At 33.1% G+C, this 142,564-nt stretch overlaps 16 protein-coding genes across 21 annotated transcripts; 8 read left to right on the plus strand and 8 right to left on the minus strand.

The window, feature by feature from the left end:
- Positions 1–7,819: 7,819 nt before the first annotated feature.
- Positions 7,820–9,409, plus strand: LOC118033887 (uncharacterized; the record flags this gene model as incomplete). The annotated part of the gene is made up of 4 exons (XM_073411042.1): positions 7,820–8,185; positions 8,473–8,686; positions 8,775–8,843; positions 8,941–9,409. Coding segments are annotated over 4 exons (843 nt in total), but the record flags the coding sequence as incomplete, so codon positions are not given.
- On the minus strand, positions 9,156–11,916 carry LOC118033946 (uncharacterized). Its single transcript, XM_073411062.1, has 5 exons — positions 11,408–11,916; positions 11,235–11,314; positions 10,637–10,712; positions 10,287–10,418; positions 9,156–9,284 (listed from the first exon to the last, which is right to left on the minus strand). The coding sequence occupies exons 1-5, from the start codon at positions 11,636–11,638 to the stop codon at positions 9,156–9,158; spliced, it is 648 nt and encodes a 215-aa protein (XP_073267163.1). The 5' UTR covers positions 11,639–11,916.
- Positions 11,917–12,429: 513 nt separating this feature from the next.
- On the minus strand, positions 12,430–20,584 carry LOC118033945 (serine/threonine-protein kinase BLUS1). Of its 3 annotated transcripts, XM_035039085.2 has the most exons (21): positions 20,245–20,583; positions 18,884–19,138; positions 18,645–18,769; positions 18,500–18,544; positions 18,000–18,081; positions 17,807–17,875; positions 17,436–17,606; positions 17,284–17,349; positions 16,252–16,320; positions 16,069–16,137; positions 15,580–15,923; positions 14,887–15,023; positions 14,651–14,745; positions 14,544–14,582; positions 14,401–14,457; positions 13,962–14,060; positions 13,792–13,843; positions 13,648–13,703; positions 13,277–13,341; positions 13,149–13,200; positions 12,430–12,959 (listed from the first exon to the last, which is right to left on the minus strand). In XM_035039085.2, the coding sequence occupies exons 1-21, from the start codon at positions 20,398–20,400 to the stop codon at positions 12,891–12,893; spliced, it is 2,172 nt and encodes a 723-aa protein (XP_034894976.1). In that variant the 5' UTR covers positions 20,401–20,583; the 3' UTR covers positions 12,430–12,890. The 3 variants fall into 3 exon arrangements, with proteins under 3 accessions (XP_034894976.1, XP_034894977.1, XP_034894978.1); XM_035039086.2 differs by lacking the exon at positions 14,544–14,582; XM_035039087.2 differs by lacking the exons at positions 14,401–14,457; positions 14,544–14,582 and having other exon boundaries at positions 20,245–20,584.
- A 3,264-nt stretch (positions 20,585–23,848) lies between these two features.
- On the plus strand, positions 23,849–25,294 carry LOC118033886 (uncharacterized). The gene is made up of 4 exons (XM_035039022.1): positions 23,849–24,016; positions 24,144–24,242; positions 24,908–25,099; positions 25,238–25,294. The coding sequence occupies exons 1-4, from the start codon at positions 23,849–23,851 to the stop codon at positions 25,292–25,294; spliced, it is 516 nt and encodes a 171-aa protein (XP_034894913.1).
- A 2,252-nt stretch (positions 25,295–27,546) lies between these two features.
- On the plus strand, positions 27,547–28,721 carry LOC118033944 (uncharacterized). Its single transcript, XM_035039084.2, has one exon. The coding sequence runs from the start codon at positions 27,605–27,607 to the stop codon at positions 28,655–28,657; it is 1,053 nt and encodes a 350-aa protein (XP_034894975.1). The 5' UTR covers positions 27,547–27,604; the 3' UTR covers positions 28,658–28,721.
- A 3,190-nt stretch (positions 28,722–31,911) lies between these two features.
- On the plus strand, positions 31,912–33,032 carry LOC118033943 (early nodulin-like protein 8). Its single transcript, XM_035039083.2, has 2 exons — positions 31,912–32,423; positions 32,508–33,032. The coding sequence occupies exons 1-2, from the start codon at positions 32,231–32,233 to the stop codon at positions 32,888–32,890; spliced, it is 576 nt and encodes a 191-aa protein (XP_034894974.1). The 5' UTR covers positions 31,912–32,230; the 3' UTR covers positions 32,891–33,032.
- A 521-nt stretch (positions 33,033–33,553) lies between these two features.
- On the minus strand, positions 33,554–37,663 carry LOC118033942 (N(6)-adenosine-methyltransferase MT-A70-like). The gene is made up of 7 exons (XM_035039082.2): positions 36,324–37,663; positions 35,887–35,985; positions 35,361–35,444; positions 34,904–35,259; positions 34,542–34,758; positions 34,268–34,347; positions 33,554–34,187 (listed from the first exon to the last, which is right to left on the minus strand). Exons 1-7 carry the CDS (start codon positions 37,470–37,472, stop codon positions 33,908–33,910), a joined length of 2,265 nt encoding a protein of 754 aa, XP_034894973.1. The 5' UTR covers positions 37,473–37,663; the 3' UTR covers positions 33,554–33,907.
- Positions 37,664–52,313: 14,650 nt separating this feature from the next.
- On the plus strand, positions 52,314–53,894 carry LOC118033940 (protein yippee-like At4g27745). Of its 2 annotated transcripts, none has more exons than XM_035039081.2 (4): positions 52,314–52,480; positions 52,846–52,913; positions 53,015–53,161; positions 53,444–53,894. In XM_035039081.2, the coding sequence occupies exons 3-4, from the start codon at positions 53,069–53,071 to the stop codon at positions 53,669–53,671; spliced, it is 321 nt and encodes a 106-aa protein (XP_034894972.1). In that variant the 5' UTR covers positions 52,314–52,480; positions 52,846–52,913; positions 53,015–53,068; the 3' UTR covers positions 53,672–53,894. The 2 variants fall into 2 exon arrangements, with proteins under 2 accessions (XP_034894972.1, XP_073267167.1); XM_073411066.1 differs by having other exon boundaries at positions 52,314–52,476.
- A 2,076-nt stretch (positions 53,895–55,970) lies between these two features.
- LOC118033939 (serine/threonine-protein kinase WNK8-like) lies at positions 55,971–59,183 on the minus strand. The gene is given in 8 exon segments (XM_035039080.2): positions 55,971–56,892; positions 56,979–57,375; positions 57,463–57,620; positions 57,705–57,885; positions 57,887–57,926; positions 58,027–58,254; positions 58,377–58,414; positions 58,729–59,183. Coding segments are annotated over 8 exon segments (1,794 nt in total). The 5' UTR covers positions 58,804–59,183; the 3' UTR covers positions 55,971–56,215.
- Positions 59,184–62,264: 3,081 nt separating this feature from the next.
- On the minus strand, positions 62,265–65,514 carry LOC118033938 (plant UBX domain-containing protein 10). The gene is made up of 4 exons (XM_035039079.2): positions 64,572–65,514; positions 63,467–63,637; positions 63,092–63,295; positions 62,265–62,791 (listed from the first exon to the last, which is right to left on the minus strand). The coding sequence occupies exons 1-4, from the start codon at positions 65,388–65,390 to the stop codon at positions 62,564–62,566; spliced, it is 1,422 nt and encodes a 473-aa protein (XP_034894970.1). The 5' UTR covers positions 65,391–65,514; the 3' UTR covers positions 62,265–62,563.
- A 3,623-nt stretch (positions 65,515–69,137) lies between these two features.
- Positions 69,138–71,461, minus strand: LOC118033937 (aluminum-activated malate transporter 10-like). Its single transcript, XM_073411115.1, has 6 exons — positions 71,122–71,461; positions 70,752–70,892; positions 70,381–70,653; positions 70,181–70,299; positions 69,943–70,086; positions 69,138–69,838 (listed from the first exon to the last, which is right to left on the minus strand). Exons 1-6 carry the CDS (start codon positions 71,459–71,461, stop codon positions 69,359–69,361), a joined length of 1,497 nt encoding a protein of 498 aa, XP_073267216.1. The 3' UTR covers positions 69,138–69,358.
- A 5,252-nt stretch (positions 71,462–76,713) lies between these two features.
- LOC118033936 (transcription factor bHLH157) lies at positions 76,714–81,569 on the minus strand. The gene is made up of 10 exons (XM_035039077.2): positions 80,948–81,569; positions 80,333–80,422; positions 80,073–80,181; positions 79,873–79,914; positions 79,700–79,759; positions 77,984–79,492; positions 77,702–77,803; positions 77,452–77,598; positions 77,243–77,368; positions 76,714–77,155 (listed from the first exon to the last, which is right to left on the minus strand). Exons 1-10 carry the CDS (start codon positions 81,043–81,045, stop codon positions 76,967–76,969), a joined length of 2,472 nt encoding a protein of 823 aa, XP_034894968.1. The 5' UTR covers positions 81,046–81,569; the 3' UTR covers positions 76,714–76,966.
- A 16,629-nt stretch (positions 81,570–98,198) lies between these two features.
- Positions 98,199–101,149, plus strand: LOC118033935 (BTB/POZ domain-containing protein At3g05675). The gene is made up of 2 exons (XM_035039076.1): positions 98,199–98,595; positions 99,573–101,149. Exon 2 carries the CDS (start codon positions 99,730–99,732, stop codon positions 101,023–101,025), a length of 1,296 nt encoding a protein of 431 aa, XP_034894967.1. The 5' UTR covers positions 98,199–98,595; positions 99,573–99,729; the 3' UTR covers positions 101,026–101,149.
- Positions 101,150–105,697: 4,548 nt separating this feature from the next.
- On the plus strand, positions 105,698–109,583 carry LOC118033934 (uncharacterized). The gene is made up of 3 exons (XM_035039074.2): positions 105,698–106,156; positions 107,783–107,931; positions 109,096–109,583. The coding sequence occupies exons 1-3, from the start codon at positions 105,980–105,982 to the stop codon at positions 109,232–109,234; spliced, it is 465 nt and encodes a 154-aa protein (XP_034894965.1). The 5' UTR covers positions 105,698–105,979; the 3' UTR covers positions 109,235–109,583.
- Positions 109,584–112,194: 2,611 nt separating this feature from the next.
- On the minus strand, positions 112,195–114,194 carry LOC118033932 (dof zinc finger protein DOF4.6). Of its 3 annotated transcripts, XM_035039072.2 has the most exons (3): positions 113,654–114,194; positions 113,139–113,535; positions 112,195–113,027 (listed from the first exon to the last, which is right to left on the minus strand). In XM_035039072.2, exons 1-3 carry the CDS (start codon positions 113,741–113,743, stop codon positions 112,714–112,716), a joined length of 801 nt encoding a protein of 266 aa, XP_034894963.1. In that variant the 5' UTR covers positions 113,744–114,194; the 3' UTR covers positions 112,195–112,713. The 3 variants fall into 3 exon arrangements, with proteins under 3 accessions (XP_034894963.1, XP_034894961.1, XP_034894962.1); XM_035039070.2 differs by having other exon boundaries at positions 112,195–113,535; positions 113,654–114,189; XM_035039071.2 differs by having other exon boundaries at positions 112,195–113,535; positions 113,949–114,186.
- An 18,270-nt stretch (positions 114,195–132,464) lies between these two features.
- On the plus strand, positions 132,465–136,932 carry LOC118033931 (uncharacterized). The gene is made up of 8 exons (XM_035039069.2): positions 132,465–132,722; positions 133,002–134,208; positions 134,338–134,428; positions 134,588–134,745; positions 134,838–134,889; positions 135,558–135,637; positions 135,733–135,826; positions 136,034–136,932. The coding sequence occupies exons 2-8, from the start codon at positions 133,027–133,029 to the stop codon at positions 136,615–136,617; spliced, it is 2,241 nt and encodes a 746-aa protein (XP_034894960.1). The 5' UTR covers positions 132,465–132,722; positions 133,002–133,026; the 3' UTR covers positions 136,618–136,932.
- The last annotated feature ends 5,632 nt before the right edge of the window (positions 136,933–142,564 follow it).

Genomic DNA, 142,564 nt, shown 5'->3' on the forward strand with positions numbered 1-142,564 from the left:
TTAACAAAATTTTGACTAATTTTTTCTGTGATTTTATATCAGATAAAAACAGTTATATAAAAAAAAGAAACTTTAAAATTTCTAAAACTTAATTTTTAAAAATTCTAATCACTAAAACCAATTTAAAAAGTTGATCCAAGATAACTATTGTTAATTTTCTAAAAAAAAAAAAGAAAAAAGAAAAAAAAGAGCAATAATGATGATGGGAGAGCACGTTTGATTTGAAAATGCGCTCTCTCCTGAGAGGTTTTCTTTAAATTTGATTTCAATTCTTAATTTGTGATCCCATAAGAACCAATAAACTGGTTATTTTTAAAGTGTTTTAAAATTAAAAATAAATTAAAAAATAATATATTTTTTTATTTTTTAAAAATTATTTTTTACACCAACATATTAAAATTATCAAAAAATATTAAAAATTTTAATTTTTTAAAAAATCAAAATTTAATAAAAAAATTAGTTAAATCACAATCCCAAAGATAATTTAAATAATCTAGTGCAAGGACTTAACGGAATAGGATTTTTTGAGGAAGGGAGTGGTTTTTTTTTTAATTATTAATATAGGTGTTTGAACTAGTTTATGTATATCTCAACTAATTTTATAAATTCTAAAATTAATGATTATATAAATCTTCAATAATCCTAAAAAAAACTTGAATTCATGAGAATTAAATAACAAATTAAAAATCTCATAATTAAACTTGGTTTTATTTTTACTGTGTCAAGAGATAAATAAGCTGTCATTTTCGATGGGTTTCTTTTTCTCAATTTTTTTTTTATATTAACACTCACGATAATCTCCCAAGGCATTCCTGAGCACAAGTTGTGCAATATTCAAACCTGTCATTTTTAGATGAAAAATACATGAGCTTATTAGATTTGGAAAAGCTTCAATTCAGCCCCCCAATGCAATGTCTCATTATCGATTGAGTTCAAAACCTTTTATTTCAATCAATTTTAACCCAAATCTAATTGATATTAGGTAATGTCATCCCTTTATTAATTTATTTGTAGCATGGTAAAAAAACTCCACCCAATTTATATGTGATTTGGACATGATCAGCAGGTGTTTCCATCCAAGGCACCAAAATACGTCCCAAAATGTTCTAAGAGATAATTTTAACACTAAATAATATTAAACATTCCTCCATTCTACTAATAAAATTCAATGTTAAGAATGTCCTTTATCGTAAGTTGAAGTTTATTTTAATTTTGAGAGTGCCACTACCAATAGATGGAGGAAGGGGCAATATTATCTAAATCTTTTTATTACAAGCAAGATTGATAAAATAAAATAAAATAGGACACAATTGATAATAAGATAATATCTTAAGGGGTACTTTAAGGTTTTCAGTTAGATTAACGTGAAAACGGCTGAAGAAAATAATTGGTGAGTTGAATATTCCGAGTCCGTCCAATTTTTTCCACTCTTTCAGCGGCACTCTTTGTTTAAAGAACTGGGTCAAATATCTCATTCTGCGTCAAATTATTACAACCTGGAATCCTTAAACCCGCTGCACTCGTACATTATTTTATCATTTTTTTTTGAACAACAAACGTAAATTCCAAAGGATTACTTGTATCGCTATCTGAAAATTGTTTAATATAAAAAAAATCATCAATAAAAAAAAAATCTTTGGAAAATTATGATGATATTTATTAACAAAACATAACATAGTTGTTTTTATCTATAAATACTAAAAGAATTATAAGTGAAAATTAAGAAATAAAAATAAAATAAAATTAGATAGGTATTCCCTTGTTATTTTTATTAGAAAATATAATGTGTTAAAATTACAAATAAAGTTATGATGTAATTAAAATCCACACAATATTCATTGCTAAATTTATTGATAATGTTTAAGTTATAATATGTCAGAACTGCTCCCCTCCTCTCTCATTTCTTCTTTTTCTTTCTATTTTTTTTTTTTTGCAAAAAAACATCATCATATCTCCCTTTTTTTTTCACAAATCAAGCTTCAATCATCATAAATTCAGCCACCCCAATACTTAGTCTATCAATATCTCTGTTCTTGTTCAATTATTTTTTAATATTCACCACATCAAGTTAGCAAACCTACCTGTTTTTTTATTGCAATCCATTTGTTTATGTTAGTTTTTTGGTATTTTTATATAGTATATATGATTTGTTCGTGTGTTTACTTGTTTTATAATTTTTTCTTTTAAAACATTGTTGTGTGAATGTATGATTTGTACATTTCAGGGTGTTTTTTTAGATTTTGAAAAAATCAAATTTATTTTTCACGTGATAAAATTGAGTTTGATTTTGTAACTCGGGTGTTTTATAATAACATTTTGAGTAGTATCTTGTATAGGGGAGATGGCGTCATTTTTTTTTTAAAATAGGATTTAATGATAATATTATTATCTTTTTTCATACTTAATTTTTTTAGATGAAGAAAAGAAGGTCATTAGAGAGTAATACAAGCATGAGTGCCGCTGGTTTTTCTGGTAACTTTTTTGATGACTATGAGCTGCTAGGTGCTAACTAAGACACCAAGTAGAGACACCCTCTCTTGACACAGATTCATGAAGTACAAGGCAAGCTCTCAAAGGGGTGTCTCTTCTAAGAAGAATGTATACATTAAAAAGTATATTGTTAAGTGGAAGTTCGACTACAATATGTAAGTTTGGTTTCCTTTCATGCACAATAAAAAAAAAACAACAAAGGATAATTTTTGAATAATTAATTTCAATGAACAAATCAATTTTCATGTTTATAAATGTGAAGACTGCTCGCATGATAATATTAGTGATGAAATCATCGATGGAAATGCTTTTGTTTTAGTGGAGTCAGGTTTTCAAAAATCTTGAAAGGAAACCTATAGCTGATGCTTGGTTCAAAAAGTTCAAGACTAGTGTATACATAAACAATTCTTTTAATATTTATTTTGGTTAGCTTTATAAATTTAATGAATGAATTATTTTATGAAATTAACGTGTAAGAAAAAAAATTACTGGGAGGAGGTTGACAACGTTGTTGCTAGGAGAGTGTAGAAAAATCATAATACAAGTAGGTAATTAAGATTGAATTCAAATTGTGAATTTTTTTAAAATGTTTAAATTTTATTTTTCATAATCTTAACCAATAGTTGTTTTTCTCTACAAACCAAGTTGCATGATTTATGGTATGAGGTCAAGAAAAAAAATCAAAGAAGTATGCAAAAGAAAAAGGTCTTTCATGCTGGGATGACATATTAATGTGGATAGATTTCAGACCTCCATACATCTTGGAGGCTCTTTGGGATGCTTATATCCAAAATATGATGCCTGAGCATTTTATGTTGTGGTTATAATCTAATAGGGAGAACTAAACCAAGAAGATTCACGGTTTCATTACCACATGTACTAGTAAATCCATTCTATTTATTTTGCATGTAAAGCAAATTTTAAGATTTTGTTTCATAAATTTTTTTAATTAATTATTGTATTATATAAAATATATAACTAACAATAGTTTTCTTTTACAGGTTGCGATGTTTAGATATGATTCAAGACTGATGAAACTTTCTACCGATGAAGGTTTTTTTGTTGAAACCCAAATTTGAAATGAGGACTGTTAGAAAATGGTGCAACAACTTGTAGATAGCTGAGCTCAAAAGCTTGTGATATGTGGGATTTCAACAAATTATTTTGTTAAGTTATTAATTTTTTAAATTTGCTGATTTTTTTTTCAGAAAACATATAACACCCGATTACATGAGATATATGGGAACGATCTTTCGATTCATATAGAACTTCATCTAGGCTTGTGGTTGGAGGCTAGATCGTCTAGTGGACCCGATAGAAATCAAGTATACAATATCTCCAACATTATACCAAGGGTATGTGACCGTCTAAGAAATTATACAAGAACAAGTTTAAGCTCGGACGACCCGATTTAGTGTTGAGATGACCTAACTTAGGTTTGAGACAACCGGCTGAGGGACAGAGTGAATGTCTTCGAGCAACTATTGGCAACTATAACTAGTACGTATGGTCAATCATGCTGCCCTCCTGGTTCTAGCAAAGATTTGCCTCCTCCCTCTCCTCTAGTTTTTATTTACTAGATAAATTGTATTTAATAATATTTTTTAAATTAATAATAAAATTTTTAGTTTTTTGTTTTAGTTTAATTCTTTTTTATTTTTAATTTTAAAAAAATATTAAATACAATACTAATAAAATTATCAATAGAATTTACATTGCTGATTGAACGACTAAAAAACTAAGTCCTTCAAAAAATTATAAAGAAAAAAAATCACAGGAATTTTGTTACTATTAAATGTAATTCTTCAATGGTTTATTTTTATCGGTAATATATATACGAACATGACTTACAAATGATTCATTCAATCGGTAATATATTCGTGATTCGGTCAATAAGTTTGTTTTGGACAGAAAATTTATCCCTAAGCTCAATAGGATCTTTGATGTTTGACAGAGAGTGCTCACTAGCTAGGCATCATCATATGAAAAAGGTTACGAAATTCTGGAATATGCACTTCCACGTATACCTTGAAGGTCGATCACAAGTGACAAAAGATCCAACAAAAGATAGATAGATAGGATCTAACGAAAGGAAGGTTCTTTTCTTTTCTAATACGTGTCCCCAAGAGAGAAAAAAAAGTGGCTAACAAAAGATAAGAGCAGGCAGGCGACCCAAATATCTTTTCATGGCTGGTCCAGCAGCAGGAGGAGGAGGAGGTCGGCAAGGGGATCCCTAGTTACAATCTTTTTTTTTTTTTTTTTTTAAGTTACAATCTTTACTCTTACATCTCAGCGTAAATTTATAATTTTTATTAACCATTTACTTTGGATATGAATAAGATGTGCAAGCTTGATGAGGGAGGGCAAATTACTGGGAAAATGACCCTCTTTCCTCAATCCATGGAGGTTCTAGACAGCGAAACTAATGTCTGTATACTCTTGTTAACAATAAACAACTATTATTGTGTGTGTGCGTGTATAATTTTTGGTTATCAAACCTTTTTTATTGTATTTTTTATGACCAAATTGAAGATTAATTTCTTATAATTTCTCATAGAAGGATATAATTTAACAAAAAAGATTAAAGTGTAAAATATGATAAAATAATTTTGTCTTTTCAAATTAGTAGATTTCTTTTATAAATAATTAGTAGCGATAATATATAAAAAGTAGAGACTAATTATTATTTTTATTATTGAATTTTGTTTATAAATTTGAAAATTACTTTCTTGGTCTCTAATTAACTAATAATAAAATAACAAGTGATTAAATAATCTTAAAATTGCTTACAGAATATATTAAAACACCATGTGTCTGCTGTCTCAGAAATAACAAATTATTCATACAATTTTTATTTGACAGACTACCTAGTGTTTTAGCTAAAAAATAAACTCTAAGTTTTTTATTTTTATTAGCTACCCATTAGAACTTAGATCCAAAAAAAAAAAAAATAATTCCAATTAAATTTGTTATTTAGAGAATTGGAATAGAAAATGACACTAGAAACTTAAGATTATAACAATCCTGAAATTCTAAAAATAGTTATGATGTATATTCATTTAATGCAAAATAAATCAAGAAATAAAAAAGACAGAAAAGATACAAAGAAATTATCAAGAATAAAATAACAAAAAAGTAGAAATTATTGAGATATACCTGTGATCTTTATCTGACCATGTATTTTTTTCTTCAAGATATGACTTGTCAGGTTGTTATATTAATATCTTAATATAAAAAATATTTTAGAAAAAAAAAAAAAGGAGGCCAATTGCCCCCTCTTGCCTCCGCGTGGCTCCACCCCTGGTGATGGTAAGGGGAATGTGCGGTGGAAATTTGGAAGAGGGGTGTGGAACAGCTGTGAAAGGGTTGAGATGGAATTGGAGGGCGTTAGATGGGCTTTTGATGATGAGGTTTGGGTGTGGTTTTCTGGATCTTCTGCTAACTACAGCTTGAGATTACGTTGCAAAGGATATTTTTGTTCATCTTGTAATCAATACTCTCTTGTCATCTATCTTTCTTGTTTTTTTTTTTTTTTTATCAGAAATTCGATGCATCCGACTTCACCCCACTTCACGATGACGCAGCTTCTAGGCCTAGCCACTAACCAGATAGCTAGTGAAAAGCCACTTGCTCTCTTCTATACCAGTAATAAGAGAATCGACCCATTTCCCTTCCGTGCAGAAGTTCCCTGTTACTTGGATTCAACACATGTACTTGGGCTCTGGTCAAGCTTGTTCTTGAAAACTAGTGAATTGATAACACTCGACTGATCGGAATCGATTGTTTGGCTGTCTTTGTAAGATCATGGGCAGAGATAAAATCCAGTGAACTGGGAAAGTTATGCATGCCCGGCGAAGTCATTCTTAGAAGCATTACCAGAACTATAACTCTCAACTCGTCAATGAACATGGAAAGTCATACCCTGGAATGGAGGACAGCTGAAATTTCAGACTTTGTGTTCAAATACCACTTAATTAAATATAAGAGCAAATAAGAGGGGGGAGCAGGAGGCTTATGGAGTATTATTATACACTAAAATTACTCTCTTAAAAATCGCAGAGGCAGAGTAAAAGGTAAAAACTTGCTCCAGTTTACTACTACAGGAAACCAGACAACAAGTATACTCGTAGAGAAAGAGAACAGAGTGTTGCAGAATCGTCCCAGATCACCCTTGTTACCGCGGCTATATATAGCTTTGTTGTTGATGGCAACTGCCCCATACACCCAGCCTTCCTTTTGTAATGGAGCTCTTCATTAGCGTTCTAATAATATTGAATATTGTTTTGTCATTATTGCTTTTGATTCTGCTCCTGGAGAAGGAAACTGTGGGAGGGAGGTGCCTTTATGGGTTGCCCTTGTGCAGCTCTGATACTGTACTTTGGGATGGAGTTCTTAGACAACGGCACTCGAAATTTTACTTCCAACTAATTTTTTTTTAAAGAACTGTATTAGTTACTCCAAATATTAGTGTAATGATTAGGAATAGTGAAGCACAAAAGGATATGATTAAGGGGATTGGGATTAGGGGTGAGTAAAAAAACTGAGAAAACCGAGAAAAAAAAAACTGAAAAAACAGAACTGAAAAAAAAACCGATTAAATCGATTAAAATTTTGAAAAAACTGAACGGTTCGGTTCGGTATCGGTTATAGGCTTATAAAAACCGAACCGAACCGAACCAAAAAAAAAACGAGCTAAAACCGGAAAAAAAAACTTAGCCAAAAACCGAAAAAAACCGAGCTAACCTGATTTGAGTTTTTTTCCCTTAAAAAACTGAACCGAACCGAATTTGATGCACCCTAATTAGGATCCTCTAGAAGGAAAAGCACGAAGATAGGGAGTGAAAAAAAGAAAAGGAAAAGCTAAACTTATTTCCTCCCCTATAGATTAATCAATGCTCCACTTCTATCCTTATATTTATGATTTTCCAATTCCACCTTTCTAGTTTTTAAAAAGTTCAATTTCTCCTATAATCACTATGATGTTATTCATTGTTTTTATGAGAGAATATAAAATTCATGGAGATAAAATAGTAAAATAAAATAAGAACAAAAGTGAGCATTTTGTTAGTTGTTTGGTAGTTAAATTTTTTCAAAAAAACTAAAAAGAAAAAAATAAAAAATATTTCAAATTATAAAGGTAGAAGTGAAACATTGATGAATCTATAAGGATAAAAATATAGTTTTCCAAACAAAAAATATTTAGAAAGAAAACTTGAAAAAGTTGCATCCAAAATATCATCAATCCAAAGCCACTCTTCTTCAATCTATCACCCACAGTCACAGACACACATGGCCACAACAACCAACCCCATTAAAATAATTTCTCCAAAACTCCAGACTCCCCCCTCACAAAAACCCTTTCTGTATCACATCACTAACATGTCCAACACTGTTCAACAGAGCCACAACTTCACTGCACAAACCTTTACTTGTAATTAAATGCAGCAGCAATAGCTCAGAAGAGATAGAACCAAGTAATGGTAATAATTTGAAGGATGCATTGTCTGGTATGGTGGACAAGCAAGTGGAGGAACTTTTAAACAGGCAAGAGAATAGGGTGTTGCTTGACGGGTTAGAGAAGGCATCGCAAAGAGTGGAAATGGCTAGAAGAGAACTTGCTGAGATTGAAAGACAGGAACTTGAGGCTAAACAATTGAGGGATTATATTAACCAGCTTGAAAGTAGAGCTTCTGAGGTCTGCTGTTTCTCTCTAATCATGTTCATGGGTTTTTATTTGTTTAGTTTTTTCTCTCTTAACATGTTCTTGGGCTGTTGTAAATGGGATTTTGAGATTGCGGGCTTTCTTGTGATTATCAATGAAGTAATCCTCTTGGTATGATTTGGCTTGTGAATTTGAGATTTTGAAGTCTATCGTATCAAATGAAAGGGAACTGATCTATTTGAAATGCTCTATTGCAGAATTATTGTTTGAAATTTGTTGCTTTTGTCTGGTGTTGTTGTTTGATTTTGGTTGAATTCAAGATTGCAGAATGTCAGCAGGAGATCTTAGAGGCAAGAGCCATGGTTGAAGAAGCAGAACGTTCGCTGTCACTTAATAATGATGGGGATGCTTTAGAAAGCAAGGAGATTAGCAGAGATGAAGAGAGACTGGAGTCCATAAAGGCAGGTTTGTATCTGCACCTTGTTGGCACCCCTTGCTGGGCTCCCCATTATTCTCTCACTCAAGTGAACACCAGCAATGCTCACAGCTAATACTTCCTTTTCCAAACCAATCACCTTCATTAGCTGTGCATTATTCGGCCTTTTAACCTTTCGATATGCAGTTAAGAAGAGACTTTGGACATTTTCAGCTGAAGAACGGGGACAGGCTGCAGCTTTTGGCATTGTGAAAGGTATCACTTTTAGTTTTTTCCAAAGGATCATACGAGAATTTGACAGTTTTTCTTACAAGGAAAATGGATTTACAACGACAGGTCTTGCTAACACTAGTGCGCTGGAGGACCAGCCATTTGGAGCTCGATCCTGAAAGCTTCTTGTCCCATGTCTTTAATGGTGCACAGTATGTATCAGAGAATCTTTTGATCTTTGCTTTTGCTGCTGTTAGTCTGGATTTCTGCTTTAAGACGGACGGGCTTTTAAGTCCCTTTCCTATTGAAAAAGGTCAGCTTCAAGGACTAATATAGAATGAATCCCCTCTACTGGATTCAATATTGCCCATTATCTGCTTCATTGGCAACAGGATGTAATTTCACCAACAAAATGAAAAATTCAAAACTGTGCTCTTCTCCACCCTTCCATGAGTTCTCTGCATCATAGTCACCGTTAACAACTCGCTGATTAAAGCCATAAAAATGTCTTTTCCAAACCCACTTCTTTCCTTTCCTTTCCTTTCCTTTCTTGTAGTTTGCAACAATGTATAGTTTACTTTCCTTAAAGCCTACCATTTTTATGCTGATTAGATGCTGGATTGAGTCTGATTTGTTGTGCATCTAAAACTGAATTGCTACTTAATATTGGCAGCATTGTGTCATTTTCGCAAATCAAAACCTAATTTCGAAAATGAAATACTAACAGTTTTGTCATTTAACCTTTGGTTGTCGCCAAAGGCTTGAATTCTTCATGTGTTTGAAGATATAGCGTATGACTGAAAAAAATACCTTCATATCCAAGCAGCTATCACAGTATTCTTAACAGTCGAGACGTGATTTGATCGCGCTCCCTAGGTCATTTGAGGCAACTTGCAAACCCCTTGGAGTCCAAATTTTAGTAGGACAATATGTCCGAGAGAGACCTCTATTCAGCTACACAATTACTAATACACACACATGCAAACAGTATAGTCTTGCCATTGCCACTTGTGAACAATTCCCAAGAGAGTTTAGAGAGTTAATCTTGTGTGTGACACGCTCGCTTAACTAGTCAGGCTGCCATCGTATATCTGGAAATTTGGGGTTTCAAAAAATATGATTAAAAATATCAACATGGGAATATCTCGACCTTTTAATCTCCAAATCTAAAGCCAAAAATACGCTTCCAGACCATTCTTATCAAGAGAACATCTATTTAACCAAGCCACAGTGACAATGAAGCCGTTGTTCTATTGTTTCCCCCGCTCACCATCATCATCCCAACCTCCATTTGAGTGTGCTTGATTTTCTGAGTTGGTTTCATGGACTCTCCCACTGCCGAATCTCATTTCTTGATTGCTCGTCAGCAGATGGCAGATTCCTGTGTTCTCATTCTCTCTCCTAATATGGAAAGTAAGAACTCAACTATAATCTCATTGATCGTTAGAAGAATGAAACGAAAATTACTGAGCTTCCATTTATTAGTACCATATCCTTGATGGTACCTGATGCTCCTGCAAAACTGACATCTTTCTTTTTTGTCAGTGAGGGTAGAAACTTAGCTGCTTCGCTAAATGATTGAAATCCATGAACATCTCCATTTTTTATGCTAGCTTCTAGCTGCAAAAAATTAGAGGCATAATAATGAACACTAGCTTGTATGGTGGTAACCAAAGCCGAATTTTTTGCTCTTATTTAGTTCTGATAGTACTTGAAACATAAGGTTTCAGCCAGAATATATTTTACATAGTTTATTCTACTCGTCTATCATAACGGTAAGAGTATGTAGAGAAACCCCATACCAGGAGGTAACCAAAAAGGTTTGAGAGGTATTGTACCTGAACATGAACAATGCCGAAAATAATGCTAGCTATAGGCAGCCAGCTCTCTTCAGGTGACAGGGACATATTTGATCTATTAAGCCAGATTGAAAAAAAATCACACAATCAAATTCATGCATCCAATCCAATCAAGTAACACATCCAAATTAACTGTTGTTAAGTGGTCGCAATAGATTATTTTTTACAGCATCAAGCAGTGTAATATCTCAAGTCTGAAATTGTCTTACTCACACTGTTCACATTACAAATCCTTCATTAATCAATCAAACTAAAATATTAACATTAACATTTGGCGAAAGAAACAACATTAAAGAAAACTCTTCAAACTCAACACAAAGTTTGCATTTTGCATTCAAAGAAACAGCACTCATAACCAAACTAGCAAGACGCGGCATAAGTGGACATCCAGTCCCAAATGTTCACATCCCAAAATCAGCATTAAGAGAAATAATGCTACACTACAAATCAGCATCCCCTATAAACATTTAACAAAGCTTCAATAAAAACAAAACTAACTACCACATTAAAAACCAGAATTATGAGAAATAATGTAAGCATGGTACTATAAAACTAAAAGAAAATATAAAAAACAAACCTCAAATAAGGAGCCAAGTAAACAAGAGAATAAATAGCATATCTTCTTTTCCCAGTATCAAGCCAAGCAAAAACCCAACTCTGCCAACAAAACAAAAAGGATCAAAACTTTATCAACACCCAGATTCCAAAAACAAACAAAAAATATAAAATCAAAGATAGAGACACACTTACAAGCCAATTGAAGTAAGGAATGAAACTAATAACACCCATAACAGCAAATCTCGTATCGGTTGTAGCAATCCCCGAATAACTCTCCGCCTCCTCGTCCTTGGTAACTGTATTTGGCAATAGCAAAGAGCTCAGCATACACAAACCTATGGCCGCAGCAAACGGGGTGTCGTCTGATAACTGTGCCCTGCATTTTCCCCTGTTAATCTTCTCCCCCTGTATTAACACCAACATAAACAGTTCAAAAGAGGGGATATTTAAAGTAAAAGGTATGTGAAATTTTGCAGTGTTTTTTTTTTACCTTGACGAAGGGTTTTTACAGTGTTGATGGGAATGAGAGGGTTTTAGCTTGGCGAGTGGTGAAGTTAAGTTAGGAGGTTTTAGGGAAGGACAAAGTGAAGTGGTGGTCAGTGTGATCATTGAAGGCAGGAGATATGGAGATTAGATTTAAGCCTTTAAGGAGAGAATGTGATCAAAGGAGGAAAAGGAGACAGAATCTTTGAGATTTCGTACTTATCCGAGGAGAAGAGTGTGGTATACGGTCATCGACGTTGACAGCTTGTGTATACATAAACACTCCCTTTTTTTCTTTGGCCGTTGAATGTGAAAGGGTATTCTCGACAGGTCGACATTAGTGTGATTACAGTATCTCCAATGCATGTATTGGGGGGGGGCCTACCAGAACGCGAGACCTAACAGAGTTCAGCAAGGACACTGGCTTCTAAGGTCAGGAAAGTCATAGGGTTAGATGCTAACTATTAACGAAAGGGGCTCTTTTGCTGCCAGTTGTATTCGCCTGCGGTCTTGCACTGAGTACTTCAAAACGTAATTTTTCCAAACCGATTAGAACTTCGACTCTTTCCAATCCCATGATGGTTGATCTTACATGAAAGAGAGATGTTCACATTAAAGCAATGGCAACCATTGGACAATGGCCATTAGCATGGAGAGAAGGGTAAGATTATGCTTGTTCATTCATTCGTTACCATTCTCTAATAGTGGTGAAATTCCAAGGTTTAGTAGGATGGGTGAAAAAGTTGGATAATTTTCATAAACACGAGTTCTACCATCATGTACAAGATCAAATCTGTATGAACAAAATAATACATTTGAATAACCTGATTTAAGTATTGAGATGTATATATAAACAGACACTTGAAGCTTTCTAACTCCTCATGGTGACTGATTTTAACAAAAAGTAAGCCAGGAAAATTCTGCTAACTTGCGGATATACTTCACACGGCTAAGGACAAGGTCGTTTCCAATTGAATTTGATAGATAGAATTGGTCTTCAAGGAACTGTGTGCAACGGATTTGCAGAAGAGATGCAGAAACGGTGTTTGTCCTTTGCAACCTTACTCCAAAATCCAACTCAAAGATGGTTCTAATCCAGCCCGTATAAAGAATGGCTAACACTTATCTGCATGTACAGCTCTTGCCTGAATTTACATGAAGGTTTCACTTTACCGTGATCAGAATTACGCTTTCAGGCATCCACTTCGCTCCTTTCCCCATTCTCTTCCCTACCAGATATGGCTTTCAGCTGCTGTTGCAACTGTAAGAACAACAAAACATTCTCAAATTAATTCGCCCTAATACTGGGTATAAATGTATTTACAGACTCAACTGTTTTCTGTTTATCCCATCATGAAAGAAGGGGTGAGACTATTAGTGATCGTTCTACGTCCCTAAGAGTATGATAATAAAACAGGTACAACAAAATTGATCCACACAAGCAACTTACTTGCTCATATTTTAGCTTTTCAGCATTCAGTTCATCGGTCAAATTCACCATCCTGCAAAGTGTGAGTGAGAACATTAAACAAACGTAAATATGTATAAGACCAGGAAGGAAAGGACAAATGATCAAACCTGTTTTGAAGCTCAGTGATCTTGATCAATAATGATTTCTCCCTCTCAGAGGATGCTGCTTCGACCTGTAACAGTGAGTAGATCAGAGGAATCATGATACAGAAATCCAACCAGTCACAATGAAAGAGACTCGGTAATTTCAGGAAATACAAAGAAATAATAAAAACCAACTTTCACAAATAAGTGTCCTACTGTATGAAATTGAACCTGCACAAGTTCAGTTATATGACCCTGCGTTCATGCTACCAAATCCCACTAAAGCATCATCACTGAAGAAAATCTTGGATCTTATAAAAGGATGCACTTATATACAAGAATTTGGAACCCAAGAGTTAGGAAAGAGCTAAATTATAGATAGAATATCTGCTTACACTTCCATTGTTCTCCGAACCATGAGGCAATGGCGGCAACTTCCCATTTTGAGCAGCTGACACAAAATAAAGTACACAGCTTGTTCAATTGCTTCTCCCCTAAAATCAGACCAAATAGCATGCAGTAACAGATATTTTACTCACCTTCTATGGCCTCAGCTGGCTGCAAGCTATTCAATAAACTCATAATAATATCCTGGAATAAAAAAATATGATTACAAGAACGACTGGCTTTAGGTTTTACAGAATTTTAAGGCAAACAAACCTTGAAAGGAAAAACAACATTCAACTGAAAGTAAAGCGTGCTTTTTTACCTGTTGAATTGAGGTCTGCTGAAAAAGATTCTGAAGATGAGGCAAGAGTAGAGCATGGAAACTATTGTTGCTAACCTCTTTTGGAGGCTGATTCACAGGCTAGAAAAAAAGAGCATGACATGGAATTGGTTACAGGATGACAAATGCAGGAGCAGTGGCTTAATTAGTGAGGCAATTCATAGACTACGCAACAGATATATATATATATATATATATATATAAAGTCAAGACTTGATATGAGATCAAGTCATGCTTCATCTTGGAATTAAGAGTGAAACCACACCTAACCTGATTTCTAAAGCTAATGACTCAGTGGGCACTTGAAGTCCAGTGTCTTTCAAATAAAAATCTCATAAACTCACAAGACATGTGGTCATAAATTTGTTTGATCAATATCAAGAGTTAGATATATTCAGACAAAACAAGTCAATGCACGTACCATTTGCTTTGGCTCAAACATCCACTCACCAACACTAGCAGACTTTCTCAGTGATGACTGAAAATCACAAGAATAAAACATCAAGTGAGAAGCAGACAACACGAGTTGTTACTAAAACTACTGGGTAAAGATGAGCCACCTACTTGTGAAGACCATCGTGGAACTGTACTTAATGGAATATCCTAGGGCACATTCTTTAGTTAGTGAGAGTCAGATGATAACATAGCACGTCATGAGAATTGAGTGTTACCTTTACAAGATCTAAATTTTCTGATGTAACAGAGAACCTCCCCTTTATTTGGACCAGATTTGTCTTCGACTTTTCATCCAAAGAATCTCTAAATCCTATTATAGGAAACAAGTAATGATAAGGAATCAATAAACCATGTTATAGGAGAAGCAGCGCTATTTGATAGCTGCAAGTTCTAGCTCTTTTTGATGATTACAATAACAATAACAGTAAAGAGGAAACTCAATAGCAATAACCTCCTGAAGATTTTATGGGAGCTGATAAACTGTTCGCTGAAGCTCGATTTGGAAGCATTAGAGGACCACTAAAGCTTGGAGCTTTCCGAACTTCACGGGTGGCTCTTTCAGCTGTTGGATGAATTTCATTCTCAAACCTATTAATCAACAGACGAGCCCAATAATTTCAAATTTGGAGCATATGGAAATATAAAGGCACAAAGTTTGTGCTAGTTTCATAAACTTGCGCACAAATGTTCAAGTTCAAGTAAATCAAAAGAATTTTACATCAAAAGTATAAAATGAAAAATTGAACTTCACATAAAATAGTAACAAAGCTCTTACTTAGGACCTGGCATTTCTCAGCTCAAGAATGCCTGTTACAATTTATTACAATCAAATCGTGTTCAACAAACCACCAGCTGACATATAGAATCATATCTTAAAAGAATTCCCAATGCTAAATAACTAAACCTCAATCAACTTATTGAACTTAAAAGCCTTCCTTTCGCAAGTTTGCAATACAGGCTAGAGTTATGACTCAAATTGTCAAGTACAGAGAGTGAGGCCATTTCCTGCCACCACTAATACAAGTTTGACAAATAAAAACGCCACCCATGAAACTACTCTCATTTCACATTATGTTTCAATCAGCTCTAGTTGAGACAGATCTTGTTAATGCTGCAAGAAAAACTAAAAAGGAAGACAACAAACCTTTCAGAAGTGCGCCCCCTTTCTGATAATGAATGAGAAAATACAGTACCAGGCATGAGCGGCCCACTATGGGTTTGGCGACTTTTCACTGTTTTGGCCTTGGCCTGTGCCATGACACTTTCTGACGTTGAGGCCTTTGCTTCAGAGCTTGATCCATTTCTCTTCCACCCAACTTTTTCAAGGCTACTGGTTTCCAGCAAGTCACTTTCTGGTAACTTGCCCTTTCTAATGAAGTTATCTGCCTGAGGCAATTCACCCCCACTTAATTGTCTGCTGTACTCAACCAGCTGTATTTCACTATTTGAATTTACTTTCACTGAACTAGATTGGGAACCAATAGCCGCCTGCAAACAACAAACAAGTTCATTTGTTTGAGAACCAAAAATTTCCCAAAGCAAGAGAGGCACCTCAAGGAGCAGAAATAAATACAGCGGACAATGGTAACAACTTCAGATTAATAAAAGAACTCTTCAGTGACTCATTTATTACCTTACCACCACCAAATTTAATGCTTTCATCTTCTTCCCTCGTCTCTGGAATATCATCATCATCTCGCACCTAGCAAAAAAGGAACAGTTATCATTTCCTAACTGTATAACCAGCAAGAAAAATACTGCTACAAACAATGAAAATGTAGCTTTATTAAACAAAGCATTTAAATAGTTAGCTTACTAGTGATGCTTGGGCTTTCAAATCCTCAAGGTCAAAATTCCAGGCACTAACTCCCCGTTGATACTCACTCTGATGAGGGTAAGACAAGCCATTACTTAAAAGATCAGAAAGAAAAGCAAAAAAAAAACAAAGAAAGAAAGCAGTGGGTACAAATACATTTGACCAATGAATGTTACTTGTCCTCAATTATACTTTCAGTTCTTAACACATCATACTAAATATCCAGGCCCTGCAGATGCATTTATCTAAGAATTTGAATGATAACCTTTCATAAATCAGAAGAGATTATTACTGCTATTATTGGCACAAAATTAATATAAGCATGATTTATTAAGAAAAGAATATATGCCTACATTGTCTGTACTGTCAGCTTGGTTCAACAATGGGATTGAGTGGGAAGAACAAGTCAAGGACCACATGTTGGTGAAGAAAGTAAAAGTGCTAATACCATGTTTCATAATACTGATCTCAGGGTTTGGATTTCCATAAAGAAAGTGAGAACCAAAATCTCCATCCATTCAGCTGTTCAACTGTGGAAATACTCAGAATTTTTCGTTTCAAAATTTAACCATTTTATTCCAACATGTTCTATAGTGAAATCTATGTGATATTTAATGCTTCTGATGGATTAGGGATTTTCTGGTTTAAAACATTCTAAGGGAAAACATAAGAAACATTTTATTGGTTAACTCGTTCAACGGTAGAAAGAAAAGGGATATTTTTCAATTATGGAACCAGAGGACACTTATCACTATTTGTCATCTGTCAGTGTCTTGGTAAGCAATGGACATCTGTACAACCCCAAAGTAAGACATACTTAAACAACTCAATTATATCCAAAAAATCAGTGTATAAGAACAGCTGAGGGTGGTAAAATGACCAAACTTATATAATCTAACCAAGCAGGAAAAGGATTAGGAAGAAATTAATGAAGATGGATTTGCTTGGAAAACAATGCATGATGAACTGCAGCAAGTGCATCCATTAACCAGATGAAAAGCATCATCTTATGAGGTTGAAACGTGTGCTAACCTGTGACAACGCTTCTTGTTCTGCAGAAGGCATTTTCTTTAGAGCCAGCTGTGCAGCATCTTTAAGCTGCAATATTTCAGCAAGTTCATCAAACAACCTAACCAGAAAAACATGAGGCACAAATCAAGTATTGTAGCACTATGATAGCTAACCTGAATAGCTTTCACACGATTCCAAAGTGGGGGCAAGTCTGCAAACAACTTCTTCACAGAAAGCTCTGGAGGCTTTGCATTCTTAAAAAAAGAATGTTTTATTAACTTCTCAGCAGTTGGCCTCTTTGTTTGATCTTTCACAAGGCACATTGCAACCATTTCTTTAAAAGACTGATCACAACTGGAAATCCTCAGATTAGAATCTTAATATATGTGAAAAGAAAAACAAATCACTGAAAACAGCTATACTAGAGGCCTTTTGACAATCTCACAGTACCATCAAAGAAAATGGTGCAAGTTATCCATGTAAATGCAATTCTTACAGAGTAAATCAATTGATGTGAATATCTAGCGAGAAAGAATTTCAATACCTTAGAGAATTTTTTATCACGATCATAATCAAGACCAGGAGGAGCATTCTGTATGGTCATGAGAAGAACCTGACAGAATGAAAAGTAACAGGAAAAAGAAAAGGTATCTTAGCAAGCCACTTAAATGAGAGCTTCCCCAGCTCAAGCTGTATCTTAGTGGACTTTCTTGTTGAATCCTAACAGATGGAAATACCTTCATTGGAGGATATTTTGAAAAAGGTGCATGGCCATGGGCCAGCTCAAGTGCCGTTATACCAAATGACCAAATATCAGCCCTGTACAGGAAAATAGAAGCAATTAAGCAACACACTTATACGAGTTTTCTTTTCTTTCTCAATTTTAAGTCATAGTCAATTTCTTCAACAGATAGAGGTACCAGTTCTGCCCAAACATTAACAAAAAAAAAAAAACACATGATATCAATGGAAAAAAAGAACAGAGATTGAGAGATTTCCTCCAAAGAAAGACATGGAAGTATCATGAGAACTTCTGTTGTCCAAAAACAAGCATAAACGGTTTAGCAAATCAGGTTTGCACACATAAGGATGCATACATATGCACAAACCCAGATTTATGACATGGCAAGCACTGCCAGAAGTTTTTGTAAGCATGGAACATGGATGAAAACATAGCTTGATAAGTTGCACTCAGGGGAATCTAACTTCACAAATAAGGTTCATAAAAAGAACTCACTTGGAATTATATCCACTTCCTGGCTGCAAAACCTCAGGTGCCATCCTGCAATTTGGAAGTTAAAGTGCAAGGAGGAGAACACTTGCCAATAAAAATACAGCTCAGAACTCAAATTACAAAAAATACCATTACTGGTGAAACTTACCAGCATGGAGTCCCCACAAAAGTATTTCTGGAACGCTGTCGATCACCTGTATCAAACATGCAAGCTGAAACACCAAAGTCAGCAAGCTTTACAATCCCATTGGTATCCAGTAGAATGTTTCCAGCCTGCAAGAACAATCGACACATGCAAAAGTTAACATAATATAGCAGTGTTGAGAATAAAAAGAGAAATTTAGACCATCTGATAACATAAATGGGCCATCTTAATGCTTTACTGACTTTAACATCTCGATGAATATGCCCTTGTCGATGCAGGTACTCCAAAGCCTTGAGCGTTTCTTTCAGAATAGAACCAATAGCAGACTCCTCAAATCCTTCTTGATATGCTATCTTCATGAGGTGCAAACAAGAGCCCTCGGCCATGAATGGCATGACCACCCATAAATTTTGGTCAACAACAAATGAACAATAAGCTCTAATAACATTTGGATGATCTATCAAACTCATGGTTTGAGCTTCCCTCCTTATATCATCCTACATTATAAAAAGTTCATCAAATAACCACTTAAACAAGTCATGAAATAAATTTATGAACAGCATGAAAAAAGAAAATCAGTAAGAAGAGCAGAGTGTAACTAATAGAACTACTGTAGGTATCTACTATCAGGGCAAACACACCAACACTGAGCAGTAATCTTTCAAATATTCAATAATAACTTCCAAGCACATTCTTTTTCTGGGTTTTATACCACTACGATCAGAAAGCAAGCAGTACCTGAGTTTCATTCACCAACATATAACTCAAGTTTCACAAATTCTTATGATCAGCTCCAAAAAGTTAGTCCAGGGGATACCAACACTTTTAGTTACTTTATTTCATCAACTAATGTCGTGACTTGTAATCACTTCTTTGTTGATTATTCTATTCCATGATTGTAAGTCTGCATTCTATATGATCAAAGTCAACATCAATTTAATCCGAAATGTTTTCCTTTATAGCAAGTGTCGCGTCAATCCATGCGTGTTAGTGAGCATTAAACTTCAAAATGATGAAATTGATTTTTATCAAAAAGCTTACTTTCACCTACTGAATTAAGAAGGCTAACTTGTAAGTATATACAATTAGTTATGGAAAGCATACTGCAATTAATAATTTCAAGTCCACCAATTTTTCCCCTTCAATCCAATATCACTAAAATTCACAAATAAATTTCAAATCCATTAAGAATAACTATAAATGCAATAGAGCTTCGAAATTCCGCAATCAAATTTATTGAAAAGTTTACTTGTATCTATAATTAAAAGTGAAAAGTTAACAAAAATATGTCCTAAATTAACAATCCGATGCTAAATCAAATAAAGCCCATTACATTAACAAAAAAATCACAAATCAATTTCAAGTTCAGTAACCATCAAAGGAACAAATCCAATTATCACTTAAGCCTCAATCAATCAGCCTCTCTGTTGACTATAACTACTCAATAGCAGCTCATTCAAAGCTAAAAACACCACAAAATTCACAATTCGGTCAAAATAGAATACGATCTGACCTTAAATCACACTCAATAATCACTTCAAGTTATAAAAAAATAAGTCAAAAATGAGTCAAAACAATAATAATAAAAAAAAAGTAAACAAACCAGATTGCTATTGCAACGATCGAGATCCAAACACTTAATAGCGACTACTTCATTAAACGGAATATAGATCGCTCTATAAACAACAGCACTCGCTCCATATCCTACTTCTTCTAGTAACTTATAATCATTTGGATTCACCGTGTACATCTTTCCCATCCACCGTCGCGATAACGTATGCTCCACCGCCACCACCGGTAGTAACCGCCGATTCTGCAACTCTCCTTTTTTGGAGAGTTTGAAAAGGTGCCGTTTTGAGGTATATAGGAGTTTTTAATTTGATTGGTTCGTTGACCGCCGATTCTACAAAGAATCTGTAGAGACCAGAGACTAGAGAGAGGGGGGGTGATGACGTGGAGAGTGTGATGGCATTAGGATTTTGACACGTAGATGTGGCTTATATTGATGGCTGGGACCTACTCCCTGCTTTGCTGTTTTTAGATTCGTGAATTTGTTCATTTGGTTTTTCTTTATTAAATTTTTACAATCACGGGTATCATCTAATCAATTTTTGGATATTTAGATTTATAGGATATTTTAGAAATTGTAATTGTTTAGTTGAAACAACTAGTTTATCAGTTTGCATTTATGTTGTGCACATGAATTTTTTCAAAATATAAAAAACATTTAAATTGTTAAAAACTTCTAGTATTAGTATTGTTATTAAATTTAATATAATAATTTAAATTTGAAAAAATCTCTACCCAAATTTTTAATTGATATCTAGTCAGAATGTTAATTTTATGACTGGAATTATAGAATTTACTGGGTTAAATTAATTTTTTTATTTTATTATATAATAGAAAATATCAAGATTAATTTATTATTCCATTACAATATTAAATAATAAAATTCAATTAAAAACACACACTAAATAATGAAAATAATAACAAAAATAAAACAAAAAATATAAAAAAAAGGTGCAAAAAATTCTTAACCCGACTATTTGATTAATACTTGATTGAGAATAAGTTAATAATCAATTACCTTTATGAAAAACGATAATAAAAATATAATTTTATTTTTAAAATTAGAAAGAAAATATTTTCCAATTTTACATGGACAGAACAAAAATTATTATATTTTTTTTATATTTAAAATTATTTATTTATTTTGATAGGTGGGGTCTTATGATATAATTTATATTATTCTCTAGTATATTTCTTTAAGTGAAGGTTCTTTAAACTTGAAACCTAAAACTTATATTATCTTGTGTTTAATTTTTATTAAATAAAATAAGAATGGTGAACCAAGATCATATATTGTCAGAGAATTATCATACCTAAAAATTTAAATTATAAAATATAATTTATATTATTTGTTAACACATAAAAAATATTATTGCCTTGTAAAAATAAGAGTAAAATGATTATGTAGCTTGTTTTCAGTTTGATCATAATAATATCAGAACAGATTTTAATAAAAATTGATTTTTTTCTTTGGGATAGTTTGTTGATGAAAGATGTTGGTATTGGCATTTGGCAAATTTGAGTTTTGTTTGGTAGTTGGACAGTCACGGGGATATGTGGAGGTGTGATTTTTATATTTAGTCACGGGAAGGTTTTCTTTATCTGTACATCATTTTGAATTCTGTTTAATTTCTTTGACACCTGGCAATAATGTAATTTTTGTGTAAATTTGGAAACATGCTGTGTACTAATGCGATGTAATGTCACTCGGTACATTGTTTTTTTAATAGGTTATTTTTATATTTTAGAAGTTTTTTTAAAAAAGTTAATTTTTTATTTTTTTTTGTTTTAAATTAATTTTTTTAGTATTTTCAAATTATTTTGATATATTAATATAAAAAATAAAAAATAAAAATATTATTTTAATATATTCTAAAATAAAAAATATTTTAAAAAATAATTTTTATGTTGCAATTGGCTTTTTAAATTAAAAAAATAGCTTGTACTTTATTGATAAATACACACTAATATAATATATTTTAACAATGTCATGTGCATTAGCTAATCTTACAAACAGATTCTGCAAACAAATCTGGTGTAGGTTTTTTCAATGATAAAATATATTTGTAAATCATATCAATCTGTCGTGTTGAAGAGAATAAAATTTTGTTAGCTATTATTTTATTTTCAACATTCAAATTCGAAAGGTTAAAAAAAGAAAACAACAGCAGAAATTAATTCTTAAATGTAAATTTGATATAATATTGTATGACAATATCTCATAATCCACTCAAAGATTTTCAAAAGTTTTTCAACTTTCATTTCATTGGATATGTGTACCTTTCCCCCCATTAATTGAATTGAATCGTATATCTAACCACGCTTAGGGGTGTTTGAAGGCGTTTCAATAGAAATTTTAAAAGAATTTAATTTTTTTAATTTTTTTAATTTTTTAATTTTTTTTTGTATTTTAAAAATTAATATATATATATATCAAAATTATAAATTAAAAAAATTTAATATATATATATTATTTTAATATATTTTTTTAAATAAAAAGTATTTTTTAAAAAGCAACCTCAACTATTTTCACAAATATCATCTTGAATGTTAACAAAAATCTTATAAGAATATTAGATTGGTTAATATTAGATTGAATTGATACTACAAGAAGTTCATTAGGGGATTTGGAATTATCAACAAGTCCTTGAACGATCTATTAAAAAATAAAACTTTTAGTTAGAATGAGAGGGCTAAAGAAGCTTTTGGGAAGTTAAAAGAATTTTTATGTACAATACCAGTATTAGTTTTGCTAAATTTCAACAACAACTTTATGTTGAAAACTGATGCTTGTATAAATGAATTAGAGGCAATCTTAAGCCAAGAAGGGAGGTCATTAGCTTTTTTTTAACGAGGCTTTAAGTCCAAGATATCTAGGATTGTCAATTTATAAGAAAGAATATACAACTATATTGATGAAAGTTAGAAGATAGAGGCGTTACTTGAAGCATGATCTTAAAATTGACCATGAGAGTTTAAAGCATCTCTTAGAACAAAAGATTCATACTACAATACAAAGAAAAGGCTTAACTAAATTGATGGGATTCAGATATCAAAACTGTTTGATGCTGTAGACACTATAAAGATTGAGACTTTGGGGGCTCGGAGGGGGGGGATTTTGAGAATTTGAAGGCGTGGTTTTGTTAGTATTTCGAACTCAATTTCTTTTTTGTATCCTAGAAATTATAGATACTAAAGTAATTGAAACTTTGGGGTGTAAAGTAGGGAGAGTTGATAATTTAAAGGTTTGGTTTTGTTAATTGTTTTGGAGGATTTAGATTTTTGCTTTTTTCTTCATTTGAATTTTGCTAGTCTTCCCCAAAAAAATGCAGAATGATCTACTGGAAGTTGGACGTTGTTTTCTGAGAATGAAGTTTGCATAAGGGGGTTGTGGGATTTAGAATTTTACGTTCATTCGTTTTCCTTAGAATTCGTTAGTCATAGTAGTGAGAATGGATGTTAATAAAAGGAAACTACTGTGATGAATTTAGAATCTTATGTGATGATGAGGGTTTGGGTATGGGGGTAGTGATATTTGGATTCTTCTAGTTACTTTTTGCTTGTAGGTTTATAGCGAGCTAGTAAAATAGCTTTAGTTTGTACACGTTTTGAATATTTTCTGTGAAAGTAATGTATGAATGGATACGAGGTTCTTGCAGGTGTTAGAGGGTCTTGATGCTGTGCTTGATGTTGGAGGTGTGTATGATCCAAGTCTTGACCGGTATGATCACCATCAAAAAGGATTTGGGGAAGTTTTTGGACATGGATTCTCTACCAAGCTTAGTAGTGCAGGCCTTGTTTTTAGGGTATTCCTTGATTTCAAAAGGCAAATTAATGCATGTAGTGTGGAGTTTAATAGAAGTTTGCTTACAACTCAACTGTGGTGGTTTAACTTTCTTGATTATCAATCTGTTTTTTGCTTTCTTTCTTTAGCAATTTGGAAAGGAGATTATAGCTAAGGAGCTTCAAGTGAATGAAGGTCATCCAGATGTGCATCGCTTGTTCTTGGCTGTTTACACGAGCTTTATGGAGGTGCTAAGTTCTGCATACGTTTGAGAAATTTAGGTTTCTATCATTATTAATGTCATGGGTGGTGTTCAAAAATGGTTTTTGAGACCTTTGTTTTGTGCCCCAAAGGTTCTACTTGTGCTCTTCCCCAAAAAATCACAGGTCAAAAGATTATGTTGGATTTGTCAACAGTCTTGTAGATAACTTTGGGCATGAACATGGTATGGCTGGATGTTTAGGTTTGCAAATGATGACAAGATGAATCACACATGAACTTAGGAAGTATAATTGTCTTCTAGATAAAAGAACTGTACATGAAGCTTCAGGACTCCATGCAATGTTGGACTGGTGCTATGTGGAAAGTTGGGTTGGCTTGGTACCATTCTAATGTTGATATTGTATGAATTCAGCAGTTCTCATCTCCTGTGTCTATAGATTTATGATTGATATTGTTATGACCGTATGATTTTAAGTAGTTTTATTGCCAGCGCATTCTTGTTTTCCACAAAATTCCTGGTCTCAATCGATTGCACTGAATTACTACGCGACCAACCTGAAATGTTTCCCGATGTCTTCATATCCTTTAAGTTTTTATTCAATCTAGATGCTCGTTTCTGTTGCTCATCTTGTTTGCAGCGGTTAGGTTTGTTGTTTTCCCATTCAAGAACACCTTGTTTTACTTGTTGCAGGCAACTGATGCCATTGACAATGGAATCAATCAGTATGACATGGACCAGCCTCCAAGTTATGTGAATAGCACACATTTGTCTTCAAGAGTTGGAAAATTAAATTTGGATTGGGCAGATCCTGATCAATCACCTAAGAAGGAGAATGAGGCCTTTGAACGAGCAATGGCTCTCGCTGGCAGTGAGTTTTTAGATGTGAGTTTTTACTTTATTGGAAGAGTTAGTTTTTCTAAACACTCTTCAATAGCCAAATCTTGTTTTGCTGCTGTTCTTTTACCTTTCCTTCATAAACATTCTAAGCTGTGGGAATAAAGGGTGCTGTATATATGAAAGGAGAAGGAGAAGGAGAAGGAGAAGAGAGAAGTAGTTTGCATGTATGCAATAGAATAATTGGCTGCTATCTCTAGCGTTTAATTTAGGTGAACAGAATATAGAGCGGTGGGTGCTCCTAGAGTACCGGAGATGTTTCCGGTTGGAACTTGGAAGTGGTGGAATTCTTACAACCATGATTCATTTTGCCGAAAGACTTCAATCAAAAGCAACACGAACGTATATGAAGAGAAAAGGCAATTTAAAGATGGCTAAGCATACAGATCAGTTCTGTCAAAGCCATGGGTAACCTAAGCATAATTGAACAAGATAGCAGCGGCTACTACAAACCTAAGAATATTTCTATCACATTCATTCAATAAGATAGCGGCACAATGGACACGATGAATTATTTCTGAACCACGTAAGAATGCAATGGAGATGGTAGAGGTGCGAACATGGCAGCTGCAGTGCCTCCTGTTCACCGGCCAATATTTCAAAACAGATGGGGCACTGCTCCCCTGGACCGCTGTCCAGTTTGAGTCTCTTTAATACCTGCAAAGATGAAAAACAAACACCGTCGTCGCTCCCCTTCCCCATGATTTCATCAACGTAATTCGGTATGCTGAACTCGAACGTTCCTGGATGAAACTCTTCCCACAAATCAATAATGATTTCCACAGCGACCGGCACTATGTTACGATCATGAGCACGAGCATCGTCAGCCATTGACCGCGTTTTGGAGAAGAAATTGTCAAAGATACTTTGGTCCACAGATTCTTTGACATCGAAGAAGGCAAGCATGCCACTGAAGAACTTCGCTGCACCATCACGTGAAATAAACTCTTCCATCGGATGATAGAAAGTGTTGTACAGAGTCCCCACTTCTACTGGTTCAAAACAGAGGCAAAAGTTTGCTATTTCGCCAGCAGGGTATTGGATCAATCCTTCAGAATGGTATACGTTAACAAATCGACAAACAGAGAATTTGATAAAGAAAGCTTTTGGCCATGGTGGTGTTTGTTTGGCTGGCAAGATACTCTCATCTTCACGCAGACACAACTTCACGAATGGTTCAAGAGACATCGTTCTCTGTTTCTAGCTAATGTTCAATCTTAAGAAAGACAACAGCATTCAACTTCTTTTCTGATGTACTAATATCAACCCACACAAATCCCTTCTAGCTTTATAACCTTGCAATAGACGGTCCATATTTTGTTCGGATTTATTTCCTTTTTTCCTAAGGTTTTACTACTTTCCTATACCTTCACGGATTACAACCGAATCTATATTTTTTTACGAAACTAAGAATTAAATTACGATAAATAAATAACGATTGATCAAATATCAAAGAGTCCATGGCTTGAAATAGGAGTAAAATTCTGTGCAGATATTAACCACAATTAAACTCTCTGTTTTTTTTTTTTCGTTTGAGAATAACTCCACGCATCAAACTCAAAGTCTGTATTTTTTCTACATCACAAAACTCAAAATCCAAAATTACTCCAACTTTTTTATATAAAATTTAATATCAATCCAATAGCAAAATATTATTTTGACACAAGAATAACCTCATATAAAATAAATAATAAAATATAATCCTCAGTTAATATAATATAAATATGATAAAATTAAAAAAAAAATATAATAAAAGTAAAAAAAAAAGGCCAAAAGAACCAAATAAAATACTAGTGTTAAAAAAATTAAAACTGAATTTTGATCATTTTTTTTTTCTTCGGTTGATTTCAGCTCTTATTTTTAATGTTTTTTTTATCAATAAAACTCTTTTATAAAATCAACTCAATATCATAATTTTATTTTTAACACCACGATAATTTTCATAAAAAGCAATGTAAAACATCAAGTAAATTCCATGATCAAAATAATATAGAAGGATGTACTTGAAAAGAAAGTTGATAGAGGTTTGAAAAACTTAAAAACCCAAAAAATACGTAACATTATTAGTGTTTAGTGAGATGATAAACACTAAAACCACCACTTCTTCGAGGTTTCTTTCTTTTGGATTTCAGGCCTAAGTGCTCTTGTTCTTATTTATTTTTTAATCTAAATTAACTGTAATTTATCATACCTCATGGCAAGGTCTAAATTGAATTCAAAACTTTAAAGCATGCAAGGAATTATTATTTATTTATTTTTAGATAATTAATTAAAGACTCTTGTTATAAAATATAAATAGCAGCAGAGTTCTATTTACATCGAAATAATTCAAATTAGCTCTCATTAATTAACCCTAATCACTTGAACAAATCATCTAATCTTTTCTCTCTCCTCCCCTGACCCCCCCCCCTCCCAGTAAATAACACAATTACAGCATCCAATACTCAAAGTTCCAACCATTTTAATTTCCATAGACCCAAAGTGCCCACCGCCATGCCCGCCCTCAGCACTGCCGGCTCAGCCACCACAACTGCCACCTCCTCCCTCGCATTACTAAATCATGAAAAACCGGCATCAAAACTCTTAAGATCCCTCTCAAACCCAGTCAAATTCCCTCTCAATTTCAAAACCGTAAAAAACCGTAAACTCTCGATCGAGGCCAAATCCGCCATTTCCTCTTCCAATCTCTCCACCACCAATGCCGTTTCTGCCTTCTCCGCCCCCAGTTCTCTAAAATCTCGCCTCCAAAACGGCGAAACTCTCTACGGAATCTTCCTCCTCAGCTTCTCCCCAACCATTGCCGAGATCGCTGGCCAATCCGGTTATGACTTCGCCGTCGTGGATATGGAACACGGTCCGGGTGGCATCACTGACGCTCTCCACTGCCTCCGTGCCCTCGCCGCGACTCAAACCCCAGCGATCCTCCGGTTGCCGGAGAGTTCTCCGACGTGGGCCAAAAAAGCCCTCGATCTGGGCCCGCAAGGGATTATGTTTCCGATGATCGAAAGCCCGAAAATGGCTCGGAAAGCGGTGTCGTATTGCAGATTTCCACCAGAGGGTATTCGCGGATCAGCTCATACGGTAGTGAGGGCATCCGGTTATGGAAATGATGAAGGGTATTTGAGTAACTACACGGACGAGTTATTGATTATGTGCCAGGTAGAGAGTGAGGAAGGTGTAAAAAAGGCTGAGGAAATCTCAGCCGTAGATGGGGTTGATTGTGTGCAAATGGGACCGTTGGATTTGAGTGCTAGCATGGGGTACTTGTGGGACCCCGGGCATAAGAAGGTTAGGGAGATGATGAGGGAGGCTGAGAGGGGAGTCTTGGAAGGTGGGGCCTACTTGTGTGGTTTTGCAATGCCACATGATGGACCCATTAATCTCAAGACACGTGGATATCATATGGTGTCTGGAACTGTTGATCTGGGGCTGTTTAGAAATGCTGCTGTTGATGATGTGCGGAAGTTTAAAATGAGTTTGATTCAAGGGTCTGATGATGAGGTGGGGGGTAGTAAAGACGGTGATGAGAAGTACTGGAGTGAATGAGAATAGTGTTTTTCTCTTATTTCTTTTTCTTTTTTATTAGAAAATAATAGTTGATGCTTTTAATAATTGTTGTTAAACTCGACCCGGGGTTGTTCCAGTCAAAGAGTGAAGCGTGTAGATAAAGTCTCATCACCATCTCCTCACAAGGTACATCAACCCTTTTTTTTTTTTAAATCTTTCCCCTGTAAATTCACGTGGTTTCTACAGCTTGAAAACATTAGCTAGAGAGAGAGATGTTAAAGACTTAGTGATGGTAATAAAGTTTGCTTCTTCAATCAGGGAAAAAGTATCAAACAATCCATACCGAAAATACTTGAAGAAGGAAAAGCTTTCTTAGCGAAGCGGGAAGAGAAGTCTCAAGAATATAGCTCCTAAACTTTGATTCCCACTTTAGTTGATAGCTATGCGATGTGGAACAACTAATTTCTTGCACCGTAAAAACTGTTTTTTCTTTGATTTTTCGATTCACATCTTCTACATGTTGCCTCTCTCTTTCTCTCTCTCCTGAAAACATGAGTTTGGTCCCATTTAATCTTTAATTTCCTTCAAGTTACAGTCATCAATCATCAGGGTTAGAAGGAAGAAATGGGAACCAATGCCAACCATCAAGATCTCCAAACCCAGATTGACTTGCAATCATCTCAAGCAGACCCAAACTCCAGAACACTAGGTCTCATCCAGGTTGCTCAGGTCATGGGTTGATCAGCCGGTTGGTCGGATTTTTTCGAGTCATTGCGTTGGCCAGTCTTTTGATAAATCCGGACCGGTCTAGTTACCGGATCGGTTAGTTTTCAGGTCGACCTGCTAGGCTGATCCAGGTTTAATAACTATATTTTTAGTTGTTTTACTAAAAATTTGTTGATTTTATAGGTTTAAAATTATTGATAAAAATAAAGTTTTATTAAGAAAAATGGAGGATTATATTTTTAAAATATTGAGGCAAAATGAATTGAATTTGATTTTTAATTCATCAAATCTATAATTAGATAATGAAATTAGATAATTTTATTAAAAAAAATTAATTTAATATTAAATTTAAAAATTAATTATAAAAAAATTATTTAAGTTAACTCATTTAATTTGTGATTGTGATAATTTTATAAAAAGTAAATCAAAAATTTTATTTAATTCAACTTAAATTCACTAATAAAACTTGTAATTCAAGTTGCGAGACTTAATTATCCTAATAAAAAATAAATTAATTAATATAAACTAATGGTTAAAATATGAAATTAAGGACAAAGATAAGTAAAAAAACAAAGAAAATAAAACCTAAGTAAATCAAGTTATCTCATGACTTGAGTCATGAGACCTGATAAATTATATAAAAAATAAACTAAAATAAATTATAAAATTCAACCTTTAATATATAAATTGTCAAATGATAAAAATAAAAAACAAACTAAAATAAATTATAAAATTCAATCTTTAATATATAAATTGTCAAATGATAAAATAAAATTAAAAAACATAGATTTAGAGGAAGAAAAATATTATTATAATAAATAGTATTTTAGAAGGTAATGTATGATAAAAACACCTTCTATTTTAGTTTTTATTAGTTATATGATTTACGCTTCGTTGCGGATTAAATTTTTTTGGTAAAAAATTATATATATAGGCTTTTTTAACATGAAAATAAAAAATTTAAACATACATTATAATTAAGTAAATCAAGAACTATATATTTTAATAAATATAAAAAATTTATAAATAATAATTAAAAAAAAATGTGTAATAAAAAAATTCGTGCATGCATTGCATGGAAAAGCCCAAGACCTCGCCAGTGATCAATGTATTTAATCAGTAAGCCAACACAAATAACATTTCTAAACAAAAATTATTTTAAAAAACTATAACTACTATATTTCCAAATAAAACTTCTTAATATTTTTCATTATAATGTAGTATGCAGGCAATTTGCAGTTACCTGCACTGTTCACTTGAACAGTACGCACATATACTGTTCATGTGCACTGTTCATTGAACAGTGCATACATGTACACACACAAAGCATGAAACCTGCGTTAGAAACGCAAAACAGTGAACAGTAAAGTGATTTTTTTGAACCCCAAATTAGCTACGGGCATGTTGTTTAATTTTCTAAAGCATCAATATTCATGATAATTTTTTTTTTTTTTTAAAAAAAAAAAAAAGCCATATAAGGACGCTCTTAAAGTTGTATAAGAAAAGAATTATAATTTTTTTTATCAACGCCATACCAATATAATAATAAAAAACTAGTAATTAACACTCTAACATTTCAAACACTTCTCAGTTGGGTCTGTTCATCAAATTTTCCATTTATTTTTCTTAAAAATACACATAAAAAATATTAATAAGTAAATTTTAAGACTCAATTGATAAAAATATATATTCTGACATGAAACTGGGAATTGGGCACAAAATTAAGGTTTTCCAAAAACTTTCTTAACTAACTTTATTAGTGTTTGGGATTAAAGTTAGATTGTTTTTTTTTTAGTTTTAAATTATAATTTTTTTATATCATTTTAAGATATTGATCCTAAAATAAATGTGTGGTTCAACTCATCTCTTTTACAGCCATATTGAAATAAATTATTTATTGCGCTGCTTCTGCGGTGATTAAATTTTGCAAGGACTGGCCTCTAGTTTCAGTTTTGATTGAAAAATTATGTTGAAGGTCAGGACATAATGGTGTCTACCAATCGGTGGCTGCTACGTTGAGTTCAAGTCACCATTTTACTAGCAAGTTTTTTGTCGACCTATTTTAGTTACAGAAAATAAAATAAATCGACTGAGGTAATGGTTACTCCAAATCATGGAAGAAAAAACCCCACCGCACAAGTGTGCCGTGGTTTGGTGGCTGTTCTGTTGTTAAGCTCGTATCTGGTTGAATTAGGGCATATACCAAGTTGTTTAAGGTAATGAATTCTTCTGATCAAACAAGCATTCAGATTCGGAAATCCAGGAAAGTTGCTCGTCTCTTGACCATGTGAGAGGAGACAAGGTTGACAGTTCGATCTCATGACCTCTCCACATGGTGACATGATAACACATTTGAATCAATCCAATATTGGGCATTCATCTAGACATCCCATCTTCTTGATGGCTTCTTCCATGTTCCAGCCTTGCAAATGCTAATTTCAGTCAAATGATTATCCAACTGGCCCATGTGCAATTGTTAGCCCTATAATTGATTTCTATCCAACACTAACCCTCTACAACATGTAATTTTCCTCCCTATCCTCGCTGTTTTTGGAGCCCCTCGATGACATATTTCACTGATAAATCATAACTGCAACAAGAATCCAAGCCTTCCCTCACAGATCTCCCACTAGAAAAAGGATGTGTGATCTCCACCGCTACACAATATTTAAACTTCTACCGTTAAAAAGAATAGAACAAGTTGCTATTACCAAGAATTTTATATATAACTAGGAAAGAAGGGCATTGAGGTGAAATCACCATCGAACTTGTTCTTTTCTGCACCTCCAATCTATCTACAGATACATAGACCAATAGGATTTAACCCCTCTACTCTCCGCTGTCCTTGCTCACTTCTAAATTTGAGAAAGGTTGAGAGCAGTTAAGATGGTCAATCTTAGAAGTCCTGGATTCCTAGTCCTGTATGCATTTCAGTTTCTTGTGCTGGTGCAAATCCAAGTCTCCTGTTACCAGTACAAGGTTGGGGATTTAGATGCTTGGGGTATCCCTACTTCAGCAAATCCACAAGTGTACACCTACTGGTCCAAATACCATACCTTGAAGATTGGGGATTCTCTCTGTAAGTCCCTCTTGTCTATTCTGTTTTTACGATCTTCCTGCAAATATCTCTTGGCAATCTCTCATGTCTAGCTTCTTGTTTCAGTGTTCTTGTATCCACCAAGTCAAGATTCTGTGATTCAAGTCACACTAGAAAACTACAACTCCTGCAACCTGACAGATCCCATCTTGTACATGAACAATGGCAACTCTTTATTTAACATCACTGCATATGGGGACTTCTACTTCACGAGCGGAGTTCAAGGGCGTTGTCAAAAGGAGCAGAAGCTACACATATCTGTGCCTGGCAATGGTTCAGCATCAGCATACTCTCCCTCTTATGGTCCTAGTGCATTGCCTGACACTGCACCCTCTTACCCTACCGTGTTTGGCAGTATCCCATTACCACCTTCTTCTTCACCAACAAACAGATTTTCAATCTTGTTATCATTCATTATAGGAGCAGGTATTTGGGCAACAATCATGTGAAGGAAATTATTACAAGAACCCAGATGAGGATTTACCAATTGGTTTATTTTTTTTTTTTCACTTTGGTAATTATTTATTTACTTCACTGGCTTAAAAGCCCCTTCATATCAGTTCATTTATAAAAATTTGGTTTTTGTAACTCTTCCAGTCATTCAGGAGAATAATATGGTGGTAATTTTTCATAACTATATATAAAGCATAATGTTGCAGCTGCTTCTGGTATAGCTGTATACAGCTGTATTTTGTATTCAAAGTTCAAACTTTTGCTTTACAAAGAGAATCTATAAGATTGTATAAAAAGGAACTTCACTGCTTCCTGATTTGCTCTTCTATGAAAACATGATACTAAAAAAACAAATTCATGTGAAAAGGTCGAGGTTAAAACAGATGAGGTCCAAAACACCACCACAGCCCGCTATTATTGGCCTTAACATGCTCTCACTTTTGTATTAATTTATAACTGACACTTGCCAGCTAGCCATAAACCTTGTGCTGAGTGCCGACAGCCCCTTGTGCTCTACTCTGTGTCTCTCGGAATGCTGAATGAGACCTTTCTTAAGTTTTCATGTAATGTGGGCCATGCTACAGTATCTAGATGTTACAGAATCGGGGCAGCACATAAAAAGGGCTACTTAAAGATGTGACTTTCATACTCTGTTCAAATTGATTCAGAAAATGCATTTTGCCAAGTTTCAGAGAAGAGAACAACAGTGCCTACTAGCTAGCTACAAAGGTTAGAGGCACAAAGTTTTTCCATAAGAAACTAATTTACTGCCATTGCATAAATCATTAACTGTGAGGACTTTTACTTGGTCGGCTGCATAATTGCAATACAGGTAGCCTGATCTCTAGACCACTATGACATATTGGCCCAGGATATGATCCCTCTCTAGCCCAATGACCTTAGGAACAACAATCATAAACTAGGCAGAACAATCACATATATCTCACTAACTACTAACAGTTTTGAGCACTGTGGAATCCTATTTGGTTAATATGATGGAATGTGAAGGTTATTCAGCCAGCCATAACAGCATCTAATGCCATCGGCTTTTCTTCAGAAGTATAGACTGTTTCTGGAGCTGCACGGTCTGCAAACTGGGTGGCCATAGACTTGGATTCTGTCACTGAAAAAGGACTTCTCATTTGAGAAGCAGTGGAGTCTATTTCCATTGCGGAGGCCCGGGGAGGAGATGAGGGCTGCACCACAACGTCTGGGTAGGCAGCCTTAAATCTTGCTCGCAGACCCTCATCAACCAATCGCACTCCTTCCAACTGATTGCCAAGGGACATCCAGCTGATGGTATAAAAAATAACAGTTAGATTAAAGTATGTTAAAAATATATGAAGCATAATTATGATCCATGAAAACCATACCCTGCTTGAGTGTTGTGCATGCGAGCAAACAGCTCCAGCTTCCTTGTCCTGGGACTTATCCTCTCCAGCAGAGGGTACATCTGCAAAAAGCTTATTCATATAAGCTGATATGAAAACTGATAGCGAGGACTTGAATTATTTCAAAAGCACCATGGAATCATGGTAATGGTAATGTAACAATGGTAATTAAGAACTAATATATGTAAGAGACAAATGAGTCGAGGTGATAGGGAATGGCTTGACTACTGGGAACTTCGGACATGTTTTTACAGACCTCATCTGGCTTACGACTTGTCTCTCGAACCTCAGCAACTATGACGTCAGTGTCAATGTTCCTGTTTACTTCTGGATTTCCCTTTATTCCAACAAGGCAATGTTCCTTACTGTGGTTAAGCCAATGCCCTGTTCTACCTGTTCTAATTATTCGCTGAAGTTGATTGGTCTTTACCCAAATAATCTCTTCAACACGCTTGTACCCCCAAAGTTCTAAACTGCAAGAAACACATGATACTCGTAAAAATTGAAACCAGCATTCACATGTACCATGATTTTACAGAAAACAAGGCAGAATTATTAACCATGAACAAAATATAATTAATCCAGTGATAATTAACATATGTCCAAAGAAACACCTACCACTCACGTCCAAGCTCCATAGCACGTCCAGTAACCCAAAGAAAAATTAGACCATCAGTTTGCAACACAGGGACATTGAGGTTGCGCATTTCATCATCAGCCATTGTTCCATAAGGCAGTTCCATATGAATGTCCCATGGTGGATCAGCCATGATAACTCCAAATTGACCTAAAATCTCCATTTTGAAATTACGAATGTCACAATTAATCCATTGCGGTTCGCCAAGTTCAACTTCTGAACAATATTCAGCACGCTGGGGCTTTAAAGCTTTGGGGGGAGGAAGTGCTGCAGCACCCATTGCCATAGGAGACACATCTGGTGTTGGGTCAAGCTCATAATGGACATACTTGCAAGTCTATCACAGAAAAAAAAAACTATATTAAGTAAATGATGTCTCAAAATGTTACTGATAACATTCCCTTTTTAAGTTATTGTAATGGAAGAGAAAACAATTACCTTCATGTGGCGGCAAGTGTCAAGAAAAGAACAGTCCCCTTGACTCACATCAGTATGAGGAGCAATAATTCGACGAAAATGAACCTGTAAACAGGTAAGGCACCCAAAAGGCATAATACATGATTATCATGAATGTCAAACCAAGCTAGGTGAAACAAGGAAGCACAGAAAGTTTGAAATTACCGAGGGCAACACCATTAACTTGCATGCCATACAACAAAAAAAGGAGAGAAAATGTAAAGATACATTAGCAAAGTTACTGCTTAAAAGCAAACTTGTGTTAGATGAGCAAACTTGTGTTAGATGCTCAAACAATCTCTGTTCTTCAACTGATTCCCTCTTTCCTACACATGTTGGTCCTGTAGTCACTCTATCTGCTTTCAATATCTCATTTCTTTGGTATTATTTATGTGGAATCACTTATTTGGCATATTTGTCGAATAACAGAGATTACACCCCAACCTGATCATATAAATGCTGTTGCATGCTAAGTTGGAAATAATAACAGTACAATGTATTTACTGACCTTCTCACAAGCAATAAAGGAACCACATTGACGTCTACAATCCTCTTTTGTTAGAGCCGAACAATATTCCTTTAGCTGAGAACCACCTTTGGTTTTGAACTGAAACAAACAAATGAATAATGTCATCAACTAATACAATCAGTAGCAGATGAGAAGGGGGTTGGACAACCAAAGCTAAGCAGTGGAAACCTATTAAATAGAAATCTTCTTTTGAAATGAATTTGCAGTTCAAAAACCCCATAAATGGCAAACAGATCTCACCTATGCAATAGTAAATAAATAAGAGTAGAAACACTTGAACACTTTTAACATTGACACTTTTATCATTCAGCCTATGGGAAATTACTGTATAAGTTCTTGTTCTATTGGATTGGATGGCTTAACTAAAGTTGCAAAACACAAACTGTAAGCAAAGTCTAGAACTAAATGCCAAGTACCTTAGCAGCCACGGCAGTTTCTCTCGCAGTAGGTCGATGAATGAGGTCCAAAAGCTCCTCACCAGTCTTTGATTTCTGCATTTCCCTAAATGACTTCTTATTCAGCAAAGCCTCCAAATCCTTCATTTCATCCTCCTCACTCCTTTGCTTTTGCTGCTGCGATTGCATTGGCAAAGGCATAGGCGGCCTCTGCATCATCCCTCGCGGCCCCATCATCATCCCTCGAGGTCCCATCATCCCTCCCCTAGGCCACATATCCCCACCGCCACCCATCCACATGTCCCCCATCAATGGTCTTTGCATCACAACCGGCCCTCCAATCCCATAAACCCCATTACCATTCACATCAACTCCGCCATTGCTATTAACATTATTACCAATCCCACTACTCTGATTCTGATTAAAATCACTAGAACCTGACAATTCTAAATTCTGTGTATATTGTGCACTTTCAGGCAATTCTTTAACTAACCGGTTTCTATCAATATTTAATACCATAACTCTAGACTTGCCGCTTACCACAAACTCCTCAAGCTCAATCCCACGATTCTCTTCCGCCATTGACCTCAAAGCCATTTCCACCGCCAGAATAGCCCCAGACTCACCTCCAACCTCCCTAATCGCCGCCTTCTCGGCCTCGGTCGCATTCTGATCATTCTCCAACTTCCTCAAAACAGTTGACGAATCAATTGGATTAAAAGGCACCCTTTGAAGCAAACATTCAGCCACCATTACTCTCACAACAGCCAATGGACTCCCACTCTCAGCCCCATCACCGTCAAAGTTTCCATCTTTTCTCTCAAGTTTCGAACTTTCACCCAAAATTTCAGGTCTTGAGTCAAAATTAGCTCGTGGGTCATTGGGATTCCTTGAATTTGATCCAATTTCAAGGTGGGCTCTTGATGTTGAAGCTGGTAGTGGTGGTGTTGGTGTGAAGGGTTTGTTATTGAAAGAAGAGACAATTTGTAAGGACAGGTCAAGAGAGGATACAATGTTGGGGACTAAATCTTGAAGAGAAGCTAATAGGTCAAGTTGGGTTTTATGTTGGGTTTCTATTCTTGATTCTAGTCGGGAACGTAGGTTTTTTATTGTTGCTACTGTTTTGTCTTCACCATTGATGTTTTGGTTCTTGTTTGGATGAGTCTCCATTGATTTTTGGTGGATAAAGTATTGTGTGGTTTTGAAGATCAGTTGATTCTTGTAAGTGATTTTGAGGGTTTAAAAGAAACAGATGGGTGTCGCAGCTACCAATACCAGTACCTGCAGATTTGAGGCTTTTGTTTTTTAGGTTTTATAGGTGAAGAAGACGAAATCGGAAAGAAAGCTTGAAAAAACACCCGACTTCGGTGGTTAGGCCCAATTTCTTTTATGGGGGCATTATCTTTCCATGGCCCAAGGGTAAAGTCTGTCCCCAAACTATCATGGAATTATCAATTGGACACTGAAACAAAGAGTTTTCCCAATCAGGGCCCCGTACATTGAACATTCTCAGCTTAATCCCAGCCTTAAAACACTTTATTTTAAAATAATAATAAAATAAATAAAAAGGACCCATTAAAAATATAGGGTTTAATTGATAGCATACATGTGTGAGAGTTGGGGGACAAATTAAATGTCCTTTCCCATTAGCTTGTTTAGGTGTAGTTGTGGTTGTTTTTTCAAATAATTTTTCATGTCAAAATACATGCTAATGATTTTTTTATTTTTTAAAAATTATTTTTGACATCAGTACATTAAAATGATTTGAAAATACTAAAAACATATTAATTTAAAGTTAATAAAAAAATAAAAAAAATTTATTTTTTATTTTTTTTCAAAAACATTTTTAAAACACAAAAACAAACAGGATTATAGTGTTTTTCCAAGTCAAACTTCTCCTTGGAAAACCAAGTCTAAAAACCTAATTATTATTAATTTAAACAAAGGAGCTAATTATCCCTAATTTTATTTAATGATTGGACCATTATGGACAAATATTGTAGATAAATCAAAATTAAAACCCATTAGCTATGGCTATCCAAGTAAAGATTGGACAGATTTTTTAAAAAATTACTTAAAATTAATTTTTTTTATTTTTTTTAATTATTTTGATATGTTGATATCAAAAATAAATTTTTTAAAAAATATATTATTTTGATACACTTTTTAGTGAAAAACACTTTAAAAATAATCATTATCAAATTCTTAAACACCCTTTAAAATAATTTGATCCCACAATATCACATTGTAAAGTTACCTGCACATCTACTTCTTTAAAATTATTTGAATACCTATAGCAATTAATTTTTTTAAAAAAAAAAAACTAATTTCTATAACAAGTTTCAGAGAATATTTGTTTCTATAGTTACTTCTGCTTTTGAAGCAAAGCACAAAAATAAATCATTTGGTTAATTACTAAACATAATTTACTATTTATGAGACCCAGTATAATTTATGTTTAAAATACTGGGTGATCAAAAGCAGCTTCAAGCTTCTTCTCCTTCTTCTCCGTCTCCACTAAATATAGTACAGAGTGAATTAATTCACTCTCAATTATTCACATGAATAATGGAGAACATCTTCCAAACTTAAATTTATTGGACCGGGTCTGATCCAGTAAAATAAAAAAATATATTTTTTTTATTATTGTGTTTTATTCAAAAAAATAGTATTTAACATTATTCAATAACACTATATATAAATTAGAAGGAGATTGCATTATGACTTGGCATTTGCAGAATTCGATTGCTATCCCAATTTTGTTCATGATGATATTTTACCTAATGTTATTGCACACTCAGAAAACTATGGAAAACTGTGGTCCTTATCAGATGGATTCATACATGATGGAATTACAAATAGTTTAATGGAACAATAAAATATATTTTATATAAAGTATTATTTATTTCATGATATAATAGCAGGAGTTAAATTTACAATATTTAAATTAAAAACCATCAATATTAATGTGTGTGTGTGTGTGTGTGTGTGTATAGTTATTTTATAACCTCAATTTGAAAAGCATTCTTAAGCAAACACATTAAACTACTTTTTGTTTAATCATAGTTTTAACCAAACATATATAAATACCAAACCAACCTCAGCCAAAAATATTTTTTATAAAATAACTTTTTTTCAAACCATAAAAGCTACCACAATACCAAATACACTATGTGGCTTTTTTCATGATTCATTGTTGATTCAATAATGATTTATTTTTTAGTCATTAAGTTTTTTTTTATATAATCTTATCCTTTCATGCGCTGTTTTCAATCTTTTGTGAATTGATTTTTTATTTCTTTATATATTATTGAGAAATAATAGTTTATGATAAGGTATCAAAACTTGATTGGAGATCAATTTAATTAGATATAATTTTAATTTATAGTATAAAGATACATTTCAAAGAATAAGGATGAAATTAAGAAACATACAAAACCAACGTGGTCTATTTTAAATGCACATAAAAATATAATTCAGTCCATATATTCATTGTTGACTTCTTTGGTCTCTTTAGCTTTAACATTTTTAGTTTTGGTCTAAAATTTTTCCTGTTTATATTTGAGTTTTTGGGTTTGAGAATAGAGAGAGAAAATTATTAAAAATAAAAAAAGGAAAGAAAACATGATTGGTTGATAATATTCAACAAATGAATAATGCTTTGTCTATTTTTTTAATTCTTAATTTGTTTGTTTACTTGAAGTGTAAATTTTAATCATATATATATATTACCTTGAGTCGGGAAGTAGTTGCATGGATATGTGTTTTTTATTAGGTAAATGATGTATTTGGAAGAACTAAAATTTTGTGTAATATACTTTTGTGTTTAATGATTATAATGTTTAACTTATTTTGTGAATGATGCAGTTTAAGGAAGTTATTTTTATAAAATTATTTATAGTTTTGTTGTATACTTATTTAAACATATTTATTTTTCAAAAATAGAAAATGATGTATGTCGAGAACTATTTAGCTTTAAATATTTGTTATATAGAAAAGAAAAATAACAAAATGAAAAGTTGATATTATGGTTGAGTTATGAAAGTCCAATATGATGGGATAAGTATTGTGATTGTTATTTACAGGTTGAGAAGTTATTTAGTCGACAACTTAGTATTAAAAATACAAAAGAAACTCTGTTAAAATTTCAATTAAATATGTGTGTGTGTTTGTGTATCGTGAAGAATTGAGTCATTACACCAAGGCGTGCGGTTAAATCACTTTAGCCATATTGACAAATACTATTCATTGTAATAGTGTTTTTATTAATTTAACTCTTTAATGACCTTTTTTTTTTTCATTTAGTTTTTCTTTTTTCATCTTTAGGTTGTTTTAAGAGTTCATTCTTTGTAAATTTTTTTCTTTATGTTAGGTTATACACTAGTTTTATGAATTATTTTTTTTCCCCATTAATTTCAACATTCAATATTAGATCTGTTGAAAGTAGGGTTTTATATTTTTTTTCTTTCTATGTATTTATCTCAATCTTATGACGTTGGTCACGAGTTTAACAAGTTAACCCGAGTTAACTCAAATTGTTTTTTTGTTGTTTTTTTTTCTATTTTTTTTTAGATTTTATCCTTTAGCATTGGGTTAGTTGGAAATTAAACTTTATATTTTTTTTTAATTTGTTTTCTATAGGGTACCCGAGTCACGACAGGTTGGCCTAAGTTAACTCTTTTTTATTTTTTGAATATTTTTTTAATTGAATATATTTTTTAATTGGGATTCATAATTTTTTTTTTATTTGTTTTTCATATAGTTATTCCATATTATAATTTAAGTCACTAATTTGAAAGGGTGGCCCAGGTTGACTCTATTCTTTTTTTAGAGTTATTTTTTAATTGATTTTTGTTTTTTAATTTCACCCTTTAACAATTCAATATTTTTTATTTTTTTATTATTTTAATTTTATCTTTCAATGTTAGGTTATTTGGGAATTGGACTTCATAATATTTTTTAATTTTATTTTTGTAAATTTATCATGGTCTCATGAATTTATTTATTTTTCTCTCGATTTCAACTTTGAATATTAGATATGTTGGGAATAGAGTTTTGTAATTATTTTTCTTTGTTTTTTTTATGAAGTTGTCTTGGTCTTATTACCATTTATATTTTTTTATTTATTTTTAATTGACCCGAGTTAACTCTTTTTTTATTTTTTTGGGTCTTTTTTTAATTGAATATTTTTTTAACTAGGATTCATTTTTTTTTGGATTTTCTTTTCATGTAGTTATTCCATCTCATAACCTAGGTCAATTATTTGGTAAGTTGATCCGGGTTGACTCTAATCATTTTTTAAGATTATTTTTTAATTGATTTATTTTTTCAATTTCACCTTTCAACAATTCTATCTTTTTGTTTTTTAGTTTTTCTTTTAATTTTATCTTTTAATACTAGGCTATTTTAGAATTAGGCTTCATAATCTCTTTTTTTTTTAATTTGATTTTTAAGGAGTTATCCTAGTCTCATCAATTTATTTATTATTCTCTCAATTTCAACTTTGAACATTAAATCTGTTGGTAATAGAGTTTTGTAATTATTTTTCTTTGTTTTTTATCAAGTTGTCTTGGTCTTATTATCAGCTCTTGGATTTAACATGCTAGTTTGGTTTGACTTAGGTTGTTTTTTTATTCTTTTTTCTTAATTGATTTTTTTTATTTCATCCTTTAACATCATGTTGGTTAGAAATTGAACTTTATAATTTTATTTTTATTTTTTTATGGGGGTATTCCAATCTCATGACCTGAGTCACAAGTTTGATAAGTTAACTTGGATTGACTAAGGTAGTAGTTTTTTTGTCCTTCTTTAATATATATATATATATATATATATATATATATATATATATATATATCATTCAACATTAGATTGATTAGTTATTGACCTTCATAATTTATTTTGATTTGTTTCGTATAGGTTTATCATGCTCTCATGATCTGGGTTGTAGATTTGATGGGTTAACATGGATCAATCCAATATGTTATAGTTTTTATATTTAAAAAAAATGTCATCATTTGTGTAATCGTATTACTATTTCCTTTTAAAATATTGTTCAATATACATTATATTTTGAGTTTATTATTATATTTACTATTAGAAAACATGTTGTCAATGCTTGAATAATTCTTTTTATGTTATAAATAGTTGAATTGACTTACCATGCAACGCAACACAATAAACTAGTAAATATTGAAGAACTAAATAAAAAATGAACACATGAGAGTGCATGGATAAGCCATCAAAAAGATTAGACATCAACTAATTCGGAGGGTTAAATGTGTGTTTAGTAATGCGTTTATGCTTTTTAAAAATGTTTTTAATTTAAAATATATTTAAATAATATTTTTTCATATTAATTTTTACATCAGCATATCGAAACTATCAAAAAACATATAAAAGACATCAATTTGATGTTTTTTTAGGCAAAATACAATATGAAAAGTACTTTAAAAAGCAAATTTAACAATAAAAACAAACATTCCATTATGAGAGATTTTTTTAAAAAAACAGAATTAGCATGGTAAGTTAAAAGATTTGGCTGAATAACACCATTTGAAAAAGATTTGGTGAAATAACACATTTTCACCTTGTCGTGCTTCAAAATAATAGCATTTAAACATGTTGCATTTCTGAAGCGTGATATGTCATAAAATGTAAATGCCTCCATAGATTAAAGAACACACAAATGTAACAACCCTTCCTCTCTCCAAACCAACACCTTTAACTTTTATCTCTCTAAAAAAACCACCAAACACTTGTTTTTCTCCATGCACCTAAAAATTAAACTCATTCAAGTCTCTAATCATTATTGGATGTTATTATGTTCAAAATCCATCATTGTCACCGCCACCCCAACCCCTTTTCTAGTCTTATAAGCAAGGTAAAAATGGCACCTTTCTATAAATTTGGTTTTGGTTTAGCTGGTGTTGTAACCCATTTTTGGGTCCCCATAAAAAAATAATAAATACAAAAAAAAAAAAAAAAAAAAAAAAAAAAAGTGCGCAGTACTGGTCGCAGTAACCCGTAGATTAATTCTCTGGTTACTGTACACACAGTAACCCGGTTACTGTGTGCACAGTAACCAGCCCATGCAAAAAAAAAAAAAAAAAAAAAAACAGAAAAGGGCTAAACGGTGCCGTTTTGAACGGCACTGTTCCCCTTTCTTCCCCGCCTAACATACAGCAGAAAAGAAGGAAAAAAGATGTATATTTAATGGCGTTGGTCCCTCCAGCCCACCGACCGCCGGTCCCTCTAGCCCACCGACTGAAGACATTGGCCGACCGCCTACCGCACCGCCGAAACTGAGGGAGGCACGCCTGGACAGCAACGCCCGACCAGCCGCCGCATGACCCCACGATGAAAAAAAAAAAAAAACACATGCTCACGGGCTATAAATAGGGGGGAAGAGAAGAGGAAGGGGGAAAGGGGAGAGAGGGAACAGAAGAGGTAACAGAAGGGAGAATAGAGTGAGAAGAGAGGAGAGAAGGCAGAGAAGAAGAAGGGAAGAGGCAGAGAAAGAAACGGGAAAAAACAGAGGAGAGAGAGAGAGAAGGAAAACCGCCGGCCACCGCGAACCGCCAGCGCCGCCGCCACCACCCCTGCTGCATCAGCTGCTGCCAGCATCAACACAGCTCCAGGTAACGTCCTACCTTTCCCGTCATTTTTTTACTTCAGTTCATGCAGAACGTTTACGTTCTGCAGAATTAATTAGCTAATTAATTCACATTACTGTGTGCACAGTAACCCCCGGTTACTGTGCATTGCTAATTAATTCTGTGGTCACTGTGTGTACAGTATCCCCGGTTACTATGTGCACAGTGACCAGCCCACTCTTTGGGCCAGGTTCGGCCCAAACCCATATATTTGGCCTGATCCGGCCCATTTCAAAGAAAAAAAATCAAAAATATTTGTTTCAGTATTTTATAATTTTTTAGTGTAATTTTTATGTCATTTCGATTAATATTTGGTGGTATTTTTTTTATGTTGTTAAAAATACAAAAATCTGATTTTTAAATACCCGGTTTTCGTCAAAAACTTCCACAAAAATACAAACAAATTAAAAAAAAGGAGAAAAAAATGTTTTTTTGCATACGGCCAAGTGTCTCAAAGCTAAAAATTCATATTGTATTTTTCATACACCAAAAAAATATTTTAGCATGCATTTTGGCTTTAATAACCAGTTTATTAAAGTCAAGAGAATATTGGCCAATATTTCAAAAACAACAAAAATTTTATTTTGTTTGTCTCTTAGTATCCGGGGTATGACTTTACACGTAATGCATATTCCGGATATTTAATTCTTTTTTTTGGACAATAAAACCTGGGGTATGACATTACACGTAATGCGTATTCCAGATATTTAATTCTTTTTTTGTTTGGACAATAGAACCCGGGGTATGACATTACATGTAATGCATATTTTGGACAATAGGAAACCACAACATGACTTAGATTTTATTAGACAAAACAATGCAGCCTACCTTAGGTAGGGCGTAGTTGGGGTGCTAATACCTTCCCTTTACGCAACCAGTCTCCGTACCTGATCTCTAAAGACCAGTAAGGGTTCCTAGTAACCAGAATACTAGGTGGCGACTCCCAGTCCATATTTTCACATGTAGAGACAAGAATTCCTTGTCTCTCCTTATTTGCCAGGAATAAATATTCTGATTTTTTTCCTTGAGGTTGGACGATCGCCGCGCCGCCGCACACGTGCGACAGAATGGCGACTCCACTGGGGACTTTGTGGACTAAGCTTTGTTTTTGTCTGATGATTGTGTTTTATTGTTGTGGTTTGCTTGTTTATTTTTAAATATGCATTTTCTATATATTTGTTCATATTTAGTTGCGCGTTTTAATTTCTGTACATATTTATCTCATGCATCACATAGTTACTTTTTTTAAAGCACACACAAGCTTCAGGTTAGGAGGGGGACTAGCAGCTTACCTTACGACTTTTAGTCAAGGTTTAAGTTTGTGTAAACCCCAACTCTTCGTTGAGTGCTTAGACTGGTAATGGTTGGTACACGTACCATCTCATTGCCTACAAGCCCCCATATTGCCTCCACGAGGGCGATCACTGGGACAACGAGAGTCCCTTTTTTAGAGACCAAATAGTAAACCTACCTTTTGCCTCACTTAAAAAGATTAGAACCAGCCTTTAGGATGTATGCTCCGTATACATTGTTTTGCATCCGAGCAAGCCCTTCTTGAAGCATCTTGAACTCCAGACTTTTGGGTGACACAATGACCGTCGCTCAGAAAATTTTCATTGTAGAGTTTGTGCAAGAATCAAGATTCTTGTTTCATCATACAAGAGTTGCGACTATATGTCACCCCTCGAAGGGCGAGTTTGTCATATAGATTACATGTTCATACATTTAACATGCATACATGTCAGATTGAAATATAGGTCCCCAAAAAATGTACAACACCCGACTTCGAGCAAGAAACATGGAAGATGAAGAGCGTGCTCAACGTGATGCCTATTTGCACGAAGAGTTGGAGTCTTTGAACAAAAGCTTGACTCACCTCTAGCTTACTCGAGCATATATGGAGAAATGCCTCTGGTGAAGGTCCTTCCAATTGACCTATCATTTTTGTTCAAGCCCCAACAAAGACTCAACCTGAAGAAATTGAGGGCCCACATGATCAAGAGCCTCAACACAATTTAAAGGGGAATTGCATCACCGTTGCAGAATGGAGCCTGTTCTTTCTCTGCCAAAATAACTACCTCAGTTTGATCATGCCTCCAAAAACTTGATTTTTGTTTCAACCTATTCTAGTTTTTGTTGGTCATTTGGCTAAAAAATTTCCACAAGACTTTCCTTGTCCACTAAGCCTTTCTTGTTAATAAAATCATGTGTTTTGTTGTGTTCATCACATGCCTTCATTTTTGTTGTTTCATGCAAATAACACATTGAGCATAACCTTTAAGCATGAAACCATCGCGCCTAAAATCTTGTGGTGCATTTCCCTTTTCTTCCAAAACTATGTATGATCGCATGTGAGGATTTTTGGGAATTCAAAGTTTAGTACAAAAACAGAAATCATGTTGATGTTTGTCCGAAATAAACAAGTTCTGGAAATTCAGGTGATTCCTTAGAGAGGTAACCATACACCTAGAAAAACCAAAAAAAAAAAAAAAAAACATGAAGTGATTCCAAAAGCTGGGTTTTATTTGCATGAATAATGAGAAATCACATTGCATACTCGCATGAAAGCAAGGCTTACCGATCCTAAATGCATGCATTTGAGATGAAGAAAGGCCATCTTTGATAATCCTTTCACAAGGCTGAAATATATCATTTGTAGTCCCCTTTTGAGCCTAATACATTTTCTTGAAAAAATAACCCTGGCTAGGATCACACCCCTATACTGGGGGGCAAGTGCAAAAAAATCCATAATGATTGAAAGTGCCCAAATAACTCTTGGGGGCATGAAAAAGTCTTCAAACAATGAAAGTGCCCAAACAATACTGGGGGGCATAAAAGAAAATTCTCAATCATCAAAGGTGCCCATACAAAGCTAGGGGGCATGAAGAAAAATCCAAAGGATCCAAAAATTTTGAGCAAAAATTACAAGGCCAATGCCATGATGCTCAAAATCAAATGAAGAAAACAAAAACAAAGAGAAAGAGCCCAAGCCCAACACTGGGGAGGCACCGTGGACCATTTTACAAATCAATTCTAAGGTCCAAAAATGTATGAACAAAAGAGTTTGGGTGATTAGGTGACAAATCAAAAATGTCCAAAAATCAACCTTAGTCTTAAAGTCCCTTAAACACCTTTTGAGCCTGCAACATATCCTTTCTTTGTAACTAATAACTAAAGCCTACATTACGTGCCTGATAAAGCCCTTTCTGATCAAAGACAAGCAATCTGGATCGATATGCAGTGCTTTCTCGTGCGAGTCAAATCATTATTCATGCAAATAAAATAAATGCTTTGAATCAATTCGGTTCTCAATAACCCTCAAATTGACATTTAAACCTTTTGTGACCAACCAGATGTCACTTCATCTTTAAACCAAAAGCAAAAAAAGCTTTCATCACTTCAGGAAACCTGTCCATAGGAATCACTTGAATTTTTTAGAACAAGTTTATTTTGAACCAATGTCAAAATTATTTTTGTGATTGGAATAACTTGGAAGTTCCAAAAATTTTGCATGAAAACATTTTATTGTACAAAAAACCCAAGCTTACTTTCACATATCCTCACCCCAAACTAAACCCAAGTTGAACACTTGGGGGGCATGATCAAGCTGGGGGGCAATCAAAAACACATGGTAGGGCTGGCTCCATGATTCCTGTTCTAAGGAAAATGTCGGGCAAAATTGGTAACTCTTGAGATCACAATGATGTATGATGACATCAAACCCTTCCCAGAGTTCAAGATCACAATGTGTAACCCGAGTAAGCAAACGTGGAAAAGCCATCGAGGTTTACTACCAACAGTACAACTTTTGAGAGAGAAAAAGACACCATGAAGAAATGGGGGCCTATATTTCTCAGGTAAGTATACATGCATATCAATCATAATGCATTTGCTTTTCAACATTGACAATCATTGTTTCAACATCCCTTAGGTAGTGCGTTTTCTAACCCTACCTCCGTTTGAGTGCGCCTTTGAGCCCTCACCTCCATTTTGAGTGCGCCTTTGAGCCCTCATCCCTTCGGTAGTGCGTTTTCTAACCCTACCTCCTTTTGAGTGCGCCTTCGAGCCCTCACCTCCATTTTGAGTGCGCCTTTGAGCCCTCATCCCTTAGGTAGTGCGTTTTCTAACCCTACCTCCGTTTGAGTGCGCCTTTGAGCCCTCACCTCCTTTTGAGTGCGCCTTCGAGCCCTCACCTCCATTTTGAGTGCGCCTTTGAGCCCTCATCCCTTGGGTAGTGCGTTTTCTAACCCTACCTCCGTTTGAGTGCGCCTTTGAGCCCTCACCTACTTTTGAGTGCGCATTTGAGCCCTCACCTCTATTTTGAGTGCGCCCTTTGAGCCCTCATCCCTTCGGTAGTGCGTTTTCTAACCCTACCTCCTTTTGAGTGCGCCTTCGAGCCCTCACCTCCATTTTGAGTGCGCCTTTGAGCCCTCATCCCTTAGGTAGTGCGTTTTCTAACCCTACCTCCTTTTGAGTGCGCCTTCGAGCCCTCACCTCCATTTTGAGTGCGCCTTTGAGCCCTCATCCCTTAGGTAGTGCGTTTTCTAACCTACCTCCGTTTGAGTGCGCCTTTGAGCCCTCACCTCCTTTTGAGTGCGCCTTTGAGCCCTCACCTCTATTTTAAGTGCGCCTTTGAGCCCTCATCCCTTGGGTAGTGCGTTTTCTAACCCTACCTCCGTTTGAGTGCACCTTTGAGCCCTCACCTACTTTTGAGTGCGCCTTTGAGCCCTCACCTCCATTTTGAGTGCGCCTTTGAGCCCTCATCCCTTCGGTAGTGCGTTTTCTAACCCTACCTCCTTTTGAGTGCGCCTTCGAGCCCTCACCTCCATTTTGAGTGCGCCTTTGAGCCCTCATCCCTTAGGTAGTGCGTTTTCTAACCCTACCTCCGTTTGAGTGCGCCTTTGAGCCCTCACCTCCTTTTGAGCGCGCCTTTGAGCCCTCACCTCCATTTTGAGTGCGCCTTTGAGCCCTCATCCCTTCGGTAGTGCGTTTTCTAACCCTACCTCCTTTTGAGTGCGCCTTTGAGCCCTTACCTCCATTATTGAGTGCGCCTTTGAGCTCTCATCCCTTAGGTAGTGCGTTTTCTAACCCTACCTCCTTTTAAGTGTGCCTTTGAGCCCTCAACTCATTCTAAGTGTGCCTTTGAGCCACCACCAGTCAGGTAGAGCGTTTTGTAACCCTACCTCCTTTTGAGTGCGCCTTTGAGCCCTCACCAACATTTTTCTGGGTAGGTCACCCATTACAATGCGACCAATTCTCCATGTTTTATATCTGGGTAGGTCACCCATTACAATGAGACCACACTTCACATTCTTTCCTTTTTTTCGGGTTAAAGGGGATTGGCGAAAGGAATCTCAGTTTAGCCCAAGCATACACAGGACTTTGGGTCGATTGAAATTTTAGGTCAATCAAATTTTGAGACGACCAGTTTCGGAAAGACCAATGTTTTTTTTCTTTACAACACTTACTATGCACAAATCTTTGCTCCGTAAGCATTGTAAAGAGGGGGGCAACTGTTGTAACCCATTTTTGGGTCCCCATAAAAAAATAATAAATACAAAAAAAAAAAAAAAAAAAAAAAAAAAAGTGCGCAGTACTGGTCGCAGTAACCCGTAGATTAATTCTTTCTGGTTACTGTACACACAGTAACCCGGTTACTGTGTGCACAGTAACCAGCCCATGCAAAAAAAAAAAAAAAAAAAAAAAACAGAAAAGGGCTAAACGGTGCCGTTTTGAACGGCACTGTTCCCCTTTCTTCCCCGCCTAACATACAGCAGAAAAGAAGGAAAAAAGATGTATATTTAATGGCGTTGGTCCCTCCAGCCCACCGACCGCCGGTCCCTCTAGCCCACCGACTGAAGACATTGGCCGACCGCCTACCGCACCGCCGAAACTGAGGGAGGCACGCCTGGACAGCAACGCCCGACCAGCCGCCGCATGACCCCACGATGAAAAAAAAAAAAAAAACACATGCTCACGGGCTATAAATAGGGGGAAGAGAAGAGGAAGGGGGAAAGGGGAGAGAGGGAACAGAAGAGGTAACAGAAGGGAGAATAGAGTGAGAAGAGAGGAGAGAAGGCAGAGAAGAAGAAGGGAAGAGGCAGAGAAGAAAACGGGAAAAAACAGAGGAGAGAGAGAGAAGGAAAACCGCCGGCCACCGCGAACCGCCAGCGCCGCCGCCACCACCCCTGCTGCATCAGCTGCTGCCAGCATCAACACAGCTCCAGGTAACGTCCTACCTTTCCCGTCATTTTTTTTACTTCAGTTCATGCAGAACGTTTACGTTCTGCAGAATTAATTAGCTAGTTACTGTGCTGTGCACAGTAACTAGCTAATTAATTCACATTACTGTGTGCACAGTAACCCCCGGTTACTGTGCATTGCTAATTAATTCTGTGGTCACTGTGTGTACAGTATCCCCGGTTACTATGTGCACAGTGACCAGCCCACTCTTTGGGCCAGGTTCGGCCCAACCCATATATTTGGGCCTGATCCGGCCCATTTCAAAGAAAAAAAATCAAAAATATTTGTTTCAGTATTTTTATAATTTTTTTTAGTGTAATTTTTATGTCATTTCGATTAATATTTGGTGGTATTTTTTTTATGTTGTTAAAAATACAAAAATCTGATTTTTAAATACCCGGTTTTCGTCAAAAACTTCCCACAAAAATACAAACAAATTAAAAAAAAAGGAGAAAAAAATGTTTTTTTTGCATACGGCCAAGTGTCTCAAAGCTAAAAATTCATATTGTATTTTTTCATACACCAAAAAAATATTTAGCATGCATTTTGGCTTTAATAACCAGTTTATTAAAGTCAAGAGAATATTGGCCAATATTTCAAAAACAACAAAAATTTTATTTTGTTTGTCTCTTAGTATCCGGGGTATGACTTTACACGTAATGCATATTCCGGATATTTAATTCTTTTTTTTTTGGACAATAAAACCTGGGGTATGACATTACACGTAATGCGTATTCCAGATATTTAATTTCTTTTTTTGTTTGGACAATAGAACCCGGGGTATGACATTACATGTAATGCATATTTTGGACAATAGGAAACCACAACATGACTTAGATTTTATTAGACAAAACAATGCAGCCTACCTTAGGTAGGGCGTAGTTGGGGTGCTAATACCTTCCCTTTACGCAACCAGTCTCCGTACCTGATCTCTAAAGACCAGTAAGGGTTCCTAGTAACCAGAATACTAGGTGGCGACTCCCAGTCCATATTTTCACATGTAGAGACAAGAATTCCTTGTCTCTCCTTATTTGCCAGGAATAAATATTCTGATTTTTTTCCTTGAGGTTGGACGATCGCCGCGCCGCCGCACACGTGCGACAGCTGGAATGAAATAATTGTTTAGGTTGAATATAGAGTTTATTGAATTAATAATAAATTAATCATGAATATCATTAATTATGATTGATTTGATAAAGTTAAATATGAAAATAAGTTAAATTAATTCAATTAAATTAATGTCACAAATCAAAACAATGACAATTAATGAATGTTGTAGTTTAGAAATGTAACATTAATTAAATATTATTGTTCTGAATTGCAATATTAATTAAATAACTCAAACATTAAAAGATATTCTATTTCATTAAAAAAAATAAAAAATCATTGCTGTGTTAGATCACCATTTCTTTTGATTTTGTATGCTAATTATCAATTTATCCTTTACAATTTATGGACAAACATAACATGTCTTACACAGGGCAAACTCAAAAATCCAACTATCTATTCATCTTATAAGTAAAATCGAAATAAACGAAAGGGAAGAAACCTGGGCATTGCTCCATGTGTTCTTCCTTCACATTCATCATGAAATTGCAATTGCAATTGCTAGCCCAAAAACAAAAGGTAAGAAAGAAAAACGTTCCATGCATGCATATATACCACCGCAAACGGGGAGGTTATTGGAGGCTGCAATATTGTAGTGAAATGCATGTATTTACGAATGCTATATTTTAACACAATCGATCATGGTTTTTATAGAGTCTCAAATCACAGTGGAGTGTGTTTTTTATATTATTATTTTAGATTTGATTCACAATAAATAAAAATATGAGAAAAGAAGAAACTTCTTATGACTAAAATGATTTTGAACTGTAAATTCATTATTATGATAAAAAACGATTTACTTAAAGCTAAGAAACCAAATCTAATTCATTATAGGACTAATCGGCCATCTCAAGCGCAAACCTCTTGTTGCACACATGCACGATAAAGGAGGACAAAATGGACCCAAGAATCCACCGTCCACTGTCAACGTAGGGGAAGGTTTACACGGCCTCTCAATTTGCAACAGTATCAATTCATTATTCTTGAACGAGCATTCATACATGGGTAGCTTTGTAATTTTGAGCTAGAACCACTTAAACATCTAGAAATGCAAGTTTGTCATCTTCCTAATCAGAAACTCACCAGACTCTGACATTCTTAACAGAACCCTAAAACTCCCACTCTCCCCTCCCCTGTCATATCAAGCTTACACTTCTATATCACACTGGGCAGGTTTTTTTTTTTTATTTATTTACATTACCAAATACATGTCATCATTATTTAAGTGAATCTTTAATATTAAATGATGATCAATATGGATTATTGAAGTTCTCTTGTTTTCTTTGGAGATGAAGTGAGCCTTTAGCATGAGGAGCTAGCTAGTCTAGTTATATTTCATGGGCTATTCAAGGAAATTAGTTTGAATTACTGGGTTTTATTTCTTTCTTGGCCTTGATCATCTGTCATTTGCAATTGGGTTGTTCTTGTTTTTCGCTTTCTTGATGCTCGGTGCCATCTTTAGCTGTTAATTGGTTCCGTCTTCAACTAAAGATTTGATCTTTGCAACTTTTTTTTTCTCTGTTTTGCGTTTGCTGCAGATTTTTTGTCAAAGAAAAGATAGCAAATGATGCGTTGTTGTATCACATATAGCTTGTTGGTGTAGAAAGTGAGCTTCTTCTCTTCACTTTGATCTTTTTACGTGTTCTTGATTTGATTTTGTTACAATGGATTAATACTGTTTGTGGGTTTTTATGGATTCCCATAAAGGATCTTGATTTTTGTGGAACTGGTCAGCTCGTGGGTGTTGTTCTGTATTTGTCAATGGCAGAGGTGGTTGGGCCAAGGTTGTACAGTTGCTGTAATTGCAGAAATCATGTTGCCCTTCATGATGATGTCATTTCTAAGGCTTTCCAGGTCAGGGAAAGATTAATGCTGATTCTGCTTTAGTTATGAGTTTGATCAAGAATTCTGTAGAGAGCTCTCTTGTAAGAGCAAGAATGTAAGAATCGGTAAAGAGTTAAAAAAATTCATCAATTCATGGAAGCACTGCTTTATTTCGATGCATAAAAGCATTTACACAATCCCAAACACACTTAAAACATCCGGTTGATATTGTTCTGCCATTATTGTATAATTTGACCTTCATCAACTCTTTTGTTGTTCCTGCATCTGATAGATTCTTACACTCTATTGCAGGGAAGACATGGTCGAGCCTTTCTGTTCTCTCATGCGATGAATGTTACGGTGGGGCCAAAGGAGGATAGGCATCTAATGACTGGCCTCCACACAGTTGCTGATGTCTCTTGCTCCGACTGCCGTGAAGTGCTTGGTTGGAAATATGAACGAGCTTATGAGGAAACACAAAAATATAAGGAAGGGAAGTTCATACTTGAGAAGTCAAAAATAGTCAAAGAAAACTGGTAGCAATTGTGCAGCTCCCCCCCCCCCCCCCCCCCCCATCTTTCCCAATGTTGTTGTAAATGGATGAAATTGTGGTTGCTATTCCATGTGCATCTTGTGCAGGAAAATCTCATGAATTGCAAATATTGACTTGATGTTCCTCAACACTCATTCTTGTGCTCCATGTATGGATATTCTACTTGAGATCATTGCCTTGGTAATAAATTGTTAATAGTTCTCTCTATCATGATTAATGTTTGTTATGTGAATGTAGTTGAAGTTTTAGCACCTTGGGAGTTTCTAAGGCGCATCAAACATGACTAAGAATGCCGATGTTCTGATGCCAAAACAAATTTACTCTGTCCCTAGCTTAATGTTTTCCTTTTAATAAAAAATGGGGATTATTAGTTAAGTTTGTAATGATCTTCTCAATTGTCTTATCGGCCTCTCAAAAGGCATAATCAAACATGAGGAGCCCTCATGCTGACTTGAAAATAACATGTTATCCGGTGATCATGTAGGAGTTGTCTCTACCATTGGCATGTGTGTTGTCGCTCTATGAGCGGGACAGACTTTAAATTAACTGGTAACCAGATTTCATATTTAACGAGGGCGATTGTCACATTTCTAGACAGTTGGCTATGCTTCTGGATGCTTACACAACTGGCAAAATGCCTGTCTGCAAGAAAAACTTCATTTTAGTACAAGATTGAATGCCCAAGAAAACTTTTGAGTTATGAAGCAGGGGAGTGCAAAAAGGCGTGGTCACATGCATGCGTTCTGGGCAGCTGCAACTTCCACTTGCAAAGGCATTTCAAAAGATATAAGTTAACAAGTTGTGAATAATTGAGGAAGAAACAAAAAGAGCACTGACTGGTATGATTGTTCTTCTGCTTCTGACAGAATATTCCGCTGTATCATCCATGCTCAACAGGTTATCAAATGCGAGAAGATAGCACTTCGTTTTTAGGAGTCTGATTGCCCTCTTAAACAGAGGCATTTTCCCTGCATTTAGACTCACGGAAAAGCAATTGTTACGCCTTTACGAAGCTAATTGGCTTAAACACTGCAATCATACAACTGGAAGCCGTCATATTTCGGTATTGCTTCTCAACTTAGATTTTGCTTGCCCATATTGGTTTAGATTCCTGTTTTTTATACATACTATCATCTTAGATTAAAAAAAAAGAAAAAAGAAAAAAGAAAAGAAAGAGTTATAACAGTCAGTCCCAATATGAACGATCTCTAATATCGTTATGAAGAATTTAGTGTTAGAGATTATTTGATATTATGGTAGTTTCTATTTTTTGTTCAATCATAAAGATAAAATTGTTTAATTAGCTAAATAATTTCTAAGTTTTGCATTGGGCTTCAAATATAATTATGTTTCAAATTTTAAAATTTTAGAAGCTAAAATAAAATATTTTTCATTTATGAAAACATGATTTTTATTTATTTTGCACGTTAGTTTTAATAAAAATACATATTTTTTTAAACCTATTTTCTTTTAAAACCACAATTTAAAAATATTTTTTTCCTAAACTCTTAAAATCACAAATGCAGAAACTAGGGCAACATCAAAAACAAACTTAATTCTCAAAAACTAGTCCACTTAATTTTGTCCTGACAGTATCAATCAAGGATAAATATTTTTTTACATATACATTAATAATAGATAAATAATCTTTACACAAATATTAATAATAATAAAACAAAGATAAGTCATGAAAAGTAGGATTCAGACAAAAAAAAAAAAACTTCACAAGGGAATACTTGTAGGTTTCAAACCATAAGACAAGGTCCTGTTTGAGCCCACGGGTACCAGCCATGCGCTTGACACTGGGCAAGGGGAGCCAAGCGGAGGGCCTGGGTTTAGTAAAAAATCTCATGGAATCATTCATTAATAATATATTAAACATTAAATTTAAAATGCCAATAGGATTCTCTCTTTAGTTGACGTTGAATCCTGGTCAGTTAGAAAAAAAAGAAAGAAAGAACGGAGCAAAAAAATCTTCATCTACTCTGCTAGAACTGATTAAAATGGGTTCCTAAAGCAATCACTTCCTACCCCAACCGTTTCCACTCTTTTTAATCACTCAACATCAGATATATCCCAAATGGAAAGTTGACGCACTCCACTCCTCAAACCCCTTGATTACTCCTCTCTCACCCTTTTTTACTCACCAGAGAAAAGCCATCATTCTCCCCTCAGATTTGCTACCCAAGTTATGGCAAATATTGCCTAATCAATGGACATGAGAATCCAGATCAGTTACCCTATGAACTTCATGGCCATTAAATCTTAAACATTATTGACAAATAATAAGGCAAAAAAGTGAAAGAGATCATGCCATTGATCAATGAATTAAAAGATGGGCCCCAATTCTCTATATACAAGAAAACAAACAAATGATCGAAGTTAAATTGAATGAGTTCAACAATCAGCCAAAAATGAAAAAATAGGATCTACCAAAAAATGAATCAAAACCCGTCACAATATGAAAAGCAGCCACTAAAGCAAAAATAAAAATAAAAATAAAAGAAAAAATAAAGGTGTGTATGTAATCATCACATAACATACATCTTTGAAATCCACCTTCTCTTGGCATTTTCTATGGCTTCCTCCCTCGTCTTCATGAGTTCTTGGAAACACTGATTATAGTGTGAATCAATTGAATCAAGCTCCAGCTTTAGTTCAGAACCATCTTTGTCGGCAAGGGACAGAGAACAAATGATAGACAAGCTTGCATTTCTTGACATACCAGAGCATGAATCAATATGGAAGACCTCGGAATTTCTTGCAGATTTGTTATGTTGTGGCATACCATCTTCATGCATCCAACACTCCAAATCCAAATCATACATATTCGATTGAAGACTGCAAGTAGAAGATCCCAGAGACTTGTTAGTACTGGCATCAGAGGCAACTGCCATATTATATTCAGCAGATATGTCTGAATTGACTGATTGTAGAGCCTCGTGATCTGTAATGTTAGTCAACGGTGAGAAGTAAGGTGTTTTCACTGTCTCAGAAGTTGCATGGTGTTTCAGTTCAGAAGAGTCATTTAGTACACTTGATAAAGTATTCCAGAAAGCGACAAGCTTCACTATCAAGCTATCAATCAACTCAGCAATGACAGCCACATCTTCAGAAGACAAATCAAGTTGTTCAACCATCTCCTCAGCTATTGAAACTGCAGTATCTGAATTGAGATAAAATGTAAAATGGATATTCCTTGCTCGACCTGTTACAGAAACAACATTATTTAGACCACCGTTAAAAAAAAAAGAAAAAAAAAAAGACATTAATTTGTACAGAATAGTTGCTCACCACATGGATCAGCAATGCGCAAAGTCAATGAAACCGTATTATCATCATTTTTCTCTCCTCTCAATCTGAATTCATTATTCTCAGTGAACCTACGAAGTTCTGGAGTTAAAAACGGTGGAGATTCATTGATGCTTTTCGGACAAGGTCCCAATGAAAGCATCTTGCAATCAATATCCATGTGATGGGATTCTGATTGTGGCAAGTGGACTTGTTTGCAAATAACATTCGGTAACTGTGACAAACTAGAAACAAGTTCCTTTGAATTTTCAGTTGCTAGGAATGGGTCTTTCAAGAGATCTATGGCAGACAATCTCACAGATGCTGGAAGTAAACACTTCTCTATGAATTCCTTAACCTGGAGGTCATTCACCTTACCAAGGGAAGCAGGCTTTATGCCCTGCAATAGAAGTTAGGTGCGATGACAATATGAGCACTTGCAAGTAAATTCAAAGTAAATCACATGGCAAATGGTCTTAAAACTCACCGAGGTGACCTTCTTGTATATCTGTGCAGGATTTTTGCATTCACTGTACGGGTATTCACAAGTAACCATCTCTAACATGCACATGCCAAAAGAATAAATGTCAACAAGCTCATTGTATTCCTCTTCATAAAGCTCCGGAGCCATAAATTCAGGTGTACCTGCAGAATAGAAAATGAATCACAGAGTCCCAATGCATAGTGGTTCGACCGAAGTTGTAATGATTCAGAAATTGAAGCTATTACCTATGACACTTCGTGCAATGGGCTGCTGCATGACAATTGCCAATCCAAGATCTCCGATCTTAACTTCTCCATTGTTTCCATTAACAAGTATATTGTCACATTTCAAATCACGATGAATGATACGAGGACTGCGAGTATGTAAATATTGCAGACCTCGAAGGATCTGCCTCGCCCAGTTTTTTTATGGCTTTCATGTCAGCAGTCTTGTGCTTCTTTCGATACCTAAATCCCATAATAACAACAAATTACACAAACAAGCTTGGAAAACATATGAAACAAAGAACATAAACATGAGAAATAGCAAATGAAACTTGAAACTCACTGCCTCAAGTTCCCAGAAGTGAGTAACTCTGTGATCATGTTAATAGTCTTATTCTTATCGTCCACCCAGGAGTTATAAAACTTGATGATGTTTTCATGTTTCAAAGACTTCAGCAGATGAACCTCTGAATACAATCTCTCCAGCTGCTGTGATGACTGCAAGACATCTTCAATATCCACTTGATTCCATGCCACTTCAATTCCATCAACTTCATCAAATGCCTTGTATCTGCCCATCATAACAAAAATTCCAACGAAAAAAAAATTAACACATGGGTTCTTCTATATAAACTTCAAAACCACCGAGGGAAAAAAAAAAAACTACGAAAGAAATAGATTGAAGAGCCATACACAGTCTTGAATGCTCCTTTCCCCAGAATTTCATCGTACTGGAGCAGTAAAAACGAAAACAAATAAATATATAATACCGCATGCAAATAACTCAGTTTTTCAACAATTCTCAAATCCGTCAGACGCTGATACTTCACAGGGTACAGCTAGATTTACCAGTTTTACATAAAAAATCATTAACTAACGTGCCAAAATGATTGCTTGCATGCCAATTTAGCTGCGATGCAATGCGATGCCAAGACAAGTAATTCAGCTAATTTGGGAATCGAATTAACAAAACCATAAATTAAAGTTGCAAAAAAGCCCTATTTTTTGAAGTTGAAAAACTAAAAAAAATCACAAGAATCCATACCCGAACGTACCGACCGGTCGGATCTTTCTCTGCGAACTCTCCGCAGCTATCTTCACTTAAAGAACCGAAATCCATATCCACAAAAACGACAAAAAAGCCACCGAGAACGACACGCACAAAAAAAACTATCAAAGCAGCTTAATTGGGTTCGAAGAGGAAGAAGTAGAATTGAGGAGAAGAAACAGTTTTTCAGAGAAAGCTTCACAAGCAATCGAATAAGAGTCAAATGGGCAACGGAATCGGAATTCGAACACAAATAACATTTCCGGTTCCTCTACTGATTCCAATTCCTTGCGATTTCGAATCGATTTGCTCATCATACAAGACCTAAACCCACCCATATTGCTATTACACACATATTTTGTGTTTCAATTATCTCCCTCGATTAGAGCTTGAAGAAACCCTAATTTGACTTTAGAGAAGACGAGTCCTAATTAATATAAATTGTGTGAGAATTTATCGAGAGAGGGGCACGTGATTTACACTTCCAATAGATGGGGCGTGGGATTAAGGCGTTTGAATTCACGAGGAATTTTGGGCAAGCCTCCAATTAGTCCCTTAATTATACATAGTATTTGTATGGAATCTTTAACTACTGATTTTATCAATTTAGTCCTTCATCGATCCACCATTCTTCTTCTATTTCAATGATGAAGGATTAAATATTACACCTACTATTCAAGTGTTTTATACCATACTATTTCTCCAAAAGCCTTAGGCTCGAACTTGTACAGGGTGGAGTGGTGGTGGTGATTTGTATTGGACAGTTTGAAAACAAGTGCAAAATCTAATAATTGTTTTCAATTATTCTAACAAAAGGGCCCTATTGAGGAACTTTATATAGAAAGAGGACTGAACTTGAAAAATAAGTGGTAAGGGACTTAGTCAAATAATCTATAGTTTGAGGACTAATTTAAGGCTTGATCTTTTGATCTTTCTATTTAGAAAAGAAGAAGAGAAAAACCAGAGAAGGATGGAGCCTGGAGGTGAGGATAAGAGAGGACAGGCTGGCCTCTTTCCAGTAATTTCTTTGGTGCTAGTTGTCTTTGTTAAGGTAAATAAATTAGAAGAATTTGATTATAACTCAAAATAATAAGCATTTCCTGTATAAAAAAAGAAAAATGATCTCGTCAATAATCGTGTCCCGAGCAAGGTAGTGAGATTTGAACCACGTAAACTAAAACGTCATATCCAATCGATGCCTTGATGTCGTGTAATCTTAAATTACCAAGAATGAAATTCAAAAAAACCGGCTGTTCCTTGAATATTCAAGATTCTCGCTTTCTTTCCATTTTTACTAGTTTGTACATGCTTGTTAAAATCTTTTAAAATATAAAAAAAGAATTTTTATATATATTTAAATAGAATAAATTACGAGTTATCTGTATTATTAAATAATAATAAATTTATTGATCTAAGCCAAATATTAAATTTGAAGCTGAGATAAATACTTTGTGTTAAGATAACTAATCCCGTGTAGGAAGTAGCATTTCAATTTTTTTTTTATCTAATTTTAGAACAATAGTTTTTTTTTTTTAATATAACTCATTTTAAATAATCACAAAACATGTATTTATCAAGTCCACGATTAACAAGTTTTTTTTTTTTTTTTTTTATCTTAATGAATGCAAAGTTTTAAATTGGAATCAATGTTTTTGTTAAAAAAATATTTATGATTGTTAAAGAAAATAAAAAAATATTATTCTATATTTTACGTGTGATTAAAAGCTAAAAAATCATAAATATGTTAAAATCATGTTCAAGATCTATTTAACAAATAAAAAAACAATTTTGATTGAATTTTCATAAATAATTTAGTATTAGTATCATTATTTTCATATTAGACATGTAATAATTGAAAAGGTTATTAACATTCAATAAAAACTTAAAATATTATGTAAGAACATGTTAAGTGAATCAACAAGCTAATTGGTTTTTTTTCTTTGCAAAATATATATATATATATATATATATATATATATATATATATATATATATAAAAGGATCAGACCAACAAGTCTTTTAATAGCAAGCTAGGCACGTGTAAAGCTAGAGGTCAAGCTCACCTACATGACCTTGTTTTTTTTTAGGGGGTGGACGCATGTGTTATATATCTTTTTTTTTTTAAATAAAAAAATATAAAGTAATGACATGTCGTTTGCTTGTCTAGTTTTCATTGCTCAAGTGAGTGAAAACTACGCAAAAACTCTCATTTATTTCATTAGATCAAACAATCCATTTTTTAACCAATTTATCACTTTAAAAATACACGAAAAGCAACATGTACAGCTCAATAAATTTACTTGTGTCTTTAAAGTTGCCAAAAAAACAGGTAAAAAAAAAGTAAAATCAACTTGAAACTCCTAAATCTGTTTTTTTAGCAATTTGATTGCCAATAACAAGTACTATTCAACTTTTCTAATTCAATGGAACATTTGAGTACCAAACTTGATAACTTTTGTGGTTATAATCACGATAATTAATCATTTTTTTTTCTCTAACACGGTTATCAGGCAAGTCTCTTTCTCAAATAGGGACCAAAATGAATAAAATGAACATGTGAATCAAAACATATATTGACAAAAATTATGGATCAAACTTATTGTTCTTCATATTTTACAGTTTAGTCCCCTCTCTTTTGATTTAATATTTTTACCATAATCTCAATAATGAAAAGAAGAAAAAACTGAAAAAAAAACAGCTTCTTAAACATTAATATAAATAATGAAGCACCATAAAGAATTTTAGATGTATAGTATAATTATTCAAAAGTAAAGGCTCTTCGTTTTTGCAAATAGAAGAAAAATAATGTATTTGGCAAACTAGGTGCCACATCAACAAAAATTAAAATAAAATGGGAAGGACAGGTTGGTGTCAATTTCCGAAACTATCAAAGTGCGCGCGCGCGTGAAACGAAGACTCGATGCGAGGTGATCGTGATTCTACTTAAAAGGATATCCCGTGATAAAATCAAGTTATATTCAGACTTCTTGGTGTAAAGCTAAGTTGTGCCTTAAACAATGTTCATATCTGCAATACAAATGCAATAATTTTTTTTTTTTAATTTTAATTTTGTTTATGAAATAACCACTATCCTAGCAACCAACAGTGAACAGGAGCAAAGGTACGGTTCACCTGCTTTTAGTCAAGGAGCAAATGTCTCATGATGTTAGCTTGCTTGAACCAACTGAGAATTACAAGTTGATATATATAAACAGGGCAATGCATTTAATTTTTTTTTGTTTTCCTCTCCTAATTTCTCTCCCTCTTCATCTCTTTTCTCTCTCCTCTTCATCACCTTTTCTTCTTTTCTTGGCTTTATTTTTCTCCCCCCTCTACCTTTTTTTTCCTTCAATTTTCTAGTTGTCCCTCGTCAAATATGCTTCTATAACCGAGCGCACTCAGTAGTTTCGAGCATGAAAACAGTGCTCTCCGTTTACAATTGAAACAGGTTTGCACAGGTAAGACAGCATGCATTTCACAAGTCTAACATTCCATCAACAGCACATGACGAAGCAGTTGAGTGAAATTGGTAATCAACAGAACTCAATCCACTCTTGGCTATCAATAACGGTAAGCTACTAGAGTTTTTCAGATTGATATATGTGCAAAATCAATATCATTATTTCAATCCTACTTTCCACCTCGACTCCATTTTTATGATTGAAAATAGCAATTGAAGGAAAGCGGAACATCAAATAGAGATCAAGGTATCTTGTCTGCCTATCATTGCCGATCAAGTTGATTTTGGAAGGGAAACACAACAAAGTATCCTACTTGAGGGTCCTGCCTTGGGCTGTTCTTGATTGTCAACACTACTTGGCATCACACTGCTCTAGTTCAGCTCCACAAAAAGGCTGGCTTGAGGGTGCAAACCTGCTTCTTTCAGAGATAGAGAGACCTTATCTGTACCATGGACAACTCGGGGAAAGTTTGAGACAAGACTGTAATTGTCGACATTTAAGGAACCCAAAGAATCAACATAATCATATAGAGACTGGATAGTGGCTGCACTGTGGAACCTCCTCTCTTTGCGTTCTCCAGTTGGGAATCGAACCAAAACCTGATTAAGAAAGGTACATTGAAAGTCATGGGCTAGATCCAAAAGATTTGCATGCCAACTAGCATGAGGACACTATGAGGATTAGAAAGTCATATTTGATAGATCCAAAGCTAAATGGCTTATACCACATTAAAAAAAAAAAAAAAAACTCACAAAACCAAGACCAGGTCAGAACAAGTACTATTACTTGTAATATATAAAAATAAGTAATCATCCTGAACTCCTAAACATTGAAAAGATTATAACAGCATCATAAAAAAAAAAAAAAAAAGTGATCAATAAAACAGAGAGAGACTTTACTTGTGTGACATCAGGTCCTTTTTCAGGTTCGGCACCAAGTGAAAGGGCTTTCTCTTGCCGCATTCTTGCCAGAGCAGCCTCTTTTTCAGCAGCCTCACTTGCTGCTCTATCCCGAGCCTCTTCCTCCTCCTTGCGCTTTCTCTCTGCCTCAGCAGCTTCCCTTTCTAGACGTTCTTGTTCTTCTCTCTGTTGTCGTTCTCTGGCCTGTGCATAAAAGAATATAAATACAAAGGCAAGTAGAAAATCATCATCACCACACAAAAAAGAGAGAAAAAAGAAGAAAGAAAAAAAGAAAAAGAAAAAAAAGGATCTGATCAACTGTAACACAATATAAACTAACTGCTCAAGTTATATATATATATTAAAAAAATTTACCTGATCAGCTTCAAGTGCTGCTCTGTATGCAGCATCTTGCTCCTCCCTCAAACGCATGTTGGTTGTTCTCTCTTCTGCTTCAAGTCTTGCTGTCACAAGAACAGGGGCACTTTGTTCAAGAACTCTCTGTAGTATCACGAGCATTTCTTCAGGAGATTTCGGACCCTCAACCTATATATCAAGAGAAAGATGCAACATAATTGTCATCATAAAACTAATAGGCAACCGCACAATCAAACATGTTGGGTCTATTTAAGACCCATAAACTGTCAAACTAAAATCCAGCCAACTTATGAATTGGGATACCTAAATATTCAGCAAATGTTTCAGTGGTTGACACAGATGATGAACAAGAAGTAATTAAAAGCTCTACAACTAAACCAGAGAATTCTGTGGAGAAAATTGAGCCAGTTGTAATGAAAAAGAGGCAGGAACATACATATATAGAAGGGTAGGATAAACCCCTGCGATTGCAACATATGCAGGGAAAGCTCAATACTGGAGGTAGAGAGTGCATTAATTGCACCCCGTGGCAACAAGAACTTTTGTGAAAAGATGCACAAGGACCTACCATCACACAGAAATTACAAAATGAAATCTACAAGTAGGATATCAAACAAGAAAGTAGGACACTGCAAAGCCAACAAAACCAAGTTCCCAAGAAACTATGCAGAAGAAATAAACCAATCCTATTGCATAATAACAGGGTTCCATTGCAGTAACCATATCTGGGAAAAAGAAATCACAATTCCAATGGACCAACGTCAAATTCAATTACCTTTAGAACTTTCTAGTGCAAAGTTGGAACAAGGTACTATCTACAAAAATAGGCTTTTCTTAGAGCGAATCTTGAAATGAATTTCTAACTATCAATAAAATCCCAAGTAAAAAATACATAAAATGCTTAGAATCCCCTCTTCCCTCTTCCCTCCAACACGCAACATTATCAACTTCACTAGTAGCATTCGCCTAAGCAAATCTAATTATCCTCATTCAACAATCAATTCAACCACAATCATAGTAAAAATAAAAGCACATATAACTCATCGAAATCATTCAACGTCACAAATTAAATCACCACACAAACAAAAAAGAAAAGAATTACGTGTTGAAGCAACACAATCCTCTGATTCGTAGAAGACATAACAACAGCACAAAATGGAAACCTCGAAGCCTTCAAACTATTACTCATCTTAAACCCTTCACTGCCTCTAATACTCCCACCCCACGCAACAAAATTCTCATTAACAAAAGCACTAAGAACCTCCGAACACAATGTCCCCTCACAAAACGCGGGCGTATCAAGATGATCCGGTGAATGCAGATACACAAACAACAACTTAAAAGTATTCCTCGACCTCGTCAACGCATCCATAAACCCTTCACTGACAAAATTCGGCCTAGTAGAAGAACCAGAACCATAATCCCTCTCAAATTGAGCAACAAACTCTATCGCTTCTCTCGACGCAGCAGAAACAGTTACCAATTGGGCCGACGAATCCCCACCCCGGCCAGAATTCGATCCCAACCCAATAAAACCTAACGAATACGACAAGACACCACCAGCAGCCCATAATCCAAACCCCACTGCACCAGAAATTAACCCTAAACTACCAGAAATGACTGATATAGGTAAAGTAACAATTTTCCAGGCCAAACCAGGAGGAGGGGCGCCCGCGGGAACGATGGAGGTGGAATCGGAGCGGTGAATGGTCGCATTTGAGGGGTCGACGGCGGTGGTAGTGGTGTCGGTGGCGGTGTAAGAGGAAGAAAAGGGGTGATTATCGGAGTGATTGGAGGTGAAAGAGGAGATGGCAAGTTCGAGGTCCCAATTATGGGCTTGGAGGATTTCAGTGCATAAATCGGAATCTTCAAGGCCTGTAATTGCTCGAAAACAGGCTAATTTATCTGCTACATCAACCATTATTGAATCTCCGATTTGTGTAATTAGGGTTTTTTTTAAGGAAGTTTTGGTTGATTTTGGGGGAAAACAATGGGAGTGGAGGGAAGGATGAATATGGTGATCAGTAACGACAGAGAAGGAAGATTGTCATGCGTTCGATTGATTATATTCATATAGTTTTTGGATTGTTATTACCATTATGGGCGTGGTTGTCTTCAAACTTACAAGAATGCCATCAATCTTTTCTCTTTAAACATCTGTGTGTGTTCAAAGAGACCATTAGTATCATAGTAATAAATTACTTATTAATTAAAAAGTTTCTGTTTTTCTTTTACACACACACACACCATTATTTCTCTTTTTTATCACTTTTAGTTAGATTCTCTTCTCGGTGACTTGTAACTTAGTAACCAAGAAATAAATAAAATAAATTTTTAAACTTAAATAATTTTTTTACGTGAATTTTAGTTTTTTTAACCAAGAAAAAAAAATAAATTTAATTTTTTTTATATCAAGTATCAAATGAGCATCAGATTTGTTTTGTGACACCAAGAGTATCCCATGCCAAAACAACCAAAATAAATCATTAAACTCAACCTTAAATCAACAAAATATAAAAGGATTTAATTGAAAAAAAAGAGTCAAGTGACCAAAAAATTAGCCGTGAAGCATTTAATTAAAAAAAATCAACAAAATTGATTTTGATTTTATTAAATCAAACATCAATCTAGTATTGGATTTGTTTCTCAACATAACAAACACCTATGCAAAATCAACTTAAACAAATCACAAAATTTAACCCTAAATCAATATAATATCAATGATCAAATTAAAAAAAAAATCAAGTTACCAAAAAAATAAACAAAAAATTAAGATGATTTATTATTTATATAAATAGTGATTTCATCCCAAGTGTTTTTTAATTGTATCAATAATTGTTACAACTCATTTTTTTTTAATAAATTGCTTATAAAAAATAAATTTTCAATTATTACTTAAATCAAAATTCATATGTCAACTTTTGCAAATTAAAGTCAAAAAGGCCCTGCTTGTTATGCCCTGCAATAACCATGTAATTTCACTCCCAAATTCGTGCTTTTTAAAAAGAGAGTTAAATTAGCATCATCATCTTATACTGTATTCAAGACCAAATTAATTTACTTTTATTTTTTTCTTGAAAAAAAAAAGAAGAGATCCTCTCCGTCGAATGTTACATTGGAAAATAAATTATATATAATAGAAAATAAATTAACTAATTTTTTTTCTTCAAAGAACTTCATTATTTTATATTATTTATAGGATCAATTTGTGCATACTTGAACAAACAAAAATAAATCCATATATATATATATATATATATAAAGTCCATCTGTTTAATATTATCATGCCATATGCATTCATATAGTTACTTTCACATTTGTAAACAGAAATAGATCCTTCTGTTATTTTCCAAAAAGAAATAGATCCGTTAACTATCAAATAAAATGCAAAATGGCTTGTAAAATTGTAGAACTCATTTTATCAACATACTAAATTCAAAACATACTCCACTGAATCGCACAAGGCTGCAGTGTCGACTTGTGTTCAGTGCAATGAGGGAATGGCGAAAAAACCAAAAACATTAGAAGGGTTAGAAGATGATGGCGGGTATGTTTATTTATTTATTTTTAATATTAACATATTAAAACTTTTTAGAAAAAACATAAAAAAATTAATAAAAAGTTTTTAAAAAAACCTTTCCCCCAGATTCTGTTCTATTTTTTTGCTGCTGGAAGATTTTTACCTCCTCTATAATCCATGCCTGAGCTTTTTTCCGCCCCTACGATGGCAGCTGACGAGGACCAAGGCTTCCCCTGGTTGCTCATGCACCCAACACATTATGAAATAGACCTTTCTCTCGGCAAGTTTCAGCTTACTCCGGATTTCTGACTTTGACTTTCTCGTTTTCTCAGCTTTCAGCTCCTTTTCCCCAGCCTGAACCATCTTCTGTAGATCACTGAGCAAGCAGATTAAAGCATGGCCACCAGGTGACATCACGTGTATTACATCATCGACGAGACCCAGTATACTCAGGAGAGCAAGTTCTCTCCAAACAATATGAGAGAGCTTCCAGCACGGTTTCTGGCTGCCCAGCTTGACCTAAGACAGAGGAGACACTCAATACCAATGTTTCTGACCCTATGGCATCTGATTGCCAATCTCCATTGTAGAGGCGTTGTGTGAAGCAGTAGCTATATATAATGTCAGCCAAGTGATAGGCTAAGAAGGGTGGTGGCTCTCTAGAAACAAGTTTCCTGACAGGAGGTATCAGGGACAGGAGGAATCTCACTAGGTTGGTACCCTGCACCATCATGTGATGATAATGCTTCCTCTTTGTAAGTGGCTGAACAAGTCTGGTTCCTTCCTTGCTAGGAGAGATAGTTCTAGCAGAAGACTTCAACCACCATGGACCCCATGGCTTGACCAGCTTGCTGAGTTCTCCAGATGCCAGAGCTCTTTGGAAATGTTTCTTCTCTTCTGCCGATAAATCATTAAAATTGATTGGACCACCTGCAATGAAGAACAATATATGAATTCTGTCAGCTTCCTGGGTGAAAGCATCAGAGCACACAGGTTAAATAGAACTCTAACTACAACCCAAGGAATTAGAAAAATCGGTTGAAAAGGAAATGAAAATATCAGAGGTACTGAATGATAAGAAAAGAAGAATCAATTAGATGCCACAACTTAAAAAAGAAAGAACACAAAAACATAACAGATAGCACCTTCTGAACAGTCTCCTCAGAAAGAACAGAATCTATCAACAAATAAAATAAGATAAAAATCAGGTAAAATCCCTTATATTGCAATTGGAAAGTTAGCTATTTATAACATGTCAAATCATTGCACTAATTATGTACAAACCTATTCTCAAGAGTTCACAATTCTATTTTACTGAAACACAAGTGCATGGCAGCCCAGAAAATCCATGTTAGAGGACAGTTATTCTACACTATAATGAGGAGGGGCAAGAGAGAGAGAGAGAAGGAAAGAAAGCAAGAGCTTGTTTTGTATACCCTCCTAAACGAAAGAAGAAAAAAAAGGGAAAACACCTTATGGCAAAATCAATTATCACAAAATCAATCATTAAAAAAAAAAAAGATAACACCTTTTTATTTACCTTATAGCAGGGGGGGAGAGCAGTAGCGAGAATTGCATCGAGGACAAGTGTAGTGTGAAAATTGCTTCTGGCACCGACTCAATTTGAAAATTAAGTTAGATTACGAACAACAACTTAATGGCGGTAATTAAAGAAGAAATCAAGGACATACACGTGGCAGATGAAGCGAGAAGGAGGATCGAGATGGGAAGGATTTGAAGGTTTCTCCGAGATAAGAGCTGTGTCTGCCATTTTTAATTATAATCACGAACACGAAATCAAAACAAAATCCAGAGAGAGGGAGAGGTCGACTGTTACCGTGAGGAGAGAGGGAGTCGATTTTAATGGCGGTTTCGAAAACCCTGGAAAAGTCCTGGATTTAGAATTCTTTTGTAATCCAGGACTTAACTTGGGTCTCTGGGCTTAACTTGTTCGGCGGTTAATTTGAAATTGACTAGAAATGGGCCAGAGCCCAATAACAAATGGTCCAACGTGATGTTGAAGTGGACCCATCTCTATTGTTTTTTACGGTAAAAAAAGCCATAGATTTTCGCATGAATAAGAAAGTTTCCGACAAAAATATACAATCACTAGGTGGTCTAAGTAATTTATAAATAGAAACCTTCTGTTTGATTTGATATATATAATGCAAATTTTGAAGAATACAAGTTAACAGATGAATTCCAATTTGCATGGTTGACGTTAACCTGGTAACTAGAGTTAAAGTAGTCCTGTGAGCTGACTATCTTTTCTAAGTTTTATGTGCATTGCTACATTGATCTTTCTCTTTTATTACACTGCATCCATCCGGTCTAAATGTTTCCTTTTCCACTGATACTGATATGGAAACTCAGACCCTTTCAAGAGCCTTCATAGTTTGCTGATCATCATTTAGTTGACTTGCTAAAATTCTATTGGTATTCGGTTGATTTTGTTTGGCCTTCTCCTGAGCTTCACCCTTGAATTCAGCTAACTCAGCTAGTTCTTCCACCGTTTCTACAATAGCTTGGATCCTTGAAGAGATTTCTATCATTAACGAAGCAAAAGTTACCACTGGAATAACTTCCAGGAGATGGGTTGTGGAGGTTGTTTCTTCTGTTTCCTTTCTTTCAGGATGTAATACTTCTGGTGGACTGAGCAATTTAGGAAGAAAATTTAATTCCTTTTGCAGATCCTGCACTGCACTCCTCATTTCTTCAACTAAGAAATCTATGGAGGGTGATCTTTTCATTGTCTTGATAGTTTTTGCTACCTCTTTTATAACACTGGAAGAGTTGGAGCTCACTTTCAGGCAAATATTGCTCAGATGCTTCTTTGTGAACTCGGGGGCCTGTTTTCAGACAGTGAAGTACGGGGGGGGGGGGGGGGGATCTGTCAGGGAAATAAAATATTGGCTTAAAAGGTATCATGGAAGAGTGTGGGAAAATTTGTTACCTGATTTTCTGAATCGATGCACCTGTTAAGAGCCTCAACACAGTAAGCGCAGCTGCGCATTGATGCACCAATTTTAAGGTATTGTTGCCATGGATGTTTGAAGTTGAAGCGGCCATGCGCAGGTTCCCATCTAGCAAATGTGGCCTGTAAGGAAAACAGTGTTATCCACAGCTTCAGTCAAATATTCTGAGAAATTTTCTGTTTGATCTATTTTTTTTTTGCCAAGTCCTATGCATACCATGGATTCCTCTGTGGCCTTGGAACTGAGCACACATTTGTAACCAAGCAATTTCTTGTCAGGTTGTTTATCGCTGTCTTTAAGTTCACCATTGTAATTGAAATGCTCATCTACACAACCTGAACCGTGGTGGATTTGATAAATTATTTGTAAAACTGGAAAATACTCATCTTAAAGTGTCTGTCTTGCACGTCACATACCATCTAAAGAATTGGCAAGTTTGTCCATGTTGCGGCTGATAAGAATACGCAGCTCCTCGCCAGCCCAGATGGGGCAAATAAACATGGTTACAAGAATGCATAAAGAAGTTCCGATGATAATGGTGGATATTCTTTGATGAGCCATATCAAACAATTTATCCACTCGATAACCAGACACAGTGACAAGACTGAAAGTGAGGATAAAGATCATGGCACCATAATCAAACCGAGCTTTCACTGAGGGAATAAATCTAGAGAAGGTTGCAGTAGAAGCTGAAGAGAAAGATATTTAACTATTGATTAGCTACTTGTCTTTGTTTTCATTTTGTAAAATAACTTGTAATAAAATGTTAGTTCATCGATGCACACACCTAACAAGAAAACTGAAGCTCCAGTGATTAAGGGTTCAAATTCCTGTCCTGACTGACTAGCCACCCAATGGACACCAAAGGCAAGAAAGCCAGCTAGAGTTGTTCCAAACACTCTATTCAAACTTTTGCATATTGTTGCACCTGCAGAATAATAATCAGATTAAATCCAAAGATTAATGTAGAATGGCTTAGCCTTTTAGGTCACTAGCTCAAGGAATATTGCAGAATTCATACAAAAAGAACCAGTTCTTTGTTTTCCTTTAATGCTTGACCATCAAATAGTAGGGTGGGCCAATGACCATGAATGATGATATATTACAGAATTTTGGACATTGATGATTCAATGTTTCAACAGATTTGGAGTACTCACCTACAGTATTTTCAAAGACTACCACAACTGTCATTATAGCCCACATAGCATTTCCACCCACACCTTTATACAGAGGTCTCATGAAGTAAAAGAGTGAGACAACAGTGAGTGCCATTCCTACTTTTAGACAATGGATCACTTTTCTAGGGTCATCTACCCCTATATCCCATGCTCTCATTAAAAACTTCCATACTTTCAAAACCAACCCTGCTATCAAACCCTTTAGCCCTATCCATATTCTGCTGATAGGCCCTGCATCAGGGACCAAGCTCTTTGATGACCCATCTCCCAAAGTTATTCTCCACTCCACTCCACTCCTTGCCTTCTCCTGATGAGCCATTTTTACACTTCACCTGTATCCCTAGTAAATGATGGGATACCCTGGAATGATATAGACAAGATCGGTGATACTAGGGAATTCTGCAGTAGAGACCAGGAAATGAGCTAGTTGCAAAGCACCCTATTTCTGTGGAATTGGAAGGTGATGCTTGGATTGGATGAAAATGTTGCTAACTATTGAAGTGTGTGAGTGTCTATATAAAGGAGGCATTTGTTACTTTGCACTGAATTTGTTTATAAAACAAAGTAGAAAAAAAAAAACTCCACTGACATGGGAATTCTAGAGGATCATTTTTAATTCTTTTTTGGTAGGTAAAGTTGTGAATAGAAAAATCTCTCTCTCTCTCTTACATGTGTTCACTTTAATGTAAAGAACTTGGTCCTTAACCTCATCCTTTATTTCTTCATCAAGCCATTTCTGCTATGGTGGAAGACTTGGGATTCTTGTGACCTAAACAAAATTTAGGATATATCGGTTGACATTTGTGTCCCAGAAATGAAAAGTCGAACGCCATGCGATGATGATTTGGATTATAGGAAGCTCAAATTTTATGTGTTCTACAGTCCAATGTTTCTTCTAAGTGGATCTTCGATCAGACTCCTCTCAGGTCTGTCTCCTATAGATAAGAAAATTAGGACTCAGCACCACCACCATAAGATAAATCATTTTTATATATACAGATATTTCTGATGTGGGATCTTAGACTATCCTAATTTAGCGATTGCCATTGTGGTCCTATGCTACTTTACTATTCTGTAAAGGCAACGCCCTATGCTCTATCCCAGTATTTGTACGTTTTCTTGTAAGATCGACACGAAAACTATGGTTATTTGTTTTGAAAATAGAACTTAGCAGAGGAGTCAAAGTTTGTTTCCGACAATATGCATGGTAAAGTATTAAATCTTATACTAGACAAACATCTGCATGCATTTTCAAGTCCAGAATAGCAGTGTAGTCAACTTGTTTCTGTGCAGAGTGTCATGTTTCACCTATTTTATCCACTCGAGGGGGAATTGACTTGTTAATGCTTCTGCTTTTCAGAAAGGAACAGCGACGAATGCATCTCTGCCCCTCTCTACATGACCGAACTGCTTACAATTCACATCTAGATAACTAGATTTCATAGAAAAAGTAGGTATAATCATCAGACTATTTTATTAGGTCGTCTCTCTTATGTATTCCATAAGCAGGCTTTCTACGTTCTGTAGAACGCATAGCCAAAGCCCCGAGTTTTTCCCTTTTTGATCTACTGGAGAATATTACAGCTTCTCAATCTCCTACGTACATACAACAGGACACCCGTGCGCGCGTGCGTACGAAAGAGATTCATAATTCTCACGAGCTTGCTGTGAAACCTTCTTTTAATTAGTGGCTTTCAGCCAAAGTGGAGATCTAGTCCAATAAGAATCTAGAAACTCTAGTATATCCTATTATTTGTAAGTTGGAATAGGACAAGCACAGCAAGTGGTCTTGACATGCCTTTTGAAACTGCAAATAAGGCTGTTAATTACCATTTGTCAAATACTGCAGCATATCAAAATGAATTAACTTTTTGTTGAGATTTTTATTAAATCAAATGCTTACCTAGATTCAAGATATTTAAACATGATAATTAACCAAGTTCAAGATAACATGGGCTCGACAAATATATCACATCCAAGGTATTTGAACTTGATAGTCCGCCAAGTTCATAGTAACATAGGACTAAATAACATGTTAGACCTAAGATACTTAGATTTGATAATCCGCCAAGTCTATGACACTTGACAGTCATCCAAATCTAAAGTAACGTGGGTTTGATAAATTATGAGACCCAAGACACTTGAATTTCGTAGTCCGTCAAGTTCAAAGTAAAGTGAGTTTGGTGAATATACCAAACCTGAAATACTTGGACTTAACAGTTAGTCAAGTTTAAAGTAAAGTGTGTTTGACAAATATACCGGACCTAAAATACTTGGACTTAACAGTAGTCAAGTTTAAGATAATGTGGGTCTGACAAACATGCTAAACCCGAGATACTTGTACTTGGTAACTATCCAAATCCAAAGTAACATGAGTCTAACAAACATGCCATACCTAAACAACTTAAATATTATCAAATTCTAAAGCTTTATACCTGATCCTATACGATCCTCTATAATATAAGTGTTAAAGACATAATAAACCATTGTTCACACTAAGATAATGATTTTCCTATGCTTGCATGTGTAATAATGTCTCTTAAAGGGTCTACCATACCTATTATCTCATTAATGATATATAAGAGATATTTACTTCTTATTAATATCGTCGAAAGTAGAGGACTTTCCACCTCTTTTTTTATTTATTTATGAAAATGACAAGATTTAGAGGATATAAATACTTCTCATTAATATCGTCGAAAGTAGAGGACTCTCCAACTCTTTTTTATTTATTTATGAAAATGACAAGAAGTAGAGGGTATAAATACCCCTGAACTATCTAGATAAAGGATTCACAACTTCTCATCTCTTAAGATAAAATTACTTAGATTTCATAGCATTAATAGACTTAAAAATGAAAGAATAAATATTTTTGTTCATAAAATTTAAAGCTTTTTTAAATTATTTAATACATTTCTCAACAAAATATTAACTTTAGCATCGGAGAGTCTTTAAGTCTCTCTAATTGGAGCTGTTTTTATAAGTAATCAAAACTTCTATTATAAAAGTTCTATTATAAAAGAAGAAGTCCAAATACATGAATATATTAATTAGGTCATGAATATATTAATTAACCACTATCCCAAATACTAAATAAGATTCTATTTATATATCTTAAATTTTAGAACATCATCCCTCCAAATTAGGTCATGACTTGGACTCTTCGGTAGTGTTTGGGAACGCGGTTGAAACGGCGTTCTCAAAAAATTCAAAAGGTTTTTTTTTTTTTTGCTAAAATTTAATGCGATTTGTACTTTTTGAATCATTTTGATGTGCCGATGTAAAAAATAATTTTTAAAAAATAAAAAAACATTATTGGCATGCATTTCGGCATAAAAAGTTATTTAAAAAGCAACCGCTACCACACTGTCAAACACGCAAGTTTTCCCTGTTTATAAAACTTGTAAATCACGGTTTAAGGAATTAAGCAAGGCTTTTAATTGGCCTGTGCTTATTTCACTTGAATGGAAGGAACACTTATCTCCTAATGCATGCTAGGAGCTTTCCCAGTCCACAAATGTACTGATTTGAAAGGCACATCCAACTATCAGAAGCTGCTTCTCTTTCCACACAGTGTCAACTTTCTCTCATGCTTAATTATATAGTACTAACAACAACAGTATTGACAAGCAGATACCAATAACCTTTTAATCAAATATAATTCATGGCTTAACATCTGCATTAGGAAGCATCGTGCATGTCTTTCCGTCGCTTATTGGCTACAAGTTATATTTTCTGATGTATGGCAGCAAAAATGGTGAAGCATACTTTTAATTGCTGGTGGAGGAAGCACCAAGATGGCACCAAGATCTCTCATGAAAACTGATCCTACCCACTGTTGGAAATTTGTTTTCTGATTAAGTTATGAACAAGAATATACCTACCTAATGAAAGAGCTATATTACCATGGAATCTCTCTTAGTGCGTGGTGATTCATTCATAAATAACTGTACTTTATGTTAAACTACGAGGACTGTCACCGAAGATATGTCACCGAGCTATATTGATGTTGAGAGCAGTGCACTGATATATGAAGGCACCTGGAAACCATGGGAGCAGAGCAAGTTTAAGTTTTAATTCTGTGCAGGATAGGGACTTCATCTTCACAGGGAAACGTTTGTAATATTTAAGCTTTAATTCTGTGCAGGAAAGGGACTTCATCTACAATACAGGTTAACCAGTTATACAGCTACACCATTCGGGTGATTTTGGGGGCTTAAATCCAGCTTGCTTGCTTGTTCATGTAGCCTACAGGTTATAATTTCTACAAGCTGTTTCACAGCAGCAGTTCAGAATCTGATTGAGCAAATGAAAGCATAAGAGAAGCCCATTTTCCTCAAGATGTTTGTGAGAAGAATTCCAGTAACGGGGACATCACATCGTATCTCAGCTTATTATTTTGCCTTGACCTATGTGGGTTTACCGTATTGAATTTCAGAATCCTATTTTACATGTTAGTTCATCTATTAGAATTAAAATTAAATATTTCACCCAAATTCAATAAAAAAATTAAAAAGGTATATCAGGCATTCACCATTGATTGGCCACGATACTACGACCAAAAAGATCATTGTTGGTATCAATAGGTTGCATTTCAAGAGAGGAGTTCTATTATTACATCTCAGTTTGCCGGAAAAAAAATAGATTGAAGTTGAGAAAGAATTTTTTTTTGGCTTAAATGCTGTTTTTGTTAACTAATTTATAGATGTTTAGAGTTGAGAAATTGATTCATAGAGATTCTAAGGGTGTGTTTTAAGTGTTTTTAGATTAAAAAAATTTGAACATAATTTTTTTTTTGTTGAAAAACTCATTGATTAATTCTAAGGGTGTCTATCGCTTAAAAAAATTGCTTGACTCATGGGTCTAGCCTTTTTCTTTAGAGATTGTTTTTTTTTTTTTTTTTTTTTTGAAAATTTGATTTAAGTCCACTAAAATACATTAATTAAAATTTTATTCAAGATTTTTTTATTATCATTCAATTTTTACTGTTTTTATTAAGATCATAATGCTTTTTTTTTTTTTTTAATTATACTAGCAAGTGCTCTATTGCACAGCCCATTATTAAAGTTTTTTATATATATATTCAACAAATACCTATTTTTATTATCATGTAATTAAATAAAAAAATAATTTTAAAAAATATAATTGTTAGACCCTATCAGATCTGATTGATCTGATTGATCACATATTGAAGGAGTTAATTTTGATTGATATAGGATATCACATGTGAGTGCAAGCACGCGAGTGTGTAGGTGAGAAAGAGAGAGAGAGAGTTCCTTAAGACAACAACTGATAAAAAGAACAAAATAAGAAAATTAAGAATATGAGTTTATAATATATATATATATATATATATATAGTTTTAAATTAATTTTTTTGTGTTTTTATTTTATTTTTATTTACTAAAATCAAAAATAAATTTTAAATAAAAAAACACATTAAAAAACAATCTTTACCACTCCACTGGCAATAAACTGGTATACTTCATTATATAAACAGGTTATGGTGGCGAAGCCTAAGAAAACAAAGCCACAAAACAAATACAAATTCAGTTCACTACACTCTTTCAACTCTATGCAACGCTGGCTTAGATCAACTGATTATAAAACAAGTTAACATCCAAGGGGACATCCCCCTCCAACTGCTGCACCCACACGAGTAACTAGAAACCTAGCCCCTTCCTTTGGAAGTATTTCCTATCTATCAAACATGTTCGCATTTTGCTTCGATCTTAAGGGAGTCAAAATGGAACACAAATCACAGCAATATCTAAAGAAATGAATGCTCAAAGTGTTCTACAATCCCTACTAAAGAGATCTATCTATCATTGAATAGTCTCAGTCAGGCTGACGGGACATGGCAATGCAGGAAGCTGGTAACTGCTTAACTCAGGAATCCTTCCATGCATGGAATTACTGGGCTGATTTGTTGAATCCATCACGCTAGTACCTGTTCGTTCTAGAAGCTGGAGAAGGTACCAAAACACTTCCACCCTTGTTATGTGCACATTTGCCTGTATCAAATTTTAAAATCAGTAATTCTCTCAGAGATTCTTCTGTTACGTAAATCCATAGTTTAAAATCTAATTTGATGTGCACACCTCAACAATGAAACGCGCCCAGATCTTGTTCTCTCGACTTTCCATCAGCCCCTTCAGTATATTCAAGCCAAAGCCCTTGATTACGTCTGCTGTCTCAAGAAAGAATCCCCGATCCTCACAAAGCATCTGTAACGGAAAAAGAAAACACATTTAGTGGATTCGGAAGGCTGCCAAATCCTCAGAGAAAACATTCACTTCTGCTCACATACCTCTATAAGCATTAGGCCAGGTTGGCTGAGGTCCTCAACTATTATTGGGCAAACCATTGACTGGTCTGCAACTTCCAATGCCCATGTAGCACCACCACTGCTTGTGGTGTTGTCTTTAAGAAGCAGTCTATTGTCCTGGCCAATCAACTATACAAATGCAAATTGTAAGTAAACAACATTTGCCAGTGGAAGGTTGTTCACTTGTCAGCATGCAACAAATGCAACAAAATTAAACAAAAGAGCTGGTTACCTTTGGCTCGTCAGCTTGTTTAAGCCTTTCCGCGTATTTGGTCACACTTTGCAAGAATAACATGTGCTTGATGGTGCGATCCAACAGAGCATCAATGCTACACTGTTACATCATCAAAGGAAACACACGTCAACGATCTAGATTTTTAAGTGTGCTTCTATTGGCCAAGAAGATTTATGGCTGTATTTGGCATCACCATTCAGCAGAAAGTCATATGAGAAATCTAATAATTTAACAAATACATAGAATAATTCATTGAAAGCTAATCATAAGATTGCATACCTTTGCACCATCAGGGATGATCTGTTTCAACTCTTTGATACGGTCTTGTATCTGCTGACGGTCTTTCGGCCTAGGTCTAGTACTTTCCCCAGGTCTGGCTCTTTTCTTGGTGGGCTTTGCAAGCTCCTCAGGTTTTGGTAAACCAGAACTTCCAGTATTGACGCTATAGCTATCATCAATCCACAAGCTTACTTGTGATTTGGGGAACACCTCTTGTTTTGACGGAAGATTTTTTGTCTTGTCCAAATTATATGCAGGCTGCATCATCCTGCTGCTGGTAGGGTAAGAAGCATTCACTAACTGAAGTTTATCACTACTTGCCAATGAATTTTCCACTCTTCTTCTCTTAGCATTGGATAATTGATCATCAATGCTACACTTTGTAACATAACTAGAATTACTAACACTGTCTAAAAGCTCTTCAAGTCCTAATTCTGAGAACAATCCTTTTTGAGGGCCAACCTTGGAACCAACGTCCAACTCTGAGATGCATTCTGAAACACCAGTGCTAGCGGTTATCTGACCACTCCTTGCTACAGGCATCATCATATCTTCCCAGCAATGCCCAGTTTGTCCACCCCTGAATACTAATCCCAAACCTTCAAACAGATCATTTTCAGCGCCGGTGACGCTCACAGATTTCTCTTCTCCACTGGAAAAATATGTTTCAGTGACGGAACTTTGAGCTGAAGTAGCTGGTTGTTTGCATGGAATGTGAACTAAGAGATCCCCAATTAGACCTGATGATGCTGAAGTGGCTCCTCCGGATTGTGAAAGATTCCCATTCATTATGGCTGCCGTTCCACTTATGCTATGCTCTGGTGAAGGGGCAAACCACTCTAGAATATTATCTGTTACACCGGATTTGGAGAGATCAATTGTCAAATCATCTGGGTTGAACTCTACAGGGAATCTGTTTAGGCTCGTTTCTCTTTCTGTAACATGAATTGATGGACCAGAATGCTGGTTGTTCATTGATCCTTCCGTAGAGAACACAGTTGAAGAGTCCTGGACCACCATTTCAGATTGGAACTTTGACTCCCATGAAGTCAAATTAGAGTCTCCACTGATCCACGTACCAGTACAAGGAGTTTGGGTAGTTGTTTTGTTCATAGATGGAGATTGAGAAGACACCTGTTGAAACTGAGCACTGGGATTACTAGAAAATATCATCTGAGCTTCAGTGGTGACAGCTGTATTCAACTGGTTAGTAGGAAGAGAGGAATCCAAGCATAAAGGGTTCATCCTATCTTGTTCAACATCTGATGTGAAAGCAGAGGACTGAGTAACATCCATCGAAGAATAAGCCATTTCCGTCAGCTCATTGCAGTTTCCACCAAGCATGGGCGTGATATTCCCGTTGCAGAAGGAATCAAACCACTCATTTAGATCATAACTTTCACACTTCAAAGATGAAGGCAAGTTGGCCTTCGAAGTAAGCCCATCAACATTTTCCATCTCACCAAACAATCTTTTTGTTTGATCCAGAAATTCATCTCTCTCCAAAATCTGCAATATTAAAAACATTGAAGTCAACAAACATTCATCTATGCTTGGTATGTGATGGATCATGTATATTTGCTTTCACACCAGTCAATGAAATGCAGAAATAGGTTTTTTTTTATATATATAAAAGATACAACAAAAACTCCCCTTCTCCCCAATAAATTTTTGCAGGACGGTTAAATTCATTTGATATGCTTTTGAAGTGCTCACCTTCAGGGTGGATCCAAATTGTACCACTCCATGTGATTCCACAGAGATTACTGCAATTGTCTGCAGATGGCAATTTAAGTCAATACAAATGTTCAAGGTCTTGGATGAGTTTCAAAGGGCATATCATAAAAATGGGTGATAGAGGGAAAGATTTGCATTCCAACAAGCAGTACCTTTATTCCAGAAGAAAATTGGCGATGAATTTCAGAATCATCCTGTAAGAAAAGGAAATTTTCAGGCAAGCAGAAATTAGTCAACTAACACTCAGCAATTTTGAGCATTTCAACGTAAGAAACTAAGGAAAAAAGAAAAGTAATTTCAATAGCAACTAGTACAGTACTTAATGTTAAATAAGAAGCAAAGGGAGAATTACCTGTAATATGTCTTGATCTCCAATAGAAGCAGCAGAATCCCAGCCTCCATCACTAGCATCTGAGAAAATCCACTGGTGCTTTCCAGTGGAAGCAGCTTGGCCAACAATTCTGAATGAGACCACGACAACAACATTAGCTCTATCAAAGTTCTTCTAATGCTTGGAAATAAATGGCCTAAAGGTTGTATTCTGGAGATTTACAAAGAACTGTTGAGAAAAAATAACTGCATTTCGGAAGCAAAATATCGCATAGAGCTTACCCTTCACCCAGTATGTGGGCCTCTGAAAGCATACAGCTAACTACAGCCCCCATTTCCTCTTCATAGTAGGCATCTTCCATGGTCAACAACCTGGTCACATCTCAAACAAGAGAATTTTTACCGTAAGCAAAATATCATTGCCATACAAAATTATGGCAAGATTCAAGCCATGGCTACTTCCAAAAACAGGCAAAATAGTAATGGTAAAAACTTTACAAATCTAGTCCGTCTCAAGAGAATTTCATTACTATAAAACAGCATATTATGCTAAAATGCTGCGCACCAATAAAGCCATTTTCTTTCCTCTACTGCTTCAAGTTACAAATTTAAACAGAAGGAAAAAAAGAAAGAGAAAAAGAAAAAGTTTCATGTCTCCCTTTTTTAAAAAAATTATTGGAAGATTGTAAACATTAAATTCAGATATGGAGAATTAACAATTACTGGATATAAAACTAAAACCCCAAAAAACCAACTTCAAGAAAAGATCAAAACTTTGAGTGAGAAAATAACCCAAAGAAAAATCATGCAAACATTTTTCCTTGAGGGGAAAAAAAGTAAAATACAAAAAAAAAGTTAATAAAAAGTGCAAAACAAAGAAAAAAGGAACAAACTTACATGGAATTTATCTGATCAAAGCACCAAAAAACCCCATAAGACCATCCATCACTGCAACAAAGACTCTTCAGTTTCTGTTTTAGAACCGAACCACCCATTTTTCCTTAAGCACCAAAGATTTCACTAACCAATTCGAACTTCGATCACAAATACCCCATTAAACTATTCAACCCTTAGTCAACCAGCTCTCAACTCAGTTACACAAAAACATCAAATGCTAAAACCCCACCACAGATAAAGCTTTAAACTTGCTTGCAACTTAAAAATGTCAGTCTAAGACAGCCTTAAAAACCAAAGCTTTTTATGTTTTCAGAGAGGAAAAGAGAAGTATATATGAGAACTTAAAGTGTTAAATGTGTAATGGTCGGTGAAAGAGAGTGTTTTTATGTTTATATATAAGAGATAACAAACTAACACGGCTGGCTTTCAGTTTTGTCTCTCTTTTTATTCTCTCTTTCTTTAGCATGCATACATCCATATATATATTTTGGACAAGAACAATGAGGTCTTGATAATGGTCCAATATTGAGGGGAAACACTGAGATCTTTTTGCATTTAAGACTGTTGTTCATATCTTCGTCTTCTTGTTTCACGGTCACCGGTCCCTTTTGGATCTTGGTTTGAGGTTTTTTTACCAACCAATTGACTAGTCCATGAATTCTTTAAATTATTTTATTGGCTATGTGCTTCTTCGATTCTTTACCGATGTGGTTCTCGTCAGCTATGTGCTATTATCAAATTGGTCTTGTAATCGAGAAATATGTAATTAAAATGGTTGACACGTTTTCTTATACACCAGCAAATTGCTAATAGAAAACCATCCCTTGTTGCGGATAAATAAATAACTTGCTTGTTTTTTTTAAAAAATATGTTTTTGTAAAAAATAATTTTTAAATTATTTTTTATTTTCAAATCATTTTAATATTAAAATAAATTTAAAATATATATATATATATATTATTTTAATAAATTTTTCAAATAAAAATTATTTTGAAAAGTAATTATAACCGCAATATTAAACAAGCTCTTAGATAGTGTTTTCCACTGTAATAATAGTTGTTTTTAAAAATATTTTTTATTTAAAAATAAATTAAAATAATATATTTTTTTATTTGTTAAAATTTATTTTAACACACTAAAAATAATTTAAAAATATTAAACTGAAGAAAAAAAATTCTTTCAAGAACACCGTACACCAAGAACTTTTTTGCGTTCAAATTTTGATTGGAGTTGATCATCTCCTACAATTTGCGAGACACCGCCCCCCCCTCAAAAAAAAAAAAAACAAGGACCTTAATGAAAACAATATATAAGTATAGGGACCAACTTAACGGCTTAAACCCTTTCCTTAACTGTTCTTACCGGTTATAGCCTGTCATGGTAGTTAATCTTCTCGTGGAGTCCGTTTAATGACTCGCGAGATAGACAATATGTCGCGTTGCTCTCTTAATTGAGATTAGTTAGACTATTGGAGCATAAAAATGATGGTTAGACAGTGTATTTAATTGTGATGATTGGTATTTATTGGCTTTGGATTTTGGTTGGCAATTATGGGCAGTGAAAAATGCAAGAATTATGTTCACCAACGAGGATTCGATACGGAGATAATATTCCTTATCATATGATATAGTTTAATTTTAATTTATTTATAATACGAATATTTATGTAGTTTTTTTAATTATATAGAATAGACTAACAATTATAATTTTTAATTATAAGAAATTTTTAATCATCTTGAAGACAACCTTGCTATAAAAAAAAAACACTTGGTGAGTTAAATTTTTTACACTTCATATCAATGATTCCTTTTATACATAATTATCTAATTAAAATTTTTAAACATTTATTGAACATATTGAATTATGTTTAGGTTTTCAAAACAATTAATTTACTTAATAAAATAGAAATCAAATCTTTTTATTCATTATCGAACATCATTAATAATAATGATTTTTGTTTTCATATTAATTATACTTTATGTTGATTATATATCTTTTAAATAAGTGTTTTGATTACATTAAACAAGTTGAATGCAGAAGATTCTACTAATAATGTTTTTGGATTTCATTTTACTTAACAAAATATTACAATGTAATTAGTTATAGATTTTTGTGAAATTGATTTCTACCACTTTTGGACGATTGTTATTTCTTCAATAGCTCACGAGAAGGTCACCCTCCAAGGCCCAAGGGACACGTATCTCATGTCCCTATCAAGAACTACGATAGCACTGTCAGCCTAGACTTTGGTGGCAATTTTATTATTATTATTATTATTATTATTTTGAATATTATACTACAACAAAAACATAACAACACATTCATTGGATATATACAAAACCATTATGGGCTTACAAAGAATATTCGAAAACAATAATAATTATAATCCGTGCTAACCTGCGCCAACCCAGTACCGTGACCCTCTAGCGCCGCGCCCAAATGGGGTGAATTATTACAAATTGTTTGGTATTATAATTATTTTTTAATAATTTTTTGTATTAAAATATATATTAATGATATTTTTTTATTTTTTTAAAAATTATTTTTGATATTAATATATTAAAATGATTTACAAATACTAAAAATATATTAATTTGAAGGAAATAAAAGAATAAAATAAAATTTAAATTTTTTAAAAAAAATGCTTTTAAAATACAAAAAAAAATAGAATATTAAAAATAAATAAAAAAAAAAGAAAGAGAATAAATTGTTAACTTGTACAATATTTATAAAATGTAATATGAATCGTTTCTCAAATCTGTCTCAAGAAGAAACTTATGGGCAGTGCAAGTTAGTTTCTTCGAGTATTTTATTTGGTATTGTGTTTTAATAATATTTTTATTTTTTATTTTTTAAGTTTTAAATTATTATTTTTTATATTCTTGATATTTTAATATAAAAAATAAAAATATTATTTTAAAATATCTTCATATAAAAATATATTTATCAAACTCCCAAGCATAGCATTATCTGGGAAGATAAGATTGATTATATTATACTCATGAAATCGACGTCAGGGATTGAAAGCGAGAAGGCACATGTTATCATTTAAAAAACTGAACATGCAGGAGGGAAAAGGTGAGATTTTATGAGGAAAAAAGAAATCATTCAACGGCTTGCTATGATTCACTCATATACGAGAGGAGAGTGTATGAAATGCGTAAATCGTCAAATAAACCCATCATCTGCCATTAAAGGAGAGGCGATGGAATCCCATCAATCCTTGCAGGTGTGGTCCATCGATCAATTACTACTCCTAAAATTATTTCCTTCTTTTTGTAGTTTTGAGTGTATTTTAAGTTAGCATCCCCTATCGTGACAGTGGTACAGAGCACTAATGGGACAGTGTTGAAAACTGTGGTGGCGGGCAGGAGGCAGCCACCGGTGCTCCACCACAGAATATTCCGGTGCTCGTTTCTTAAGACGGTCCCGCCTCGGGAACTGGTACGGTGCCAAAAGGAAAGGTATTGAACGGTCCCAGTAATTGTGGGGTTTGCGGGGATCATTTTCTGATTCCACCTCCTGACAGATGCCTCTCTCCTTCGCTAGAACCCTCGTCGCTAACGGCTCAATTCTTCCTCATCTCAAAACAAGCTCTAAATTGAAATTTAATCCTTTCATAACTAACTAAGTTCTCTTTTCAGCGTTTGCCGATTCATAATCGGGTTGACCCGAACACAGTTCGCCTCAACGAGGGCCTGCTTCTTTTCAAGTTTAGAAAAACATTTTTGAAAATTCTTGAATTTATTTTTAAAATTGATTTCTTTATAAGTTTGAATAGTTTTGAAGTGTTGAAGTCAAAAAAAATAAATAAATAAAATATTATTTTAATATAATTAAAAAAATAACATTTTAACTATTATCATAACTTTAAATATTATAAATAAATTGATTAATTAATTTCGAGATATTGCATTGAAGCTCATGGTTGATGGCAACACCATGTCCATAGTTTACTTGCATTTCATGTATCAAGATTCGGTTTTTTTTTCTTCTTTTCTTTTTAAATTCTACAAAAGCTATTTATTTTTGAATTGATACGTTAAAAGAATTCTTAATCATAATCTCTTTTTTTTTTTTTTTCAATTATAATCATTTAACTTTCGTTTAGTTATATGATTAAAATCCGAGATAATAATGTGTGAAAAACAAACTCAATTATGGTAAAACCAACGTTTAAGGATTTATTAAACCAGCCAAAACCACTACTGATCAGAAAGATTTGCAATAATCACTAGTAATGGAAGACAATATTAGCACTCACTACAACTATATATATAGTCTCATGCATCATCCAATAAATGATAATCAAGGCAAGGAAATGGATACAAAATCAGGTAAAATTTGATCAACAAACTTATTTTTTCACGTGTTTTTTTTTTTCTTGGCTATATTCTTCACAAAATCAATCAATTGATGTTTTTTTAAGTATACGAACGATGCTAATACAATTAACATTTTAAATATAGTAACAAACTTTTGTTATTATATATATATATATATATAAAAAGTTCATGTCTTCTTCAATTTTTATTTTTATTTTTGTTATTATATTTATTTATGTTGAGAAATTATTTTGGTCTTGTTTCTTACTCTATAAAAAAATAACTTGATTTGGTCATAAAAAGCTAAAAAAAAAAAAAAACTCACTGAAAAAACCAACAAATTTTGTTGATTTTCTCTTTAAAAATTCAAACTGAACCAAAATTAATTTGGTTTAAACTAATTTTTAGTTAGGTCTGATCCGATATATAGTTGGTTTGAATTTTTAGTTACATCTAATTATATATAAAAGGTTTGGTTTAATTATATAGTTGCGTAATAATTAATATAGATGATACAATTAATTAATATTTGTACGTAGTAGCTGCCGGTCGACCGTGGGTGGAACAATACTGCATTAATGCTGCGCATAAGAAAAGGTTTGAACTAGTGAATCCACCACTCTTTTTGCATGCGCCACCATCATTTGAATGTGATCTCGAGTGTTCCATTTCTTGCTCCACACTACACAAATTGTCTTAAAATGAACTGCCAAAAGGCATATATATATATATCAGCAGTACTACTCTTCAAGTGTTGTCACATTAGAGAGCTGTGTAAAGGGTTTGCAAATTGACCTAAAAAAAAAAGAGAAACATAGTCATTGTGTGTACACGAGTAATTTGATTAAAAAAAAAAATTAAAAAAAAATCCTAAACTTGAGAGCTAAATATTAAAAGATAAAATTAAAAAAATAAAATTTAATATAAAAAAATAGCAATTATAAGCAAAAAAAAAAAAAAAAATCAAGTCGTTACGAAGACTAGTTCTCAACAAATCAAATATTAAATAATAAAATTAAAAAAATTAATAACACAAAAGGATTTCAAAGGAAAAAAAAAAGGGGGGGCAATTCTACTTGGATTAACCTAATAAATTAACAGGTCATGTTATGAAATCGGGATAGTTCTATGAAAAGATAAAAAAAAAACTAAAAAATCTATTTTTTTAAAAAAAATCAATATCTAGCTCATAAAATTTGTAATGTTCAGCCATTTAATTAGAAGTATCAAATTTGAAAAAAACCATAAATTTCAAACCTTAAAAAATCAAATGTAAGAAAATGAAATTGAAAAAAAACATTCAATCACAAAAAAATAAAAAATATAAGTATCAAATTTGAATAAATAAATAAATAAATAAGAATTTGAATAATTTTAAATTAAAAGATTAATTTGAAAAGAAAATTCAATTTTATAAAAGTCTTTTACACTTAGCCTTTGAATGGATTTAGTGAAAGAAAAACCCATCAAGTAAATATTTTAATCCACAGTATTTCATATTTATAGCTACATAATTTCTCCCGAGCCCTATATATGTTTTTTTGTTAAATTATGTATCATAGGCTTTCCATTTCTTATAAATTACTCCAAATATTGGTACCTCCCCAGCTAGCTATAGCATTTGTTTTACTCTTTCTGAATTGAACAGAATTCGGTCCCTTTAATTTGTAGTATCCTATCCTCCCTTTCTCTCTCTCTTACATGGTAGGGTATCCAAGGTCCTGACTCTAGAAAGCTCAGGAAACATGCATTATTTTTCATAATAGAAATGAAAGGAATGTTGGGATGGTACTGCATCAGACATGGCCCCCATTTCAGATCTAACATATTAAGTATTATTTTAAACTACGTAGGTATTTTACCATGCAAGGCTCTACTATTTAGATTTTTTATTATTGAAAATGAGTTATGTAAAATTTTATGTTTTTTTTTTTAATTTTATTTTTTAATTTTTTTTCAGCGAATTTAGTTCTAATTAAAAACCAATTAATTTTAATTTTTTATAAAAAAATATGGGTTTGAAAGAAGAGGGACTGAAATGAAAGATATACTTTGGATCCTTGAATTTTAAAAATCATGTAAATTATATAATTTTAGTAACTCAATATTTTATCAATTCAATTTTAATACAAAAATTTATTTTTATTATTATTATTAGTCCATGGTTAAAATGAGAGAGAGAGAGAGAGGTTATCAAATTTTAATGGTAGAGAAGAGAAAAGATTTTTATCCCATGTTAGAAAGAAACACTTTCTTTTAAGTGTTTATACGTGAGTTTCTATTGTGTAGTAAATGAAATAAAAGTTATGATAGATAGACTTTTCTGTTGGGCTTTCAAATGTTTTTTATATATAAAAGATGGCATTTAATATGTCAATGAGGTTAATTTTTTTTTAGTTTATTTCTTTTAATTTTAGTAATTAATTTTTGATGATTTTAACTGTCGGGATAAAATTGAACAATATTTATTCATTCTAATTCAAAATATAATTATTTTATTAATAATCATAATATTTCATCATGATGTTTCGAGTTTATATAAACCTGTTACCACATAAAGAAAAAAAGGATATACAAAATGAGTATTCTTTCCTTTGACTTTTCATCTTATTCTTTCAAAAATTTTGAAAAGTTTAGTTATATTTTTAGAAATATTATTTCTATATGAAATAAATAAACACTTTAAAAATAATATGTTCATACTCTTAAGCTAAATTTTTTTATTTATTTTAATGCCCAAACAATTTTACCAATATTTTACATCTTGGTTGTGAGTCCAGATATGGCATGTTTCCACTATCTTATCACCTAATCACAACCCTCCATCGAATTGGATCACCCAGTTATGGACCGCTTCCAATTAATTAATTGCTAAAAAACAAGCCATACTTATTTCAAAACATGATTGGTAATAATCCAAAACAAGGTTTTTATAAACATGATCATTTTGTTGTTCATTAGTTAGTTAACATCACAATCATAAGGTCTGGTTTTAAAAGCTACCTTCCGCTAGTGGGCAGCTGTGTCACACATACTAGCCAGAGCGTTTTTTCTTTTTAATAATTAGGGTAAGCCCAGATAGGTTTTCATGTAGTCATTTTACTGTCGAACAGTGAGCAAATCATTTAAATTTAGATCGGTGCATCCACGTTTTTTATTTTATTTTTTTTCCACATTCTCACCTAATTTATTAGATTCAATTTCTAGATAATAATACGGAGATTCTTAACTCCCGAGCTAAGTCTCCAAAAACTTGGCACCAACTACCAAGAATGGAGAGAGAGAGAGAGAGAGCTCACAGCTGATTGCAGACGCAAAGTTGCACCCATTTTCTCATGATGACAAACCCTTCAAATTTAGCAAACAAAGCTTATGATTCTGTCTCCTGAAGAGAACACACGCTTAATCATGGCCGTAGAGAATTAAGTCAACTGCATTAAAAAGCAGGGGGCTTATGCATTTTTCGGTTCCTTTTTAAAATTAAAAGAGGAGGATTAATTAAATCCAAGAGCAAGATTGAGTTTGTTCATTGTCTTCATCTTTTTGGTTTATAAAAGAAGCAGCCTGCCTCAAATATTAATTAATAATTAACTGTTGGATTGTGAAGATATGAATCAATTAACCGGTCCTACATATGATGATTGAGTAACCAATTAATTGCGCTTAAGCATTTTGTTTTGGTGTTATTGAATGTGTCCAAGTTTTATTCTACGAAGAAAAACATCCTGTGCCCTAGTAGAAACATGCCACGTTCTCTTTATTCTAACGGTGTGCATGCAGGGAGCACATGTAATTGCATCTCCCCAATTTGTAAACTTTGTCTTGCAACGGTAACGAAGGCGATTGATCAATTTAACTTTTCAACCCTAATTAAGGAATAATAATGTTAATAATCCTCGGTGAACAAGGGTCGATCGGTTCAGCTTCATTGCTTAAATATGCTCGTTCAAGTTTAAATCATAATACATGTGTGTTGGGATCTCTCTACAAATATAAATTATTTCTAATTAAGGAGAAATCTGTAATTAGTAAACACGTCAATCTTCTTTTCTTTTCTTTTTTGCAAGGAAAAAAAATAAAGATCTTGCTTACGAACTAATAACTGTGTGTGATGCTTTGAAATTTCATTTTAGGTTTGAGCAAGAAATTTATAAATTACTCAGCTAGCTAGCTAGGTAGCTTTTTTGCTTGCATGCTTGTCCTCCCACTTATATATATATATATATATATATATATATATATCAGCCCGATTTTCTTCACAAGTTTTCGGGTGGTGCATGAGGGCCCATGTATAGGCTTTACACTAATTCTTGAACTCTTACATAAACTTACAAGTTTGAAACGAATATTCTACTATGCAATAAATTCTCAATTATACAACAAAAGTGATCATGCAAGCAGTCGCAGCAGGTCTACATAGCAATATATACCTCTAATGCCATGAAAAGGTAAGTGTAATCAAGATGAAATGCCAGAGAAAGCACAGTATATATACAAATGGCATTGACTTTGTAAGAAAACTCGTGGAGTGTTGAGTCAAAGGGCCTTTGTTAGATGCCCTTCTACGATCGAGAACGCTTAAACTTTACTAGAAGATTTATGGGATACTCATGACCTCGCCATTAATCTTTATTGATAGCTTCCATTGACTTCTGCAAGCACACATGAGTACATAGTAGCTATATGCTGATCTTCAACGGCTCCTCGATAATAATTGCATAGTTTGTCTACCAAAAGTGGCATCCAACATTGATGATAACAAAGTACTATTTTGATACATGTTATTACACAAATAACACTACTTTATTATGCAATGTTAGATGAATTTAAACAAGATTACTGTATCAAAATTGAATTGTAAAATATCAAATACTCTATTTAAATGAAAAGGAGGGGAGGAGGAGCAAATTCAAAATGAATGCAAACTTAAATGGCATTCTATGAAGCATTTGTCCGAAAGAAAAAGAGTTCAAGTCTTGGATTTCTCTTGAAAGAAGCTTGCAGGGAATATATATCACTCCTTCATTAAATGCGAAAGCTGACAATATTTGCTATCGGTCACTTGCTGCCGTGTGAGTGTCCAGCAAAAGGGTAACACACTAACACAGATGCTAATCTCGTGGACTCCTCCTTCCTTATCGCCATCACACGCTGTTAATTAGTTATAGATTTCAGACACATTTGCATTATTGCATAAATAGCAATCTCTTGCAGTAATTTTAGGACAACAAAGAAACAACCCTAAATCTCCATTGTTTCTGCACTTGTTAGATTGGTGTAGTGTGTACTATTATTGTATTTTCCCTAACATCATCGAACCCTGGCAGTTATGCGACCAGAGAGATGCCCCGTGTCTTTTTCCCTATTCAGAAGACTACCTACTGGAAAATTAATGGAGATATAATAGAGGCGAATAATATGAATGTATTTTTTTATATATTATATATATATAAAAGAATAGTTTGAATTGAGACTTTTTAATCCCATGGTTGAACTACGATTCATTAACTGTCATTCAACCTTGTCTCATACAAATTATTTCGTGGCACTAAAACAAAGACAACCTAATCATAATCATAATGCCGGTCAAACATAATAATAAGCTCCACCTCGTAAATCATGGGTTAGATATTGACCAGGATTTCATGAGATAAGAGTGGATCTATATTGGTGTTGTGAAGATGAGCACTATAGGGTTTTTTGCATTTGTTTAAATGGGCTGAGGTTTTATTTTATTATTATTATTATATATTATTGAGGATGGATTAATTAATAAGTACATAAATTGAATTTCAGACCATGTTTTTATTTTTAATAAAATTACTATTGAATTACAATTTCATTGATTTATTACAAGTTCACAAGTTTAAATCTTTTCATCCTCATTATTTTTTTAATTAAAATTTAATTAATAGCACAAGATAGTTTTAAATTTAAATCATCTTTACTTGATGAAATATGTTAAAAAAATAATATAAATAATATATTAAAATTTCGTTTAAAAATTTAAATTTTTTGGTTATAATGATTATTTCACATTGTTTATCTAGAAAAAACGATCCATCCACTATTTAAATACATCAAAATTTGAGTCTAATTATAGCATTGCTCATGGACTATTTATAATTTGATATGAGATTATGATAATAGTAAATGGCATTAATTGATGAGATTCACGATAAATTCTATAGATATTAAATCAATAAATTGGGTGGAACCACCAGTAATTATAGTATTTATTATTATTCAGAAATGAAAATGGCGTGAAGCTGTCATAAAAGCCAAAAAGGAATAAAAAGAAAAATAATGAGAAGTTGACAATTTGAAGCTGTAAAAGAACCCCACTAGCCCCAGAAGCATATATTAGTAAAAGTAAAGTAGTTTACAAAGAGCTATGCTGCAGAACCAAACATGAATTTATTCTACAGAAGGTGGGTGGTCTCCTCTGCAGACAGGTCTACTCTACTTCCCAGAAGCTAATATGGACCCACCAAACAAGCAAGCAAGCAAACAAAAGCATCCCTCCCTCTGCACTAAAAGTAAAAACTGTGAGCAGAGAATGTCTACTCACTGTTGGGTTCCAATGTCCCGACTGACTCCTCAGCAGTGCTCTTCCCTACTCAGCAACCTAAGTTCCTAGCCAACTTTTGAGGGTAATAAACCCATTTTGTTGTCTCAAAAATATTTATTACCGTGGGTTGCTCCTTGCAATTGTTGCGACACTGATGGTGTATTGGGAAATGTAGTGTTACCTGTGTTTTTTAAATTTAAAAAAATTATTTAAAATTATATATATAATTTAAATATACTAATATTAAAAATAATTTTTTAAAAATAAAAAAATTAATATATTTTTAAATAAAAAACAGCTTAAACTATTACTATTACTATAGTTTCTAACACACCCTAGTAAATTTCATGTTAATGTATTTCATCTTCGTACAAGTGTGTGAAAGTCTAATCATATAGACTCGGGTACTGCATGCTACTGGCTACACTAAAAAAAATTAAGTGTTCATATCGGGTTTTTACTAATAATAAAAAATAATTTTAAAAAATTAAAAAAATTTATTTTAATATATTTTAAAATAAAAAATATTTTAAAAAATAACCATCAAATCTCCAAACTCAAATTCAAATTTCCATGGAGCTGCGGGAACACCCAGTCATCGTCCTCAGTCACTTGGGTGAACACAAATATACGACATTCAAGAAAATGATCTTACCTTAAAAGAACAGACACGTGGCTAGTCAGATTGACATTAATTGACGCGTCAAGAATGAGGAATCGAGCGGCGGTCATTTTGAGGGCTAAGCTATGTGCCGGTGACCAAGGGGACAAGTAGCCGGAGAGTTCAGAATGCTTTTTGAAGGGCTCTTTATTGTAGGGGCCCACTTTAGATGATGCTGTAGTCCCCCCATTGGTTTGTCTTCTGTCACGTCACCAATCATGTTGAGGTGGAATGATGCGGTGTCCAGATTGATGATGGATGTGACGTAAGCAGCGATCCTTTTTGGTTTTGGGGCTGTTCTTCTCGATTTTTTATTTTTGACTTCTTGCAGAGATCCTGTTGTCCATATTGGCTCCATACAAGGCAGACATGTGCGCCACCGAACCTCTAGGTCTGTTGATCGGAGGATGGCAGCAATGGGGGCATCTTGATGGTCTCCGTCGCAAGATTTGAAAGCCCAAATGCCCCAATTCGAACCTCGTGGTCTATGGATCGGAGGATGGCAGCAATAGGGGCATCTTGATGCTCTCCGTCGCAAGATTTGAAAGCCCAAATGCCCCAATTCGAACCTCTTGGTCTTTGTCCAAACCTTCCACTTTAACAAGACTTAGGCTACATAGATTTGGATAATGTTGGAAGCCTTCCATTGGCATACGCATGGAGCACTCTTTCCCTTTCCCCCCTTTTTCTTTTAGGCCTTTAATGTTGGCAGCAGACCATATCTCTTTTGATTCGGGACTTAAACAAGTTATTCATATATATTTGTTTGATGTATTCATACAAAATTACCTTTTGTAATCTCTTGTAATAATGTGAGGAAACTTGTCAATGAGACCAAGCTTGCTTACAAAAGATTTACTATAAAATGTAAACCTAATATATGCATCAATCAATTATTTCTGGAAAGTAGTTTTCAAGCTTTCCAGTATTTGATGAACTCTAAAAAACTAATGTTCAGAAAAGTAGTTTCCAACAAAGAAAAAAAAACACCTTTCCCTCATGAAAGTGTTTCTTTTCTCAATTCTTGAAACACTTTTCTCTTCTTTAACACATAAAATAAACCTCATATAAATATACATTCCACAAATCTATTTGTTTCCACATCCTCATACAAAATAAACTCTTAATTAATACCATTAACTAATTTAGCTTTTCTATTAATTTAAAAAAATATATTTAGAGGTTTTAAAAATGAAATTTACTTAAAGAAATATTTAACAAGGTTATATGTCTATAATGTTATATATATATATATTTTATCAAATAACCTATTTATAAATATATGATATGATAAATTCTTTTTTTCCCCTACAATTACACTTTTTATATATCTCTTTTATATATATATATATATATATATATATATATATATATATATATATATATATATTGTAAGTGGTTAAATAGTTACATTCAATGTTATATATATATTAAATAAAATTGAAAAAAAATAATATCTATAAGTTATTTTTCAGCTTATTTCTATGACATATAACCATACATTGAAAACTCTTTTTCGTCTAATTTTCCACGACATTGTTAAATATCAAAAAATAATCAACTTTTTAGAAATTTTCTTTTAAAAAAACTACTTTTCTGCGAACAAACAAGGCTTTATATACATAAGGTTTTCATGACAAAAAAACCTTCACATTTGATAATGCATGTTCAAAGTGTCTTGTATACTCGATCATCCTCGCTTATTAGATTTTTTGTTTATGCAATAGAATGGAACTATATTATTTGTCCCTCTATACGATAAGCCGATCAATTTTTTTAATGAAAAAAATATCAAGCATTGCTAACATGTTTTTTAATAAGAAAAAAATAAATCGTGTGAAAGTTGATTTAATGTAACTTGGTAAGCTAAAAAACAACTTGGATAACCGATAAAAACATAGTTTGACTAAAAAAAATCAAAATGTTATATTTAAAAAAAATCTCGAGACAATAACATATTAAATTAACTTAGATCATCTCAAGTTAACCTACCAAATTCACGACCCAAGTCATGAGACTATAACAACTGTATAAAAAAACAAATCGAAATAAATTATGAAACTTGATTCCCATCCATGCTAGTGTTGAATGATGAATTTGAAAAAAAAAAATTAATGTCAAAACGACAAAAGCATTCACCTTATTCAACCTGCCAAACTCGTGACTTGGGTTATGAAAATGAGATTGCATTATAAAAAATAAAATGAATCAAACTAAAACAAACTAAGTTGTGTGGTGATTTTACTATTAAAATGTATTGTTCACTCTCTCACAAATCACAATGGATTGGAATAGTTAATTTTTTTTATAAATTTTTAAGATCTCAATCTTTTGTTTTGCACAATTAAACCTTTTTTAGCCTAAATTAGCACTCAATTGCTTATCTTTTGAAAGAAAGTGTTATATTGAAAAACAAAGGGCCAAATTGAAAAGGAAGGTGCAAATAAGAGGTGGCTTTGAGTTTCATTTGAAAAGTTCATTTTACCCCCCCATCTTTTTTAGTTAACAAGTGATTGATTCTTTTAGTTGTTATAAATTTAATTTTGATACCAAACTTTATTTTTTTTATTTTTCAGTTCCTTTTTCGTGAGATGAAAGAGGGGGGGCTCGCTGAATTTTGATGTAAAAAGAAAAAGTTGTCATTGATGACGATTACTACACCACTAAAATGGTTGATATTGGTGTCAATGAGTTTTTTTTTGTAAGGGAAGTTTTACCTAAGGATTTTTTCTTCTTGTTGTTGCTCGAGGAGGCATATTTGACCATGAGAATATTTTTAGGTTCAGGTTGGTTTTGGTTTTTTGATGTCATTAATAGGTTTATTAAAATGTTTAAGTTGTTTTGAAACCAAAAAACGTTTTTTAGGGGAAAAAAAAACATAAAGCCCTAGTTTCCAGCGATCCCTAGTTGTCAGATATTGCATAAAGTAAACAACACGTTATCTTAAGACATACACTCCCTAAAAGATATCTGGCTTGTTTGTTACCAGAATGTTTAAGGGGCCTAAGTGTAGCTAGAGGAAAATCAACCCGGCCTGCTTCAAAAAACAAATTGTTAAAAAATGAAATTAAAAAAAAAAAGATCGAAGTTAAATTGTGCTAATCTTCAAAAGTAATAACTTTGGTTATGAGACTAAGATGATCATACAGAAGACCAAAAAAAATCTTAAACAAAATTCCTAACCATCAAAAAACTAAAAAGAAAACAAATAATAATCAAAACAATGAAAACTAAATCTGGTATAAAAACTAACGAAAGAAAATAATGAGGGACTTAATAAAAAATAGAATAAAAAAAGAAAAATGATTTAAAAAAAGCAATTAAAAGAATAAGAACCAAAATTGAATAAAAAAACAAATAAAATAAAATATTAAGGGACAAAATTGAAAGATAAAATAAATTAATAAAAGGATAAAAAAGATCAATTAAAAAAAATAAGAACTAAATCTGAAAAAAAAAAAAGAAATTAAATAAAATATTGAGGGGTAAAATTGAAAGAAAAAAAACCAATAAAATGATAAAACAAAAGCTACAATCAAGAGAATGAGTGCTATATTTAATATAAAAACAAAAAAAAAATCTAATGAAAAAGGATGAAATTGAAAAAAAAAAACAATCCAATAAAAAAACCAATTAAAAAAGGATCATAATTGAATTTTTTTCTCCATTATTTTTTTAATCAAAAGAATATCATTAGTTTTTAGCTGGATAAAAAATCAAACAATTTGCTAGGGAAAATCATGTCAACACTTGTTGATTTTTTTTTTGCCATTATTTTTTTTTCAAAATAATGCCTTTTCTATTTCCTGCATAATAAAAAATCCGATTGATCTCAATAACCCGGTTATTCGACCTAACCCGTGATCCAGGACATGATGAGGATCACCAGCAAAACTTTTGAGGTAAAGTAGAGAGAAAAGAGAAGGGAGAAGAAAAATTATCGTCAGAGCTTCTTCGTGCTATGAAAGCCGATAAACACTAGCCCACTATGTAGAGGGTAGCATAATGCTTTGACAACCAACATGTAAGACTACCAACAATTAACGGGAGCCACCGTATGCATCGCCCACAATGCTTCTGCACATGCCAACCATTTTTTGTTGAATTATAGAAAAACTAGAACAACTTTAACCCTACGAGATAATCCCAAGAAAACCGAGGTTGAAAAAACCTAAAATGCCCCTTAACCTTAGAGAAAAAAAATGACCCAAGGAGTTATGCAGTAATTATATTGTGTAAAAAATGTGAAAATCCAAAAACTCCCCCTCAGACATTAGAAGTTTTTTTTTTCAAGGGCATGAGAGTAATTATACTAAGCAATAAATATGTAAAAAATACAATTATAACCCTAAGTGTGTGTTCATTTTTTCGGTCATTGAATGGTTCATCAATCATTTTAATGTGGATTCTGCCATATACAACCCATAATAAAACACCGATGAGCTTTAGTTTTACTTGTAGTAGTAATAATAAAATGATATAATTATAATATAAGGGATGAAGGGAGAGTCAGGATTCATTTCCGTCCTAAATGGAAAATGAAAGCCGCCTCCTAAAGAAGAGAGGAGGAGCCCATTAAAAGAGGGCTGCCGAGGTTCTTTTATGTGCCAAACTTAAACATTAGCATTTGGGCTCTGAGCCTTGAGATATCGGCCCATTTAGAAACTTAATAGATCCCTTGGATGCTCTTCTTATCTTAAAGAGCTTCAGAAACAGTAGAACAACAACTTTTTGTTGAAGTTAAGGAATATATTTCTTTGGGAGTTTGTGGCAACATGTTCATTACCAGTTGCGCTCCAATATCTCTATATCTGGTCTGTGATGGGGTACTAAAGAAATTGGACAAAGCTTGTACAACTTGGACAATAACCTTAAGAATTGACAAGCCAATCACGATCAAAGTCTATTATTTTCTTAAGAAAAAGATAAAAAAACTAAGAATAATCTCAATTTATCCTTGTATTTTTATTTTTTTATATATCTCTTATATTGGATCGACCGGATGAAAAGGTTATAAATTATTTAAAGGGTGTTTGAGAATATGATAATAATAATTTTTTAAATTATTTTTTCTCATAAATACATCAAAATAATCTATTTTTTTATTTTTAAAAAAATATTTTTAATATTAGCATACCAAAACAATCTTAAAACATTAAAAAGATCTAATTTAAAAAAAATTAATTTTTTTAAAAATTATTATTTCGATTATATTTTCAAACACGGGCTTAGTTTGGATCCTGTTTAAAACTAGTTATTTACAGTAATTATTTTAACAATACATTCTCTTTTTAAGAAAAAAAGAGAATGAGAGAGAAAAGAGATGTAATGCATAAAAAAAAATACCTTTTTAATAAACCAGACCAGACAATAAGAGTGGTGGGATTATAATAAAAATCGCCCGATCATGTTTGATTCTTGATCAAGAAACTATTTAGAAACTAGGTTATATTGATATTTTTTTAAAAAATTATTTTTTTGTTAAATTATTTTTTTTAATGTTTTGATGTGTTGATTATAAAAATAATTTTTTAAAAATAAAAAAAATATATTATTTTAATATATTTCAATATAAAAAATACTTTAAAAAATAATTACATAAACCAGTTAAAAACTCTTAATAAAAAAGATAAAAAGAAAGGCAAGAAAAAGAAATAAAGTGGGCTTGCTCATGCCTAATGGTGTCATTTGGGCATGCTTATAGGACAACACAAACTCACTTTGCCTCTACCTATCATTTGCCAGCCACCCTTCACATTTACAGGTTAATGCCACTGTCCCTGGTTCTATTCTGTCATAAAACTTCTGCCCTTGAGAAACATAAAGATTTACACTACCCTTGGCAATAAAACTCGCCAATTCGATAGCCAGAGCAAGGTCAAAAGAGTCATTTCATGGTCAGGCCTTGGAGTTCTCATCTCCCACGACTGGAAGCTTGAACTCAAGAATCGCCAAAACCTAAAAAAAACATTTAATAAATATTCTCTGCTGTTCAAACTCCCCCAACATACCAGCCATAAATAGTGAATTTTATTCTCTACAGTTACAGCTCAATCTATCAATACAGTTTGCGCAATCAGGATCTTCTCAAGGTAATTCTTCTTCTTTTCGAGAAAAAAGCTTTTCTTCTTATTCACACCGTTTTGTTTTTTGTTTTTTTTTTCCCTTTATTGATTGGTTTCCTTATTTAATTTTGATTATACATATATTAAATGATGACTGTTATAGTTTATTGATAGGAGATATCATTTTGTTAGACATTCTGGGAAATATTCTTGCTTTGAATATGATTATTGTATAATTTACAGAATTGCCCTTTTAGTCTCTGTATGGTTGCCAGGATACGTGGAAGAAGGGAAAGGAAAGTGGATTTAGCATTAAGATGTATTGTATGTTCTTGGGATTTTCGAAAGAATTGAGAATAAGATATGATTGAGCTGAGTGTTTATTTCAAGTTCTGTTCCTTTTGTATTGCCAAATGAAGAAAAAGTTTCACGAGATTTGATAAACTGCTAAAGAGAATCGATTCTTTAAGCATGGCGGAGCAATCCACCAATTCAATCAATTTAGAAAAACTTAACGGACTTTGATTCCACTCTTAGTGCTTTGAAACAGTATAGAATTCCATCTGTTTTGAGCAACGGGGCAGAAGGTGTCCACTTTATTTTGGCCAAATGACTTGTATAAATGAATTTGGTGATAGGTGGAAGCAATCCTGGAATTAGACCCGATACGGTTTAGCTGCAACAATCTTCTTTATTTCTATAGTTGTTTACTTTTTTGGATGTACAATGGTATCACAAGTAGAGGACATTTACGAGTCAAAATTTGTTCTTTAGTACGAGTAGGAAAATATGAACTTTGCTTTAGTATTAATTTAAGGACGTGTTGGTGCTTTGACATCTTACTTTTTCTTTGTATTTTCTTTCTCTATCAAGCATACACATACATGTGCACCCTCAATTGTGGACATTAGCATGGTATATTATGGTGGTATTGACTTTGTGGTATTTATTTGCATACATCATCTTTCACTAGTGATCTTTTCAATATTTCTTACTCATTTCAGATCAAGTGCTTGCTTGAAAGATTCAAACTCGGCCTGTTTTTCTGGAATGTATGCATTATATCTCACACCCCGAATCTGTTCGCATCAGTCCCCTCGATTTGGGTGTTTATTCTTTCAATTGCACAAAGTATGAATTTCTTATTCCTTCCCTTCATACATGGACAAAACGGGAAAAGGCAAGCCTTGCGGATTTGGAGATGAGAACACAAGTGATGTTGTTCTACACTTGAGAAATTGTGAAGGAAGACCTGAAGTTTTTTACTCCCATTCCCTTACCTTAGTAAGCAAGAGCAAGTTCTTTGCAGATTGGTTCTCCAGTCCGGACTCTGGTAAATGTGTTGAGATTCACTGCACAGAGCTTAACTACGATCATCATGTTAACTTCTTGAGATTGCTGTACCTCCCTGTGGACTTGCAATTGGACTCCTTGGACTCTGTTAAATCTGCTATCGGGATTCTCGAGGTATCTGTTGCTTTCAGTTGTGAAGAGGTCACAAAGAACTGCATCCATTACTTAGAGGCTGTTCCTTGGGAGGACAAGGAAGAGGAACAAATAATAAAAGCAGTCACCAATCTAGGTCCGATTGCCATGCCCATAATTGCCAGGATCAAACCAGTAGATTTTACTGCTACCAAAAATGTTTTTGTTTCAGCAGTTCGTTTTGCGACATCTACTGGCAGGTCATGCCCTCCATTTGGTGATGAACTTAAAATCTCTGCTCAAGAACAAGTAGAATACATGTTAGGGGAAGATGAGGACATGCCATTGGTTATGGCTGATGATGAAGTAAAATCAGTTGTGAGAGTAGGTCTTTCCAGAATCTTTTCTACATTTGAAAAGCAATTATCATCCCTACTTGTGGAGTCTGACCTCACATCTGAGACAGCTGAGGACAATATATTGCAGTGTGTATCTGATCTGGAGTGGATGGGCAATTTACTTCCCAAGATGGAATTAATGAAGGACTTTGTATCAAACTGGGCTGAGATCTCTGGCAACGTTTTGGGGATACTTGAAGACAAGAAACTTGAATCTCTCATGTGGGGTTTGAAAGTGAAATTGATTGAAGTGAGCGGAAAGGCATTAGAAGCAGTTGGTTATGGCAGTGTGATTCTTCCAGCTCCAGTTCGGGTGCAGCTGCTAAAGACATGGCTTCCTTATATAAGGAAAATAAAGCCTCTTTTAGATTCTAAAGGTGCTGAAGACACGAGTTTTCCTCACAAGATGGATGAAGATCTGTGCCAGAGTATCGAAGGGGCAATTGTCTCATTGGTACTGGCATTGCCATCAAATGACCAAGCTGATATCCTGGCGGATTGGATGAAAGCAGATCAGGTTAGGTATCCAGACTTGAGTGAAGCTTTTGAGGTTTGGTGTTACAGAACCAAGTCGGCAAAGAGAAGATTGGTTGAGGGCTTAGACAGGGTTGGCAACACAACTGTCAGCCTTTAACAATCTAATGCTGTTGTTACGTTATTGTTTTTTTTCCTTTCCTCTTGAATAGATGGTAATGATTCTATTTATGTATTCCTGACATAATCAAGTTCTATCTGATATCTTGATTTATTTTCATGCATCTTCCAGGCACCTCCTCCAGTAATGCTTCCAAAATACATTATTTGACTCTTGGATTGATTATTCACCACCATTATGTCTACAATTTATAGTTTTTGGATATTTTAGAATGTGATAGTGATTATTTTTAAAAATATTTTTTATTCCTACCAAATCGATGAGAAAAATCCATCTCAGCTTCCAAGTCGAACCTGTTGGGTACAGGCACTTCTTAAACATGATCTTTGAAATTGAATGTTCGAAATAGCAGATGTCAACATCATGATCATCACCAGCCCACAGACCATTTGGTGTCTCTGATAGCACCTGCGCACTACTTGTCTCTACATGTTTAAAATCATATAGTATTAATCGGAGGTTATCAGCCTGGCCCGGTGATTCACCTGATTTATGATCATGTCATGCATTTTAACTGGGTGATTGAGTTTATTCTAATCTTTTTTAATATAACAATATAGTTTTGAAAATAAATAAATAATTAATAGGCTAGAACCAGGTTTTTGATTGGTTTTGTTATATCACTTGTGTTTTTGTTTTTTATTTTTATTTTTATTTTTTAAAATTTAACTTGATTCCACTCCTGGTTTAGCTGGATTTTAGATCAACTTATCGGATAAGTTTTAAAATTATAGTAGTAATAAACTACATTGGAGTTAACGAGAGATTATTACATTTTGCTGGACGTATCATTTTAACAGGTTCAATTCCATTATACATTAAGAAAACACGCCTTTAAAAGGAGGGAACTTGAAAAAACAAATCTGGCAAATGTAAAACACCAATCTCAAATTACTAGCCGTGGCCCTCAAGTTGCGTTTGCTTTTATATAATAGTATTAGAAACAATTTTTTTTTTTTTTTGAAAATTTCTACGTTTAAATGGATTATATTTATTTGCACAATTCCTCCACGATTCCCGCTTATGAATACAAAGCTCCATATGCAAATCTTGAGTTAGAACACAAATAGAATCTTAAATATCGGGAGACAAGAGATTCATATGAGAAAATTCAAGTAAACGAGCTTTCATTTGAGCTTCCAACGATAAAGGTACATGAATAATCATTTGATCCCCATTAAAATCGACATCGAATCCCTTATAGACTATTGAATGTAAACAAATAGTACGTCCTTCCACTGAAATAGGTTGGAATGCCTGTATGCCTAATCTATACAGAATAAGCATTTTATTCAGCATAATGTCCCCGCATAACCTCTTAAAGAATTCCCTATACAATCCCACGAAGCCTTTAGACAGTGTTTGGAAATAGTCTTGTAACAAAAAAATAGGTGACAATGAAGATAAAAATATGTTTAATTGAAGAGATAGAGATAAAAGAAAAAAACATAAAAATAAATTTGTTTTTGAGATAATTTTGAAGTTAATTTTTGTATTTTCAAAACATGAGGTGCAAATGGGACATGTTTTCAGAGATAATATTTATTATTTTATATTTCTAAAATATAATCGTAAAAACTCTCAATTCTAAAATTATCAAATTAAAACATGTGAGGATAAAAATAGTTATTATCATAGTTTTAAAACCCTACTCGAGTGTTGAGTTGGGGCACAACTCGAGTCATTGATTGAGGACCAAGTCACGAGTTGGGTTGACCCGAGTTAGCGTAAGAATAAAAATGATTGTTATCATAGTTTTAAAATCTGATTTAGAGGTCGAGCCGAGGCAAAGCCCGAGTCACAAGTGGGATTGACCATTGACTTGGGTAAACGTAAGAACAAAAGGGATTATTATCATAATTTTAAAACCTGACTTGAAAATCGACCTGAGATAAGCCTCAGATCATGTGTCAGGACTCAGGAGAGTCAACGTAAAATAAAAGTGGTTATTATCATAGTTTTAAAACTTGATTCAAAGATCAACCTAGAGCAAGACTAATATTTTAAAACTCGATTTAGGGGTCGATCGGAGCAAAGCCCATGTCAGGGGTCGGGAGGATAAACCCGAGTCAATATAAGGATAAAAGTTGTTATTATCATAATTTTAAAACTCGACTTGGAAGTTAACCAGAGCAAGGCCTATGTCATGAGTTGGGAGGGTTAACACGGGTTGCCCCTAGTTAACATATGGATAAAAATTATTATTATTATAGTTTTGAAACTTAACCCGAGAGTCAACTCGAAGCAAGGTTCAAGTCATGGGTCTAAAGAGTCAACTCAGCTGGCCCAGGAAAAATTTAAAAATAATTAAAACAACCTTATTTGGACCAGTTTGTCTTTAAAAAAGTCAACATATTTTTTACTCGTGTGTTATCCCAAGTTGACCTGAGTTTTTGATCAAGTTAGGTTGAGTAAATCTTTCTTCTATTTTTTCTTAAACTTGGAGTAGTCCAGGCCTCGGGTCAACCCGTCAAGTCATTCTTACTTTTATGACTAGAGTTATTATAATATTATTAATTTCAACACTCAATATAAACTAAAGTAACAAGATAATATTTAATTATTTTTTAAATATTTAAGTTTGAATATACACACATACACACACACACATTATAGTTGCTTTAAATATTTAAACACATAACAATTAACTATTTATCAAATATTATTTTTATCTAACAACATAATAACAAACTTACCATGTGGAAGCTAAGTTGATCATACATTAACTATTTAAATATTGAAATTATAAAAAATAATTTGAATGATAATAGAGTGAATCCAACACCTACTCTAACATGGTAGCAAAGTATGACATTTATTTGTCATACTAGTTGATTGTCTTGAAATTTTGATTGAGTTTGAATTGAGATGTGTTATTGAATAAGGTTACAAAAGTTTTAAGAATTTTAGTTTAGATTTTAAAATAAAATTTAATAAAGTACATTATAAAAATGAAAATAACTTAATTCATTATTAATTTATTTCTTTCACCTCATTTGGATAATTGAATTCAAAATCAATGATGAAATGTAAAACATAACTAATTAAGCTTGAAAGTATCCAAATCTCACAAAAAAACCTAATTTTATCCTTGATAAAAAGTTTTAAATTAAAATAATTATACATCTGACATATATTTTCTATGTACATATCTTTAGAAGGGGTTTCTAGACTCTTGCGTAATTTTTTTGGAAAAGGGTTCTTCCTAGTGCGATTGAATAATTTTCTTGGAAAAGGATTCTCTTTAATGCAATAGCTCCACTATCCATGAGAGCTTGAGATGACCAACTTAAACAAAGCAACATGAACCCTTTTCTATGACTAAGTCTATACCATCAAGGCTAACTGGAACTCGAAAAATTAACATTACTTTTTAGATAGGCTCTCGGACCTTATGCTATCACTAGAGGTGATCTTGAATATCTGAATCTTAGGTTTAATCTCTCTCCAGTAGAGGGCTCTCATGTCCCATATCTTTGTCAAGGATGCCACAAACCTCTTACTCTTAAAAAATACAATAATTCTCTAAGGAAGGAATTGACTTGGTCTTTCTGATGCAATAAAATCACCTTCCTTGGGTTCCCCTACCCACTTAGAAATTATCTAAGTACAAGCTCCACCTTTATGGGTTTCTCAACTTATTAGAAATATTTTTCTAAGTATGAATTTCCTCGTGCTCCACCTCTATATACTTAGAATTTTTTTTTCAAACATAGCGCACACCCCTGCATACAAACTCTCTGGTATATTAATCAGAGTTTTCACCACCCTTTTCATACAAAAAAAAAATCGACAAACTCATTGTACAGGGTACCTTACAAGTCTTTGCATATAAATATTATAAAGACTTGGGGGCTACTAATAAACTCAGATTTAATGGGCCTAAAAAACCCTAAAAAACCACCTTCCCTAGGCCCAATCAAGGAAGGACCCACCCTCCTTTGGGCTTAGCTAAATGAATGATCCACATCCTTTAAACTCAGCTACATTTTAGATCCCCACACTCTTAGATGTATAAAAGTTCTCTAATAATCTATCATATTTCCATCAATACTAATATCTTGTAAAAGATAGTGTGTAAAAGTCTTCCAAGGATTAACTATATTTCCATCAACATTAATACATATATCAGAAATATTTTTTTCTCATTAAACTTTCAAGGCAATATTACGTTTTAGCTTCTCATCTCTATAAAAAGACTCGTGACCTATAAATAAACCATAAATACTTTAATCAAAAGAGGTTTAAAATCTTCATTATATATTGCATATTTATTTTCAATATATCTCTATTTAATATTATTGTATTTTCTCTAAAAAAGTTACAAAATTAATCATTAGAGAGTCTTCAAATTCACTAAAAAATACCTTTTATAAGTATCAAATACACATCTCTAACCATATTTGCTAAAAATATAAATTAAATTATCAGAATAAAAATATTAACTAATTATTCAAGATATAAATCTTATCCTTGAACGACTTAGATTTTCTATTACATGTCACTACTATGATATGCAAGGATTTAGATTCCACTTTTCATGTGAAAAATTATAGGAGAATATCATTGGCTTGATTGTCAGCTTAATCAAAAGCTTAATCCAAATTCCAAAGGGGCCAAATCTTAACAACCAATTATGTTTCCTTAATCATCCCTGTCTCCTCCCCATATATACCACCCTCAAGTAACCCCTGTTTTGATGACTCCGTGGGACTCGAACCCTGCCCATTCCCACCCGCACTAACCTTCTCTCTCCCCCCTACAATTCTTCGAAGTCACAATCTTGAAACCAAGAGGAAAATCCCATCTGCAAAATCTGATATTTTTTTTTTGACTCGTCACCAATTCTTGATCTTTTCTTCTCTGGGTTTCCTTAATTCTCTTTATTAACCTCATTCTCTATCGATTTCCAACAACAAAGAAGACCAAAGAAATGTACGTGAAGGCTGAGCCAGCGACAGATGTGAATAGGAACACGGAGTGGTTCACATATCCAGGAGTTTGGACCACTTATATGCTCATTGTTTTCATGTCTTTGCTTCTTGTTCTTTCCATCTTTGGTTGTTCTGCTGGGATGGCCTGGACTATTGTCCATCTTTGTCATTTTGCTGTAAGTTCTCTCTCTTATTCGTTCTCTTACATAGACAATGCCTTTCCTCAATTGGGTTTCATTTGTTTGATGGAAATATTTATTCTTTATTGACTTGAAAGAGTTCTGTTGCTGTGTTCTTTTTGGGTTTGATCGGTTTTATGTTGGACTCGGATGGTTTTGGATTTGAACTTTTCTTTTTTGGTTTTTTTTCCCTATAAGATTTGAATGCGCATTTATGGTGCTGGGACTATGAGAATTTATTTGGTTAAAGGGCTAGGTGAAGCTGATCATGGAGTTTGGGATAAAGGACAATTTATATCTTGCTAGGGTTTGCTGTGGAATAGTTTAATCATGACTTGTAGAAGAGCCTCAAAACTATTGAATTAAAGTTTGATTTTCTATTTGCTTTAAGTTTAATAGACTAAACCTGAATGCAAACATAAAGGAAATAAATTATGACTTTGTAAACTTGGTGGAGGTTGTGAATGGATGAATTATACTATAGCTAAGCCAGATGCTCATGATGCAAACACTATCTTTAGCTACTTGGTTAAAGATGTTTCTGACAATTATAGTGCAAAAGGATAGATTCAAAATTTGTATGTTTTTTACTGACAAAGCTGGTTGTAGCACCAAGGCACTCTTTGTGCCATATTATCAAGTATCAGCACAAATTTCTTTTTCCAAAGGTTGGAATTTTTAGAGAATCAAATAGGCTCCTTTAATTTAGAGGTCGTGAACTATATATCTTATGCTCTTATCTTTGCACCTGCTTCTGATTTAACTTTCAAAAATCGTTCTGAAAGAGATCCATTTTCTCACACCTTAGTAGTTGAGGCCAAGCAATGAAATATATTTCCCTGCACTTGCACGTGCATACATGTGTGTTCTGTTCGGTGTGTGTGTGTGTGTTTGTGTTGGGGTTGGGGGAGGAGGGGGTGAATTTTGTGTTTGTATCTCTTTTGTTCAATTGTAATAAAAAAAAAAAGGCTTAGAAAGATGTTATGTTCTTGTTATAGCATTGGTGGTATGCATGGATCACTGGCCTCACTTGTGTCCTATTGGTATGTGCTCTACCACAACCAACCAGGTCATGAGTTCGAAGGTTGGTAGAGAGAGAAGAAGAGAAGAAAGATTGATATTCAAAAAAAAAAAAAAAAAGAGTATGCATGGATCACTTGACCTGGTCATTCTGTGGGAGGATTTGTGTGTGCTTCTTGTAGCTGATGAATGCTAATCAGCTGGGGATCTAAATAACCAACCTAGTGATTAGCAGTTGTCTACCATTGCTTTGTCCCTCTCCTAATGGATCTCTTTTTTGTTCTTTTCTGCCCAAATCAAAAGATGCAGAGAGGTAAAATACTATGTTTCTACAGTCTTTTACACAAATGCCTTTCTGTGCATTTTACACTGTTCTTTCAACACTGTTATCAGCCAAGACTTAGCTATGGTGTAAAATTTGCTTTTGTTTCATGCAACTTCAGATATTTGGCTTTGCCTTTTAAATAGTTTGTGCTGCTGAAACCAGTTAGATGGAGAAAAATAGATTTTCCACTATCTTCCCTTTTCATTCTTTAGTCTCCTTGAGTTTAATTTTTTCATGTATTTATGTATCTTGCTATATAACTTCTCTTCCAACTTCAGGTTACATATCACTTTTTTCACTGGAAGAAGGGAACACCTTTTGCTGATGACCAGGGTATCTACAATGGATTGACTTGGTGGGAGCAAATAGAAAATGGCAAGCAACTCACACGCAACAGGAAGTTTCTGACAGTTGTACCTGTAGTGCTGTAAGTACTTTGTTCTTCAACATATAAGCATTCTGGTTGGACATATAACTGAAAAACATGGAATATTCTTGTTTTCTCTTAACATCTCTGTTCAGACGTCTCATGAATGGTGAGTTATGGTAAGGGATTTGTTTATTATCCTGTTGAGTAGTTGAAATTATTGGGCAGTCAGTTTGTAATTGTTTTGTAGTTTATATTTATGTTAAGTTAATGTGTATTAGATTATGGATATTGGGATCTGTTTTTCATGTCTCCATTCATTGATTTTTGGAAATTTTGTCCCGGTAGCTTTAGTACATAAGGAGACTCTCTTTTCTTGGGTAATAACACCCAGGCATGCGAGCCAGAGGTTGGTATTTCCATTTTGTTTATTCTATTCCTCCTGCTTTGGGTAGTTTGGACTAGACTACGATCTAGATTTGATCAAGCAATGCAACGAATGCAAACACTTACAAAATGAAGATGTGTGCCCTTACAAAAGCCTTGTCTTTGCAACCAAGCCTGTAATTCTTTTCTTACTTCCTCCCTCTTCTGGTGTATCTTTTTGGGGAGGGGGAGAATGAGGTTTCTTCCAGAACCACAGTTTTGTTTTGTGTTATGCATGTAGGTGGTATATAAGCAGGAGGGCAATTCATATTGTTGGAAAAACAGTGTTGTTCTTTTACTTGATAAGTACAGGACAGCTTCGACCGCAGAAGCCTCTACTCAAGTTGAACTGAAATCTTTTTAAATTGAGTTGATTCTTGCCTTCTGAATCACTGGTCTTTCTTTGGCAATTTGACTTGATTTACTTGGAAACGTCTCCTAAGGCATGATATGCCATGATTTGCTACAAAAGATGGTGTATCCTTGTCACTAGACAGTTCTTTGCTTTCTCATGATTAGCTGGTCCCTTTTTAGGCTTTTGAAAAAGGATCACTTCTTCTAAGAAAAGTCTAATTCATATGAATTTTTGTCTGTTTCCCTAGTTCCAAAGATGGAATTGTGAATATTGTTAAGATTTTGTTTCTTTGTTTAATATCATGATGTATGGTAGCACACATGCAATTAACATGGTGAACATAAACTGACTGCAGGTGAAAATTAACCATTGCCAACTCGAACATTCAAGGTTTCTCTTTCCCGGATAATTGTCTTTTGCTTAACCTATATTTCTTTTGGCAGGTATTTGATGGCCTCGCATACAACAGACTATCAAAACCCAATGCTCTTCTTCAACACATTGGCTGTATTTGTGCTGGTTGTTGCTAAGTTCCCACACATGCACAAGGTTCGCATATTTGGAATCAATGCTGATCATTGAACTTGCGAAGAATTCATGCTTGGTTCGCTCTAGCCATTAGGATTGACCTTTTTGCATTCCAATGTAACGGTAATATCCCTGTACAGATACTGAAACTGGAAGGGTTATTATTTCTTTTTCTATTTTAATGGAGTGAATATGTATACATCACTAGGTCACATGCTGGAAGCATAGTGTCCTCATGTGCCAGCTTATCTTGGTGGAGTTTTTCTTCTTCTCTTTGATGCGTTTTATGTATGCTTGATAGAAGATAGAAAATCTTCGTGATACTGTTTCCGTTCCCCCCTGTATGGTTGCTCACTCAAGCCATTTAATAAATACCGCCCAAGAGGGGTGAAAGTGAAGCTGAGCTCTGATCTTGGATCTGTGTCTGTTTGCAAGCTTAACTGGTCACTTTTTTTCTTTTTCTTTGAACATTTTTAACTGGTCACAGACTCGCAGCCAATCAACTCTTGATCCTGGCCAGAATATTTCCATCTCATTGTAAGAGAAGAAGGTAATAATTACATTCCATGCAGATCTAGGGAGATTGATGAGCACAGCTGCCCATTTTCAGAGTGAATCCCCGAAAATTAATGGTTTAAATTGAACAAGTCTGAGCATCAAGCTGCAAAATCTTTGCCACTGATTGAAGAGGCAAAGACTTGGCAGCCATATCCCGTGCCCTGGTAAAGATGTGCAAGTCGCTGATAATTCATCATTAGGGAAGACTCAAGGGGCCCGAGCAGGTATTGGAGTACTGTTGATGGCGGTGCCCAAATGCCCTGCTCGTTTGAGTCATAAATCTGGCACTAACAACGCAGACCCGCTCTCATGACAACCCACATGCCAACTCCTGATAAAATTGGTGAGATGAAGTAATGTGGTCTTGAGGACATGAGGTTAGCTAAACTGCCACTGCCAAAAGAAGAATGCCATGATTGGCAATGACTATCTAATATAGCTTGGAAATTAGAGCCACCTTGCACTTGAAAACCTCGTTTATTAGTGGTGTTCTTGGCACTCAAGACATGGTACAGAGTAGTTGGTGCATTTATATCGAGCAACGTTCATGACTTCCCTCTCCCTTTCTTTTTTTTGCAGAAATTGTGCGTTAATATCTGCAACATTCACACTTTAAATATGAAGTGCATGGAAAAGACAAGGAAAGTTTCAAACAAGTGGGTACAAGGGTCGAATTCCTTGAAATTTGATATTGACTTGATCCGCCTCGTAGCTTTACAACTAATGCCTTGAAGAGAAAGCAATCTATTCATTATGGGTAGAAATCAAAATGTCCATGAAATGTTTTAGCTATATATACATGTCTGGGTGATTGATTTTATGAGATAAATTCTTATGCTCCTTGCTGCCTTCTTCCATGAAAACAACTGATGTTAGAAAAGACCTCTTCAAAAACATTTCACCAGAAAGATTTATGGGCTCATCAACATATACACGACGTCCCAAGATAATCGTGTATGAATAATATATCACTTATTGCTTGGAATAAGGAAAAATAGAAAGGGCAAATCCGAGTACTTCAAAATCTTGCCAGGTGATTCAAAATTTAGCTTTGCCTTCATTTTCCCATTCCCATCTAACCATATTTAAAAAAAAAAAAAAAAAAAAAACCAGCTGCCTTTCTAAGGAAACATCTCAACATTTTGTGTATTTGAAACTGTCATGAAAGATTTTCTTAAAATTATTTTTTATTTTGAAAATATATTAAAATAAATCTAAAAACAAAAGTCACCGAACTAACCTTACCGATTCCTGGTATTAAAGAAAAATGGTTTTCTCAGGTTGAACCAAATAGCTGCCGGAGTTGACGTCAAATAACCCATAGAAAAAAAAAATCGCGCAAAGATAGGGTTCAAAGGTCATGTTGCAGTAAACTACACCTCTAAAATATTATAATAACATTTATTTTTTAAAATATATTTTTAAAATTAATATATCAAAATAATTTCAAAACATATAAAAATTAAAAATGTCGCTCAACAGTTGAGCCACGTTACAGAGCACTACCTAAATTTAGCTGGAAAAACATCCCCCGTACTAGAGGGTGGTGCATCTACCATTTTGCCAAGTTATTATGCACACTAAGTGCCTTACAGCAAAGAAACAAAAATAAACTAATTTATAAATAAAAGGGACTAGATCTGGATGGATCATCACACTTTTTTTTAGTGGGATGTATTATTCTCTTGCACACTTGCCTAGGAGAATGTTTGCGGGTCCCAACAACCTGATTATACAAATGAGGTTTTGTCAGATCTTTCACAGTCTATCAATTTGACAAAAAAAAAAGAAATAGAAAAAAAAAAAGAGAGAGAGGTAGCATGGAAGCAACGAGGCAGCTGTAGAAGTGTGTGAGAGTCCTAAAAAAAGAAAAACTGATTCATGTTTAGTGTATATTTGATGTTGTATTTCGAAAAAAAAAAAAGAATTTTATTTTTTTTAAAATTAAATTTTTTTATTTCTAAAAAAATAATTTAAAAAACAGATAAAACATCTCTAATTAACACAAGTATGGAAGAGTTATCTATTGCAATTACAATTGGAAGGATAAGAATTCCTACCTGGCTCCATCATGTTGTATTAACTTTAATTTTTTATTTTTATTAACATAGTTATTTAAATTAGCTTGCACGTATTTTAATTAATTTTATTGGTTTTGAAGTTAATAACCATATAAATCTATAAATCTATAAATCTTTAATAACTCTGAAGTTTGTGAGAGAATCGGATGAATTAAACTCCGCCAACAAAGTTAACTACAACTTTTCTTCCTGAAGTAATGCTTAATTAATGTCCTCCCAGAATCTCAGTCTTGATGATGAGACCATTAAGTCAAAACCTGCTTACAAATGTATTGAAAGAGATGGAGAGGCATGGAAGTAGAAAGTTGAGAGCCGCCATTGTAATCCACCTGAGGTTTTAATTATAAGAACATTAACAAAAACATTCCTGCTAAATGAAAGAAAGTAATGAACAAAGCCTTTAATCCATAAAATCCTTACAATTTCTCACATTATACATTATTTTTTGTACCATGCCAATCAATGACACACAAAGGATATATATATATATAGAGGGTGGCCTTTTTGCTAGCTCTTCCTTTAAATGATAGAAGACATAACATGAAGTAAAAGGGCACAGTGCCCTCTTCTACTTGTTACCCTATAAAAAATTCTGGGCTTAGCTTAGCTTGATCTTTTCTTCTATCTTTTCACAGTATCCCACCAGTTCGTCACCCTTAATGAAGCCAGCCTAAAATGAGCTTCAAGTTCCCACAAGTTTAAAGAGTAAAGAAGACGATTGAAAGTTAAAAAAAAAAAAAAAAAGCCGGTAGAGAGAGTAAGACACCCATGTATCCTATCTGTTAGTAATTAAGGAAGAAATGCAAACCAAGTCACCCACCTTAAGAACTTATGATAAAGTTAAAAAAAAATAAAAAAAAAATAAAAAACCCCAAATCATTTTCTTCATCTAATTTACCATGATCCTCCACCTAACATCCCAGTCCAATATCCTGTGGAATCACCTTGCTCTTTATTTTGCTCAATATCAGCTGTGCTTGAAACTTGTTGCTTTAATTCTTCAAATGGAAACAAAAGTCTTCCATTAGTTTCTTGAACCCCTTGGAGACCTCCATAACCACTCCCAAGCCCATCCAGAGAGAAACTCAAGGTTGGTTTGAAATCTTGAAGAGGAAAACCAGATGTGTAAAGTGTGCTTGGATCTTGATGAACTGGCATGGGAAAAGAACTCAAGCCCCTTGAAGAGATTCCAGTTAACAGCTCTAAAGCTGAAAGTTGGGATGTGTTAGTGGATGCCGAAGTAGAGGAAGATATTTGGGTCTTGTTGTTGTTTTCATTAATGCTCGGAAATTGGATCAATTCAGAGAAACTTCTAATACCTTGAGTGGATGGGAAAGCTAGGTTTAGATCTTGGCCTTCATGGATCTTATGGTTCTCAGTAGAGGTTTGTGACAAAGTTGGTGGTGATATCAGATCAGGAAGTTTCTTTGAAGAAGATGAAGAAGAAGCTGATGATCTCTTGTTCTTTCTTGAACCTCCACCAACAGGAATGCTCCTCAGAGAACCACCTTCCGTCCAATACCTTCTACAAGTCTTACAAAAGTACCTAGGTTGTGTAAGACTGTAGTTGTTATAGTAACAGAACTTGGTGTTAGTTGAATTGCACCTCGGACAGTTGAGGGCCTGTTCCTTTTGAGGCCTTACCTTCCTCTCCAAAGCAGGAGGCTTCGAGCATGTATTTACAACTATCTCTTCTATTGGTTTCACCACTATCTCCTAAAAAGCAAATTAACATGAAAAGAAACACCATTACTTGAAGATCAAAGAACTGAAGACAGACAAACAAACAAACAAAACAATCTAGCAACTTTACACTTTAATTTCAGCATTATACCAGGACATGATAAAGGCAAAGAAATATTGCACTCGTTCTTTTTCCTTTAATCACATAAGCAAAAGAGAAAGCTAGACAGAGTGGTAACATATGGTGAGAGAGTTAAAGAAGTGCTAAGAACTAAATCCAAAAGTGTGGGGACTTGCACTCGCTAGCCATGGGAACACACACCATCACTCTTTTGCAAAAGGAAAAGCCAACGAACAAGCAAAACCATACGACTTATGTCCAAAAGTCTCAAAGAGATAAGGAAACAGCCAAAGTGATATGATCATATATAGATCTATCCATGTACCTGTGGCCACTGAGCAGTATCCATGGATGAAATTTGAAGACGAGGATGTTGAGAGACAGCTAGCAAGCTAGAGCTTCAAAGAAAGAAGGAAAAAAAAAAAGACACCCTTTTCTTGAAACAGGTTTTAAGAGAAGGAAGATGAAAGTTTGGAATGGTTTCGTGTGAAAATCCTTTGTAGCTTCTTGCTTTATTGGTTGTGTGCGTACGTATAAGAAAGAGGGAGTGTTTGTGTGAAATGTGAAGTGTGATCGATGGGGTCTGTCCACTAAAAGACATTTTAATATCTCTACAATATTTCCTTTTTATTTCTTTTCTTATTCTAAGAGGGGAATATTTGTCTTTGCAAATATGAATAATTTACATAACATATGTGTATATAAAATTATGAAACACGTGGGCGGGTAATCCACGCAGACTCTCTTTGTCGCTCAATGGAACCGGAGAAACTCGGGTTTCCGGGTCAGCAGAGTTCAGTCAACTTTGTTGTGTGTCTTTAATGTTCTTCTTCCTTCGACTTGGGTATCGAAGAAAATCCATTTTTCTATGGATTTTATACCATTGCTGTTCTTTAAAAAAATAATATAAATCATGGTAAGAAGAAGAGCATACAATTAGTATCTTCTGTTTTTAAGAGCTCTATGAAATTATAGTCTCATGAGCATGCCTTGTCATAATGAATATATATATATATATATATATATATATATATATATATATATATATAATGTTACAAAAACCCACTAGTTAAAACTTCATTTTCGGGAATAAAGTGTTTAGGACTACATAATTAAAATATCCCTCTCCTGTTATATTATAATGGTGAAAATCTGAGTTAACAACTCTAATAAATCCATTATCATCAGTGTGCAGATGATTAATGTGCATGGTGCATCTAATTAAATGACTCAAGATCCACAATTATTTGAGTTTGAATTCTTTTTTTATTAGTATTCAGTAGGAGTCTAGTAGGCTATGACTATTGGAGCACCGACTGATTTGGTGACGACTCACAACTTAGACACGAAATTGCTTGTTAGCGAAGACTGTGCTGTGCGGCCACGATATGCGCCAAGGAAATGAAATGAATCCTCCATGTCAATGAACAGCCAGCCATATGGCATAAACATCATTACAAAACCGTATTTAAGGTCTGTTGGGTATATTGGTAAATATTGTATTTAAAATGTTTTATATTTGTAATTTATTAAAATAATATATTTTTTTTTTTTAAAATTAGCACATCAAAACGATTAAAAAACACACAAAAAAATTAAATAAAAAATTTCTTTAAAAAATAGTGAAACAGTAGCTCAATGATTGCGCCAATTCATCTATCATAATGGTTGATTTTTTAATTAATATGTTATATGTATTTTCTTTTTTCTTTTCAACAACTTAAAAAACTACCATTGAAAACTTAATCTCAACTGAAAATAGTGAAAATAGATAATAGTCTCACAAATTAACCGAAATGTAAAAATTCTAATTTGATTTAATGGGATAAAGAAAAGACAAGGATAATGCAAAAAAAATATAATTTGATTTAAAAATTACAAACTAAATAAGAAATACAAAGAAAATAAAAAATAAAGAATACAAATAATTAATGCTGTAGAGAAAAGTTGTGAGCAATAAATAATAGAAAGCTAGCTCTAAAAAAGTTATATATGTTGGGGCTGAAATTGTTTTCAGGTACTAAATGATTTACTTATAATATTATAAAGATTGAGTTTCAATAAATTTAAAATCTTAGTCCTCTATATATATATATAAACTACCTATGAAAGATAATGATTTTGCAATTTAAATACTAATAAAATATATAATTCATACCCCTTATTCACACACGTCTCCTCTTAGCAGTTATATATATTAGAATTTTAATTATACCATAACATCTACCAATTTAATTGCTAAAGACTCATGCTGTATATAAGACTTGATAATTAATGGATCAATAACATTAATCCCGATATTCTTAGTCGATTTTCCCTTGCTGGTTAATTTGCTCAAAAACTCAAAATGAATAATTGATGTTCTTGATTAAACAAGATATGAATTTTTGTTTTTTTAGAAAAAAACAACCAGATACTAGGATTTTTAGGGAAAAAAAATATTTATTTATTTATTTTAATTCCTATTTAGTTTAGAAAAATATTTTGCTATGTTGTTTGTATTATTTTTCCTATTTAGTTTAGGAATTTTATTTTCTTATTTGATTTAGGCTTAAAACTAGTATAAATAGTGTTGCTTAGTTTTTATTTCATTAGAATATTTGGTGTGGTGAATTATTGAGAAATAATTAGAATTTTTTGTATGGCAAACCTATTCAGTAGATATTTGTATTGTTTATTGTTGCTATCTTTTTTGTGTTGTTTCTATCTATGTTAGTTGGTATCAAAGCTTGGTGATTTCTAATGGTTATTTTCTGTGTTAAATAACTATAGCTGCTAAAAATAGTCATATAATAGTACATGTTCATGTTGAAGAGGATGAAGAGATTTTCTTTAAGAATAGAAATGTTCAAATACTAGTGACAAAAGATATGTGAAGACAAATTACACAATTAACCTATCAACTAACTATGATAAAATTGCAATGACAAGTTGAAGAATTATCTCTTCAATTGATGGAGATGAAGAAGAAAAAACTAGAGGATCATGAGGAGAGTGATCATAAATTAAAAGTTAATTTTGATAATCTATTTCAAAAGCATGAGCTGAGAAAGTAGCTTATTGAACGAGATAAGTATTGTTAAGATTTTAATGATCCTGTCTATGATGAAATAGATGTAGATTGGTATTCTTCACTAATTTATAATATTTATCTGGATGATAATTATGTTAGTAATGATCGAATAAATAGTGACAATAATAACAATAATGACATCATCAACAATGTTCTCATTGATAAGTTAGAAGTTAAGTGTAAAGAGAACATGGAAGATGCTTGTTAACAAAAACAAATTGTTGATTCTGGTCCTTTCAATTATAAGCTTATTGATATCATTAAATTTGTTCAATGCTTATATTATTACAAGATATGTTGATGAAAGGTAAGAATAGTTTGAACTCCAGAATCAGTTTTTTCTAACAAGAACATATTGAAGCATGATATTTTTTAGGGAAAAATTATTGTTTTCTTAGTTATTTTTATCCATACTTAGTTTAGGAAAATATTTTTTATTCTTTTTAGTATAATAACAGTTTAGAATTTTTATTTACTTATTTAGTTTTGACTTAAGAATAGAATAAATAGGATTACTTAACTTATATTTCAACAAACTACTTGGTGTTGAAATATAAATTAAGGTGGTGTGTGTGACTCCATTTAAGTTCCAGGAGTGGTTTTTTTTAGCATTTAGGGATTCATCTCGTTGAAATCTTTTCAATGATATTAAATGTATTGTCATCAGAGTTACAAATGTTCTCGTCTTTTCTTTATTTTTCTCTCTCCTGCTTTGATTATTGTGCCAACCCTTTCTTTTTTCTTGTCACATTTGATCTCTCAAGTTTCATGATTAGTTAATTTTAGTTCAATTATTATAATTATTTCATTAATTAAATTTATTTTTATTTAACCCCAGCAAAAAAATAACTATTTCTTTAAAGAAATTTTAGCATTTCTTATTTGAAAATAAATATAATTTTAGTTAAAAAAAAATTACTAAAAAAGAGATGAAATGATCACAATAATAGAATTAAAGTTAACTAAAAAAAAACTGAGGTACTAAATGAAGAAATGATCTAGGAAAAAATAAAAGGAAAAAAAAAAAATTGTCCATACGAGTTGTGCAAGTGAGACTTGTGTCTCAAATGGCGCATGTTTCGTCTATACAAATAGTAAAATTGTGTTAATCTAAGAATTATTTTTTCAAGTATGTTAATTTAGGGAATATTCTTTTTCTCATTGTCCTAATTTGAAAAGAAAGAAAAACTCTAAATGTGTGCTAGTGATGATTAAAAGAATCTCTATATATGTCAAACTCAAATAAAAAAATAATTATAACAGTGCTCGAATTGTTGAGATTCAAAATGAAACTGGAAGGCAACGGAAAGTCCTCTTTAACCCATCTAATTGCTTGAAAAGTGACTACACTGCACCAAACAAACATTTCTACAACCCCCTCGAAAGCACCTTTACAATTGCTATCATTTTACATGTTTGGTAAAGCCAAGAAATGTGCTTATTGTAAATAATCACAAGACTTGGCATCTTCGGGGTTTTTTATTTTTGCAGTTGAGATTATGAGACCGTTTGGTAGTGAGTTTGAACTTGTGTTTGCTGAAATTTTGAATTTTTTTTTTTGTTAAAATTAAGTTCGGTTTGTACTTTTTGAATCGTTTTGATGTGCTGATATTAAAAATAATTTTTAAAAAATAAAAAAAAAAATCATTGACATGTATTTCGGCACGAAAAGCTATTTGAAAAGCAACTGCTACCACACTGTCAAACATACTCTATGTCTCAGTGATTTTTTTGGGGTTTATATATAGTTTTAATATACTAATTTCAAAATTAATTTTTAAAATAATAAAAAATATTATTATCATGTATTTACAAACAAAAAATATTTTAAAAAATAACTATTATCATACTCTCAAACACTACATGTGATTTAATATTGTAAAATTAATAAAAAATGAACCTTTCTTAACAAGTCACAAGCCAGGCAGTTGTGCACATGTGTTTATCGCAACCTTGAGCTTTTACCTTCCAAGATCATGATAAGTTCTGATTACACATGCTTTTCCAGTAAAGTAAAGAAGAGTGGGTATTCATGCTTAATTAATTTCAACATGATCTCTGGACAGTCAAGAAAAAGCTGGATTACAAAGTACAGCAACCGGTACAAAAGGTATATCAACATACCTATCCATTATCATTGGGAAATGTTTTCTTTTCCTTGTATATTAACAAAAGCTAAAACATGAAGGAATTTTATTATGGTTTGTGAGTGAAATTATTGTTAATTGGAAAAATGATTTTATAGTTTTGTTTTTCCATCCAATAAAATTAACATTAGCTATTGGAGATATTTAAGTTTTTTTTATAAAGTCTATTAGTTATTACCAAATTAATAGAAAATAAATAAGTTTTTTTTTCATTTTAAATATATATTTTTGAAATAAAAAAATAAAACTGGTGCCAGGCGATATTTTTGTATTTTTACAATGATTTTTTTGTTATTATCAATTTAGCCGAGGGGCAATTTGTTATTTGATAATATATATATATATATATATATATATATATATATATATAAAAAAGCATAGTAAAAGAACCAAAATGCTCTTGAAGATAATTTAAAAACTAGTGTCAATGGGTTTTTCTATCTCTTTGCAATGGTTTTTTTAATATTATCAGGTTAGCTTAGGGGAAATTTTGGTATTTGATCTTAACTCTTGTAATTTCTAAAGGGTGGACATTAAGACATTTGGATATGTCTAATGCATTTTTTAATGGCAAACTAAAAAAAGATGTATATATGGATAAACCAAATGCTTTGTTGATGATGGATACCCTCAATATGTATGTTGATTACAAAAATCTATTTATGGTTTGAAACAAACAAATTCCAGGAGCATGGTTTCAGAGGATAAGTTTTCTTTTTAGCTTTTTTTTTGTTTGGATACAAGTTCATACATTAATTCCTCCTTGTTTATTTAGAAAAATCATGCAGAAGTCTTATATCGACTTGTTTATGTTAACTTCACCTTCCAACTCTCTAGTATATATGTATGATAAATCTCAGGTGTATGTGTTAGTTTAATATGTCTTGTAGTCAATTAATTGATTACACGTCGTAGTATTATTATATTCATGTATATCCGTATTTATTATCAATAAAGGCTTAATTTATCTTTAGTGTTCATATAATATTAAATTAATGAATCTATAATAAAGATAAAATTCATGAGACAAAAATATTTTACGGATGAAATTATAAAGTTGTTATAATTATGAGATTCTTATTGTATCAAAGCATTGTTTCTAAAATATTCCTGGTTGATACTCTTTTAAATATTGAATATTTACTAAAGTCGTAAGAGACTGATATATATTATGTTTTTTTCTTTATAAAATGAAGCAATTGTTTTATAAGTTGAGGTACAAGGGATATATGAAACTAATATATCGATGTTTGTCATAAAAATATGTATATTGAATTGATCTGCATAAGAATTTCATATGAAGAGATTACCTTATATTAATGGAAAAACTCATGTAAAACTTATGTAAGTGAACTTTAGATTTGATATCCCTATATTATTTTAAATAAAAAATATTATGATTAATTGAGGAAATAAAAAATATATATTAGATATAACATTAAATATATAATTAAAAATACAAGGCAAATCAATTGGAGAATGTAGTATATGGCGCCGGTTTCTTCAGGCTTACAAGTCAAAAGAATTAAAAGGACGTCTACTTAGCAGTTTGCGTTGTGCAAGAAACATAATTATGATACATAATTGACCGAATCCCCCTTGAAGTATGCATCACATTTCCTAAAACCTTAACGCCCACCTCTAGAATTCACCATGCATCATCAATCATGTACATTAAAATTGGAAAAACTGAACCTTATTTAACTTATTATTTTCTTTAATTATAAATTCTGAGAAGGGGGGAATTCTGCCACTTATTATTTTCACCACGCAGCTAATTATTTATTGAACTTGATTTTTACCGGAAAGCGACAAAATTATTTAAATAAAAAAAACGTTTATACAAATAATAAGTATTTTAAAATACAAACCTTGACCATTCACATGCCAAAGCTGTTCTTTAACTTGTCACTTAAGACATGAAATGTGTGTCTTGTGCTTGCAATCACATCATTAAGCTTGAAATTCGATTGATTGGCTCGATTTTCTTCTACTAGTAATCATGACCACCCCCATTTACCAACCGTGAGGGCCATACGTGGGGATCTCCTCGCCGTGATATCATCAACAATACCTAATCATATTCTTAACATGCCCACATGGTGAACATCTAACGGCGTTTGAACGTTTCAGTGATAATGTGTCTTCAAGCTTAAAAAAGCGCAGGCAGCATCATCCCCGTTAGCAACCCAGGAGACTGTCCTCAGTGTTGTGGCGTGCAAGTTATAAATATTAACTTGTTTTTTTCTTAAGAACCAAGATAATCCGATTCAGTGGTCGCATTCCAATTCCTCTGCCTTCAGAGCATGTGTGTGTGTGTGTATTTATATATATTACGGCTTTTTTCTTACGTTTTTAAGCTTGACAGCAGGATGGGCACCTGCTAATTGGGTTTTTTTTAATAATTAATTATTGCATTCATCGAAAAATAAAACGTGCTCATTTATTTCCATACATTTCACATCAAAAGGTTCGCATTGTCTTATCTTGGTGTGTTATTAAAATCACTCACTGTAGCCACTTGAAATGGAATTGTAACTCGAAAGGTAATAGTGTTTGTTTTTGTGATTAAATTGTGTTTTTTAATTTTTTTTTGTTTTAAATGAATTATTTTTTTTATTTTGTTAATATTAAAAATAAAATTTTAAAAATAGAAATATATTATTTTCATATATTTTTAAATAAAAAATATTTTAAAAAATAATCGATATCCACGTTGTTAGTAACTTTTTATTATTGCATGGAATGCTTTCTTCTTCTTTTTTTCAAAGAATGCCAAATGATTTCATTAATCAAATAAATTGGGCATTCATAACAAAAAATAAACTTGCACACTTCCCAATATAAGTGATAATATCATTATATTTCTTAACTGCTAATTGATAAGTGAATTTATTTCTCATTTTATTATTTTATATTTGAATTTAAAAACATTATAAGAAAGTTTTATTTCTTATAACATATTGGCAATTATTTAAATTTGAGTAGTGTTTAAAATTATTGTCCGTTGTTGAATTTAAAAAGAAATTATAAGAAAGTTTATCTTCTTATAAATATATTGGTATCTATTTGAACATATAAGAAAGTACTCCAATACCTGCTCGGGCCCCTTTAAATTATTATAATAGTTGTTTTTAAAATATTTTTTATTTGAAAATATATCAAAATAATATATTTTTTAATTTTTAAAATTTATTTTTAATACTAAAATATCAAAACAAAAGGTGAAAAAATTATTTTTTAAAAAATACCTTTTAACCATCCAAACAAGGACACTCGTAATTTATTGGAGTGCAAAGCAAAAGGATGCATTGGTGCACTGTATTGTGTATTTGTATTGGCTCTTTGATTTGACTCTCTCACATGTACAAACAACTCAAGTAGTGAACCATGTCGAAACCTCGATTCAAGAGCAAGGTTATCAATTCTATCTCGATAGGTATTTTATTTTTTTAATTAGAATAAAATGTTTTAGTTTCTAAATATTTTGACATGTCATTTCGGGATTGAACTGTTCATATATATTCAATAAACATAATTCAAATTCAAGATAAATTAATTATAAATTATACAATATAAAACACAATGCCAAACAAATATAATTTCAGAATATTTCTAAATAGTCAAGATTAAATAGATTTTTAACTTAAAGTAATTCAACTTAAATAAAATATCAAAATATTATGAAAGTAAAATGTTTTAACACAAATATTTTAAATATAAAGTTAGGTCAATGTTATTAAGGCTAATAGAATCTAAAATATCCATTGTTTTGCTCAAATTCCTACAAAGTATAAACATGAAAAAAAACAATATGAATATAAACCATATATATTAGTGATAAATCTAATTTTAAAAAAAATAATATCATTGTTATTGAAAATAGTAATAAAAATGAGCTTTTTATACTTAGGTGGTTTAATTAATGAAACTGAACAAGGTTGAATTTGATTCAATGACTTTTCAAGAGCGGAACGGAACATGTGGAATGAAACCGGAACATTTCAGTTAGAATTTAGCCGAAAAATCTAGAATGGACTGAGATTTAAAATGAGATAAAAATTATTTTTTTTTTTTTTTTTTTGAATTGATATGAATATTTTGATCATTTTAGATAAAACAGATTGAAATTGACAACCTTACTTGAGAGTGAATGGCGGCAAATTGAAGCCGTCAGATGTTGGGTATCTTCGATGATAAGGACCCACCAAAACAAGCTCCATTTGCTAACGACACGTGTCCCACGATGTTGACCCCACAAAAGAAGTGGGCGGTGGAGGCATTTGTGGGCTAGGGTGGGCCCTCAAACATGCGCGTGCCAATCTTTTCCATTTCAGTTCCAAAATCCTGCCCGACCAAGTAAAGAATCTAATCGTGGCCGTCTGATCTAGAAATTCCCTATCTTCATAGCCTCCCATTCTCTGATGATGTAATGGGATTGGCTCCCCACTTGATGTGGACCGCGTGGGATAGTGCATTCCACGTCATAAAAAAAATGTAAGCTGACTAGTTGCTGGAGGAATGAGGAATAGACTCCCCCTCACCCCCCCCCCTCCCCTCCCCTCGCCATGCTATTCTCAAACGAACAGCTTTTTATTATAAATGCACGAAACCATTGGAAAACATCATTTGTTTAAAATTTGAATTCTTTTTATTAAAATTATTTTTTTAATATTCTTAAATTACTATTATTAAAAATAAATTTTTAAAAAATAATAATAAATATTATTTTAATTCATTTCTAAACCAAAAAAACATATTAAAAACACAATAAGTTGGCTAGATCGTCAAACAGCTACTAGTCTATATCTTTACACGCGCTACAAATATTTACTAGATATTATGTCTCTGCGCGATGCCCCGAGTTTGTGCGTTGTCTTGGGTTTGTGAAAAAAATTATAAAAAAATATTATATATAAAAAAATTGTTGCAATCCACAATATTTTCAATGAAAAAACTACAAAATTAAATTCTCAAACAGCTAAATATTAAAAAAAATAAAATCAAAAAAGATAATTTAAAAAAACAAAAATAAAATAAAAAGGAGAAAAAACAAACGAAAGGGGAAATACTGTAGCAATTCACAATATTTTTAAGAAAAAAAAAATAACGAAATTAAATTCTCAACCAACTCAATATGAAAAAAATAAAATCAACAAAGACAATTCTAAAAAAATCATAAAAATAAAATAAAATCATATAAAAAAACACTATAATAATCCATATATTTTTTTTTTCAAAAACTATAAATTTAATTTCTCAATATAAATATAAATGCTATCGTCAAAATTCATGTGAACTTGATTAGAAAACTAGAGCCGTCTGATAGGGCACTGGCTCTTTAGATAGAGAGGGGATTTCCAAGTAGGGTCCACTGAATCTCTGATGAGTTAGATGTAACCCGTGTTAATTTATTTGTATTTTAATGGGGGGGCTTTGTTTGCTTCCTGCTCCACCCCTCTCTTCACTCGGAGTATTTTTTTGCCCTAGTCCTCATCGGAGGAAAGATTTGATCGACTCTGGAGCCTGTACTTATAACTTGAAGTTGATAAACTATCTCAAACAATCTCCTCAATGATTCGGATTGACTAACGAAAACATTTGTCAAGTGGTTGAGAGCCAAAAGTTGAATCCTTGTGTCTTGTGAGTTGTAATGCTCGAGTTAAAAGTTTTCTATTCCCATGGTATATACATATATAATATATAGAAGAATGTTATCTACCACATGCCTTCTTTTTCTTCTTCTTTTCTATATCATACTTGAGATTCAAGGAAGTGAAAAGAAAATGGCTCTGATAATGTTACGACAAACCTTTGAATAAACATGAAAAAGTTTGTCTATTTAATTTCTTATAATTTTTTTTTATTTAACTATAGGTGTTCATTCTAATTTATGCTCATCTCGAGTAATCTCTCAAGATCTTAAAGTTAACAATCTAATACTTGACTAGTTAAGTTATATTTTTTAGGATTAATTTTTTATAATTTTATTATAATTAATAGTTGTGAATCTTTTGACAAGATTAATTTCGACAAGTTTCATGACCTTCACCTCAAACAGATAAACTCCCCTCCCTGTAATAATTTAAAAGAAATTACTAAAGGAGTCGTAGAAGAAGAGCCTTTAAAAAGTTCATGGAATTAAGAAAATTATGAAAAACTTTCATTTTGGACAGAGAGACCAAGGCATCAAAACAAATCCCTCGAAACTACAGAGTATAATTTTTTTCTTCCTTTTTAAAAAAATAAAGAGCAGGCAAGCCAAGATGATTTTAAAATCCCCGACAGAACACGTTACATCTCGAAGCATCCACGTACTTCAAAAAAAAAAAAAAAAAAACACTCCCATTGTACTTAAATTGGACTAAAACTTGAGACACCTCCGTGAAAGAACCATTTAATTTAAAGTAATTGTCATCGATCAAGGATTATGGCAACACACTTGAACTCAATTTTTTTAAAGTTTACTTTAAAAAAAATAGAAAAATACAACTAGAAAAAAAAATACTTTTATGATTTTTCATGGGATATGATTTTTTTTATTTATCTATTTATTTAAAATAAAATTTTAAAAAATAACTAGAATATATATATCCGTGTGTGTGTGAGATAGTGATCCAAACTAGATTCCAATGGCAGGCAACATGAGGCACTATCATTGCCTTTCAGCCAAGGCCGGCGCCGCTGGAGAAAGGGACCACACCGCACTTTCTTTGATGGGTTATAAATTCCCCGTAGCAGCCTTGGTTCATAAGGCTCGAACTTTATTCAAATTCTACTAAGGATTTCTTTCACGGGGTAGTATCAAAATTTTAGATTTTACCTTAAACACAAGAATTATAAATCCAAACCAAACTAATTAATTATGTTTGTGGGAATTAAGTAGGTTTTAAATAAAAAATTGAGTCTAGGTGTTTGTTTAGTGATATTAATTCCTGGAGGTTAGAGAAAATGCCAAACGAATGCAGGGTATTCGAATTTTTTTAAAATTAAATTCAATTGAAAATTCTTAATGAAATATTAAGTTTAGAATTAATAACTGGATTCAACCTCTAAAAATAATAAAAAAAATAAATTAGAGGTTATCCCCTCTAATTTACTGTATTGAAAAGGAGAAATTAATGTTAAGACTTATTTTTTTAAAAAATATACATTTATTCATTGTTTTTTAGAGACCATTAAAAAATAAGATGAAAACATTGAGTGTAATATATGAAACAAAATGAATTAAATTATATATTTTTTAAATATATAAATTTAAATTTTTTACCAACTAAATTAAAATTAAATAATATAATTAAATTCAGCTATAGTTAAGAATCGACTCCTTCAAGGGGAAAAAATACATCATCTCTCTAGTAGAGAATGCATAGTGATTTGTAATTATCAAACCATTATAAAGCAATGACCGAATGTTCTTTGTTTTTGACATAAAAGGATAAGAGATTCTTTGGTTGACTCTTATTAAAGATCAAGTTTTTCTTGAAATTAATTTTTAGACAAATCATCTACATAATTGTTTATTTACTCACACGCAAATCTCCAAGGATTAATAGTCTCTGGGAGTGGGTTCATAAACATCTTCGAAAAAAAGTTGTGCGGGGATTCTAAAAGGTTATTTTTTGTATGATAAGGGAAAAGTTATTTAGTTTAGTTATAGTTTTGAAAAAAAAAATATATAAAAAAAAAAGATAAGATAAAAAATTAGTCTAAGATAGAATTGTGTTTGGTAATAATATACAAGATAAAATAATTATCTTTATATTCTATTTGATAATGGTAAACAAGAAAAAGTAAAATATAAATAAATCTATTTTACATGTTGTTATCAAACTTACATATCTTTTTTAAAAAATTGAAATTTTATTTTTTTTACTTTAGTTTATATCGATAGTTGAAATTAATAATATTATAATAATTATAGTTATAAAACTATGATTAACTTGACAGGTTGATCTAGGACCTAAACTGGTTTGATTTAAGAAAAAACAAAAGAATGATTGACTCGATTTAATCCAATTAAAAACCCAGGGTAACTTGGGATAAAACACAAGTCAAAAACTCATTTACTTTTTTGCAAAAAAAATTAAAAATTTTGGATCCACTGAGTTGACCCTCCTGATCTATAACCTGAACCTTGCATTAGATCAGCTCCCGATTCAGGTTTTAAAATTATGGTAGTAATCATTTTTATCTATATGTTGACTTTTCCCAACCTGTGACATAGGCCTTGATCTAGTTGATCTCCAAGTTAGGTTTTAAAACTACAATAATAAAAAATATTATCATTATATTGACTCAAATTAACCCGTCTAATCCATGACCAGGGTCTTGTCCTAGGTTGACTTTCAAATCAAATTTTAAAATTATAATAATAATTACTTTTATTTTATGTTGACTCAGGTCAACTCTGGTTGATCCTTTTAACACATTACTTAGGCCTTATCCCTGGTCAACTCTCAAGTCGGGTTAAAACTATGATAATAATCACTTTTATTCTTATGTTGACCTAAGTCAATTATCAACCCCGCTCGTTACTCGAGCCTTGCTCCAAATTGACCTTGAATCAGGTTTTAAAGCTATTGTAATAACTTTTTTTTATTATTATTATTATGTTAATTCGAGTCAACCCGCCTCGTGACCCGAGCCTTAACCAATTATCTGAGATTTGCTACAGATTGACTTCAATTTTGGGTTTTAAAACTATGATAATAATTATTCATATTTTTACATGTTTTATTTAGATTATTTTAAAAATAAGAGTTTTTTGCAAGGATATTTTATGAATACAAAATAAAAAAAAAATATTGTTTTATAGAGACATGTCCGCTCTATACCTTATATTTTAAAAAGTATAGAAATCCACTGTAAATTGTTGCAATGACATATTTATTTTTATGTTGCAATCTTTTTAATCAAATATATTTCTGTTTTTATTTTTATTTTTTTAATTTATAACACTAACCACACACTACCTTAATATCTTTTTCTCCTCGTATAAAAAATTATTGTTACTGACGATTCGAACCAAATGTGAGTTACACCGCATCCTTAAATAGTGTATTAAAGTTATTGTTTCCGTGCTTAAATAGTGTATTAAGGTTATTGTTTCCATGTATATTAAGGAATAAGCCCGTGTATTTTCTTTCAAATCAACTATCACGTCCCATCCTTACGTGTCTTAAATAGCATCAAGCTTGTTAGATAATCATTAGGTTCTATGTGATCAATAAAATATGAAGTCATTCAAAAAGCATTAATTTGAAATATAAATCTGTATAAATAATGTATTGCTAATGAGATGTAATTCAACTAATATTGATGTTTCATCTCTTTTTCAAAAAGTTTTGAATTTAAATCCTTATTTCCTAAGAACGATAAAAATAACAACATCAGGTGGTACATGAGATTTGAGAATTAATAAATCGCCACTAATTCACACGGCGGAGTGAAGGCGTGATGGAGACACCTCAACCGTACGGAAGGTCGGTAAGTCACAGAAAATTATAACACACTGTCGACAGATCATTTCCTCCTTTCAGGGCGTTGACCTCTTAGGAAAGACCTATGGCTTAGGCTCATATTGCACCACCCACTTGGTTGGTGGCTTGGTGCCTTCCTACTAGACTAGGTTGGGCCGCCCTCGAGAAAGAAAACCCAGCACCTCCCCCATCATTATTGTTTTAATTCGTGTGTGTTTGGTAATGAAGTATAAATGTTTTTATGAGAAAAAATAATAATTAAAAAGACATTAAATTCATGTAATTTGCTCTCCAACTGGATGGTCCAATAAAGAAAGGATATGCATGTGGCTGAGTTTGTGTAAGAGTGGGCTCTGGTCCATCTTGATGGACCTATTTGGGCTTGTTATTGTCTGTAGTGTTTAGTTTTTACTTTAAGCCCTTTATTAATTGTTTTCCCCTAATGGTCGTGTGTCCATGGAAAACTTGTTTGATTTTCCTCTCTTCATTTTCTTGGCAATGTTTATATATTTTCTTGTTGTTTTGTTTTGATTTTGGAGAAAGTTTAATTATATAGCAGAATTTCAAGAAGAAGCATGTATAAAACCCAAATTAATTAGGCTCGCCAAATCAAACTGTACAATTGATGTTATTTGAAATTATAGTTGCGGTTATTTTTTAAAATATTTTTTTATTTAAAATATTTTAAAATAATATATTTTTTTATTTTTTAAAAATTAAATGATTGGTAAGTACCTTCCGCTTGCAAAATAAAAAAATGAAATCAGGAAAAAACACAGTATGATTCTCTATTTATTATTATTTTACATGGGTATGGATAGTCTTTTGATAAAAAAAATAAAATTGGTGAGATATCTTGCTTTCTTTTGACTAGCCAAAATCGAATCAACCATTCCTTGCTTATAATAAATTGCTCTTTTATTGCTCCTGCCCGGAAATCACATCATTGCTACATTTTAATCACTATTTAAACGAACAATTTCAATTAACATTTTCTACTAATGGTTGGTTTCCAGTAGTTGCCTATATGGGACACGATCTAGGGTAAAACGAAGCTGTCCCCTGTTTTCATTTAATATATAAGTCAGTGTTTATTATTTTTTTATTAAGATGGTCTAGATATGATTTAAAACTCCTCCAACTCAAATATGTTTTTCCATGTGATTAATAGAAAATAAAAATTTTTCAATGTACTAAATATAATTAACATTGGTAGATTTAGAAAATGTTTCAAACTATAATTATATTATTTTTCAGGTGTTTTTTTGTTTATAAACACATCAAAATAATATATATTTTTTATTTTTTAAAATTTATTTTTATATCAATAAATTAAAATGATCTAAAAAATATAAAAAAAATAAATTTCACAAACCTCTATTTGGACCACATTTTCAATTAGGGTCTAAAATGTGCAAATATTTTTGGGATTTAACATTACGAAAAATAATTATTTACTCTACCTGAAAAAAAAAAAAAGAAGAAGAAGAAGAAAAGGAATGAGTCAACACAAAGGAAAGACCCGTGCAAATTCAAAGTCCTAGGGGACAAAGTTGGGAGGCGGAGTTGGCTGTGAAATTCCTCGTTAGTCCCCGGAACTGGCCTCTTGTCTTTGACCAGTTTAAATTTATACGTGGTAGTAGGTGTTAATTTTCGATTCGGAATCACCAATTTGATTGTAGTTAGTGGTTACGATATTGTGGGCCATTAATAATTTTTAACTTCAATTGTTTTTAGCAAGAAACTAGTTTTGGTGCCCGTTCTTTGTCGCAGAGATGTATTATTATTTTTTGCCTTAAAAATTATATTTAGTTGCTCCAAATATTTTTTTTTAAATATAATCCTGAGTTATAAACCTGGTTGAGATGAATAAGGCGGATTTAATTAATTTTTTTTTAAATAATAAAAAAAATAATAGATGAATTCACAATCTATTAAATATAAAGTAGCAATATATGATAAAAAAATAACATAAAAAATGATCTTTGAGGCTTTAGCATTGTAGTTGTGAAGTTTTCATGGTGAGTACATGGCAATTCTATAACTCCGATAATTAGACTTGAGTTAACTTATATTATGCCAAACTTGTGTTAGCTTTTTAAATTGATAACTCGGATTATTAGATCTAAATCATCTAATTTGAAAAAATCATAAATTTCAATTCCCAGTCAATAAAATATTAATGGATAAAATTTTTAAAAAAATCAATTATATAAAAGGATTAAAAAATATCAATTAAAAGAATAAGGATCAAAATTGAAAAACAAAACAAGTTTCTTTATTTAATTGAATAGTGGGATTAAAAAGAAAATTAATTTAGTAAAAGGACAAAAAATAAAAAGAAAAAGAACCAAAATTGACATAAAAAATAATATTTTAATTAAAGAGTAAAATTGAAAAGAATAATAACATTTATAAAAAGGTCAAGAAAAAAAATAAACATAAAAAAGTATGAACCAAATTGAAAAATATAATACCATTAATTTAAATTGAATGATGAAATTGAAAATCAATAAAACTTTTATAAAAAGGACCAAGGAAAATATTAGAAATCACAAGAATAAAAATCAAATTAGACAATATTATATTTGATAATTTGAGATTGAAGGGTTAAATTTAAAATAAATAAAACTTGTACAAGAAAGTCATAACACAAAAATTAAAAATCAAAACAATAAAAAGTAAAGTTAAAATACTAATAATAAAGAAGGTCAAACAGTAGTTTTCATGGGAGGAGAAAAAAAAATGCTTGTTGGTGACAAATTGGGCCGCCAACGCCAACATGCGACACACTAACAGTAAGAAAACATAACAAAATTTCCAACTACATAGTGGAAGGGTAATTTTGAACGTAAAGAGATGCTGCTCACGCTACCCAAAGTGCACAAGTACCTCCCATATGCTTCTAGGAGTTGTACACGTGGGATCATCTTTTTTGTTTTGTTTTTTATTTAGGCAAATATAAAATTACCTTGAATAAATTTTATTTACAAAAAAAAAAAAACTTATTGTGCATAGCCAAAAACACCCAATGACCTCAAGTTTATTTGTTTTTATTTTAATGGTATTTTTTGGTAGTTTTACTATGCATTTTAATTTTTTATATTTGATATCTAAGTTTAAATTATTATAACAAAAAAATTATTGCGAAAATATGAAAAATACCCCTTGGTGTCATTTTTTTTTGTTTTCAAAAGTATTTGGTTATTTCAGCATGTAATTAAGATGAGAAAATACTTATTTATCAATACTTTATTTAATGTTGACAAATAAGCCTTACACAAGTGCCTCCCATATGCCTCTAGGGGCTGTACACATGCAATCATATTTTTTTGTTTTTTTTTTTTTTTTTAATTTAGAAAAATATAAAATTGCATTGAACAAATTTTATAATTACAAAAAAAAAAACTTACCGTGAAAAGCTGAAAACACCCAATGACCTCAAGTTTATTTGTTTTTATTTTAATGGTATTTTTTTGTAGTTTTACTATGCATTTTAATTTTTTATATTTAACAACTAAGTTCAAATTATTATAACAAAAAAATCATTGTAAAAATATGAAAAATACCACTTGGTGCCAATTTTTTTTTTGTTTTCAAAAATATTTTGGTTATTTTACCATGCAATTAAAATGAGAAAATATTTATTTGTCAACACTCTATTTAATATTGACAAATAAACCTTACAAAAAGACCTCAATATTCTCATAAACCATTGCTAAGGTTATTGGATAAAGGGATAAAATCACCAAGATACTATTTCAATGAACGATATTCTTAAGTTAACATCTATGGAATAGCCCTTGCATGCTTTGTATAATTAATTTTTATAGACAACAAATTAAAAAGTATATTGTAGAAAATAAATTGTCTTTAAAGGACTAATTTCCCACCCATCTTATGTCCTATATATTTTCCTTTATATGAAAACCCTTATTGCTTTGACCCAAATGGATCATCAAAAACAGATTAAAAACAACATTTGACTTACCAAAAAATAAATAAATTTGTGGAGCATTAAATGTAAGGTGAAAAACAAGTAAAGCCGGTGTACAAAGAAAACGACACGGTAACCTCAAACGACAACTAAATTATCAGTCAAACAAAAGTAAACTGCACTACAGTTCTTAAAGCTAATTAATACCAGCTGGACACAAAAATAAATGAGAGAGAGAGAGAGAGAGAGAGAGAGTTTCACAATCAGAAAATTCAGATTTCAGACAAAATCAAAAGCAACGTTTTACCCTTTGGATCTTCTCTCATCGTTTCCTTTTTCCTTCTTCGTACCGACACTGAAATCTAACAATTGAACTCAATATTATATACTATTCTGTCTCCTAACTGGAAACTTCTGTTTGATTTCTGGGGTTTTGACCGAATTTCACTTCTGGCCTCAGGTGTGTAAATCTCCGCGTTACTTATTTTCCTCATTGTTTTTATTGCAAGCAATTTGTTCGTTTTGTTTTTTGTTGTTTTGATTTGTTTTGGTCAAATGTTATGTCTTTTGATGTTGAATGAAAAAAAGAAGAAAATGCTTTCTTTTTTTTAGATTGGACGGAATTGAATTGTCTGTCACAAGATCTGGGGCAGCTTTTTTTTTTTTTTTAGAGATTATGAATATTGATTGGTGTTTGATTTTGTGTTGTGTGTTTTGAATTTTTGATTTGACGATTCAGGATTTAATGGATTCACAGTGAAATAATGATAAAAATGGGGAATTTCAGTGAAGAGGAAGAGCAAGAACCAAACTTTTTCGATACCCGTGAGGAGATATCTCCTGTTTCTGATTGGAGTTCAGATGGTGGGGATTGTAGTCCTAGTGTTCTTACTAGTTTCTCATATGATGTTTGGACTCGGAATCCAGAAAGTGTTCAAGATCGGCGGCGAAGGTTCTTAAAGTGGACGGGTTTAAGTTTGGATCGAAATGATGGTTTTGAAGAGGAGTTTGGTGATGATTTCAAGGACGAAATCCAATGGGTTGGTGTTGATAGGACGGAGGATAATAGTGGGGCAGTGTTAGGGACATCGAGTATAGAAGATGACTTTTTGTCAACTCAGTCTTCCATGTCTTCCGAGTCAAATGAAGTTTGGCGACAATCATTTGAAAATGGTACGCTGGATGGGAATATTGTGTATAGAATAAAAAATTTGGATGATGGAACTGAGTTTCTGGTGGATGAACTGTATGGGGATGGAATGCCTAGCAGACTGCATGAAGTGGGATCCAATCAATCTCCTAGTTTTGAAGAATTTCAGAGAACACTCGGCACATCTCCTTTGCTTGAACGATTTTTTAAGAAATATGTTAATGATGGAAGGGCTATGGTAGAAGCAAAAAGGAAAGCTAAAAGGAGTTGGCTGAAGAAATTGGGCTTGAAGGGAAGGATTATTGATAGACAAGGGACAGCTGCCTCGAAGCCTTGTGATCTTGAATCAACCACAGGAGCAAAGATGCATAGAGTTAAAGTTCATCCATCCAAAAAGCACACCAAAGAATTGTCTTCTCTCTTTACAGGACAAGAATTTCTGGCTCACAAGGGATCAATTTTGACAATGAAATTCAGTCTTGATGGACAATACCTGGCAAGTGGTGGTGAAGATGGTGTTGTGCGCGTGTGGAGGGTGATTGAGGAAGACAGATCCAACCAATTTGACATCTCAGCCACTGATCCCTTGTGTCTATATTTCACAATGAATCATCTTTCTGAATTAGCTTCACTTGATGTGGATAAGAAGGTAATTGATAAAACGAACAGACATGGTTCATCAGACTCCACATGTGTTGTTGTGCCACCAAAGGTGTTCAGGGTATTGGAGAAGCCTCTGCATGAGTTTCAAGGACATAACGGAGAGGTTTTGGATCTCTCGTGGTCTAAGAAAAGGGTTGGTATCATTAGTTTTCTAGAATTCAGAGATATTATACTCGTCCATACAATAGCTGCGCCTTGAACTTGCATAAATTGAACTTGGTGAAGTCTAATTTGCTTTCACCCTCTTTATATTTTCTTGCAGTTTCTTTTGTCCTCTTCTGTTGATAAGACAGTTCGCCTTTGGCAAGTGGGTTGCGACAGATGCCTGAGAGTTTTTTCTCATAATAATTATGGTGTGCCTCCTGCTGCTTGTTTTAATTTATTTTTAACATGAGTACCATGATCAATGATTTGGTCACATTGAGTTGTTTTATTTCTGTATGTTCTCAATTGTTTCTACCATTTTGTTTTTAGTTGTTCACTGATAGTTGTCACTGTTATTACTGTTGCAGTGACTTCTGTTGATTTCAATCCTGTGGATGACAATTATTTCATCAGTGGCTCAATAGATGGTAAAGTTCGCATCTGGGAAGTGCTTGGCTGTCGGGTTGTTGATTATACTGATATACGAGAGATAGTTACTGCTGCGTGTTATCGTCCTGGTGGAAAGGTTGCTGAACTTTTTGCTATTAGCTCCTGCAAAATAACTGAGATATTCAAAATGAGTTAATGTTTAAACATTCTCGTTACTTAATAATGCAGGGAGGACTGATTGGCACAATGACAGGAAACTGCCTCTTTTATGATATAATAGGTATGCATTTCTTCAAGCTTAAGCAAAACATCTTAGTTATGTTCCAGAAAGCTAGTCCACTGGGAATCTAAAGCAGGTCTGCATGATGCTAATCAATACTATGCTTCTTGTTTTGGGGTTTTGAGGGGCCCTGACACCCTTCTATTATGCTAATGAAGATGATTTGTTGACAAAAGCATTGGGTTGTTCGATATTCACTGATTTTTCTATTCAAGTTTATTAGAATTTTATAACATTGCTTTTATTGCAGTCTTGTTCTGAATCACACCACCAATTTTCTTAGTTCTCTGATTTTCTAAGGTGATTTGTTAAATTCCGTAGGTGATGGTGAATTTATATTTGTATATTCTCTGAACCATAAATAATCCAATCAATTTCCCATTTTTTTTTATATAACCCCTGAGGGGTGTAGCTCAACTGGTCAGGCTCTGGGTTTGCTCCCTAAAGGTCGCCAGTTCGAGTGTCACAAATTTTAGGGTCACTGAAGACTTACATGCTTATTAACTTCAGGGCCTCGGGGGATTAGTTAAAGTGTACGTAAGCTGGCCCGGACACCCACGGTTACCAAAAAAAAAAAAAACAATTCCCATTTTTATACAGTAGTTCATGTTGTCTGCTGAAAAGAGCTGCCAGGCTGACCACCAAATGATCTTGGTTTTATGATGCAGATAATCGACTGCAACTGGATGCTCAAATATGCTTACAGGGCAAAAAGAAGCTACCTGGCAGGAGGATAACTGGCTTCGAGGTGGTTTACTTTTGCCCTCTTTTTCGTTGACAACTTGCTTCATCCTTGATATTCTGCTGGACAGAGACTCATTTATCTATAATTTTACTCTCCAGTTCTCTCCAAGCGACCCAAGCAAACTTGTTGTCACTTCTGCTGATTCACTAGTCCGAGTGATATGCGGCCTGGATGTCATTTGCAAATTTAGGGGTTGGTTTCGTTTCCTCTATATTAATCCTTCTCTTCCTCTTTATGTGGTCTTCTATGGTGCTTTAAACAGTGCCAGTTTGGATGATCTTGCAAGTGAGATCGTCAATTTTGTGTGTCCAACCTTTCAATATTATAGCTGATGGAATAGCATGTGTCCTAGCGTTGGATTTTTCATTAGTTTGACAGTTAACTTGTTTTCCCTTTCAGCTGCGAGCCTTCGGTTTGCAGCAAACCAGATTTCTGCGTCTTTTACCTCAGATGGAAAACATATTATCTCAACAAGTGAAGATTCTAACGTCTACATCTGGAACTATACCAGCCAGGAAAGGACTTCTCGAACAAAGAACATTCAGTCTTGTGAGAGCTTCATGTCTCAAAATGCATCTGTTGCTATACCATGGCGCGGTATTGAAACTGTTCCTGAAACGCTTTCATCCCCTGAAACTAGCGGGGATGTTAATAGTTTCCAAAGTGATCGTAGTTGTCCGAAATTTTGTGGGGAGATAGAGCAGAAAAGGCTCTCCTCTTCTCCATCAGTCTGCTTCTCTCTTGCCCGTGGATTTCTATCGGATTCCTTGACAAGGGGATCTGCGACTTGGCCTGAGGAGAAACTTCCCAGCTCAAGTCCGAAGGCAGCCTCACCTCCAAAATCTAGACCTGAGTTCAAGTATTTGAAGAATGCTTGTCAGAATATGTTAAGTTCTCACATGTGGGGTCTTGTTATTGTAACTGCAGGCTGGGACGGACGGATTAGAACGTACCTCAATTATGGTTTACCTCTTAGACTGTGAGAAAAATTAACCATGGGGAGCTTAATTTCCTTGCTTCAAAGGATACGAGCAGGGTTATCTTCATGGTGCAGGGGCGATGAATATACCACAGATGAGAAGAAGGGCAACGACTTTTGGACTCTTCATACTTTATATAGTTTAATTAATCAGGTCATTTACGATGGCCATACCATACTTGTACAGCCCTCTTGGCCACAAATTGTCCGGGCTTCCTTTTTTAATTGTTGTATACATGCTAATTATACACGATTCTTCGATTTGTTACAGTCAAAATTGAAATAGAAGCTCATGGGCCATCTGGCCCGTTTTGTCTAATTGATTGATGTAAAAAAAAATTCTGGGCAGTGAGCGATCCTCAAAGCTGTGTATCTAATTGAGTTTTGTATCGCTGTAATGGTTGTTTTTTAAATAATATATTAATAATTTTTTTTATGTTTTAAAAATTATTTTTAAAATTAAAAAATCAAAACATTTAAAAACATACAAATTATATTAAATTTTAAAAAAATAAAAGACAATTAAAGTTTTTGAAAACACGCTTCTATTACGTTTTCAATCATGGTTCTGTTCATGGGTCCCAGTTATCTTGTACTAGGTTGGCTCTTGTCTCTAGATTTTATTCCACCGCTTTATTTTTAGTACTATCTTATTTTGTCTTATCCTTGGCCATTTTCCATGTGAGCTTTTCTATCCATGATTGTTCTCAGAGTGAAGAAGATTGGGTGAGAAAAAAACAAACCATCAACAGTTTCGCATAATAATATCTTATTTAACTTTACAGTGATTAATATAATTTCACAAACAAGAAATATTTCATGCATTTTTTAATATATGAGACTGCCCCTAAAATGTAAGTTATGACAAAGCAAAACAGTGGATTCCATTCACCTCTGACACCCTATAGAAAAATAAGTCCAAACATTTATTTTTCTCGCAATGAAATTAAGCATTGGGTTATTTATAGTTAGTTTTCCCTCGAACAATTCAATTAATGTATCTAAATTATTAAAAAAAAATCTATATTAAATTAAAAACTTAAATTATTTGATAAAACCTCATTAATAATTTCATACTAACTCCTTAACACAACCCCCATCAATGATTTATATAGAAATTAAATTTTTAATTAAAATAAATGTAATGGTGAGATTTGAAGACTCTAATATCATTTCAAAAAATTATATTAATTAAAATTTTAAATTATTAGATGAAACCTCTTTAATAATTTTATATATATATTTTTTAAGGGAAACTATGTTTTATTTCTCTTGTTGAGTCTTAACATGCTTGTACTAAAATGAGTCTGTGCAAAATATTTTATTTATAGCAATTTTTCTTTGAATTTAAATTCAGGGCTTTATGATAAAATGTAAATTTAGTTGCCATTCAAACCTCTAATAAATTTATAACCAAACTATTATAGTTGAGATGTTTTATTTTCTTTAAAGTAAAAAATGTTTTATTTTCAATGGGGTATTCTTTGATTAGCCATAACGTTAACCTCTTTTGCAAGACTTGAATTCTTTAAGCCCACTAACCTCCATATCTAATAGGATTAAATAATAATAAAAAGGACGAGAATTAATGATGAATGAAATACATTTGTTTAAACGTTAAAAGATGAAATTTGATTCGAACAAATTTTGAGAAGCTGACCAGCTTTCGGAGGAACTAGAAATGTGGCCCGTGCTGCGTTTAGGTTCAATTTTTTTTATATAAAAAATATTAAAAAAATTAAAATTTAAAAGTATTAGATTTTTCTATAAAGTTATATCTAAGAATATTAGATTTATCTGTCATTCCTGACCCAAAAGTTATATTTATAATATTAATAATAATATTAAACTTGCATAATCCAAGTTTAAGTGAGTTTGATTACAACATCAAACCCAAAGCTTTTAATATAAGTCTGGTTGCAAGGTTTTGTTATAAAAATATGATAATTAAAAAGAAAAAACATTTAATATTACAAAATAAAACTAAAAAAAGATTAATTGAAAAGAAAAAACAATAAAGCAAAGCATTATTCCGATGAATAGTGCTTTGCAAGGAAGGGTATAATAAAATCCCCTCATGAGATCACAATAATTTAATGACTAGTAAACAAAACAAATCATAAAGTTGAATTTTTAATTAAATCGATATTAAAAGATGAAACTGAAAGAAAAAAAACTACTTAAGAAAAAGAAAAAAAATCTTAATCAATTGGTTTAACCTGTCAAACCTGGGATTTGTGTCATAAAATTGAAAGAAAAAAAATTGATGTCTTTTAGTTATAGTTAATTACAATATTTAAAGATGAAATTGAAAGAAAAAACTAATAAAGAAAAAGAAAAAAATATGAATCAACTGGGTTAACCCACCAAATCAGGTTAACCCGTCAAACCTGAGATTCGTGTCCTGAGAGTGTGATAACTAAATAGAAAAAAATTAACATTAAAATGAACAGAAAAACGATTAATTAAAAAGAACAAAAACAAAGGAAAAAAAACTTACAGGAAGGAAAAAAAACTAATGAAGAAATTTTTTTTTTTGAATTAACTGGGTTAACCCGTCAAACCAGGTTAATCCGCCTGGGATTCGTGTCATGAAAGTTTGATAACTAAACATAAAAAAACTTAATATTAACAAAATAAATTTAAAAATAATAATTAAAAAGAAAAATACTAAACACAAAAAATATTAATTTTTTTAAAAAAAACAAAGAAAGAAAAGTCTACATGAAGAAAAAAACCAATGAAGAAAAAGAAGAAAAATCTGAATTAACTGAGTTAATCCTTCAAACCAGGTTAACACATCAAATTTGGGATTCGTGTCATGAAAGTTTGATAACTGAATAGAAAAAAAATTAATTTACAGGTTAACCCAGAATTAGCTGGGTTAACCCGTCAAACCCGGAATCCGTGTCATAAAAATTTGATAACTAAATAGATAAAATTTAACATTAACAAACTAAATTAAACGAAAAAAATTAATTAAAAAAAAAAAACCAGAAAAAATCCGAGTTAACGCGTCAAACCCGGAACCCATGTAATGAAAGTTTGATAACTAAATAAAAAAAATTTTACACTAACAAAAAAAAATTAAACAAAAAAAATATTAATTAAAAAAAAACAAAGAAAACAAAATAGGTTAAAAAAAAAAGCAAAAAAAATAAATGCTCAAAAAATAAAAAGACAGCTAAGCGTTTCAATATGGATTGCACTCGAAAAAATTAATTAAAAAAAAATTAGAAAAAAAAAATCCAGGTTAACCCATCAAACCCAAAATCTATATCATAAAAATTTGATAATTAAATAGAAAAAAATTTAACATTAACAAAAAAAAACATTCATTAAAAAAAAACAAAGAAAAAAAATAGCTTATAAAAAGAAAAAGAAAAGAAAAAAGCCTTAAAAAAAACTTATTAACAAAAAAAAAATTCATTAAAAAAAACAAAGAAAAAAAAATAGCTTAAAAAAAAAAAAAAAAAAGAAGAAGAAGAGGAGGAATAAGAAAAAAAAAGAAGAAGACAGCTCCGCATTTCACTGTGGACTTGCACAGTGAAACACTAAGCTGTTTTAGCTATTGTTATAATGGTACAAATGTCGGTCCCTTACCTATACCAATAATTGCTATGCATTATTGTTATCAACTTTTAACCGCACAAAAAAATGAATAATAATAATAAAAAGAGATAATTCAAAATACAAAGGATATTCATGGAGAAAGCCTAGAAAAGTATTCAAATTGATGGTGAAAAATCAAGATAATAAGTAAACAAACTGTTGAAAAAAAAAATAATGATTTTTTTCTTATTGAATACAACCCGATCTTTATAAAAATTGTATTTTTATTTATAAAAAATGAGAAAAAAAATTTAGCATGGTTTTAAAAAAAATACTCATGTTGATTTTTCTTTGTATTTGGAATTTACACCAAGTTTGTAAAATTCCTTAAAAATTTGATCAATATTTCAATAACTCGAAAATTTTAATTTATGAAAATTAATGGTTAACATCCTGATATAAATTCAGGATCTATAAGTAGGTTGATATTTAAATACCAGGAGTTGACTAAAAACATTTCAGGATTATTTTATATATTCATCAATTTTAAAATTGATAGTATTTTTCACCACAATATACGAGTTATGGAGAACCTTTTTGTCTTTCAGGATAGATAAACCCTGTCATGTATCCAAATGGATCCTTCCCGTAAGAATTTACTTGGGCATATAAGTCAATAATAAACTTAAAATGACAGATTTATTCATGAAAAAAAAATCTTTATTCTTAACTATAAACATATTGAAACTTATCAAAATCTATAATCTATATTTAGAGCACATAATATAGATTATTTTAGGTAAAGTATGCTAGGTTGTTAATATCTTTACTAGCAACTTACTGTTGAAATTTATGATAATAACAATACATCTAGGTGTCGAGTGACCGCACAAAACATATTATATCCACGAAGGTGTCATAATATGTTAAGTTCTGACACTTGGGGTCTTGTCATTGTAACTACAGGCTGGGACGAACGGATTCAATTATGGTTCGTCTACCTCTTCGATTGTGAGAAAAATTAACCTTCATGGTGCCTACTGAGACCATGTGCGGTGCAGGTGTGATGAACATACCACAGATGAGAAAAAGTTTATTTGGTATTTTAATAGTTTTTGTGATTATGATTTAAAAACAATTATTTTATAAAAAGAGCTATTGGTACTAGTTGGCTCTTGACTCCGGATGTTATTCCAACGTTTTATTTTTAGTACTATCTTATTTTCTAGAGGTCATGATTGTTTTGACTTCTAAGAGTAAAGAAGATTGGGTGAGAAAAAAGAAAACCATCAACAGTTTCACATAATAATTTCTTATTTAACTTTATAGTGATTAATACAATTCACAAACAAACAAAAAAATATTTCTTTGGAGTAAGTCCATGGTTTTTAGAGCACGTCTACTGTATGCAGAGCACATGCTTTTTTTAAAAAAAAAAAATAAAAAAAAATATGTGTGTGAGAGAGAGATGGTGAGATATCCTTTCAAATAATTATATTAATTAAAAACTTAAATTATTACATGAAACCTCTTTAATAAATTTATATTATTTTTTATTAAAAAATAAAGTTTATATTATTTGTATTATATTACCTGAAAAAAAAAATTGATAGCCAATTAGGGGTTTGATTGGAGAATTCAAAATTAAGGACCATATCGTAAAAGATGCTAAACTTTGGAATTAATGATTGAGTTTCACAAAAGTTAAATTGTATAAAATTAAGAGTTTGAGAGACAATTATCTGTACAATTAAAAGCAATTAGAAGAATAGGTACTAACATAAAATATTTTAGATCTCAAATTAAAAACCCTAATTTCTAGGGGTTTAACCTAGACGACGTGTTATTCACCCACTGTTTATTTCCTTCCTTGGTAGTTTGGATGATCGGGTCGGCACTTTTCCAAATGGCACAAGTTATTTTCGCAAATGAAAGAAGAATATTCCCTCTACAACCTTATTTCCATGAAATTGAACGTTTACATCCCAATGTTTCTATAAAAATCTTCAATACCTTGTCCCTAATCAACAATCACTATATTTTTAGACTTAGGGTTGATCGAGTTGTCACTTTAAACGAATGAATGTGGATATGAAGCAAAGATGGTCCAAACAAAATGTCTGTATTTTCTCTATCAAGTTCAGGTGGTCTCCGATGATGTTTACATCAGAGTTTCTCCAGTGAAGCCTTGCAAGTGGCAAACTCAGTCAACCTTGAATGAGATACTTATTTGTGCAAAACCACATAATCTTTTCGTGTGTTCACACTGAAAAACTCCTGGAGGATTCTTATCAAGGGCCATAAATCTTTCATCCAAGATCAAAAGGTAACCGGGTCAAATACTTAGCGCTTTGTTTGGTATTTCACTATTTTGATGAAAAGATTTTTGGTTAAAGGCG

Source organism: Populus alba, chromosome 1 (genome assembly GCF_005239225.2).
Source record: "Populus alba chromosome 1, ASM523922v2, whole genome shotgun sequence".
Lineage (NCBI taxonomy): Eukaryota > Viridiplantae > Streptophyta > Magnoliopsida > Malpighiales > Salicaceae > Populus > Populus alba.

Coding starts and splice junctions, on each gene's coding strand:
- LOC118033943 (XM_035039083.2), top strand. CDS start 32,231: ATGGTCAATCTTAGAAGTCCTGGATTCCTAGTCCTGTATGCATTTCAG. Junction 32,424..32,507: donor GAAGATTGGGGATTCTCTCT/GTAAGTCCCTCT, acceptor TTCTTGTTTCAG/TGTTCTTGTATCCACCAAGT.
- LOC118033938 (XM_035039079.2), bottom strand. CDS start 65,390: ATGGTTGATGTAGCAGATAAATTAGCCTGTTTTCGAGCAATTACAGGC. Junction 63,638..64,571: donor GGATTGTGTTGCTTCAACAC/GTAATTCTTTTC, acceptor CTTGATATATAG/GTTGAGGGTCCGAAATCTCC. Junction 62,792..63,091: donor AAGGACCTGATGTCACACAA/GTAAAGTCTCTC, acceptor TTTCTTAATCAG/GTTTTGGTTCGATTCCCAAC.
- LOC118033937 (XM_073411115.1), bottom strand. CDS start 71,461: ATGGCTCATCAGGAGAAGGCAAGGAGTGGAGTGGAGTGGAGAATAACT. Junction 70,893..71,121: donor AGTCTTTGAAAATACTGTAG/GTGAGTACTCCA, acceptor ATTATTCTGCAG/GTGCAACAATATGCAAAAGT. Junction 70,654..70,751: donor AGCTTCAGTTTTCTTGTTAG/GTGTGTGCATCG, acceptor CTTTCTCTTCAG/CTTCTACTGCAACCTTCTCT.
- LOC118033944 (XM_035039084.2), top strand. CDS start 27,605: ATGCCCGCCCTCAGCACTGCCGGCTCAGCCACCACAACTGCCACCTCC.
- LOC118033931 (XM_035039069.2), top strand. CDS start 133,027: ATGATAAAAATGGGGAATTTCAGTGAAGAGGAAGAGCAAGAACCAAAC. Junction 134,746..134,837: donor GTTATCGTCCTGGTGGAAAG/GTTGCTGAACTT, acceptor TTAATAATGCAG/GGAGGACTGATTGGCACAAT. Junction 135,638..135,732: donor GGAGGATAACTGGCTTCGAG/GTGGTTTACTTT, acceptor TTTACTCTCCAG/TTCTCTCCAAGCGACCCAAG.
- LOC118033935 (XM_035039076.1), top strand. CDS start 99,730: ATGGACAAAACGGGAAAAGGCAAGCCTTGCGGATTTGGAGATGAGAAC.
- LOC118033886 (XM_035039022.1), top strand. CDS start 23,849: ATGGATACGAGGTTCTTGCAGGTGTTAGAGGGTCTTGATGCTGTGCTT. Junction 24,017..24,143: donor GTGCAGGCCTTGTTTTTAGG/GTATTCCTTGAT, acceptor TTCTTTCTTTAG/CAATTTGGAAAGGAGATTAT. Junction 24,243..24,907: donor TTTACACGAGCTTTATGGAG/GTGCTAAGTTCT, acceptor TACTTGTTGCAG/GCAACTGATGCCATTGACAA.
- LOC118033932 (XM_035039070.2), bottom strand. CDS start 113,743: ATGTTACCACTCTGTCTAGCTTTCTCTTTTGCTTATGTGATTAAAGGA. Junction 113,536..113,653: donor TTTGCCTTTATCATGTCCTG/GTATAATGCTGA, acceptor TTTGCTTTTTAG/GAGATAGTGGTGAAACCAAT.
- LOC118033942 (XM_035039082.2), bottom strand. CDS start 37,472: ATGGAGACTCATCCAAACAAGAACCAAAACATCAATGGTGAAGACAAA. Junction 34,348..34,541: donor CAAGTCGTAAGCCAGATGAG/GTCTGTAAAAAC, acceptor AGCTTTTTGCAG/ATGTACCCTCTGCTGGAGAG. Junction 34,188..34,267: donor ATGCACAACACTCAAGCAGG/GTATGGTTTTCA, acceptor TTATACCATCAG/CTGGATGTCCCTTGGCAATC.
- LOC118033936 (XM_035039077.2), bottom strand. CDS start 81,045: ATGGGTGGTTCGGTTCTAAAACAGAAACTGAAGAGTCTTTGTTGCAGT. Junction 79,915..80,072: donor GAGATCAAGACATATTACAG/GTAATTCTCCCT, acceptor CTTTTCTTACAG/GATGATTCTGAAATTCATCG. Junction 77,804..77,983: donor TCATCCCTGATGGTGCAAAG/GTATGCAATCTT, acceptor ATGATGTAACAG/TGTAGCATTGATGCTCTGTT.
- LOC118033946 (XM_073411062.1), bottom strand. CDS start 11,638: ATGTTGGTGTTAATACAGGGGGAGAAGATTAACAGGGGAAAATGCAGG. Junction 10,419..10,636: donor TCGGCATTGTTCATGTTCAG/GTACAATACCTC, acceptor AATTTTTTGCAG/CTAGAAGCTAGCATAAAAAA. Junction 9,285..10,286: donor CAGGTACCATCAAGGATATG/GTACTAATAAAT, acceptor GGCTTTAATCAG/CGAGTTGTTAACGGTGACTA.
- LOC118033934 (XM_035039074.2), top strand. CDS start 105,980: ATGTACGTGAAGGCTGAGCCAGCGACAGATGTGAATAGGAACACGGAG. Junction 106,157..107,782: donor TCCATCTTTGTCATTTTGCT/GTAAGTTCTCTC, acceptor TTCCAACTTCAG/GTTACATATCACTTTTTTCA. Junction 107,932..109,095: donor ACAGTTGTACCTGTAGTGCT/GTAAGTACTTTG, acceptor TTCTTTTGGCAG/GTATTTGATGGCCTCGCATA.
- LOC118033940 (XM_035039081.2), top strand. CDS start 53,069: ATGGCAGAGGTGGTTGGGCCAAGGTTGTACAGTTGCTGTAATTGCAGA. Junction 53,162..53,443: donor TCATTTCTAAGGCTTTCCAG/GTCAGGGAAAGA, acceptor ACTCTATTGCAG/GGAAGACATGGTCGAGCCTT.
- LOC118033945 (XM_035039085.2), bottom strand. CDS start 20,400: ATGGGAAAGATGTACACGGTGAATCCAAATGATTATAAGTTACTAGAA. Junction 17,607..17,806: donor GTGATAAAAAATTCTCTAAG/GTATTGAAATTC, acceptor AGTTGTGATCAG/TCTTTTAAAGAAATGGTTGC. Junction 13,704..13,791: donor GCCAGCTGAGGCCATAGAAG/GTGAGTAAAATA, acceptor ATTTTGTGTCAG/CTGCTCAAAATGGGAAGTTG.